This window comes from Gopherus evgoodei, chromosome 1 (assembly GCF_007399415.2).
Source record: "Gopherus evgoodei ecotype Sinaloan lineage chromosome 1, rGopEvg1_v1.p, whole genome shotgun sequence".
NCBI classification, from domain to species: Eukaryota; Metazoa; Chordata; order Testudines; family Testudinidae; genus Gopherus; species Gopherus evgoodei.
The window spans coordinates 89,206,403-89,350,581 of record NC_044322.1 but is presented as its reverse complement, the minus strand read 5'-3'; the positions used below and the strand labels follow the sequence as shown (position 1 = coordinate 89,350,581).

The 144,179-nt window shown below is 40.7% G+C and overlaps 2 long non-coding RNA genes across 2 annotated transcripts; both read right to left on the bottom strand.

Annotated features, from left to right (window-relative positions):
- Nucleotides 1-29,044: 29,044 nt before the first annotated feature.
- Nucleotides 29,045-50,909, bottom strand: LOC115653732. Its single transcript, XR_004000989.1, has 3 exons — nt 50,828-50,909; nt 31,884-32,046; nt 29,045-29,821 (listed from the first exon to the last, which is right to left on the bottom strand). It is a non-coding gene; the product is annotated as an uncharacterized LOC115653732 (long non-coding RNA).
- Nucleotides 50,910-53,421: 2,512 nt separating this feature from the next.
- On the bottom strand, nt 53,422-109,243 carry LOC115646062. The gene is made up of 3 exons (XR_003998919.1): nt 109,044-109,243; nt 61,615-61,887; nt 53,422-53,505 (listed from the first exon to the last, which is right to left on the bottom strand). It is a non-coding gene; the product is annotated as an uncharacterized LOC115646062 (long non-coding RNA).
- Between the last annotated feature and the right edge of the window lie 34,936 nt (nt 109,244-144,179).

The following is a 144,179-nucleotide window of genomic DNA, read 5'->3' as shown; positions in this document are numbered from 1 at the left end:
AGATTGTCTTACCTGTGAGTTACTATGTTTAAAATATATGTTAAATTTATAAGAAAATGTTTAGTGTTTAGACTTTATGCTTATAGGATGCTGCACGTATTAATCTTACTTATAATATCTGTACCTCATGTCATAATGTTACATTAAGTGTTTGCATTGTAATCCTCTGTAATTATGTAAATCATCAGATAGGAAAGGAGCTTTAATAAATGTAAAAATGATGGCTGATGATGTTAGGTCCTGCCTACCAGGAAAGCCCATTGAACCAAATGAGCCATTGTGAAACATCAAAGAACAAATACACTGTTTATTGCTCCCCCAAACACCTATGTAGAGGAAATATGTAGTTGGACTCATCCCATCAGCTTGAGCTCTGGGGGAAGGAAATAAAAATCCTTGACACGAATTAACCATATCTCTATGCTGCTTGAATGCTGAGGGACATAAGCATAAGCACGAGTTCCGCAGGTCTTGGCCTAGGTTAGCCCTAAAGGACATATAGAGCTTGCATATTACAGGAGCTTCTATTACCCTTTTGTAACAAAAGACTATAACTCCTTTCTGTATGTATGTTTATCTGATTTAACCTTGCAAATAACTCTGATTTCTTTTCTTAGTTAATCTATCTTTACTTAGTTTATTATAGGATTGGGTAGAGGCACTGTCTGTAGTTTGAGATTTGAGGTACAACCGACTTGGTATAAGTATCCAGTCATTTGAGACTGGGAGAACCCTAAATATTGTTGTGTTTTTTGGTGTAAGGGACCATCTAATCACAAAGACAAGCTTGTCTAAGTGGCAAGACAGACTGAAATACCCAAGGGGATTGTCTGTGACTCCATGTTAAGGCTGCTATAGTGCTTGAGAGGTTCACACTTGATGGTTGGTGAAATCCAATTATTAAAAACAGAACAAGCTTGAGATTTGTGCCATGATTTGTAACAGTCTGTCTTGAGCTTATGTCACAGAGTTCAATTACCATTGGTGGTACCGCCTGCTGGACGTAGCCAGGCTTTGTGCCCTCCCCTGGTGGTGCCTTTCCCATCAGCGTCTCACCCTGTGGACCCATCTAATTCCAGAAACCACAGCCTCCTCATCATGTTTCAGTCCTTTGACTGGTTCATCATACGAGTTGCCCCCCTCCGAGGTATCAAAGTCCTTTTCAACAAATGACTCAGGAACAGGAAATAGTGTATCTCATACTTGGTTAAATGCATTACAACATTGTATAAAGTTACTTATGCTTTCTACCAGGCTGAGTTAACCGAAAACATTATTTGCACCCTGAGCCAGAAAGATTTTTTAGCTCTCATAGTATTCTTAAAATCACAGATGAGATTTTCAGAGATGTGTAGGGGATTTAGCTACATGTGTTCATTTGTTTGCCAATAAAATACTTGTTTACTTCAGGGTTTTTTTATAGCAGTGTTGCACTGTGTGAATAAATGGAAAAGAGCTGATGTGTACTGTGCATTACAAAATTAAGGAACACTGCCACAAACTTTACTTCCTATGTTTCAATTATGACATGATTTTCACCTTCCAAATATGTTATTAAATAGTTCCATTGTAATTGCTTATAGTACTTCCAAACCATATACTTTGCTTAAATTAGAATTTATTAACAGGCATCTGAGAGCATAAATTAGCCTTTCATTTTGTATCATTTTAATTTTTCACACCACAGTCATTACTTCCATATGAATTAATGTGTAGCTGCATATCAATTATTTGTTCCATTAGTTTACTTTGTATTGTACCTACAGCACTTGAAAGATAGTGATGAAAGTACTGTGTGTGTTATTTCCTGAGCTATAGTTAATAGAAACTTTGAAACAAGGGCTATAATATGCTCATCTGCTCTGTGACTGCACAAGAGGAGAGAGAGAGTCAGAAAATAAACACACTTCCTCTCTGCACCCCAGTACAGCAAGTAAGTACAGTTGTAAGTCTGAACATTCAGGAGTACAGGGAATATTGTGAACTTGTGTCCCAGAACTTAATACACTCTAAAGTGGCAAGGAGTGAATGGGGGGTGACAGAGAGGGATATGTGTGTATCAAATTATGAACACCAGTTGGTATTATGTGTTGAACACATGCATAAACCAGCCTGAAGACTGTCCATTGTATTGCATCCCAGACAGACACCCTGCCCTGTCTTTCTGGCAAGAAGTTTGAAACCTCGTTGAAGGACTATCACTGAGAACCACTAGAGCTGTCATCTATGAATGATTGTTATCTGCCCACCTATCCCCATGGAACAATGGATTTTCTACAGAGATGCCCATATGTGGGATGGGGCATGATTGATGGGTTTGGGGGGGGATTCCCAATGGAACACATGGCTCAGAGACCTTTCTTAAGAACAAGGTTCTACTCAATGCGGAGGGGTGATCAATATCACATGCAATAATTATATTCAGGACAGAGAGGGCCAGCCTGAACACTGACAAACTTCAGACTCATAGAAGTGGTGAGGTCAGACTAGGGGAGGTGCATATCAAGACTTTTGTTGTTTCTCAAAGATTTGTAACTCTCCAATGCTTTTAAAAATAAACTCCCTGTTGTTAAGAAAGTCCTTTGCAAAGCCTGTGGCCGCCTTTGTTGTTGTTGTTGCTTCCTTGCCATATTTTTCTTGAGGGGGTTAAGCTAGATATCCCAGGATTCTATAGCCTAGTAGAGTCCTGTGGAAGTAACTGGGGGAGCTTGGGAAATACCGTCTTAGACATTGTTTTTGCGTTCTAAGCTGACTGGATGGCGGCCTCTCACATCCCAATAAACGGTGTCAGACAAGAAATCTGAGTCTGGGAGCATACTCTATAAACCCAGAGCTAGAAACAGTGACTAGTTTCACCCAGACGCAGCTAACATAGAAACATGTGAGATCAACGAATGTGTCCACTAGCAACAAGCTAGTGACCATACAAAATACAATATCCCAGGTTGTAACAGGGGCTGTGATATGTATGCTGCAATAGGTGCCTTCCTTCTATTTGCAAGGGGTTTCAGGCCGTTGAGGTAGCATTTTTTTCCATAGCTCGACACTGCCCAGAAATTAGGCCTGTGCTTCTCATGTTCAATTTAGTTCTATTTAATTATACATTTCTTTATTTGTATTACAGCATATGAGCCACTATCTTACACTAAATTGATTGTCCTGGCTTACTTATCTCTTCTTTAATGTTTATTGCAGTTAGATATCTCTCTGCTACTTATCTCTGCATTTTGTTGTCTCTCAGGATAAAATAATCTGAGAGAGTCTTTCCAAAACATACCTTTCATCTTCAAAAAAATCCAGTTTTCCTGTGCTTTGATATGTTCCTAGCAAATTGTTGACATAAGGCATCAGAAATACAAGTTAGCATGTTTCCAAGCAGCTTCCATGCTCTACTATTGATTAAGTATCAGAGGGGTAGCCGTGTTAGTCTGGATCTGTAAAAGCAGCAAAGAATCCTGTGGCACCTTATAGACTAACAGACGTTTTGGAGCATGAGCTTTCGTGGGTGAATACCCACTTCCTCAGATGCATGTAGTGGAAATTTCCAGGGGCAGGTATATATATGCTAGCAAGCAAGCTAGAGATAACGAGGTCAGTTCAATCAGGGAGGATGAGGCCCTGTTCTAGCAGAAACTACAGAACCAGTTTCTCCTCTCTTGGTTTTCACACCTCAACTGCTAGAACAGGGCCTCGTCCTCCCTGATTGAACTGACCTCATTATCTCTAGCTTGCTTGCTAGCATATATATACCTGCCCCTGGAAATTTCCACTACATGCATCTGAGGAAGTGGGTATTCACCCACGAAAGCTCATGCTCCAAAACGTCTGTTAGTCTATAAGGTACCACAGGATTCTTTGCTGCTACTATTGATTAGACAATTTGTTTCGATGCTAGGTACATTATCTATAACATTGTGTTACTAGTCTGTTTGTTTAGTGAAATAGATTTGAGACACCGTAATGTTTGCTTATCTTATAGCGTTGGTTAAAGCTGTCCTTAAAATTTCTAGTTTTGGTGGGTTGGGTGATTTTGTTTACCAAACCTTTCACCTCTAGGACATCAGTTAAAATACTGCAAAGCTTGGTGTTAAGTCCCTGGAAGTTGTTCAATATGATGGCTTTAAGTGACATGTGCAAACTAAGTGAGTACTACCATTCCTATTCTATGTGGATAAATATCCTGTGGCAGGACGACGACTCACTGGCGGGGTGCCTCCTGCTGGTCATCTAGAGAATCAGCTCTTTCAGCATGGAGCATCCTCTGCAGACTGGTGTCTCTCCTGCCGCTGGCCCCCATGTCCCTACAGGACCCTGGTGCCCCTCTACATCAGGGTCTGCTCCCAGCAGCAACCCACGATCTCAGTCTCCCCATCCTGGGGAACCCCCAGCCCTCTATCCCCACCTTGCCTCAGTGGCTACTGCCAGTCACCATCTAGCCCCCCCACTCACTGGAGCCAACTGCAGTCTGTAACCACTCATCATGAACAAGGGGGGGTTAGGACCTTATGCCTTTGCCTGTCTCTGGGCTGCCTTCCTGCATTCCCAGTACCTTTTTGACCATTGTAGTAAGGCCTACAGCCTGGAGGTTTACTAGGCTGAAGCTCCCCAACTCTCTCTGCCCTTCCCAAGGACTGCTCCACCTCAAGTACCCTTCCCAGCTCCCAGGCAGCCCAGTCCTTCTCTCTCAGACAGCTAGAGAGAGAACTGTCTGTCATAGCCTCTGGCCCTCAGCTCTCTTCTAGGGCCAGTTGTGGCTTATTGGGGTGTGGCCCCACCTGTGGCTACTTCCCCTAATCAGCCTGGCTTTCCCCCACTGCAGCCCTCTCCCAGGGCTGTTTTATGCCCTTCAGGGCAGGAGAGGGGGACCACCTCGCTACATGTCCAAATAATCAACATACCATCATGCTAACTCTAATTAGCATCATTGTTCAATTACTGCACAGTTCTCTCCCTGCTCTCTCCACAGTATTAGAAAGCTTCTGGCATACACCAACACCAGATTATTGTCCTTCCAGGCACCAGGACAGCTCTGCGAGCCTGTGGATTGGGTGGCTGAGCCAAAACTCTACCCATTCTCTGTTCTTTCCTGCCTCTTCCTGACCCTTCCACTCCAAGGAAGAGTAATGGATTTACTCACCTCTGTGCACCTGGACCCAACAAATAGGTAGCTGTGGATAGGCATAAGAGGAATTTTACTTCCTCCCTGCCCCTGAAAGCCTGTACAGAGTCAGGGACAAAGATGCATTTGCTCTTCATTTAAATTGATATAAAATATACTTTCTTTTTTTACTGCTTTTCTTCTTCTTCTTCTTCTTCTTCTTCTTCTTCTTCTTCTTCTTCTTCTTCTTCTTCTTCTTCTTCTTCTTCTTCTTCTTCTTCTTCTTCCTCCTGATTTTGTGGAAATTGCCATAGCCTCACTTTATGGATTTTACAATAAAGTGATTGTTGTTGTGTAGAATTGTATTCCTGAAAATAGAAGGAACTGACACTGGAATGTGTATGTAACTTGATGGAAGAGAAATAAAACATGCCTCTTTACCACAAGGTATACAAGATCATGATACATCAACAGGACTAGAGAACCATACTTGGCAAATGGATGCTGCATGCAGTGGAACAAACAGAAGTCAAAATGAGGATAGCACATTTTAAAAATGGAAAGTGACAGTCAATCACTAATGCAGATTAAACACAAAGGTTGATGTATTTATTACACAAATTGTATGTGCACATTATGAGCATATCTAACTAGAGATGGATGAAATGGTGCAGTAAAAGTAAAAACTGGCCCAAGCCTTCACCAGATTCATACACTGAACCTGAATATTTTCCCCAGTTCAATGATGTTTAATTAAAGAATCCTCTCCAACTTCAAGAGTCCCAATGAGTTTCTCATTCTCCAACAGCTCCTTTGTCCCTTTCTTTCCTGAAATTAACTAATATGTCCCTATCTCCCTCCTGAACAGACCCAATTCTAAGGCTGCTCCACCTTTGAAGAGCAAAATGCCTTACCTGATGAGCACTGGAATTGCTGTACCGTTCCTCAAATGCTACTGAATTTGAATATCATGCCTCTTGGTTTAGTGATGAAGTGTTGGACTTGTAGCCTCTGAGAATACAGTTTGAATTAAAAATCAGCAGTGACCAGTGTAATTGTTGGTCATAATAATAGGATCTCCCTACTTCTTATGAAACAATCCATCCCCTCCAAACACTTCTCAAATGGTTCTCAAGCCAATCAAACCACTTTCCTCTCCAGCTGAAGCTATTTCTCCAGGTGAATGATCCCCATTTCATTTTCCTTCCATCTCTAATCATTATCTATGATAGGCTACCTGTTTCTACTCTATTTATCCTCCTCCTACTGCCCCAGTTCTCACATCAATGCACCAGGGGAAAAATATTTGGGACTCAATTAAGCACAGCTATGAAGTGCTTCATAAATCAGCTCACAAGTAGCCCGAGGAAGCTTAGTGCCTCAGTGATACAATGCCATCCCTTCTTCTCCAAGGGGCATGCACTGTAACTAACCTCCCATCTCCAGGCAAGTCTCTCAAAGGAGCCTGGAGTGCCTGTGCCCTGCTTCTAAGAAAGTAGTGGGCATTTTCATCAGAAGGATCAGGTTCGGGTGGACTAGTGGGAGGATCAGAATCACTCACAGGTGGAGAAGAAAGTCCTTCCGTAGGAGAGGAAAGAATTTGTGTAGCTGATATCTGCAACGGGGAAACTACCGGGGCAGGGGAATGTGATGGCTGTGGCCGTGGAATGCTGCTGAAAAAATCTACTATGTCTTCAGCAGTCTCCTCCTCGCTATCAGCTTTAATTAATTGGGGATAAAGAGGAGCAGAGGGGTTTGCTCAAGCAGGAAAACTTTCAGACGTCTTACATTTATGTATCAAACCCTGTACTTGAGTTTTTAATTTCTCTTGGGAGTCCTTTAGACTCTGCACTCAAGACTCATGGAGTCTCTCTGTTGCTTCCTCCCACCAATACATAAAGTGCTCCTGCTGTGTATCAGAGGCTTTTTTTGAAGTTAGGATTCCTCTGAGGTATGTAAGTTTATCTAAATTGAAGGTACCTTCTAATGGGCATTGTTTAGATGAATTTTCACACATGTACAGATTCCAATTGTTTCAGGACCATAATGTACGTACATGTAATATGCTGGAGTACCCTTAGGGGGTGAGGTGGAATATTTAGACTGTCCCCCACCCATTTTCCACTTACACACACACAGGGAGAGTGCCCTGTCCACGCTAGCGGCTCATAAACTAATGATCTCTCCCTACAGGGTACTCACACAGGAGAGGCTAACGAGGATGACCACGACCCTCCTACACCTCCTTTCAGCAAAGAGCATTGGCTAGTCTCTAGGAGACGGCGCCGCCTACTCTGATTGCATCCAGTGAGATGATCAGACTGTCAGTAGCCCACACGGAAAAGGAAAGGGGAAGGGAAGAAGGTTACACACTCTCCTAGACCCAGGTAGCTTCCTCACTGGACGATGCCAGGCTGAGTTAGCCCACCATGGGTCGGATCTCCTAAAGATCCACTAGTTACCGGGCTTGCGTTAGAGTAGTCCTGGTCACGAGCTTTAGCTTTACAGGGTTCTCTGGGCGTCTTCCGGTAACAGTCACTCACACTGGTGAACACACACACACACCAAGGCCTTTATTTCCTATTACCACGATACATCTGTACCTTATGTCCGGACCCAATACTATGAGGCGGTATGACAACCCCTCTTGAGGCGGTAAAAACCCCTCAGCTCCGGTGCATCTCTAATGCATCTCACTATGCATTACCTAATGCATTACCTTATGCATTACCTTGTTGGCCAACCCAGCAGTTTCCCAGTACTGCTATAAACTAACCTGATTGGGGCTTTCTCCCAATACCACTCTGCATCTGATCTTGCTGCACAGTCAATAAGTTCAGATGGCGTGAGCCCAACGGACACAGACGTCCCCACAGACAGTCCTCCTCCGACACCCCAATAGAGATTTCAGAAGGTCTCTTACCTCTATTGTGGCGCCATGGGGTTCGAAGGGGAATGATCCATGGCAGCTGCTCGTGGGTCCATGGGTGTTGCCATCCCGGACGAGCCCCCAAATTGTCGGAGAAAAACTCAGTTCTCGCTTTTAGTTTGGGTGCAGCAAAATCAAATACTTTATTATTTCTCAAGCAATGTTAATTGAGGGAGGGAGTGTCCTAGGACACTGGGTTGCCCCAGTCCCGGACAGGTCTCTCCACAGGTAAACAATTACAGCAAGCATTTATACCTTTTTTACAGACAATAGCAAGCAATATTACAGACGATGAGCAACAGATGCATTTTGTTTATGCATAGGCCATCCTACTATCTTATTTTTCTCAGCTTCTGGGCGCCAGCCTAAGTATTTAATTATCAGTGCAAGGTCATAATAACTTCTCACACAGTTCTTTTCTGCTCGCCTCACACAATCCTAGCTTCTACAAGTCTCATGTCATTAGGGTTACAACTGGCCTAAATCTTGTTAACAAACTGACATGCATTAAGATCCCCTACAAATCCTTGTCAATTCTTTCCCTTCTTCCACACTCCATAGGGGGTAGGAATTAGCTATTGGCCTGTCCCAGCAATTTCAGGATTCCATATTGGGAACTGAACCCAAGACTAATCGCATCTCTTACCTCTCCCTGCTCCCCTACTACATAGGAGAAGGGGACTTACTGATTGCCACTTCCAGCAACTCCCATTGGCCTGGAACAGCAATCTGCGGCTAGTGGGAGCAGCGGTCAGCCGGACCTGCGGACGGGGCAGGTAAACAAATTGGTCCTGCCTGCCAGAAGCTTTCTCTACACAAGGGGTGACCCCTGTTTGAGAAACCCTGACATAGGCCAGCTGCCAGTCTAGCCTTTAGTATTGACTTCAGTCAGACTACTAAAATACACCACGCAAGATGAGGAACGGTATCAGTCTGACTCACAGTAAGGTAAAAGTGGCAGAATTTGGCCTCAAATAAGTAAAAAGAAGGAATGCAGGATTATAATATATAGTACACACAAACACTGTTTCTGAATAGAATTATATGAACATTTTAATGAGCTCTGTTTTTTCTTTAAGTAGAGAGTGATAATTGGGATTGAGTGAGGTGTACTCACATGATTAAGAGCAACATGATTGAATCCTGAGCTCTCAAGTGTGTATTCATTTCCCTTACGTACATTGTTTGGTATGTTAATTCCATTGTATTCTATGTTTTACATAGCTTGGAAGTGAAAAGGGTTTTGTGAATCCCCCAGTGGCTTCTGAACCAATTAAGAAAAAAACCTTCTAAATTATTTTCTTTTCAGAAGGCTGGAAACTTGAAGGTTTTTGTGATCTCAAAACCTTTTTTTCTGCTTATAAGCTTGAAACAAGCATTGGTAGTCTTAAAATTCCACAGCTCTAACTGCAGTATGTAACATTTTGTTTTTGACACATTTTAATGTCACACACAATAACATTATGAAAAGGAAATGGCACACTATACATCAGTAGGAGCAGAAGGGAAAGAGCGGGAACTGTGTGATGATATATGAATATTTCTTAGACTAGTGATTAGAAGAACCAAAAAAAAACGTAATAAATGTGTGCTTTAGAGACCTGAGGCCACATCCTGCAGTTGTTGTGCACTCAGTGTTTCAGTGGTAATTTCAATTTGGGACACAATAGATTTGCGGAATCAGACTCTGTAATATTTATCAAAACTTGTTTTAAAATGAATTATATAATGGGAGGGGAGTAGCAGGAAGTAGGTGGAGCTTTGATGACAACCATTCAGTGTGCCATCCAGCCTATCAAAGATGGTGGTGGGAGTGTCATAATTAGCTGCCGCTTTAGGCCAGTAATGAATTACAAGTGTCTGAATTTGGCCCATGGTTATGTATATAAAACTACCATATACTATTTTTTAATGATTTTGGTGCCCTATGAACATTTGGCACAGGGAAGCCATTCAACTCTATGGATTTAAACCAAGTGTTCTTCTGTTGCATTAGAGTTGTGAAATAAGAAACCCTGTGGCCATTTCCTTATCTGTGTTGCTAGGGTTAATAGGTTTGCCTATGATGTTGTTTAGATACACAAAACTTTGAACAGAAAGCCATGTTAATAACCTCAGTTTCGTTCTCTGGAACTAATCTGCTATTGCAAGACAATCTATTTATTTTACACAATGGTAGTAGATACAGTTTAAATATAAAAATATCTGGTTTTAATTGTACAGTAGTATGATATAGAAAAATGTTTTTTTGTCCTGGTTGTTAATTTAGAAATACAAATGTAAGTTGCAAATTTGCTCACATAACAAACTTGCAAATACTTTCACAAAGAAAATCACTGAAGCAAGTATGACAAATAAATACTCTGGTTACAGGCCAGCACTAGTGCTGGCACATACTATAGCAGATGTAAGATTATCTCATACACTGAAAAAAAGGCTCCATGCAGGCACCAACAGTATGTAATGCCAGAGTCTTGTCCTCATGTGGAGTGAGACTGTGATAATTTTAACAAAATAATTAGCTCAACACCTCTAATACAAATTCAGAGAGGTCAATGGTATTGTCTTTTGAAAACCAGGACTGAAATTCTGGCTCTGTTGAAGTCAATGGGAGTTTTTCTATGACTTCAGTGGGGCCAAGATTTCATCCAAATACTGAAAACTTGGAAACAAATTCTACTCCCATTTCACCAGTGTAAATCTGTACCACTGATTAATTATATTTTGTTCTATTGGTTAGCACATTGATCCAATGATTAGTTGGCATCTTTGCCCTTGGACAAAGGATTCATTAACTTGTAAGTGGGCACAATGCCACCCAAAGAGATAGAATGGAACATAGGCAGCCAAAACACTCTGTATGTGTATCAAATAAGTTTGTAAAGAGTAAGATTCTAATTTGGGAATGTCCAAATAGCTGTGCATACTGTGGAGTATTTGAATAAAGAATTTATCATTTGTGGTCAGAGTCTGACTACTTTAATAAAAGGACCTGTGAAGCCGAATAGAGAAATATTTTTGTCCTGTTACACTAAGCCACGATTTGTCCTGGGGGATAATGGGGAAGAGGCAAAAAGAAGGATTTTCCCTTCTTTTCTGTCAGTGCAAGAACCTCCATGTACTGGGTGAAGAGTATCTTCTAAAACAGCTTTCATTTTAACAGGTCTTTAATCATGCGACTAGAAGCAGTGAAGACCTAAATGATTTTCAGTGTTAGTGCAGCAGCATTAGCATGTTAGAAGTAAACTTATGCATTCATTGCATGAGATGGAAGGATCTGCTCAAATAAAGTAAGAATCAATGAAAACATGTAGTCAACTCTTATTGAAAACTTGTGATAACTATCTGAATATTTTTGACAATACTTTCAATGCTGATTTAGAATAAATTGACAAAAAATCAGCAAAATGAATGGGTGTGTTGCAAGCCATCTGATATGGAAACAACCTCACAGTTGGAAGATTTATTTATTATTTTTAACATATATGCATTTCCAATCTTCCAGCAGGGCTGGATGTGCTGCTCATGTAAATCAGCATGACTTACAATAGCTGAGGATCTGGTCCATGATCTTCTGTATTACCTGGTTTTGACCTGGCCTGGAGCCAGAGGTATTGTAATCTAAAATTAAATGGACATCTAATTTTGGAGGATGGGGCCATACTGAAACACATTTTTTTTTAATTTTGCCACTTGCCTTCATCCTGCAGAATGTCGTAAACTGAACATTTGCCACGAATTTCCATTATTATAGGATCAATTCCCCTGCAAGTAGTAAGCATTCCTGCAAGATGCTGAGTTTCCTAAATGTCTGTTGAATTCAGTGAGAATTGCGAGTGTTCTCCATCTTGTGTAAGATAATCAGCTTTTCAGAGGAACTGGTCCTACATCATAGGTGTCATTCATTCTGATAATAAAATGGGTGAAACTCTGTCCCTGTCAAAGGCTATAACAAATTGACTTAAATAGGGCCAGGATAAGTCTCAATTTTATGGATTTCAGTTAGAATATTTCCTATCTATCCATTTCCAAATCACCTATCACTCTAGTATCTAGACTTGTTTAAAATAGCTAGAAATATTCTGAAAGGAAATCAGCTTTCCCTTCTGCTATTAGTTTAATTGCAAGATACTGTCTTTTTCCTCTGCTCTGGTTTCTTTGGGAGATGTAGTAAATATACATTATTGTGCAAAAATATGATATAAAGCAGGAACATGATAGAAAATTTTACATACACAATGTTTACATTACAGTTTATGATGGCAATGTATATTTCAGTAATGATACAATACTGCCACACCAATCTAGCACTTTATATCCTCAAAGCTCTTTACATACTTTTTTCAGTACCTGAGATGAAACCATTCATCAGTATCTAAGAACCATTAGGAGTGCAGCTGTGAGAATTCCCACCATAGATGCTGTATTTCACCTTAAAACATTTTAATCCAAATGTTTAGATTACACTCTGAGTGATAAACACATTTTCACTGCTTCACAAAGAGTTTTGTCTGCAAATCTCTGCAAATAGTCTAATCTCAGCTAGGCTGCTAAGTAACTGTATTCTTTTTAGGGGGAATATTTTAAGGAATTTGGCAGATCACAATCTTGGCACCCCAGCAATGTGATGTGATATATAGTATGTTTTGCCAAAAGGATTTTTCACATAAAGTAAATATTTTGTAGTTGGTTGATTGTAGCCATGGAAAAGGGGATGGAAGGCAGGGGGTTTTGTGTCATTGTATCAGTAGCAGATTAACATTTTGCTTTTTTGCTACATTGAAAATTATAGATGAAAATAAGTAGTAAATGCTGAATCAAAAGTGATTTCATGCCATGAAAATATGCTGATGTCTACTAATATAAAAATGGTGAATGGTAGTTATCTTACATCTGGAAATGAGCGAGAATGTCTTTTAGTCCAGTTGGCTAATGAGTTAGCAACATGGTGAAGTGCCAGTCAAAAATAGAATGTCACAGCTCCAAACAAACAGTAAATTGGGTCCTGCTCAAGCTGAAATGAATGGAAAAATGGATTACAATGAAACTAGCATTAGGCCCTATATGACAGTTTAAAATAAAACCAATTAAGTTTGTGACAAACAAATGAGCTTATTTCAGTAGTGATGGTGTTTTTTTTCCTGTAAATTCTTATCCAGGGGGAATTTTTTTATAATATCACTTCAGAGGGACCCAGCTGGTTTTCTGCAGAAGAAAAAGTAGAAGAAGACAGACTAGATGTGCCTTCGCAACTGTGGATTGCGATGATGTCCCCAATGCAATAATTTAACCCTGGAGGGCATAGATTCAATAATCACCCTTAATATTTATTCACCACAGGTAAATCAGCAAGGTTTATAGTGAACACAGGAGTAGAGCCTAGAGTTCTTGTTTCCATGCCTTGCTCTGAGCAAATTATATGCAGTGTAGTTGTAGCCATGTTGGTCACAGGTATTAGAGCAGGTGTCGGCAACCTCTGGCATGTGGTTCGCCAGGGTAAACCGTGTCAGCAGGTTTGACCAATTGTGGCTCCCACTGCCCACGGTTCACAACTCCAGGCCAATGGGGGCGGCGGGAAGTCGGGGTCAGCACATCCCTCAGCCCGTGTGCTTCCAGCAGCCCCCATTGGCCTGGAACAGCCAACCACGGCCAGTGACAGCCGCGATCGGCCGAGCCTGCAGACGCATCAGGTAAACAAACTGGCTCGGCCAGCCAGGGTGCTTACCCCGATGAGCCGCATGCCAGAGGTTGCCGATCCTTGTATTAGAGACACAAGGTGGATGAGGTAATATTTTTTATTGGAACAAGTTCTGTTGGTGAGAGAGACAAGCTTTCAAGCCCCACAGAGCTCTTCTGCAGGTCTGGGAAAGGTACTTCCAACATCACAGAAAAATGCAAAGTGGAACAGATTCAAGGTAGAGTTGCCGATTAACACCTCTGGAGTCACAGGACCAAAAAACTCTGCACTTTCAAAAGAGGATCCTGGGACCCTTAATTCATGACTCTGCTAGACATTAAAAATCATGGACTTAACAGAGACACTGGATTTAAGGCTTATTATAACAATGTGTAATCCACGAACACTCTCTTTTTGTCCTATGATTGCAGAAGTGTTAATGAACCTCTCTACCTTGAATGGTCCCTTACAATATGAGTTAACTTCTTATGCTAAACAATCTGTTCCACCTTGCATTGTGCTGTGATGATGGGAGTACCTTTCCCAAATCCAAAGAGCAGTCTGTGTGTCTCAAAAGTTTGTCTCTCTTGCCAACAGAAGTTGGTCCAATAAAAGATATTACCTCACCCACCTTGTCTCTCTTGGGCAAGTTCTGTCACCTGTCTCTGTCTCAATTTCACTATCTGTAAAATAGAGTTAGTACTTTTTAGGGTTGCTGAATTCATTATTGTTTCTCTGATTCACAGATATAACACTGGGGCATGCCATAGGGATACTCAGAAATAAAAATAAAAGCTATGGATATTATCTTGTACACATGCACTCAAGCCATTATTATTTTTTTTTAATGACAATTTTATTACAGTCACACCTACAGGGCCCAGTCAAGTTCAGGGCCCTGTTACGTTAATTGCTGTATATAAACACATAAGACAAGACAGGTTCCGTCCCAAAGTGCTTACACTATACCAAAACAATAGAAGGAGAAACAAAGGCATAGAGAAGTGTAGTGACTTGTCCAGGTCATTGGCAGAACTGGCAATAGGTTCCAGATCTCCTGAGTCCAGTCTTTCTTTTTCTGAATATTGAGCATTGTCATTCAAAAAAAAAAAGGTTTTAAATTCCTACTTACAAATTTTCAGAATAAAATATGATTAAATCCAACATGGAGATTAGAATTTCTTTGTTAAAAATGTATGAGCATCTTCTTGAATGTTATATGGATGTGGATGTTCAGTGTGCTGTCTTAAGGGCACAATGAGTATTCCTGTGACCTTCAGATGCATGCATAAAGGCCAGCCACAGATGCACTATCCCCATTGCGACTTGGACCAAGACGGAAGAGGCAATGTACTGAAGTCCACAAAGGGGTGTAGCAGTGGATGAACTCCCCTCCCATGGGAGTGCCGTCTCAGTCAGTGTGGTTCTGCACACACACACACAGCCTTTTTAGACATAACTGAGCCCTTTGTTGAGGTTTTAGTTGTAGGTCTGGAATTTTAGTCTTGTCACATCACATTGAAAACATACCAGAGTTTCAAGATGTTTGGATGTATCATTCTGAATAGATACTTGCTAATTGGAGTCAACAGGTACAGATGATCACTTCTAGAAACACTGCATTTAGTCAGAAGCAGCTAATAACCAAAAGCTTTATGCTGAAGTTATGAAAGGCTGAAATATGGTGCTGAGGGCAGCAGAACAATGCTGGATATAATCTCACAGATGGGATTAATAGGAATGCTGCAACAGTCATAGAAGATGATATAGTAAAAAGACCCAGGGGACAGAGTTTTCTGAAAACTGACTGACTCATTTTCAAGGACTGTACAAATACTCCTTCATTCAGGGAACTATCAATGGTGCTTTCTTCAAGAACATTCATTTTTAAAGTGCTTTTTACATTATGAAGCGTTAGCATTGAAAGAAATATTCAGCTCTCCAAAACAGTTTACTATGACCTTAGGGAATGGCTGAAAGTGAGAGCAATTGTGGAGAAGGAGAAAAGACATGAGAAAGAGAATACAGACAGAAAGGCTTTGTTAAAAACAAACAAACAATAATTATAGTGTCCTAGCTACTTCCTGCATATATATAGATAGATATATAAACAATTCTAACAAAAAATTAATCACAGAGAACATTTAGTACATTTTGCTGCCACCAAATAACTCTCATTTTGTTTACAGACATAGAAAATAGTTCTGGAAGGACCTCTGGGATTGAGGTGTAATTTTCACAATCCCCAGGTCATGTCACAAAAGTGAGTAGCTGAGCAGCAGCTAATAGCTATTTTCGAGTGGCTGTTGCCAGTATAGGACCCAGGTAGGAGAACACACATTCTGTCTAGGGATGCCTTTCCAACACTTCTGCTCACTGAGAAAAGTGGTCAGATAGCAGTTGGGATTCATTTGACTCTGCTGATGTGCCCAGCATACAATTTTAATTTTCCAGTAAATTAGTGTAGGAGAAAAGAAATATGGAGTGCAGAAAATCTAGGCCTAGCAATTATTCTCCATAACAGACAGACACTAACAAAGGAAGTAGAGCCATTTCCACTCTCTCTTTATGCAGAAATCTTGCAAGGGGGAGTAATCTATGATCCACAAACTGGTGTAGTAATAAGCATGAAGAGTTGTGGACATGAGAGTTGTGGGCATGCTGTAGCGATTTGGTTAAGTAAAACTACATTTTAATAACGTCCCATTTTTTTTCATTATAGTTGTGTAGCAGAGGGATTCTTAACCTTCATTGCATTGCAATCCCCTTTTGACAACAAAAATTGCTACATGACCCCAAGAGCGGGGACCAAAGCCTGAGCCCACCCTGCCCCAACACCCTGGGAGAAGGGGACACAAAGCCAGAGCTCAAGGGCTTGAGCCCCAAAAGAGGAGCCTTTAACCTCAGCCCCACCACCCAGAACTGAAGATGTTGGGCTTTGCTCTTGAGAGGTGAGGCTCAGGCTTTGACCCCGGGCCTCAGCAAGTCTAACATCAGCCCTGGTGACTCCATTAAAATGAGGTCACAACCCACTTTGGGCTCCCAACCCACAGTTTGAGAAACCCTGAGTAGAGTCCTTGCAGGGAAAACTCCCAAGCTTGACAGTATTTCAGATGATATTAGAGACAATGTTGAAAGTTCTTCCTGAGGAAAAGAGGAAGTCAGATTAGATGGTGTTGAGTTGCTATTGAAGTTTGATCCTGTTGCTTTTAAGATTAAAAAATAAAAAGGTACACTGACAAAAATGAGGAAGAAAAGAAAATAGCAAAGATAAGATACGGCCTCTCTTATAATGACTTTCTTGTTTGCAACCTAACTGCTGGGAAATTCCAAGCACAGCTGCTAGTTTTATTACTGAAGCCAGCATGACAAACTTTTATCCGTGTTTGTGTCATTTGAACTTGACTTCAATGACTTCCTCTGGTGCTTTTTTCTTGACTAGTTAATCCAGGCAGATTAGGGACAGAAGATTTGAAGAGGAAGACAGGAATGGGTAAAATAAGATGGGAAAGGAAAAATGACTTCAAGAGGGGAGATAGCAAGAAGCTGAGGTTCACTTTGCAGATATTGCTCTTGATTTTGCTGAACTCAGTGGACATACTCATGTCAACTGATTTCTTCCTTCTGGCCCAGTCTGGTCAGGACTGCCTTTGAGATCAAGACAATGAAGTCCCAACAGTGAGATGGTAGATCTCAGGGCCTCAGAATGTAGTGGAAGCCACAACAGTAGAATTCACTCCTTTTTCTGCAAGCTTTTCTGCTCAGGCCACCAGTTTAGCTTAATTTAAGAAATTTTTGAACTGACTTCAGGAAGTCATAATCAGCTCACCCTATTAACATTATCTAATCAACATATATATCTAATGATTCCAAGTATAGGCACTTCCTTCTGTTTCTGGAAAACCTGAGCTTGTTTTTATGACAACCCATGACCTTATCAGGTGCCCTGAAGATGCTTAATCTTTTAATTAAAAAATATACATTTTGTCTCCATTTATCGTCATCTCCTGTTTATTTCTATAAACAAACAATTTTATAGAACAGTCAGATTATTCTTTTGATACCTTTCACCCACTTTGGACAATTTAAACAACAGAACTGTGACATTTTGGCTCCCTAAGAGAGTGTTCCCAAAGTTCCCCCTGTTGTGATACAACCTCACACTGCCATTTGCTACCAGCTGTTCTCAAATTGCACAACTGAACTCTTGTTTTTTTTCTATTTATGAATAGAGAGGCTAGATCTGACAGAAAACTTGTGATAGCCACAACAACAAAATGAAGATTATCTAGATATAGATCTATATGCTAGCAGGTAATTAAAATTAGCTTCTAGTCAGTGACTGGCATTTTTAATGGCAATGAAGTTCCTCGTTCTATGTCAGTAATTAAACAGGAGTGAAATTACTGACTTTTTAAAAAATACACACACGTCAGTTTGTCAAATGAGCTACTGAAACAAACCTTTCTGCTACGTTCAGTTTTGGCATGATTGAGTACCAACAAAAAACAAACAAGAAGCATTCAGAAAGGGAGCCTGGCACTAAGACATATTTTGGGAGTTATCTGTAGATTTTTAGAAGTAATGTAAGGCAAATTAATTCTCTCAAAATATTTAGTGAAGGTATTTTTTTTTGTTGTTTTTTTTCCCCTGGAAAGCAAGGATATTAGCTTTTGTTTATCAAAGTCATATGTAGGACCAAATTCTGAACTGCTTTGTGCTTACACATAAAAAAAAAGATAATAAATGGAACTACTCAGTGACAGGAGCATATTTGTAGAACCACAAACCACTGGATGTGTGTTCCATTTTTGAACACCAGAGTCCCCACATACACTGGATTTCTACTGCTCAGGGACAAGCTCTTAGGGAAAGTAGGTGAGTTATGGTCACAGGCTAATTGCACTCATGCTGTGTCCCCTAGATATGTCCCATTCTCAGACCCCTTATCCAAAGCAGAAAAAAAACGGTGTGTTTGCCACCAATAATGTAAGACATTGCTGTATGTCAGGATTATCACAATTTCAGGATAACTGCACTCATGGCTCCCTGAAAGTGCACATCTTTACCTCTAGGGGACCTCCTCATGTCCAAACATTGCATTGCAGGGAATTTTGCCTCTTGTACTCCGTCTGATGGCTGCTACCTTCTCTGGACTGCCTCACTGGGTCTTATGTGGCTCAGTCCTAGGCCAAATCACACAAGAATTTGGTCCCCTTGAGGGGTACAACTTTAAATAAATGGTCACCTGTCCCTCTTGCCTTGACTTCAGTTCCCTTACCCTTATAGACCCTGCAGGACACCTCTCAATCAGACAGACCTGTATCATCCACAGTATCCCACAGCTGAAATCCCTCAGTCTGCTTATATGATTTACTTCTGCCTCCTCTATATAAGTAGGTCAGGAGTCGGCAATCTCTGGCACACGGTTTGCCAGGGTAAGCACCCTGGCAGGCAGGGAAAGTTTGTTTACCTGCCACATCGACAAGTTCGGCGGACCGCAACTCCCGCTGGCCACGGTTTGCCATCCCAGGCCAATGCGGGAGGCGGAAAGCCGCAGCCAGCACATCCCACGGCCCAAGGCATTTTGCGCCGCCCCCATTGGTCTGGGATGGCAAACCGCAGCCAGTGGGAGCTCCAATTGGCCGAACCTGCCAACACGGCAGGTAAACAAACTGACCTGGCCCACCAGCGGGAGCCACATGCCAGAAGTTGCTGACACCTTGTCATAAATAGATGGTTAAGGGTTAATGCCTCTTTATCCTATAAAGGGTTAAAAAGTTCACCTAGCCTAGCTAACACCTGTCCAGCGGGACCAATGGGGGAACAAGATGTTTCAAAAGGAAAGAGGGAAGTTTTTCCTTTGTTTAGAGTTTCAGTTTCAGCCAGAGTGAAAAAAGATCAAGGAACCAGCCTCTTATCAGAGTAGTAAGTTTTAGAAAGGAATAAATAGGTTTATGTTTATTTCTTTGTAACTTGTCTTATGCAATTAGAGGTAGAATCAAATTGGGTATTTGGGTATTATTTTTGCGGGAAGGAACCAGACACAGACAGCTTGTTTGCTCAGGAAGGCGCCCCGTCGTCAGGCGTGGCAGCCCTTTTATTATCTTCAGTTACAGCATTCCTACAGCATTAGCATGATTCACAACTCTATTTACTATCCTTCTATTGGTGGCCTTGGGATTCTCCCCTTCCCTTCCTCCCATGTGGAAAAGCAGAAGCGCAGCGTGTGTTATACTTTTCCATCCTACGGGGATGTGCTGTACTTTCCCATCTTGTGATTAGATAAAGGGTTTATAGGGAACAATCATCTGGTGGCTTGCCAGCCAGGACCGATCCCTACATCTCCCCCTTTAGTTTTTAAGGATAAGAAACATATTTTTGTTTGGCCCACGGACAACCCTGGGTACACAAGGAAACCAGGGAGGGGACGCATTGAATACTGCAACAGGTAAATATGAGAAGTAAAAGGCAGAGTCCCCCATAGGTTATTAATTGGTGTAACCAGCCCCATCCTGGCAGCCAGTTAGACAGCCAATCCCACCAGGAAGAGAAGGGATCGTTGTGAATTTGAATTTGAGCAGTTAGGTTTTTTATCAGCGCAAGCTGATTATTTACAGCGTGAGAATGATCAGAGATGTTAAAACAACACGTTATTAACCTTTTTGCACCCATAGTGGTGCAATAGGAGAAGATAATCAATAGCAGCTCTATTTTGCAAAATTCCATGGCGTAATTCGGTTTGTTCCTCATTGAGCAGTGCCATGGCAATAGAAGTAGCATTAAGGGCTTTAACTGCTAAACACGCTAGCCGGTTAATATTATTGCTATTAATAATGGTTAGGCCAGGTATACCAACCAGGGAGGTGGCCAAGGCTACATACTCGGTTTTGGAAAGAAGGTGAACTTCGGAATCACATTCGGAAGTTAATTGAGAATAAGAGCGCTTACTTCGCATTGCCTGTTCAGGTCGAGGGGCAAAGATGAGAGACAAACGGCTAACGCAACAGCGGGTGCCATCAGTGAGATTGGCAGGAATATAATTGAAGGTTTGATCAGCACAGGTCCAAAACCATCCAGGGGGCAGCTTTATATACTTATATAGATAAGAGGCATTATATTGCGTAGAGCAATTAAGGGGGGAGTCGGGCAGGGTGACACAGGTATGCGCAGTGCAATTAGTCATACGCGCACAACTGGCGTTCAAATCAGCAACATAAGGGGTAAGCAACTGAATGGCCCCATTTGGAAGGTGTTGGGATTGAGGTCCCCAATTGTGATAGGCTGAAAAGCCCAGATTTTTGATCGTGGTGTTGCTTTCTAAACTGGAATAGAACCATGTGCTGTTTTCTATTTCATTTGCATTGTGGCAAACTGGGATGAGACATGTCCCAAGAAGCTGCCCTACCGCTGTTTGCTGGGAAAGACAAAAATCAGTGCGATTGATAGATAGGGCCAGGGCTTCCCACACATTAGCGGCCGGGGGTAATTTAGAACGCATCGATGCCCCATAACCTGAAGGCAAACAAGCAATAAATATCATTATACATAACATCACACAAGAATTAGCATTCAGGCAAGCAATAAGAGCAGTTAACAAATTATCTGGGGTTTTCTCCTTTTCTTGCTGTTCCAGCAGACGCTCAGCTTGCTGTGAGAGGGACTTTATTTGTCCCCACGTCACTGGTGCATTGGGAGTACCGCGGCGCCGTTCTTGAGACAGCGTAACTGTTGTTGTTAATAACTGATTGAAATCAGGAATGGGATTGTTAAGACCCTGGTGCCACGCCATGCTGCGGGCCGCCTGTGGGGTCCTCTTTCCACGGACGGATGTAACGGGCTGGGACCCACACAGGCCCCTCAGGTGTGTTGACGGCTGCGTAACCTCGCCCCCAGGTAATCAAGGGGACTGGGGCACTCCACGTTGTTCCAGGGAGTTGTCAATACGTTACTTTAGGGGCGGGGAGTTCTTCCTTGCACCGAAAGTGTTTCTGTAAACGGGATATATAATGGGTATCATCAAAAACAAGATTTAAATGATTGATTGTATAGAGCACATGTGCTAACCACTCCTCCTTGTCCGGCAGTGTGGGCGGGATTCCCCTTTTTGTTTTTTGTTGGAGGAGAGCTGTTTTCAGGGTGCGGTTGGCGCGCTCAACGATGGCTTGGCCCTGCGAATTGTAGGGGATGCCAAAGGTGTGCACGACGCCCCAACGGGAACAGAAGGCAGCGAATTGCTGAGAGCAATAAGCTGGCCCATTATCCGTTTTTAGCTTGGTCAGGATGCCCATAACAGAAAAACAACGGACAAAATGGTTGATAACGTGTCGAACACGTTCACCTTTGTGGGGCGTGACCCAAAGGTAACCGGAATAGGTGTCGATAGTAACATGAAGAAAATTCCACGGGGAAAAGGGGGGAAAACGTGTGACATCCATTTGCCAAAGCTGATTGGCGCCGAGACCGCGGGGGTTAATGCCGGTGGGGGGGTAGGAGCGGAGGGAGGAACATTGCGGGCATTGTTGGACAACAGCCTTAGCTTCATCCAAGGGAATGGAGAACTCCCGAGCGAGGGCTTTAGCATTTTGATGATGAAAGGCGTGGCTGGAGGTAGGGGAATGAACCCAGGAAATACGCACTTGTGCATCAGCATAAGCGTTGCCCTCAGACAAGACCCCGGGGAGGGGAAGGTGGCTACGAATATGTGCAATAAAAAACGGGTGAGACCGGGAGCGCAAAAGCTGTTGGAGAGTAAGAAAGAGGGCAAGGAGTGGTTGTTCCATGAGTGGGGTCACGTAGCTACCAGCTATAGCGGTACCAACATTAGCAACATAAAGGCTGTCTGTAATAACGTTAAGGGGGACGGTGGAGAAGTGAGAAAAGGCTAAACAAAGGGCAGCAAGTTCTGCCCGTTGAGGGCTCGTTTGGGGAGTGGTAAAACGCGAATGCCACTGCGTACCACTACACCAAGAGACTACACCGCGGGTCGGACAGCCATCGGTAAAGACCGTAAGAGCACCAACTAGCGGGGTATGCTGGCAAAGATTACGAAACACAGTGGGAATGTGACGAATGGCATGCAGGCGAGGGTCTTTATTAGTGTGATAGGAAAGGGAGCCCACAAAACCGGCTAGGGCCAGTTGGAGGGCATCAGAGAAAGCAAGAGCTGACTCGGTACCGCGTAGCGGGAGCGGGAGAACAATTTCCACGGGATCCAATGCGAAAAGGGCATGACAGCGGTGCCGGCCCTTGGTAATTAATTGGGCGATCATGAGCTCCAGAGGAGACAAGGTGTTAGGAGGGGAATGTGGGAGGTAGAGCCATTCAAGAATCCACAGCAGGGAAACACCAGGATCTTGAGCCACAATGGCGCAGGGTTGTAGGGTGTCACAGAGACAAATTAATTTCGGTGGTACATTGTCACAGGCACGGTCCACCCAATGGCGGGCCAGGAGCTGGTTAAGCGTGGCTAAAACGGCCAATCGCTCGGTGGAGAGGGCGATGAGATCAGAGGGATGAGTGCCCTGGGTAAGGGCCAAAAAGAGGGGGCGCAGGGTACTGGTAGTAATTTGATAATAGGGGCGTAACCAATTGATAGCCCCCAAAAGTTGTTGTAGGACCACATAGGTGACTGGGTTAGGTATTTGTAGCGAGGGAAGGATCAGAGTGGAATAGGCAGCCTGAAGCTTATGGCCCAAATATTGGAACGGCTCATGGAGTTGGACCTTTTCCGGGGCAATTTTCAATCCATAAGTCCGAAGGGAGGAGGTTAGTTGGTTAAGCCAATCTTGTGGAAGGACTGGGGCAGCAACCAAAATGTCATCCATATAATGGTAAACAAAGAGAGAGGGGAAAAATTGTCGAAAAGAAGACAAAGCAGTATCCACATAGTGTTGGCACAGGGTGGGGCTGTTAAGCATGCCCTGGGGAAGAACGGTCCATTGATAGCGATGAGTTGGGCGAGAATTATTAAGAGTGGGGACAGTAAAGGCAAAGTACCTTTTGTCTTGCTCCTGAAGAGGGATGGAAAAAAAACAATCCTTTAAGTCAATCACGGCCAGTTGGAAGCCTTGTGGGATAAGATTGGGATTTGGGGCACCACATTGTAGGGGGCCCATGGGTTCTAGGATTTTATTAATAGCTCGCAAATCATGTAATAGCCGCCATTTTCCTGATTTCTTTTTTATTACAAAAACAGGAGTATTATAGGGACTGGTGGTGGGTTCAAGGTGTCGGGCTTTGCACTGTTCCTGAACTAAGGCGGAGAGTGCGGTCAGCTTTTCAGCGGGTAGGGGCCACTGCTCCACCCAAACAGGGGAGTGCGTTTTCCAGGTGAGGGCTAATGCAGTGGGAGTGGTTGCCATGTAAAAACAAACTAGATTAATTTAACTAAAAGGTTGAAAAAAATCACTATATAGGTGGTCCAGCTGCTCCCAGTTGGGATTTAGGGCAGTTAAGGCTAGGCACCAGTTACGGTCCTCGCTATATTCAGCCTCATAAAACGCCACAGGCGGGTGGCTAGAATTGGTGGTTACAAAATATACTTCAAAACGGCCTCCTATTTGTCGAATGCAGAGAAATGGGCGTAAGACCGCAAGGCAGGAGGTACGTGAAAGGGAGCGCCAGACAAACAACCGGATACGATGATTGGGGTGGCATATTAGTCTATAGGCACATTGTGCTCCCGGGTTGGAGTCAAAACAGTGGACCCCTTCGTTAAGGAGGGGGGTAACAAAGGCCGCATAAATATCAGACTCAGTCCAGCTTTCGCTATAATAGTGGTTATGATATGGGTGCATGAGTTCAGGGTAAAACAAGCGTAGCCCCTAGTTGAGAAAGGAGATCCCGGCCCCACAAATTAAATTCTATGGGAAGAATGCATGGTTTGATTTGGGCCACTGTTTGCTGCGTTGTAGGGTCTACCACTGGTAGCCAGTTGCTACTTCGTCTAGAGGCTTGGCTGCCCCCGACACCTCATACCGAGGGGGCCACCTCGGAGGGCCAGGAGGGGTCCCACTCCTTGCCTGCGATCACAGAGACGTCAGCCCCGGTGTCTAAGAGCCCCGTCAAGGCCTTACCGTTAATTTGATAAAGGTATGTAGGCTTACGGATATGTATTTGCTGAATCACGGCAGCGACTTGAGGATGATAAGTCGCGGTATCGAACGCCACTTCACTGTTAGTCCGGAGATGCAGGGGCTCGGCACGCGTGGAACCAAATCCCCCTTTTCGTTCCTGTTGGGACACTGCAGGACAATAATAAGGGAGCAACAACAGTTGGGACCAGGATTCCCCTTTTTTAAGGGACAGCGGAAGCTGCCCCCAATATTGGGCATAGATGGTGCCGCTATAATCAGCGTCAATTACCCCTGGGACAGTCATAATGCCTTTATAATGGGCAGAGGAGCGGGGGAGCACGAGCCCCACCGTTCCGGGAAGGAGGGGGCCCCGAAGCTGAGTGGGCATCAGGAGTACTTCTCCGTGGAGCTGAGAGCTCATGTCCTGTGCGTTTTCCAAATCGATGCCCGCACTGCCAGAGATGGCGGGGGAGGGAAGCCGCCCCCTCCCTCGGTTAGACCGGGGCCCGAGGGGGGCCCGACTGGGAGTTTCCCGAGGGGGCAGAGCGGCACTGATTAGCCCAGTGGAAGCCTTTGTTACACTTGGGACATTTTTTATTTGGGCGCCCTCCACCTTCTCCTCCCGGTGGTTGCCCTCAGTCTCTGCTGGCCCCTCCTCCCGGCGCCCGGCACTCGCGGCGGAAATGACCCGGCTTATTACAATTGAAGCAATTACCTAGAGGCTTGCTGCCGGCGCGCAAGGCGCCGGCAAGTAACGCCATGGTGTGGGTTTGTGTCCCCACTTCGGCGCAAGCCTGAATCATGTCCGCCAGAGAGTACTGCGCGCGATGAATGACTGTCTGAAGGATGCGGCGGCAATCAGCATTGGCTTGTTCAGCCGCCAGAGTTGTTCAGTCGGCGGAGTAGTTCCTCTTGGGCTTCTGGGTTGTCGATTTGCCGGGCAATGGCTTCTTTTAACCGATCCACAAATTGATGGAAAGGCTCAGAAGACCCCTGTCTGATGCTAGTGAAGGATGATAAGGGCTTACCCGTAATGGGGACCCGGCGAAACGCCCGCATAACGGAGAGTGTGGTGCATTTAAAGGACGCTGCCGGGAGCTGCAGTTGTGCCATCACTTCCGCGAATGCACCCGACCCATATATTTGGTCGAGAATGTTATCCGCAGAGGAGATGGCCAATGCCGCAGCCCGGAACTCGCTGTCCCATACAACATATTGGGCAGGGGATAAAATCATTCGGAACAGATGTTTCCAGTCCGTTGGCAACATAACATAAGTATTGCCTAATCCTTCGATAAGACCCTCCACATAAGTAGATCGGAGGCCAGATTGGCGGACCCCTTTATTTAGCTCACTAATAATCGCATACTGCAATGGGTGATGGGTGGCGGTTGCCTCTCCCTGAGCGTTTGTGCTATAAGTGACCGGGTAGAGGCCTGGGAGTTCACCCTCCCACTCCTCCAACAAGGGAGAAGCACCTGCCGCCATCGCCTGCTGGAGGGCTGCTTGCACCGCGCTCTGAGCCGGCGAGGGCGGGAGGGGTGGTGACGGCAGCGAGGAGTCGGGGGGGGTGAGGCCGGGGGCCGTCGCCACGGGCGCAGAACGAGAAGTTTCTGCCTCCGTGGCATAGGAAGGAGGTGGAGTAGGGGTGGGAGAGGCAAGCGGGGGCACCTCCTTCCGCAAACGCCCGATTGCCTCTGCACAATGTTGCCACAGCAAGATGTGTTGGATGGGCGCTCGTGGCTCCCTTAGGAGCCGTTCGCCCACGTTCTGCCAGTCAGAAACCTCGAGAAACCGTCTCTCGGGGTACCAAGGGCATTTAACCTCTATTGCGTGGAGCAATTCCTCCACTTGTCACTGCGATGCTGTCGTGCGACCGGTTACCTTGAGTAATTGAACCAGCTCTTTCACATGAGCCTTCTGTTGCACGGATAAATCCCCCCCCATACTCACGAGGGAGTGCGAAGACGCACTGCGGTGCACCACGGCTCGGCCAGCCGGTGGGTACGGAGGGCTGGAATCACGTCGGGGTCACCAGATGCGGGAAGGAACCAGACACAGACAGCTTGTTTGCTCAGGAAGGCGCCCCGTCGTCAGGCGTGGCAGCCCTTTTATTATCTTCAGTTACAGCATTCCTACAGCATTAGCATGATTCACAACTCTATTTACTATCCTTCTATTGGTGGCCTTGGGACTCTCCCCTTCCCTTCCTCCCATGTGGAAAAGCAGAAGCGCAGCGCGTGTTGTACTTTTCCATCCTACGGGGATGTGCTGTACTTTCCCATCTTGTGATTAGATAAAGGGTTTATAGGGAACAATCATCTGGTGGCTTGCCAGCCAGGACCGATTCCTACAATTTTTTTTTGTAACTAAATTTGTGCCCAGGGGAACATCTTCTGTGTTTGAAATCTGTTGTCTGTGAGAGTAGCTAGTATGCTAATCTCTCCCAGAGAGTTTTCTTTTACCTTTCTTTTCTTTAATTAAAAGCCTTTTTTCTCAATACCTGATTGATTTTTCCTTGTTTTTAGATCCAAGGGGATTGGATCTGGACTCACCAGGGACTGGTGGGGGGAATGGAGGGGGGATGGTTAATTTCTCCTTGTTTTAAGATCCAAGGGGTTTGGATCTGTGTTCACCAGGGAATTGGTGAAGTCCCTCAAGGTTACCCAGGGAGGGGAAGGTTTTGGGGAGACAAGGAGTGATCCAGACACTGAAAGTTCTGGATGGTGGCAGTGATACCAGATCTAAGCTTGTAATTAAGCTTAGAAGTGTCCATGCAGATCCCCACATCTGTACCCTAAAGATCAGAGTGAGGAAGGAACCTTGACACCCCTGAATTAGATCTTCTCTCCCGACCCCACCCTAAGGTGCAGAGCATGCCTAATCAGGTCCTTTTCCTTACCTGCAAGTGGTGGGGGTTAAGCCCCATCACACACATCTTCTATGGTCCTCTTCAGGTCCTCTTCCCAGTCAGGTCTTAGGTCTGAAGCCATTACCTGTCTCTGGGTAGGGACCCTGGCCTCATTCCCTTCTGAGCTGCGGGTTTTAAGGTTGCACAGATCCCTAACTTATACTGTGATGTCCCCAGCAATCCAGTTTACCTAATGGCCAGCATCTGTGCTTTTCTTTCTCTCTGATTAGTATGTCCTGTATACTGCCAGCAGTTACAAATTACTGTACACTCTTGCAAGCAAGCACATTTATTCTTAAGGTAAAAAGCATTACAGAAAAAAAACAACAAAAAATACTCCTATATGCATACTAAAACTTACCAGAGGTCACCTCTTATTCTTATGGTATATAATCAGTCAAAGTCTGTCCACCCCTTGAGCAGGATTGGGGATTCTTTGGACAAAAGTTCATGTCCATTTGTGGATCAGACAGAAAGCCTTGAGTAAGTTTAAATTAGGCCTTTATAAGTCAAAAGCTCTCACTTTGTCTGTTAATCTCTGAGAAATCCAGTTTGAACCAGTATATGCAAAATACCCCACCTCTCTGAAGGTGGTTCACAACTTGAGTCATTCACCTTACTCACTCCCCACTGTTCTTTGTTCCCAGAAGAACTGTGGCAATCCTCCCTCAAGGAAAGGAATCTCTTCGATAGTAGTGACCTCAGCCTCATCAGCTGAAACATGGACAACCCTTCCACAATCCCATAAAATCCAGTATATCTAGGAATGGCTAGATGAAGAGGTGGATTTTTGCACAAGCATTACAGATGAGGGTTCCCTCACCAATTTGCACTATTATAGATAATTTCTACCTCAGTCTCCCTAGAGGCAGCTGGACCTTTGGAGTTGAAGTGTGTGACATTCTCTGGGGTACATTCTGGACTGTTGAACTTCTGTATTGCCTTTAACTCTCCAGCCCAAGCTGCCTTTTACACTGCTTTGCTTGTGAAAAGCAGCCTCTCCGGGCTCTGCTTACATGCAGCCACTACTATATAAAGTCATTCCCAGAAAAGTTACATGAATGCTTTTCCACCCACTCGTGAACTACACACATGGTAACACCTGCAAATTCTTAGCCGCAGCCTTGCACCCAGAAAAATATGTGCCTTTTATTGTCCAGCATGGTACTGAACAATGCAAGTTCATTAATAATCCATCATTTTATCAAAGGAAATTATTATGAACCAGGCTTTGTTAACCTGAGTAGAGATTCCCAAAAACTTCAACTCAAACACACTAGTTTAGATAAAACAATTAAAAAAAATCATTAACTAGAGACAGAAAGATTTTAAGTGATTATAAATAGTAAGACATACAAGTCAGAACTAGGCACAAAAGAAATAAACAGATAAAACTGCAATCAAATTCCTCAATCTACTAAGCTAAATAAGATTTGAAAGCTAAAAAGTTTCTCTCACCCAAAAAAACTTTCAGTAGTCCATATTAACTGCAAAGCCTTCAAACTAGGACCACTCCCTCCGGTTTAATGAGTAGAGATAGGAGAGGATAGGTGATGAGGGGGTTATTGTCTCTCCTTTTTATACTCTGGCCCTTTGTACTGGAACAGTCTTTGTTGGGTCATGAGGTCAGGCAGTCTCATGGCTCATGTAAGCTGCCAATTGTCCTTCAGGTGAACTGCAAATTTCATGCTTACCACTCCCCTGTCGGTGAATTTCTGATTAAGCAAGTAATGGCCTCTTAGCACCTAGCTGTTATGCCGTTGTTCTTTTGTCTCTGAAAAAACTAGTTTGAACCAGCTTTTCTAACTTTGTAACATGTTACAGTAAATAATTTTTATACAGTAGAGTGTCATAACTTTACATATAAAGTTACCAAACATCTTTTCCCAGGATAATAATGTGCAGTAGGTTATGAGTTTTCAAATGATATTTCACAAGGCATACTTGGCACACAATATATCATAATCACATAAAAGTGCAGGTTTTTCTCTCACCAATTTGCACTTTCATAGAGAATTTCTTCCTCAGTTTCCCTAGAGGCAGATAGACATTTGGAGTGAAAATGTTGCAACTCTTCTTCACAGGAAAAGAACCAGATCTAATGCAGGGCCAGCTTTGCGGAGACACCCTAAAAGTGGCACACACGGAACATTTTAGCTGTTGGTGAGCTAAGCAAACTGTAAGACTGGCATGTAATGTGATCTAGTCACTAAGGCATAATGCAAGGGGCTATAGTGAGCACCTAGCTATCCATTCATTCTAAATAATCCAAGAAGATCAGATTGGGAACACAACAAAAATACTTTTATGGCTGCAATCATTAAAGAAAAGAGGTACAATCCAGGATATCATTAATAACTTACCTCTACATCTGTTTCTTCCTTCCATATCTAGGTATTTAGACAACACTCATGTATATCATTTTTGTACTTAGTCAGGAATTTTCATGTATACTGCCTTTTCAAATATAGATTTTTATTATTATTAAAAACTCTTTTTAGGTGTGTGATGATTTGAAACACTGGGTGAAATCCTGACCCTATTGAAGCCAATGTCAATGCTGCTACTGACTTCAAAAGGGTCAGGATTTCACCCATTATCTTTTCTCCAGATTCATGGTCAGTTGCAGAATGTATTTCCTTGGCACATTCCCTGTTTATGATATGAGCTTTAATCATGCAAATCAGGTGCATTAGAGAGTTACTTATCTTACAAAAGAATGAAAGACAATATGATTTGAATTCAAAGATATTTACTTTTGCTAGGGTTACATCATAATGCTAGATGCTATTCCACTTCATCATTATTAGATGTAACCAGAAAATAGCTCTCTACCTTAAGGGATTTTCACTGGGAACAATGTGGTTAAAACATGATAAAGGATTATATTTAATTAAACGTGAAGGATGCTTCAAAGCCATTACTCAGGAAAGTACTTGAAATCTCCCAGAGCTACTTTAATTTACATTTTAGTCTGACCAGGCAGTATACTACATGATAAGGAATGTAGCTTATTAAAAGAGAATAAAACCCTACAAAATAGAATGAGCCCCAAAAGGCAATATTTAGTACAGACTGAATTTCAAAGGAAATGATCAGTACAGCTCTGGACCATGAGACTGTCTAGTGTTTGATGAGAAAAGTAAAAATAATCTTATTCTGCTTCCTCCACAGAGTTCAAGAATATATTAGCATGATGGGGCACCCTATTTCTGTCCGCCAATCACAATCAGGAGAAGGCTAACAAGCTCCTATGAGCTCAATGCCTACCAAACAGACACACCAGGAAAGCCTGCTTCAGCTGGAGGAAGCACATTTAAAAAGCAGAGCTGGATTCAGGAAGTGGCGTGTGTAGGGGGTGCGGGGAAGCAGGAAGAAAGCTGCTGTGCCTCAGAAGAACCTGATTCCTGCTACAGAGGATCTGAGAGGGCAACAGTTGGCAAACCTCCACTGCCCACAAAAATCTACCAAAATTCACAAAGACCTTGGAAAGGGCGAAAAGAATCTGAAATTTCCTGAGTGTGACCCCCAAGAGAAGCTCTGCCTACCACAATCACTTATAAGGAAGTGGAGCCCACAGCAGCAGAAGGGATCAGTGTGAACCCCCTTTTCCACACAAAAGAAAGACAGCAGATGTTAATTTTTGGAAACAACAGGAGATGCAGAAAGGGTCACCTACAAGGGGAGGTGGGGAGCAAGGGTGACAGCAGGAGATTACTTAGCGCATTGCACATTTTTCATCTCTTACTACATGTTGACTCCTCTGCTGGGCTGATGTAGGGAGGTCCCTACAGAGCAGTGGACCTTGGAATTAAACTCCGTTTTGATGAACAGGACAGTTCCCCCATCTCAGGCTGCCTGAAGGCTCTAGTAGATAACACTCCTTGGGTCACATACTCAATGTTTCATTCAGAACTCCATGAGCATTTCTGCCTGCTAAAACCAAGAATGAGTTTGGTTCATTGCTTTTAAAGCATTTGACTTTTTGTAAAATTCTACATTACATGGTGACATATTCTATGGTTGGAGGCCCAGGTTCTCAGCTGGTGTAAACTGGCTGGTTTAGCTCCATTGATGTCAATAGTGCTGTACTGTTTTACACTAAATGAAGATAGGGTTGTCAATTTTTAATACCCTAAACATTTTTCTCAGTGCATACAAATCACATTTAGCAAAACAATAATACATACCTCTGAAATGATTTGGAAATTATTTTTAGAAGCACAATCAAATTGTATTCCATATCATGAGGGGTTTTCCTAAACAAAATTGCTTGTTTGGCTCCCATTCACAGTCCAGGGATTGAATCTCAGTAACACCACCGCCTTCAATTAAGTTATTTCTGATTTCTGCCTGTGGAAGAAAGATCAGAATCAGAGCCTGAAAGTATGAACATATGATGGCAAATATCAGAATTTTAGTTTCTGGTGAGTAACTTAGCTTCATGTGTATAATGCTAAGGGATTATTATTGTTAGCACTACAATACCAGAAAACCTTTATATATCATTTTATGTCTCTGAGAAGTTATAGAGGGGCTTTGCCTTTTTGGGAAGCAGTAATGCCTGGAAGTGGTTAGAAGCAAGAAGATGGAGACCCTATGATATGTATAGTCATTCTTTGAGAAAAAGAAGTCTGGCAGCCACTTGACATTGTTCAGAGCTCTAATGGGATATATAGATAATTAGGCCAGTAGACGAAATCTTGGATCAGATAATAAAGAATGAATTCACAGAGCATATGAAGTGATACAAGGAAAAGTTCTTGAACAGTACAACAAAGAGTTGGAAAATAACCCTCTTGTTCATTGGGCATTTCAGTGAATTATGTTTAGATCAGAATCTCTGGAATTCTTTTGTATTTTGCTACCAGTTTTTGTGGTTACTTCTGTCTCTACTGTATCTAATTACAAACCAACTTAATCCCCCAAATGCAGCCTTTTTGCAATTCCTTCACCATCTTATCACTTACATTGGCTATGGAAAATATTATTTATTTGCTTATTCATTGATTAATGTATTAAGTTCTGATAGCAAGACACAGAAGACAGCCCTCAGAAGAAGACCGAGGCCAGGTCTACACTATAAACTTACATCGGTATAACTATGGTGCTCAGGGGGGTGAAAAATCCACACCCCTGAGCGATGCAGTTGTACTGACCCAACCCCCAGTGTAGACATACTACATGGACAGGAGAGTTTCTCCTGTTGACGTAGCTACCGCCTTTTGTAGGAGTGGACTAACTACACCAATAGGAGAAGCTCTCCCATCAGCGTAGTAGTTTCTTGACTAAAGTTCTGCACTGTTGTAGCTGTGCCTCTGCAGCTTTTTAAATGTAGACCTACTCCTCATCTCTGTTCAAGAGGACTCACAATTTAAACAGTCAACCTAAACATGCAGCAAAATTAAAGGAAATGTCATCTTAGAGAATTTTTGCTGATGGTGGGTGGGAGTTTGCATTTATGGGCTTCCTGGAAGAAGGGGAATTTGAGGAAAGAATTTGAAAATAAAGAGAGTAGATGGTGGCATGCTGAGTTAGGGAGGGTGTTACAAGCAGAGTAGAAAGTACGGAAAATATTAAGAGAGATAAAAGAAGCAGTGGTGAGCAAGCTGCACTAGTGGTAAGAAATGATATGTAGGTGTGAGCAGTGTTGTGTAGGACTTTGAAAAGGAGGCCAAGAGTACCTTGTGCATTTTATCATTTTTGTTGAAAGTTCCCTTTTCTGTGTGTACAGTTGGCCTTGTTAGAAAATTGGCAGTTCACAAAAAAGAGGCACGGACACTTCATAAATGCTTATTTCAAAATGCGATTGAGGCTTTGGATGGGATGTTAGTTCATTCAAACCAATTCACTCTTCCCTAGCGTGGATAAGCACTGACATTTAGGGGGCTCTTCTAACCCTTTTGAATTGTGTCCATTATCAGCATGATATAACAGTTGACAGCAGTCACTACTCAAATAGATGGGTTATCAGCATCAGTGGACTTATTCCCATTCAGTGAGCTCTGATATTTTAATGTTACAGCATTATTTTGTTTTATTACCTCAATGGACGAGTGTGGTGTGTGATCTATAAAATAATGCTTTTATCTTAATCATCAATTCCTTAGTTGAAAATATGCAGATTTTCAGCCTCCTGTTACCACTGTTTATGATTTTTGAAGTTATAGTAAAAATAGGATGATGTAATTTTACCCTACATTAAACACTGTAAAGCCAATAGACAAGTTATGTTAATATTATAAGACATAGAAATGCTGTTGCATGTTTAAAAGCAATGTAGAAATGCTTTCCTGGCAGTGTGTGGGAGGAGGTCACTTTCTTATAGCATTGTTTTGTCACTTACATTCAAATGCTCAGACAAATGCTATGCTGTCTCTTAGCTGGCAGCATGTGCCAGTGAAATTAATATAATTTTTGTGATCATCCACATGATAAAAATATTTATGGATTCTTTTTGCTAAAATCTTATACACTGAGCTGGTGACCCTCATTTTTCCAAATTGGAGGCCTCCCAGGTAGCCTCATTTGGGCTAGGGCTGTCTTTAATTCATTTAATTTAATTTAATTAATAATCATTGACTCCACTTGCTAAGTCCTGTAAATACACATAACAAAAAATATATTCTCTGCCCCTAGGAGCTGAAAAGAAAAACTACTATATATTTTGGCTATTGTCACCCTTTAAAGCCATGAAAAAGCACTTGAATGGATATAATCCAATAAAAATGTCTGTTAACCTTCTGTTGACCTCTGACAGAAAGGTGAAATTGCAGATTTGGGATTTTTCTATGTTCTGTGGCCCATAGCATATACATTTCAGGATTCATGGAATCCTGGAATCCTGATCCATGGTAGCATGGAATGAATTGAGTCAGTAGGTGAGGGACCCAGTTAAAGTATCTGTGTGTACTAGATTATAAGTAATTTAATGTGACATCTAAAATAATGAATTAAAGATAACTCTAACTGCAGTAAATGGAGCAAAGATTTCACCCTGTTTTTCCTATCTAAAACTTACCAGGTAGATGATCATTAACTTTGTAAAATGTAAGTCACCTCACTTAGTGAATATCACAGATGACCTGTGTAAAGTAGGTTTCAGCTTTCTGATAAATGTCCATTATATGCATCTAAAAATAAGTGCCTGACATGCATTATAATCCACACTGGTGTATATGACAGTCTATTTGACAAGTATGATGACTGAGGCTGAAAGGAATGAATAGTGTTCTACATTTATAATAGAAGTTAGAACTTCAAAGGGACAGATGTAACTGACCCACATATTTTTGCTAAATTTCTGTAGAGAACATAAGTAACTTGTGTGTTTTGTCAAAGAACACCCACTTCCTGTATTAGATGCGCACATTCTTCCCCTTTTGTTAGATATGCATATTCCTCCTCCGTTTCAGTTATACTGAGAGCAGAGATGCATCAACAATATGTGACAGCAGAAGAGTTGGTGTCTGACTAATCCCACCCCCTCAAAGGATGTTATAGCAGATCATCATGCCTGGCTTTTACAATGTGTCCAAAAAACATATAATTGTACCTGTCATGAGACTGATCCCAGAGCTCTGACTCTGGCAAACCTCCCATTGGCTGAATAGGAGCTGCTGGACCAGGCCGTTTGTATTGTGAGGTTAGGGATCCATTGGATGAGTTAAGTATCCTATATCTCATTAAGTATTCTCATTCAAATTTTGAGGTTTCTTTCTCTGAGTTGAGTCAAACCTCACTGCAAGTTTCATTAATTTTTTCTGGGTTCGTGAAATATAACTATTAACAAAAAGTTAGCAAAGATTTCAATGTTGTATAGTGTTGCAAGCAGAAAAAAATAGGACTTGTTCTTTAACTGATATTAGATAGTTTTCACTATGCAGTGTGTGTGTGTGCATGGCTGGTGGATAGAACGTAGAGGAGTCCGAGGTACCAAGCAGTATTTAGTCTGGCTATAAAGCAGCTATTTTGCACACCCAATTAGCCACAGACTGGAAATGGTTAAAAATCTTATATTACTGAGATTTGAAATAATCATGAAAAGAATATTTGGATTCCTTATATTTCTGAATTATTAGTGAGTTTGACTTTCTTGTTCCAGGGTAAATATCAATGGAGATCATTGCTTCCTCAAGGAAGCATATTTTTGTGCATAAAGCATAAATAGGTGTTAGCATTCTAGAAGGTATATTCAGAGGTTAGTATATTCTGTTTAAGACCCTTAAAAAATTCTGAAATTTAAGAATAATTGTCACAAAAATTGTGTTAAAATATAATTAAATATTTGCGCTAACACGTTAAGGGCTGGAAAAGCAGATTTATGGGCATGCTGTCAACATGCAATCTAGTCAGTTTAAAAAGAAGCAAATTTAATTTTTTCAGGTTCTTCATCTGCCATTCATGTGGGAGGAAATAAAACAACAACAACAACAAAACCACTGACCTCAGCATCCTGTATTATAGACGTATATAACAATATGTATAGTACATGATGCTGAGATATATTAGTGTGTTATAAATATGAGGCGAGAGAAGGAGGAGGAGGAGATAATTTGAAAAGTCATCAACTGAAGTGTAATCAGTTCATTCTGTTCATATGTTTTCCCCACCATGGACCAGACTACTGCATCATTATTTATTATGTGTATTATTGTATCACTCAAGCTCTCCATTCATGGACCAGGACCCCATTATGCTAGGCATTTTACAAACACAGAATAAAAAGAAAGTTCCTGCCCTATACAGTTTTATAATCTAAATATAAGACCATCAGCAACAGCTGAGTACAGACAGATATATTAAGAAGCACAAGGAAACAATGAGACAATATTTGTCATTATGAAAGTGATTTGACTCAGCACTCCAGTGGTCTAACCACTTTCAAGTTTTTTGTAGGCAGCACAACAAAAGGAGAGTTTCAAGGGAGAAAATGATATAGCTTTCTAGATGTTTCCTTGGAGGCTCCTCCCAAGAGTTTGGGGTAACATGGGAGAAAGCACAAAGATCCTTCTTTGAAAATTTAACAAGGGGGTGATAGACTTGTGTTATTGACTAATCAAATTGACCTTCAGATAATATATGAGACAAATAGAGAGGGGACAGGACAAGAAGGGACCTGGAGATGAAGACAAAGAGTTTACATGTGATATGATAGAGGCAGTGGGATTACATGATCAAAATAATTGGCTAGAAACATTATCTTTACAAAAGCATTCTGAACGGATATGAGCTGGGCAGCTGTGGTAAATGAAGGGAGGTAGCTTCCTTTTATGGACACTCAGCCAGTCAGTTAGCTATACAATTCCTCTTGGTAGCTGTTCTCTAGTTGCTTTACCTGTAAAGGGTTAACAAGTCTGACTGCATGGAGAGACACAGAGCAGCAATGTTGTAAAAAGCTTAAAAAAACTGGTATGAAAAATCATCCATTAATACCTCGAATCTACTTATCTGGAACCCCAGATATGTAAGTAGATCAGAGAATGTCTGGGAAGACATGATTAAGTTTATTTCTTTTATTCCTGTAAGGCTTGTGGACTCCTCTGTGCTAACCCCAGGTGCTTTTGTTTTGCTTGTAACTTTAAGCTGGACCTCAAAAAAATCATTCTTGATGCTTAATTATTATATTTGATCTTTTTTTAAATCTAGCAACAACCTAAGTTCCAGATATATTTTCTTTCATTTTGTTTTTAATAAAATTTACCTTTTTTAAGAACAGGAATAGGTTTTTGTGTCCTAAGAGGTTTGTTCATATGTTGTTTCACTAGCTGGTGAAAATAGATTTCCTTTGTTTTCTTCTCAGGTATTCCCTGGAGTGTGAGGTGAAAGGGCTTGAGGATACCCCACAGGAAAGAGTTCCCAAGTGCTCCTTCCTTGGTTCTCAAAAGGGGGGGGGGGTTTCCTCTTGGCTCGTGGCAGCATCTATCCATCCATGGTTAGAGAAAAGCTGTGACCTTGGGAGCTTAATACCAGCCTTGAGTGGCCAGTGTTATTTTTTTAGAATCCTTGAAGGCCCCCACCTTCTGCACTCTAAGTGCCAAAGTGGGGAATCAGCCTTGACTGCAGCACTGCATCTGTCAAGGCCAAAGTGCACTAAATGGGCAAGATGATGAGAGCCTGCATGGGAGTTTCAGCTGTTATGAATTGGTAAAGCCGTATTTTAGAGATGTTATACAGAGATATTCTTCAAAATTTAGATATATCTTGGATGCTAGGTTCTACACATGTCTAAACAAAGATACTGCCCAGGTTATGAGCATGAGTGACAGGCAATATGGTGTTGTTGTTGTCCACTGTTATCATGAAAAAAGATGCTGCAGAGGGGTCATAGGCGAGGGGGAGTAAGAGCTCTGTTTTAGCCAGATTGAGCTGGTGGCTAGACAGTCATAATGATACAGTTGAAGATTTTAGCTGGGAGAGAGGGAGAGAGGTCTGGCATAGAGGAAGATCTGTGAATAATCTGCATAAAAATGATAACTGAATGTGTGTTTGTGGATGAGATTACTTAGAGATAAGGTGTAGAGGGAAAAGAGAAAGGGGGTGAAGAACAGAGCTTTGTGGAACCCTGCAGAAAGTTGGAGGGTAGATGAAGAGGGTTCTGAGGTTTGGCTAGGAAGAGGTCATTAGACACTTTGGTGAGAGTGATTTCGGTGGAATGAAAGGCACAAAAGCCAGACTGAAGAGGGTCTACAGTGGAATTAAATTCCTGAAAGCAATTGTGGACAGTCAGTTCAATGAGCTTAGAGATGAAAGAAATAAAAGAGATGGGATGGAAGTTGAGGAGGAGAGTGAGACATTAAGGAGAATAGTAAGGAATTTTTCAGGGGTGACCTCTAAAGGAGGCCTTGGTGATTTCATTTATCTTGGGAACTATTCTTCACCAGTCATAAAGGACAGGAGTCTGAGCTGAGGTGGCCCCTACTGAAGGCCTCCATGTTTCTATGTGTGTGAATGGCCCATACACAGAGCAGGTATACACTACAGCCTAAATAGATATAATTTACATCGCTCACAAGTGTGAAACCCCCAACCCTACAAGTTTTTCACTGTCCACACCAGTGCTATGTTGTTGTGGTGGAGTAATTATGCTGATGGGAAAGTGCTCTCCCATCGACATAGCGTGTCTTCACAAGACGTGCTAATCAGCGGAGCTGCATTGGTGCTGCTGCAACGGTGTAGTGCTATAGTGTAGACTTGCCCTTAGTCTAGGTCAGGGGTTCCCAAACTTGGTTCATGGCTTGTTTAGGATAAGCCCCTGGAACGCCGCGATATGAGCATCTGCAGGTATGGCCACTTGCAGCTCCCAGTGGCTGTGGTTCACCATTCCCAACCAATGAAAGCTGCGGGAAGCAGTGGCTCAGCCCACACTGCTTCCCACAGCTCACTGCAACCACTGAGAGCTGCGAGCAGCCATACCTGCAGAAGCTCAGGTAAATAAAGCATCTCACGGCCTTCCAGGGGCTTATACTGAACAAGCCATGAATCAAGTTTGGGAACCCCTTGTCTAGGTAGATGTGTTGGCTGGCTTTTTGTTACTGGGCTCTGTTTCTTTCGTTCTAACATGACTCTTACTGATTCTGTTGTCAGCAAAGCAGAATTATAATTTTCTACATTTAGAAGTGTTTTAGACCAAGAGTGAGTAGATTGAGAGGGTCAGGCATTTTATTGTAGAAAATAATTTCATCAGTTGTGATTTGTCAGTTTGGTGCAGGTACTCTCTATTCTATCCATTTTAATTAAAATACAACCATTTACTGCACATATAACTGATTCTGGATACACTTAAAATTTCTCCATTTCCAGAGCTTTTCCCTACATTTCAAGTGGGAAATTGCCTTAGAATGGGTAGGATCTTTCTAATTGGTGGAACTTTTAGAGGGTGCTCTGATCCAACAAAGCACTTCATCATATGCTTATCTCTAAGCCAATGGAACTGCTTAATGTGAAGCACATTCATAAGTAGTCTGCTGGATCAGAGCCTGTGTGAATATATTGCATCTTTGCTGTTCACAAAGACAATGTATTGTTTTAATTTTGAGACTATAGCAAACATTTCCTAATTATTCCACATGGAACTTCATTATAAGCACTTCCAATTCCATATCAAGTGCTACTAAAATCTATTTTATACACAGATCAATCAATAAAGTTTGGACAAACTAATTTGATCTTTCCACCAGCTAGCACAGTTGTCATTCAACGGATACCTGGAGATGTCAGTGTTGAAACACTATCTGAAAAGTAAATGATGGTTCATGTGGCAAAGAAAACAAAACAACTAAGAACAACAGTGAGGAGAAACGGGGACTACTAGCAACAGTTCTGAGTATTGGCTCATAATTCTGTGTTCTCCACTGTGGTGTACTGAGAACTGTGTTGGAATTGCAGGTTATCACTGAGGGGTGGAAGTGGGGATTTGGAAGTTATATGCAGGCTAAGAGTCCATGAGGCAAAGTGTGATCAGAATCAGTTTGCAAACATCTTAAAACAACATGTCCCTTTCTGTTTTAGGGAGCAGCCTGATTTTTCCTCTTGCTCTATTTTTTAGATCTTATGTTATTGTTCTGAATTCTCAGAAATGAAATTGTGTTATGATGTAAAAGATGTCATTTTTTATTTCCCTTCTCTATTTCTAGTCCATGAAACATAACAGATAAAAATGGTTGACAAAAATGGGATTATGAAATAAATAATTTAAATAGTTATAAAATTATTATAAAATGTAAAATAAATAAATAACTATATACATTTTTACAAAAGAGAGTACAGATAAAATGGCTGCAGATGATAATATGGATATTTCCAATATAATGAAAAAGAGGAAAAAATTTGCAACATATACTCAGGGGCTTGGGCGGTATTTTTATGCAAAATGCTATGGAACATAATGAGAATCAGAGGGATATTTTCCTAACATTTGTGCGTAAAACCACATTTATCATGTTTTAAAATTTATGTTTTCCACAAGAATGTGGTAAGCTGGAATGTAAGGTCATAATAAAGATTCTAAAGAAACATGATGTACCTACTGGAGGGTTTTTTATTTTATTTTTTTTAAACAGAATAATATGTTTCATCTAAGGAATCAAATAAAAGGAAAAAAGTATCTGAGAATTTTTGACAAGCCTGAAAAAACTATTACTCATAGTTTTGCTAACTTTCTGAAAGAGGCTCTTGTATTAATTTGTGTTTGGCTTAAATTATGAATTAAAAGAGAGTGTGATAAATATTGTGTAAAACAAAGAACTGTCACTAGATGGAGCTGTGGAGATTAGTCTTAATACACAAAGAAAAATGTGCCAAAATTTGAAATGAAACAGGCCCCAGCATGCCAAATCAGAAAAAGATTTGTCAGCAAGGGGTGAAGATGATAATAACATAAGTTAACAATCATCAAAAAATCCAAAGAAATTGGAGGAAGTGATGTTTCCACTGTTTAAGGGCATCACACTCAGTGACATTGAAACTAGGGCTGCTGCTGCACCCCCTGGCTTAAAGTAGTAATAATAAACACTAAATACATGGTTTCCTTCATCAGCACCCCCCACTATAAAAATTGTTCCAGCACCCCTCAACATATCAGCAGGAGAAGGGTTTTTTTAAGAAGGTGCAGTGCGAAAAGTGCAATAAGAGGGAATATGCTGCCTGGGCTTGCCACAGCACACTACAGCACACTGAAAGATATAGCGAGAGGAAGCCATCAGTGTCTTCAAGTAGGAGACACCAAAGTAGTTGTGTTGGGATCAGAAGCAGAATTTTCCCTGGATGAAAGGTTGTGTGACATGAACTGTAGAATTTGGAGAATGAATAGACATGCATTCCCCAGATTATGTTGATATAAATTCATAGATTCATAGACTCTAGGACTGGAAGGGACCTTTAGAGGTCATCGAGTCCAGTCCCCTGCCCTCATGGCAGGACCAAATACTGTCTAGACCATCCCTGATAGACATTTATCTAACCTACTCTTAAATATCTCCAGAGATGAAGATTCTACAACATCCCTAGGCAGTTTATTCCAACGTTTAACCACCCTGACAGTTAGGAACTTTTTCCTATGTCCAGCCTGAACTTCCCTTGCTGCAGTTTAAGCCCATTGTTTCTTGTTCTATCCTTAGAGGCTAAGATGAACAAGTTTTCTCCCCCCTTCTTATGACACCCTTTTAGATACCTGAAAACTGCTATCATGTCCCCTCTCAGTCTTCTCTTTTTCAAACTAAACAAACCCAATTCTTTCAGCCTTCCTTCATAGGTCATGTTCTCTAGACCTTTAATCATTCTTGTTGCTCTTCTCTGGACCCTCTCCAATTTCTCCACATCTTTCTTGAAATGCGGTGCCCAGCACTGGACACAATACTCCAGCTGAAGCCTGACCAGTGCAGAGTACAGCAGAAGAATGACTTCTTGAGTGTTGTTCACAACACACCTGTTAATGCATCCCAGAATCACATTTGCTTTTTTTGCAACAGCATCACACTGTTGACTCATAGTTAACTTGCGGTCCACTGTAACCCCTAGATTCCTTTCTGCCATACTCTTTCCTAGACAGTCTCTTCCAGGGGCGGATCTAGGTATTTTGCAGCCCCAAGCATGGCAGGCAGGCTGCCTTTGGCGGTTTGCCTGCTAGAGGTCCCCAGTCTCGAGGATTCGGCGGCACACCTGCGGGTAGTCTGCCAAAGCTGCGGGACCAGTGGACCCTCCCCAGGCATGCTGCAGAAGGCCACATGCCTGCCACCCTCGCGGCGACTGGCAGAGTGCCCCCTGTAGCTTGCTGCCCCAGGCACATGCTTGACATGCTGGTGCCTGGAGCTGCCCCTGGTTTCTTCCCATTCTGTATGTGTGAAAATGATTGTTACTTCCTAAGTGAAGCACGGAAGTTAAACTAACTGGTCTGTAGTTTCCTGGGTTGTTTTTATTTCCCTTTCTGTAGTTGGGCACTATGTTTGCCCTTCCAGTCTTCTGGAATCTCTCCTGTCTCCCATGATTTTCCAAAGATAATAGCTAGAGGCTCAGATACCTCCTCTGTTAGCTCCTTGAGTATTCTAGGATGCATTTCATCAGGCCCTGGTGACTTGCAGGCATATAACTTTTCTAAGAGATTTTTAACTTGTTCTTTTTTTATTTTATCTTCCAAACCTACCCCCGTCCCATTGGCATTCATTATGTTAGGCATTCCTTCAGACTTCTCGGTGAAGACTGAAACAAAGAAGTCATTAAGCATCTCTGCCATTTCCAAGTTTCCTGTTACTATTTCTTCCTCTCCACTGAGCAGTGGGCCTACCCGGTCTTTGGTTTTCCTCTTGCTTCTAATGTATTGATAAAAAGTCTTCTTGTTTCCCTTTATTCCCATAAATGTACATGATTATATTGAAAATGAAATAAATATAGGTGTGACAATGTCCATGATTTCTGAAGGGCTATACAAATATGTATTTACTGAGGTAAGATGAAGAGAAATTCATGTGCCCTTACAGAATTATACTAAAGGACAGACTGGGGTATTAAGCAATCTCCCTATCAGTGTAACTTCTAAAGGCATCTGTTCATCATTAGAGCTAATCGTAATTGAAGGAAATGGCCATGTCATTAATGGGCAGAAACTGGCTATATAAACTTAAATTGGATTGGAGTGTAGTGGCAGAGTAGGAGAATTGAAAGAAAAACACAAAGCTTAGTCTACCTAACAATCCAGAACTCAGTTATATACTAGTGTTGGTTTACTTAGACTGAGAGCACTTGACAAAAGATAGAAACCATTAACCTCACAGGTTTTCCTGCCTCGGGCAAACAATGTTGATATGAAATTACATAGGGAAGGATGAAGCGTGTGTGGGGGAAGTGATAGCAAAGCAAATATGGGGTAACATATTTGGTAGAGGTAAAAGGGAAGAGAATGAAAAGGCACATTGATCAATTGTTACTACATAATAGCTCAGTATGGTTACAGAATGTTGCTCCAAAAGGAGGAAGTGGTGCTGAAAGATGATGGCTGTGAGAGGGAGAGTAGTCTTGCTGGGCATGCTCCAAATAGTATACGTAAGGAACAAGACAAAGTCCAGGTGTTACTTTTCTTCCCTGGCTGCAGCAAGACCTCCCTTAAGGTTAACCTTGTAATTTTGTGTTTATTGTTATTTATTAATTAAGGAAGTTACTAGGTAGAAGTGTGGTGTGTTGAGGGCTATTAGAATTGCAGGCCTTTTTTTAATAGCGAGGTGGGAGATTCTGGAACCTTTTTGCAGGTTACAGGACTCTGTAGAAAAGCATGTGAGCAGAGTTAGTTTGGAGATAGTTTAAAATAAGGTGGGGTAGGTTGTGTCTCTGAGGTTTCATGTATTTGTTTTGTTGTTGTTGTTGTTGTTGTTTCTTTGTTTCTCTTTTTTCAGTTTTTGGTTGTTCTGGATTTTCAGAAATAATGTAGTCTTACATTGCAATCTTATAGCAAGTGTATTTGTGTGTTTTTTAAAAATCTTACTCCCTTTGTCTGCCATGATGAAACATACCATCTTCAGCTATCTTTCTCTTTATTCCAGTACTCCCTACATTGATTTAGATAAATGTTTCTGTGAATCTTGGTCGTCAAAGAAAATATGTTATGTATTCTAATGTTCAAAGTAGTTCTTTATTTACTCATTAGCAATAGTTAGTCTTACAAAGACATAATTACTTTCAAATTATATTCACTTTCTTTCTCTATATTTTTCTGTTGGGCATAAGTTTTTAAAAATGAGTTGGGTGCCAGTGACATTTGAGATACCATTAATTTAATTAATTTCCTCATTCCTTAGTGTCATAACTACAGCTAATAGGAAGCAGACTAGTCCCACAAAGACAGCAGAAGCACCTAGTGGTGAAAATTATCTGACATTGTGCAAGGACAAGCTACCAATCTTCTGGAGGCTTAGTAAGGCCAATGGAAGTTGAAGAGCGTTACATATTTGCTAGTGGTGCAGGTTAGCTATTAGAATCATTCACCTGAAACAATAATTTTCCATTATTAATATTGAGTTAGAAGCATTAAATGTGTTAAACTCATTAATGAGCATGTGAATATAGAAAATAATGATCTTTGATCTTTGCACCAGACTACCTGAATAATATGTCCTACATTGTTTGGCAGTATACAAATACTTCATGCAGAGAAGGGCATTAGTCTTGCTTCAGATATTTCAGTTGTACCAGCTATCTTTTCTGCTAGAATTTAAAAAAAAATATGCTTATTCTCTACAGGGTTCTGAAGTTGAAATTTAAAAAAAAAATCAGAGTTGGACTTTTCCATCAAGATTTTACCAAAAGGTCATCAGTATTTCTTTTTGAATTTCAACTCTTCAAGCAAGCACCATTTTCAGGTGCAGTCTTGAAAATCATGTAGTTAGAGGCACAAATTCTCAAGTTTGTACAATTTGTTTTATAGGGGCAAATGTGGTCTGATTTTTATACTTCAAAAAGGGAGATTGGATCTCTTTCAGAAAATATATCCCATTGCTCTTTTCCTCTTTCTTTTTCCTCTTATTTTTATTTTTGAATACAGGAAAATTTAGTATAAAACATATGTGAATATTTATAAGTTTATAATGTTGAATATTCAGAAGTTAGAAATTTCAAAAATTGTTTCTCAAAATAAGAGCAATTACTGAAGGGTCTCACTGTTGTGTATTTCAAAAGTGAACAGATCATGGCTATAAATGTTTCAGTGGTATAGGAAGGCATAGTGTATGATTATTCTAGGCCAGGTGTGCCACAATACCTATGAACAACAGGGTGAAGCCATAATCCACATTTTCATTTAGTGGTTTGTGACACAGTTTGAATATTTGAACATATTTTTATGCAGTAAGATTCTCTGCTTAAACTGGGAATGATATCCAGCGGTGTTTTCAATTAACTTTTTAACAGAAACCCTTTGCAATTTCAGCAGCAAGGAGTCCCATCAGAGAGGAGTAATATGAGGAATCTGCTTCTAGCTTTATAATTACGCTAGAAATCTTTTGAAAATCAAGTCCTCATTTTACATGCAAAAGACAAGACAACATATTCAGTCATTGGCACTAGACAAGTTAAATGTTTTATTTTAGGTTAGAGTCAACTTATACAATTATTAGTTATTTTTTGTGTTTCTCTCTATAGAATACATGTTACAGTTCCTGCCATTTACTGTCAGTTATTCTATATAATGTATTTATTTCCACTTTCACACATTTGCTCATTATATTTTAATTTCTAGTTCATGTCTTTACATAGTGCATGGTGCAAAAATGTTGATTCATCTTCTATTTAATCTTCACATTTTATCACTTTCTTATTTTCAAGTTTGTTTCCTTGCCTCTCTCAGTAATTGAAATGACCTTTAGAACACCCCTTTGAAACCAATCAGTCTTACATGCTGATCTGCGGAACAAGCCTAGTTTGAATAAAATCTTTTGAGTTACACATGCCAAAATATCTGATTGGAATATATGGAAAAAGTGGATTTATTTTTGTATGTGCAGAAGTAAAAATATATGACTGTGGATTTTACTGAAACGTTATGAATGTTTGGGTTGAGTTGAAGGATGTAAAATTTGGCAAAGGTAAGAACAAGTCAGAAATGTTGTTAATGGAAGATGCATTTCAACCTTAACATATACTAATTGATAATGTTACTTCCTTTGGGGGGGAAAGGTGGAGGGGGGTATTCTGGTAGGAATGCTTCTTCAAAAAGGAAAGTTTTGTGGTGTACCCTAAACATAGTCAGACTTTGGATTATTCTAATCTCCTCCGGAAGTTTGTTTCAAGAACAACTCCATTTATAGAAAATGCTTCATCTCTGGCTCATGTGTACTTCATTCTGGATTCTGAACTACTCTGTCTCTTAGCATTCCAGAGTCTTGTTGGGTTGTGGATGGAGATGTAGTTGCTCATATGGCTCGGCGGGATGTTCATAGCTTTAAAAATCAAGACTGAGCTCTTGCACTGGTAACAGAATCAGACTGAATTTCCTCTGATTCTTATGCTTCCAGATGCTGATCTCTTCTAGATATTGTCATGTCATTGGTAATGACTTTAAGATATGAGAAATACAGCTGGGTGTAATCATTTTGTTGTCTGCAATGTTTGCTGTGTCTCACCACCTGTCCAAGTAGTCTCAAGTAAATACTGATGAGATGACATACATATTAGAGGAGCTCTGCAGATTAAAATTTTTGGGGAGAAGTAAAAGTTGCCTACCACCCCTTTCTAGAACCTATTGCAGAGGAGTAATTGTAGTACTTTTCCATCTACTCCAGCTATATCACGTAGAAGATCAGAAGAAACTTGTGGTCAATTCTCTTGAAACCTGCAGAGAGATTGAATACCCTTTTACACTCACATGAAAGGGTGTAAAAATTGTTCTGGAGGAGGAATTCATTGTAGAATCAGGCCCAAATAAACTACACTAACATAAAGTCAGTGTACATGAGAGCAGGACCTTGCTCAAAGTTGTTTATGTGTGTGTGGTGAGTATTTCTTTTTTTCATTAAACAAATGTACTCTTTATTGTTGAACACTTGCATGCTCTCTCTGTGTGTATATATATATATATATATATATATATATATATATATATATGGCTCATTAGTAATTTAATTTAAAAATAATCATAATTGTTATATTATAGGCCCTTAATTGCTTATTGCATTAATGAGTTATTCAAAAGAAAGTTAATGTTTAGAGAGACTATATGGCCACAAGTCAATACTCAGTAATAAACATAAGGATATTGCAGTTATGAAATGCAGAATATTTAGATATTGAAAATGCTTTAGCTTTTTTAGAAGGGACTGAAGTTTAATGTATTTTTACTAACTAATTTATTAAGGAGAAAATATCATGCCATCATATGCTTTGCTGAACTCCTCCATCATCTCTCTCCCTCTCAACTGGGCTGCAGAGCACCAGGAATTACTGTTCTAGGGGTCTGCAGTAACTCTCCTCCACAATTTCAATAAAAAGAAAAGGAAAGGGCCAGATTTGATTCCTGGTTATTTGTATATACATGGAACCTGGTCTCACTTCACTATAATGTGTTCATCCCCAGCACTGAATATGTAGCTTGTTTAAGAGCTTTCACTCTGACAGAGACCTTAAGGATACATAGCTTAATTGCCACTAGCTGAGGATCTGCCCCTACATTGTTTCCTGGTTGAAGAATCTGATTCTCACATGTCCTGTTCCTCAACTGATGTCGACCATAAAGTCTTACTGCTGATACTGAAAACCCTTACTCACAGGCACAGTCTTTGCTTACATGAGTAGTGCCACTGAAGGATCACTCAAATGAGTGAGGACTACTTATGTGAGAAGGGATTAAGCTCCTGATTCTCAGGTGGAAGGAACCTGGAAAAAGGAGGAACAAGCCTGCTATTTAATCTGTATGCAACTGCTTCAAGTGAGTACATTGCCTCTCAGGATATAAAGATGTCTCAGTGGCCAAGGAGACCATTGAGTCTGCAGAACTCCTAGCCAAATGTGTTATTATAATTACATAGTCTTTTAATGAGCAAAATTATATCATGCACTTAATGTTATTTAAAATATTATTCCTCAAGAGAAGCTTTTCAATCATCTAATTATCTCCTTGTGTTTCCTTTTAAATGATTCAATAATTCTAAATTAACATTTTTTATTCTATGGAAATTATTGATTAGACATGTGCATTAATGTACTAATTCACTCGTGCTTTGTTATTCATCCATTTTAAGCCAACTGGCTTCTTGACCTGCATATGGTACACACATTAAACTATTCTACTCTGGCACTGTAAATACTAACCTCTAAGAAGAACACAAAGAATTACATGGGTTAATTCACATAGTTATTGATTCACATAACAAGAATCCACTGAAATATGCAGATAAAATTAAACTGTTTTGAAGGAAAGAATCTGACAGTTGGCAGTCCTCTGTATCTTTTTGTGCTTTTCCTGATGTGTTTCCTGAACTGGGTTCAGGTTATATTTTTCAGTAATAATATAAGAGGCCAACCACCTTCTATCTTCAGGAAAAATACTGTCCTATATCTTTGTACCGTTGGCTGGACAATGTCAACATGAAGGGGCTTCACATGACTTTCCATAGTTTCATGATGCTTCCTATGCAGAGATCACATCAGTTCTATTGAAGGCACCATAAACATACATTGTACAGAGATTGGCTCAGTTATTTTGTAACAGATTTTTTTTTGTCAAATTGCTGAATCAGAGCCTGATAAAATGATGCCACTTTGTTTTTTTATCAGTGACCTCTATCCACTCACCTGGCAGTTTCCAGTTGCCTCACTTGGAAATAGTGAATGGAGAAATGCAAAAGATTGGGAAATTGATTTCCGTACATATCCCCAAATTTGGATATGAAACTAAGCCACATTAGGTAATATTGAACTTCTAAACTAGGTAATTCTCATGAATTTTTCAGCCTGTGGCACTTCCACTTTTTAGTCCCCAAAGAAGAAAGGAAAAACAGTTTTTTGAAAAGATATCTGAATTTTATCAAACATCATAAAAGAATGATTAGAAGTTTGGGCTCCATGCTCTTGTGAATGTTAATTTTATATAAACCAGTATTATCAACCTTATTTGGAAATGAATACTCTGGTTTCTACTAGAATTGCTTCATCTTGCTTTTTAAACCTGAAATCTTCCTTGACGTGATAATCTTAAAACATTGCTGCTAGACACTCAGCTTTAAAGATTTTATTTCTGACACTGAATTTTTTTTTGAAATCCTTAAATTGAATCCAAAACTAGCCCAGCAGGTAGAAATTTGAATGGTTGTTTGTTAGACTTACTGTCTTTTGAAAAGAATCTCTATTTGTAGACCACAATAATTCCTCTTATTATTTAATACTTATTCTCCTAGAGTGCCCTGTATCATTATTGGAGCACCATTGGGTTGGGTGCTCTATAAATACATAACAAAGCCCCTGCTCAACGGAACTTAAAATCTAAATAGACAACACAGAGAAACTCTAATGGACACACAACATATATGCAACATGTCAAATGTATGTAACTTAGTTATGTTATTTTCTTTTATTGTCATTATCCCAAGCCTCCACTTCCCACCTTCCTATCCCATTTACATATTAGTTAACTGTCCAAAGCTTTCTGGCAAAGAAAGACATCTATTATTAATGAGATACATAATGGTGGTCATAGTGTAGTGAATGTTTGCTCACTAGGAACTGTGCTAGGAATCCCAGACCATTTCACAGAGGATACTTCAGAGTGATCAGAGAGCAATAACTTTTACATACTACACACATAAACTAGATTCAAATGGATGACCTGGTGGTAGATGTCTCTATATCCCTATTTATCCCTAATGAATGGTTAACAATTAAAGTAAGATTGTGTTCTGATTATTCTGAAGTAACCATTTTCTTTCTAATACAGAAATGTGACAGCTAAGACGGCAAGCATATGTTTCATTCATTATACTTTAATTGGGAAACAATGCACAGAAGCACTACCCTTAGAAAATTTTCAAACAGAATCTTGTGATGAGCTTGAATAATATAAACATAATACTTTGAGGTATTTTATATTACATCAGCTTGCACGGAGCTGACACAGAAAACATGTTTGATTTATATTTTCAAATATTTACTTGCAGTATTGTAAAGATATGATGTACAAATGACAGAAATTGTTAGTCAGGCTATTCAGTAATGAACAATTATTCAGGGATATTAGCTTCTTTTTTTCTATCACAAATTTTAATGTTATTTAATGTGCTGTCTCCAATGAGACAAAATTTTTACACTTGGCTGTGAGTGAAACTGAGTCAAAAGTAGGTCTTTCAACACTGCTTACATTGTATTCTAAGAGTGTTCAATCTGCAAGCTGATAGGTACCAATCAAGGTTAAAAATCATGAACGCTCTATAAGTCCATGCTGGGTGCATTCTGATTGCAATCAAGAGGCATGTAAGCATCTAACCAAAAGGATTGAAAATTAAATATATTTGGAATTCTGTGAGAACTCATTTATGGCATGTGTAATTCTATTTCCAGTTCAAGACTGCAATTTTTCTTTCCCCAGTTACAAAATAACTTGGCATTCTTAGGTGAAAAAAAAATAAGGATTTTATGTACCCTGCATATTTCATGGAATGCTCACCATATTTCATGGAATGTATGCATACTCTCAGCCAGGGCCGGCTTTAGCAAGTGCGGGGCCCAATTCGAACAGTTTCGATGGGGCCCTGGCAGGGATGACTAAAAAAAAACAAACCACTTTTCATTTCATCCATGTATTATTTACTTTCCATGACTGTATACATAATAAGAAAATTATATATTACATACATTACATCATATTGTATATGGCTCTTTTCTTACTCCCACTTGGGTACTTTCTACCAATATCTCTTGATCTCTTGGCCATATTGATAGAAGTCACTACATTCTAAAAGAATATTAATTATAGATTTTCACATTAGGAAAATAATTTTTGTTTCGATAGTTGTACAACTGATTTTCTTCAATAATGTTTATTTTATGCCCCCTCTTTACCCCCAGCACCGCCCGCCTCGCAGAAACAAACCCTCCTTCCTCAGCGCCACCCTGTTGAAACAGCTGTGCCCCAAAAAGGAAGGTTGGGGCTGGGGAGAGAAACGGCACACATAGGCAAAAAGAAGTATTCCATTCTATTCATCCGAAGAAGTGGGCTGTAGTCCATGAAAGCTTATGTTGAAATAAATTTGTTAGTCTCTAAGGTGCCACAATTACTCCTGTTCTTTTTGCAGATACAGACTAACACAGCTGCTACTCTGAAACCTGGCACACATAGGGTGACCAGATCACAGCAGTAAAATAGGACCCATCCCCTCCCATCTCGGCCCCACCATCACACCCCTCTTCACCCCCTAGTCCCCTGCTGACTTGCTGTGTTTTTCCTAGTCAGTCCCCCACCCACCACTCGCCTCCTTTCACTTTCTCCCTCCCCTGCCAGAAACCCCCATGCCTGCCCCTAGAACCCCTGCTGGCTCACTGCTTGCCTATTTGCCCACTTGCCGCTTGCCCACCCGCTTGCCCCTGACTCACCGCTGCACCGCACCCCCTCCACTGAGTATATAGCCTCATTCAGAGACCTGGGGGTCACTATATTACTGCACACAGCAGTCAATGCAGTTGTAGATAAATCTCTGCATTATGCATTTGTGTATAACTTTTACACGACTTTGTATTGAACCTTGGTAATATGTTATAACGGGCCCTTACGGTAGTATATAAGGTAAAAGAAAAATGTCCTTTTGCTAGAAGTAGAATAAGATCTTTCCTCCACTTTGTAATCAATGGCCCAATTGAATGAATGATGTGTGAATGAGGAAGGTGTGGAAGGCAGGCACCTCCAGACAGCTGCAACCCTTGGAGAGGGGCTGGGAGCCAGACCAAGGAGCTTTGCCCAGGGCTGAGTGGGAAGGAATTTGGGTGCTGGGTGCAGGCTCCAGGCTGGGGCACAGGGTGGGGTGCAGGAAGGGTGGAGGGGTGCAGGCTCTGGGAGGGAGTGTGGAGGGGTGGGTGCAGGCTTTGGGACAGAGTTTGGGGGCTGGAAGGGGGTGCTGGGGGGAAGGGACTGCCATGTGGCTTTCTTCCTCCCCTGATGCCCCTCACCATAGCCTCAGTGGGGGATGGAGCTGCCCCTTCCCCAGTGTTTGCAGGAGTGGTGGCTGGGGGGAAACCCAGTCAAACTCTGGTTTTACTCTTTTGCTGATGGGTCACTTAAACCCCTTACAAACTCCTTCCCGCCTCTCTCACGCTTCTTTTCTACTGGGCTTGTTTGATCTTTTTGGTGGAGCCAGATGAAAACCACAAACTCCTGTGAGAGCAACAGGCTGGAAGACTAGACTGAACCCACCACCCAGCCTAGTCCATCCCAGAGCCCAGGACTGAGGGCAAATGTCCCCTCACCCCCAGGCCACCTGCTTCCACTCCTGGCCTTTCCCATTGCTGCCAGTGATTCTGTGTGGCTGCATCAGGTGGGATTTCAGGCGGACCCCCCCCAACCTCCTGCTAAATTCACCCCTGTTTTGCGACCACTCTGCACCAAGAGCACCTTCCTTCCCTGCCCTAGAGCTGCTGGATGGCTAGAAAGCTGAGCTGGGCATTTGATTGATCTAGAATATTATCATGCCCCTCCTCAAAAAAAACTTAATATCCACAGAGCTTTGGTGGGGGGCTATTCGCTCCCCCCCAAAAGCTGGTCTATTTTATTGTTGCAGGGCAAATGAAGGAGCCATAGTTTAATGGAAATATTCAGCTCCTACAGCAGTCTTGCAGCAGGGAAAGCAGAGTTGATGGGAAGGGAACTGGTTTGGATAGAAGCCCTAGTCCCCTTCCTTCGCAAAATAATCTGGAGAGGGAATCAGACCACACTGTGCCTCAGTTTCCCCTTCTGCGGTGGGGTGGGGGAGGAGATAAAAGTCTCAGCCTGCTGTGCCATGTTGCAGACCTTTTGCATTCTCATCTCTTACTGTATTTGATTTCCTCCTCCAAACCTCCCTCTCTCTCTCTCACCTGGAGTTCACAGCACTAAGTACCAGCCCGGGGCTTTTTTCCTGGGTTACATTACATGATCCCAACTTTAATTTTGAAACAGACACAGACAGGCACAAACTCACCCTCAAACAGCAACACCAGAAAACCAACCCAATATTACAAAACCTAAGGGGAATGACAGGGTCAAACACTCACCGTTGGAAGCCCCAGCAGCTGCTCAAGTAGGTGAGGTCAACTGTAGAGATTCCTGTCTCCCACCGGACCAGAAGCTCCCTTGGCGTCTCCTCCAGGTGAGTGCTGCGGGTGGAGGAGAGGGGAAGGAAGGCTGTAAAACACGTGTGCCTTCTCCCCCCTCCCCCTTCCCCCTCCTGACTTGCAACACCCACACAGCTGCCTCTGCTCAGCCCTGTGCTGGCCAGCGTCTCTCATTGCCTAGCAACAATAGCTGCTGCTTCCGGGAGACGCAGAACTTTGCTTCTGGGAGACAGCAAGCACGGGGCCCCTTCAGGCACGGGGCCTGATTCGGGGTAATCAGGCAAATCTGCCTAAAGCTAGCCCTGCTCTCAGCTATTAACAGGTCTGCTGAGACACTGATGTTTCCTTTTCACATTTGTAGTCTTTTGGGTTTAGCCCAGGTGTGAACCATTTCTTTCATTACTACCCTACTTATTTCTATCTTTTTCACAGACAGGGCTCAGGGAGTACAGTTGGAAGATGGTTCCAGACTCTGAAAGTCAAGGAGATAAATGGAAAACACTAATTTATACAAGCGCATTTTACAAAATATAATGGAAGGAGTTAACCACCTCACTTGCTCCAACTTACCTCCCATATATACCATTGCATCCAACAACAACAGATAAGCATGTTAGCTAGATACGCACATATTGGGAACCATTACCAAGTGTGTGGTACTAGTTTACCACAAGAGGTGTGATCTTCTGCCCAGCAAAAGAAGGGACACAGACACCAGACCAACCATTGTGGAACATTAGAGGACAGAAGATTTTGTTAGTTGCTCCCACCACACTCACAAAGAGAGGACTTGCACAAACCCTTGTCCCGTCACGATTTGAACTCTGACCAGAAGGATCTGTATCACTGTGCGGTCTGGAATATGGAGAAGGCAATATTTCTAAGCATAATCAAGGGATACGAACAGGTGTGCTGAAACAATTTTAATGTGTGTGCTGAGGATGGAAACTATGGAAACCATGTATTTATTTGTTATTTCTACTTGAAACCAGGAGGTGTGGCAGCACTCCCAGCACCCTTAGTTCCAGCACCACTGGATTCGAATCTCCATGTTTTTTTCTGAATTGTGTTGACCTGATTGCCATCCTCAAGCTGTGGCCCCATCCTTCCTTCTCCTTTGAATAATCACAACAGAAAAGAATAGAGACCATTCTGAGGTATATATATATCCACAATTCCAACACATCCAATGCCCTCTTGCTCTTTTGCTTAAAAGGGGACACAGCATAATACCCCATATGTCTAATTCAGTCCATATTGTTGCCAGTCCCTTAAAAATTATATAATTCAAATAGTGTAACAAAGAATCCATTATGTTTTAAATGCAGGAAAGGACTGAAGACTGTGAATGTTGCTTAGGGGAAAAAAAAGAAAGAAACTAATTGGTTTTTATCTCCCAAATAGAAAACACAAGGTATTGAATTACTTCGGGCTCTCTGGTTGGTAGCAATCTAATGCAAATATGATATTGCTTTTAGCCTTCAGTGCCACTTGACCATTAGCTAGACTAATCAAACAGTGTGATCCAGCTTTGCTTAGGAGGCAGGGAATAAAGAGAAGGTATGGGGAGGTATGAAACTGAATTATCCCTTGGACAAGACAAATAATGAAAGTCTGTATTGCTCTGAGAGATTTTTAGAACCAAGCCACAAAGATGTAGTATGAACAAGCCTGCCACATGTCTTATCTTTATTAATTTTCTTGCCAATAAATCTTGGCAACCAGAAAGCTAATTTAAAGAGTTTTCTAGTTTTAAAAACGGTATAGAATCATAAAGGGAATTCTGAAACCTTTCTGAATTTGTGTGTGTGTAAATATTGTTTTTTTTCTTTAGTATTTAATTATGATAGTCTAATAGCCTTTGCAAGGATTTCTCCTTTATTGTTATTTTTACATTGTGTTGCAGCTGGGACCCCCCAACAAAATTCTATATCTGTCTATGTTCTTCCACTGTTGAGTGTTGTATATTGAAAGGTCATCCACTTGGATTTCAATAACAAGAAACATTTATTAAACAAAGAAAACAATAGTGTAGATTAATAACAAAGAAAAAAATTCGCAGGAGTGATGCTTAACAAAATCAGCACACTTCACAAGCAGTAACTTCTCAAACTGCTATTCTTCACAGCTCTATTTACAGTCTACTAAGGTGCTAATTCAGCAGTCCCCCTAAGTATGTGCTAAGCTTAAATGACACACTTAGCTCTAAATTTGTACCTATATGCTTTGCTGAATGTGGATACATTTGAATCACACATATATCATGGGACTGATTGAAAAATTGTGACAATTTTTATGAAAAAATCAGTCATTTTTATTAAATTCAAAACATAATATTTTTCATTGTGATTTGGAAATTTGAACAAAAATATTAAACCAGCTCTATAGCAAACCAAGGAATGATATGAACTATCTGTGAAACTTTTTGCAAAGTTTAATCATTTTTTCCCCTTGAAATTCAAAAGTTTGGTGAAAAATCTTCATTAATTGAAATCTGAAAAATTTTGACCGGATGTAGCTTACATTTAAAATACCATATTCTAAACCATTTGCTAAACTGGGGCTTCTGGGCCCAATTTTGCAATGTGGTGAGCACCTTCTACAAAACACTAAGGTCTTTCAGATCCCAAGCATCAAACCACTTTATCATAGTAATGAATTAAGCTTTACAGCATCTCCCCTAGGTAAATATTATTCTGTATCTGTAAATTGATCCATTAAGTCAGATAAGATAAGTAATTTATCTGAGGTCAGACAAACAGTGTGTGGCAGAGCAAGGAAATAACCCATTGCAGTTCTGTGTTTAATTATTAAATAATGTGTCCTTTTGGTAACATTTTTGGCTTCTATTTATCCTAGGTGCTAAGCAATGTTTTCTTTGACATTTAATCATTATACTCCATGTAAGCTTCTGCATATCATATCTAGATACTTCCAAAGGGACAGCAATGGTCTCCTATAACATGATTGTGATGTACATTGATACAAATGATATAGGGTGAAATTCAAAAATTAAGATGGGTGAATACATGTGCAACACACACACTAAAGCAATACCTTTTTTTAACCTTTGAAGGATAATTATTTTATAAAGAGAAGACACATTTCTCCTTTAATCTTGTGACAGCATGCACCAATAGCAACCAAAAACAATATTCTGGGTAATGGTTTTCCTCTAACACTGGTAAAAATTAGGAATAGTTCTACTGAAGTCAGAAGAATTACATCAGTGTAAAACTTGCATGAAAGGAGAGATAAGCCCAGAGTAAATAGGCTCTGGCTTACGAGGAAAAGCATTACTTTCATTTAAATCCTATAATGAGCAAGTGGCTAACTGAATCAAATATGGCAATGTACGAGTACTAATATTATCTGAAGCCTTCACATGTCATTCTGTTTCTCTGTGTCATTCTCTCTTACATTTTATCAACTCTTTACATTGAAATGTGGTCCTGATTTTGTGCTCCAGCTGTGCTTATTTTAATCTTATTATTTAATCTTCAAACCTTCAGTAGATTCTAGACCTGCACTATGTGTAGTCATTTACACCTGTGCAAACTAAGCACCAAGTAGAGTAAAACATTATCAGATCAGAATGGAAATACTTTACTCTCACTTTGCATGCATGTAAATCACCATGTAAAGTGCAAGGCAGTAGAACAGGAATCGGCAACGTTCGGTATGCTGCCCAACAAGGTAAGCCCCCTGGCAGGCTGGGCTGATTTGTTTACTTGCTGTGTCCACGAGTTCGGCCAATCGTGGGTCCTACTGGCTGCAGTTCGCCATTATAGTCCAATGGGAGCTGCAGGAAGCTGCGGCCAACACATCCCTCAGCCTGCGCTGCTTCCTGCAGCCCCTATTGGCCTGGAGTGGTGAACCACAGCCAGTGGGAGCCGCGATCGGCTGAACCTGCTGATGTGGCAGGTAAACAAACCGGCCTGGCCCACCAGGGGACTTACCCTGGTGGGCCGCGGGCCAAAGATTGCCAATCCCTGCAGTATACAATCAGGTTCCTTAACTCTAACCCCTTATTAAAAGGTTCACGTAGAGCTCTGTCACCTTCACCCTCATTTTGGAGATGAAGGAATTGAAGCTGAGGTGTCTCTACTCCCCAGTATCTGCCAGAAGCTAGATCATTCTCTTGTGGCTGTGGGCTAAGCATAATTTAGAGAAGCCCGAGGCTGATCTAAATTATTCCATGCTTTAGACAAGCATAATTGTTTAAATACTCTTCTTCAATCTGGCATGATTTACCAATAATGACAGCTATTTCATACACCTCTACCCCGGTATAATGCCAGCTGATATAACACAAATTCAGATATAATGCGGTAAAGCAGTGGTCCGGGGGGGGGGCTGTGTGCTCCGGTGGATCAAATCAATTCGATATAACTTGGATTATCCTATAACACGGTAAGACTTTTTGGCTCCCGAGGACAGCGTTATATCGAGGTAGAGGTGTATTAAAATTGATGTTACCAAGAGGTAACATTATCTCCCCAGTATTCTAAAGCCATCAGGGTAGAAGCTACCCAATTCAAGAGCCAATTAATTCCCTGGGACCATATGTAAGCAGAGTCAGGATGAGCTCTACCCTGGCATCTGGTGGTGAATTATGGTGAGTGTGGAAAAGAATTTCATAGGCTGATTGTGTTTGCATAGGCACACCCACCCCGCCTAGCATAGCCCATGGCAGCCTAAAATAGTTACTTTCACAGCTGTGGGATCCCCAATTTCTTTGTTATTGTGGCAGGAGGAATAAAGTGTTGTCACCCTGATTAAGTAAATGAGGAGCTATGAAACTTTTATAATAAAGGGTTTCACCATCAACTAAATAGCACTTGCTAGACAAGGGACATGGGTTCCAAAACCCAGTGAATTGAGAGAGGCTGGGGACAGGTATCTGTACCTGGTGGTGGGGGCTCTTTGTGTGAGCCAGAAGCACCAATTGCACCTACTTCTCTCTCTCCTGTTGAATATCAGAGCTGATTTCTGATTCCCTTAAGGATCCAGGTACAGGTTACTGAGCTGAATTCACTTTGGGCTGATGGTGCACCAGCACCGGGGCTCCCCTACTATATGCTGAAATCACTAAGAGCTGAAATCACTGAAGAGCTAAAATTACTGAGCTGAGTGCACAGAGTAATGTGCAAACTAGTGGGGGAGCCTGAAGCTATACTGCGGAGCAGAGCAGCTGGCAGAGTGGAGTGGAGCAGTTTGTGGGGACATGGAGCGAGTGGAGCTCAGCAGTTGGTAGGGATGGCTGGAGTGGATCACAGAATGGCTGGTGGAACAGAGCAGCTGGCAGAGCGGAGCAGTTGTGGGATGGTTGGAGCAGCCCATGGAGCGAGTGGAACTGAGCAGTTTGCGGAGATGACTGGAGTGAATCATGGGATGGCTGGTGGAGCAGAGCAGCTGGCGGAGTGGAGCAGTTTGTGAGGACAGCTGGAGGAGCAGAGTGGAGTGGCTGGTAGAGCGGAGCAGTTCGTGGAGAAGGCGGAAGCAGAACTCCACGGAAAGGCAGGGCAGTTGGCCACGGACCATGTAAGGTGCCCCTCTCTACCCAGGCTGATGGGGGGGAAAAACCTCTGCAGATAAACTCTCGAACTCTGGGGCTGCACTGACCCGGGACAGAGACTTTTGGGTTGTGGGACTTTTGGGACTGTGGGTGATCTTTGGGTTGCTGGACTCTAGAGACATTTGGGGTATTGGACTTTGGAGTCTTGGGGTGATTTTGGGGCTGCTGGACTCATGAGCCCAGGGAAAAGGACCCGGCCCAATTTCCTGTGGTGGGTCTTTGCTCATGGTTTGGTCTATGAACTCTAGTTGAGGTAAAAGCAGCAAAGAATCCTGTGGCACCTTATAGACTAACAGACGTTTTGGAGCATGAGGTTTCGTGGGTGAATACTCACTTCATCAGATTCATCAGAACACCTCTAGTTGAGGTGTTTTCCCAATTTAATGCTTATTGTTTATCTCATGTTATTAAACATCTTCTGCTACACCGAGACTCTGTGCTTGCGAGAGGGGAAGTATTGCCTCTTCGAGACGCCCAGGGTTGTGTGTAAGATTTTCCCAGGTCACTGGGTGGGGGCTCGAGCTGGTTTTGCATTACATTGTAAGGAAGGGACCCCTGTGTATTGAATCTGGCCCTTGCTGTTATCAATTTGGCCTGGCAGAAGGGTTAAACATATATAATGCTGTTGGCAACTTCTTGAGGCCATATTCCTGGTAGTAAATGGATTTATAGGAAAGAATGGAAAGAAGTATCATGCAATAGCCATTTGCATCTAGAAGCATGTAGAGTAAGTAGGGAAGGAAGTTGATAGAATGAGCTTCACTCCTATACTGAGAAAGTATTTCCTTTCTCTTTTCCTGAAAAGGGCAAAATTAATTTTCCAAGTGTCTTGTAGGGGAAAAAACTAGAACTCCTCACAAGGCATGTGTGATAAAGATAGACTGGGCATAAATCAAGAATAAACTTTTTAAAACGTACACAAACTCTTTCCATTTACAATCACATCAGAGCTGTTTTATCTATGAGGCCATAAACTGTACTGTATTGTGTGTCATCAATAATGATTGTTCAGTCCTCTAACTGCTGCTGGCTGCTCGTCAAACAGTGGAAGTTGTGCTGATGCTAAGGTATCTCTCACACCTCACATGCACATTAAGTCAGCTCTCTTTCATTTTGCTACTGATTGACTAAAGACACTCTAAACAATTTCCCATAAAAATGTTAAATTGATTGATCAAAGCCCAGCAATGTCTTTCACCACTAATTCACTCCAACTAATTCCATTTGATGAGCAAGGCAATGAATCAACCTTAACTTATTTTCAGCAAAGCCTTTTCTTGTATCCACTACCATTACCAATCGACTGATTTCTCCTCTGTTGTACATCACACATATTTTCTCTGAAGCTTGCTAGATGTTAGAAACTTAGGAACAGAAGCAATTGCATCCTCTACTTTACCTCTCTTCTGTCTATTCAGGACCTTCAAGAAGACAACATAGTTTTAAAACATTTTATTTATGAATTTTAGCATCTTTAGCATGCTTAGTATATCTTTAGCATACACTAAGAGACCTAATGACATGAAGCAGAATACCAATCAGCATACAATACCTAGCTGACTTTCATTGTTGGTAATGGTTAGGATCCTTATCCCTCATTCTCATTTACACTCAGATCTGTTTACACCACTCTAGCAGTGCAAACAGCCCTTAAGGTGGGCAGAAATTTACGACCCATTTACACTTCCAGAGCAGCCATGTTAAGCAGTCTTAGTGTAAATGAAAATGACTTCACCATACACAAAGCAGTATGGCCCTTTTTCTGGCTTGTTAGAGAAGGCATGTTGCCCCTTTTAGGGAGATAGAGGCAGAGAGTTACCTGCTATGTGGCAAGTTTTTTTTTTGTTGTAAAATTGCCACCTTTAAGTCTGTCACTGAGTGTTTAGACTCAAAAACAGACTCCAAAAAGAGACTGCTGGATTTGAATTAATATGAAAATTAGATAACAATTAACTTAGGTTTGAACAGAGACTGGGAATGGTTTGGCCATTATACTAATTGAATCTATTTCCCGATCTTAAGTATCCTCACACGTTCTATGGGTCATCTTGATTATCACTTCAAAAGTGGGCTTTTTTTGCCTGCTGATGATAGCTCATCTCAATTGATTGGCCTCTTACAGTTGGTATGGCTACTTCCAGCTTTTCAAGTTCTCTGTATGTATAAATATCTTCTTGCTGTATGTTCCAGTCTATGCATCCGATGAAGTGGGCTGTAGCCCACGAAAGCTTATACTCAGATAAATGTGTTAGTCTCTAAGGTGCCACAAGTACTCCTGTTATTTTTGTGGAAACAGACTAACACAGCTGCTACTGTGAAACCTGTCATTAATTAAGAGAGTCTCTCAGAATCGAACACATGTCCCAGACCTTGTGATTATGACTGTGCCTGGGAACCCCTCTCTTATACCCTTCCCCTGTGAGCTTTACTGGAATTCATGGGGTCCCTTAGGAGAACATTTCTACATGACGCTGTCCAAAAAGAAACATCAGCAAACAAAGTATCATATCACCCTCCCTGACCAATGGACCAGCCCCTAGTATGGCACACTTCCTTAGTACCACATGACATACCAGAGAAGGAAGAACCACAGACCTTCTTCATTCAGGTGCTCTTCCTCTTCATATGAGATGCCATCCTATGCCAATGACTTTAGGACTTTTCAGGATTTCATGAAGCACAAAGTAGATTCCATAAATATTTTGCTAGAAGAGATCCAGGAGTCCCTGTACTCTGGTGGATATTTTGAACATCATCCTCCTGTTAAAGATTTTCCTTCCAATTAATGAGGCACTGCTATCACCCACTCACACTCTGTGGCAAACACCTGACACAGTTCTGCCCATCTGTAAGTGGAAAGAAAAACAAATATTATATTCCACCAATGTGAATGGTGCACCACTTCTAACATCCCATCCCTAATTCCTGAGTGGTAAACACAGCTCACAAAAGGAACTATCTGGCTCACTCTAGACCTTCTTCTCGGGATAAAAAGTCAAAACAACTGGACTTACTAGGCAGAGAGGTCTACTCAACATCTGATCTTCAGTTTCAAATTGCCAACCATCAGGCCTTGATGTGGAAATATGATTTCAACAACTTTTAAAAAATTCACATATTTTATTGAACACCAGCCACAGGACCAGAAAGATCAATTTCAGTCCCTTACATCAGAAAGCCAGTTAGTCACGAAAACCTCACTGCAGGCCACTCTGGATGCTGCTCAGATAGCCTGTAAATCTATGACCATGGCTGTAGTTATGAGAAGAACATCTTGGTTTCAGTCTTCCGGCCTCCCTAGAAAGGAAGAATGAATGTCTCACCAAAGAATGGCTCAGGGTCCAAGATCTTCAATGAGCACACGAAATCCTCTCTCCCTTCCCCACTCTCCTGGGAAATGCTGCAGTCTTTGGGAATGTATGTCTCTACGCCAAAAAGGGATTTTAGCAGTGATCTAAGCCATTTCAATAACATCCCATCTTCCCCAAGACCTTGGAGCCCTTCAGGAGGAGACCTAAACCCCAAAAGAGAGGTGCACCCTCCTTTAAAACCAAGAAGTCTGCACTTCCCTGTGATGGATTCCCCCCAGGGTGTCACCTGGAACTTGGATATCACTGAGCCTTCTGACCCACCAGCCTGGGCTCCCTCTCAGACTGTGCTGCTGTGACAAGCTGCAGACATACTCCCAGTCTTACACTTCCAGCAGCGTACACCCAGGTATGGACGCACCCAGTTGCAATTACATAAAGGATCTCTGACCAGCCACTGCATGTGAACCAACAGTAGAGAGGATGCAGCCAAAATAACCACCACTTTTCCAGCCTAGGACCCCTGAGCTGTACTGTCATGCCATGGCCCAAACCCCAACCAATACGAAATTATTGTCCAGTTCACCTCCCCCTCAATGTGGAGAGGAATATGCAAAAGCTTCTGCCCCTTGAGCTGCAGTTTCTCATGCACTTCACTCTGGTTTAGATAAAGCAAAAACAAGTTTATTACCTACAAAAGATAGATTTTAAGTGATTTACATAGCAAATAAACAAAAATGCAAACTTGGTCTAAGATACTAGAAAGATAGGGTATGAATTAGAAAATTCTCACCCTGGCTGATTATACAAGCAGGGTGCAGGTTCTTAAGGGAGATGCTGCACTTGTGTCCAGCACTTCACTCAGTTCAGTCTTTGTTCCTCAGGTGTTTCCAGGACTCTTCTTGTGTAGGGAGTGGAGGACAACCGATGACGCCACTCCCTCCCTCCCTTATATAATGTTAGCATATGGTGGGAACCCTTTGTTTCAAATCTTGGTTCCCGGATTGGTTCACAAAGAAGATTTGTGAAAAAATTCTGACATACTAAAATGGAGTTGAGAGACACGTGGTCTAGTCATGAGCCCTTGCAGTGTTATAGCAGCCATTACTTACAGGCTGGCTAAATCACCCACAGGAAAGTTAAACTATTCCACAGTCCATTGCCTTTGCTGATGGGCCACCAGTCCAGTCTGGCTTCTTCATTGTTGTACCTGAAGGGCTGTTTATGGGTGTTTTCCAGAGTAAGCCCATTTGAAATACAGATCCCTAGTAAATATTCACAACTTCAGAATAAAAAAAAATGATACATGCATACAAATAGAATAATGGTAGAAAATCATAACTTTTCCAATGACATCTTACATGACCTGTTTTGCATAATATGCATCATAATTATGTCATAATCACATAATAATATCCCTATGAAGAATATGGGGTGTAATGTCACACCTTGCCCCTTAGGTTACTGCCAGAGGGTTAGTCACTGATTAATGTGGAGGCAGTATGCTTAATGCTCTCTTTAGGGTTTTCTCTGCAAGTCCAAATGTTACCAAATATTCTAGTGTCTCCCACAGGTATTCTTGCAAAGTTGTGTGTTTCTTTTTCCAGGTTGCCGGAAAACATTCTTTTGTGTAGCATTGATAACATAATGCAGATATCAATATCTTTTATAGTGTTGATGTCTTGGCATTTAGTCACCTATGCCATGAGGCAAGGTGCCTCAATTTCCCCTTCCACACAGCAGACTAGGTTTGTTATGTTCCCCTGCTGTGCCAGGCTCTAAGCCTGTTTACAGATATTAGCTGAGAAGCAGTATCCAATAGGGCTTCCTTGATGCCGCCCCTAGCATGCTTAAAAGCTCTTTTCCACAAATCATGTGTGTTACACCTTTTCAAAGGATTTAACATCAGCACCAAATTCTTTGTCATAACCATTAAATTGTATATTATGAGACTTAACAGTACCAGCAAATCCATGACATGGAGGCATTTCCAAGTATCTTTATCATACCACTCCTTCTATTTAGACAGTTTGATTTGTTCAATATTCATTGTGTTTTTCAACTCCTCCTTGAACCATAGTATGTGTTCAGATACTGGTCTTTCTTCTCCTTTAGTGTATTTTCCAGTGTCCCCTTCAGTAGCGGTTCTCAGTTTATGTATGTCTTTGGGGTTTTGGTGAGGTAAGGATGTGAGGGGATCTTGGAACTCTGTGGAGCTGCATTTGATTGCCAGGGCTATGCCCATGCAATACCCGCCCCCACCTCCTGAGTGCATCTCAGGTGTTTTCAAATATGCCTAAGATCAGAGTATAGAAACAGACTCTCCAAATGTGCCACAGTACCTCAGAAGAGCCTCCCTTACATGGTGGAAGGACCCTCAAAAGGTTTGCTTGGGAACCCCCTTCTTTCAACCTCCACCAACAAAGATTCTGACAAAAAACACTTCTCTGTTGGGATGGGAGCTCACCTACAAGTGAATACTGCCCAGGGTAAGTTGTCTGCAGAAGAGGTCACACTCCATATCACTATCCTGTATGGCATTCTTGCCAACACTTCTACACACTATGCAGGGCCATTCCATCAGTGCAATGCAGGACAACAGGGCAGTAACATATTATATGAGTTGACTGGGCAGAGCGAGATTCTAGTCCTTATGCTCAGAGTCACTAAGGAAATGGTGTATCTCATATCAGATAGAAATCTCAGCAGTCTATGTGCCAGGTCTCCAGAATAGAATCACAGACTACTTCTGGCAAGACCATGAATGAGAACTCATGACAGTCCTCCACAGCATCTGCCAGACTTGCGGTGTACCGGGGGGTAGACCTTTTTGCCACTCTGGTCAATGCAAAATGTCACCTTTTCTGCTCCATCTCTACCTCTAATCCTCAAAATCATACCCACCTCTACCTCTAATCCTCAAAATCATACTCCTACACAGGACAAAACACCTGTAAGGCAAATAACCTTTCCTTCTTTCACAATGCAGGTAACCTTGTATTGAATAGTGCTGGCTGAGACCAAAGAAAAGGGTGAAATCCAACAGTGTTTGTTAAAACAACAGTCACAGAGCTCCAGAAACAGTCATGCAGCAGCTACCTCTGACTCCAGTATGACACATGCACTTCCTGCTTCCTTAGTTTTACTACACTCAAAGACTTCAGCTCCCGTCATGCAATATTGTATCTAGCAAAACCACTCCTTTATAGGTCTTTGCTACTAATCTCTTTCTTGTATATAGTATTTTAGTTTATATATAGTGACAGAGACTGATTCATTCCTTATGTTGAGTTGTAGCTGATTCTGTGACTAACCCTATTAATCAAAGAGTGGATAGCCCAGTTTTCATGGTGAAATATGGGGAAAATGCAAGGATCAGAGTGTGCAGAATTTAGGGATGACTTATTATTCATTAGTTTGAAGAAATGCAACACAGAGAACAAGAGAGAGAGAGAAAGAGAGAGAGAGACGCTTACAGACATTGAAATCAATGTGACTATTAGCAGATTACTGAACTACTCAAAATTAGTAAGAGTGGCTGAATTTTAACATGTTGTTGACCCAAAGATCATTGAAGTCAATGGGAGTCTTTCCTTTGTCTTTGGTGGGATTTGTATCAGGCCTCATAAACGCAAAATATCATAGTGCTTCCAACATATCAGAAATAGTTCAAATTCTCATAAATGGAAATATATTCAATACAATTAGAATAACTTTGAATTAAAACTTGCAGCTAGTTCATGGGCCTCGGAGAATTGGTAAAAAGAGGAAATAAAGGAATTCAGAAACAAAGATACCCAATAAAAGCAGTTCTGCAGATGCCAGAAGATCTTGATATCCATTATTAATGATACAAAACAAAACTGGGAGTAATGGAAGAACTGCATTGTATCTTTCTGGGGGATCAGGAAAGGGTACTTAACCATCCACTAGCTAACAGAAAATCTACAGGGATCAGGCATATAGTTCTTGACTACTTGCTGGTTGCTATAGTTGGCAGTTTCTGAAAATATTGCCTCCAACAGTGTTTATTCTAACAAGTAGCTGTATTCCCTTATGGCCTTCTTCCAGCCATAATTGCCATTTATACTTCCTAAATAATGGAGAAAAACAAATCAGTTCGTAATTCTTGCACCAGTTGGAGAATAAATGAATTTTGATCCAGCAAAAGTTTGTGTTGGAAGCTGTATCAGAAGCAATAGCAGCAGAAACATAGTTTGAATGAAAAGTAGAGCCAGAATAAGTGCAATGAGAGGAAAAATACACCCTGTTTCTTTCTGTTCTTTGAGGTTTGTCTACGTAGGGTACCTCCTCCTACCCACCCTAATTAAAGAAACTGGCATGTTAAATGTTATGCAGATGGATCAACAGCAGGGACTGTGCTGCTTCTCTTCACTAGCCTGATGGTTGTAGCAGTTAACACCAGCAGTAAATATGTAATGCTCTCTACCCTCCACTGGCCTTACTAAGTCTTCAGGGGATTGACTGCTTGTCCCTACACAGTTTGTACTCACTTTCACCTCTACCTGCTCCTGCTGTCTCTATGTAGCTAATCTACTTCTTGTCAGCTATTTCTGATACAGCTTCCTCTTCTTGTGTCTTCTGGCCCCAACATTCTGCCCCCACCAAATTTCAATGTCTATGATGTCTTTCTAACAGCATACCAACAGGTTTATTAAAGCCTAACAAATTACAACCTTTTCCTCCCTTATGAAATATAAGAGAGCTTACTAGGAAAACTAATAATTAAAAATGTCAATATTTAATATATGTTCACACTCCATCAGTGGCACAGATATCCCTTTCAATATTTGATTCTGAGAATGGAAACTGGTTGGATTTCTTTAGGGAAATGTATATGTTTTCTAGCCTAGTGATTCTCAATCTGCAGTCTGGAGACTCAGAGGGGTCCGCAGATTATCTAAGAGGTCCATGAAAGGCTGTCATTACCATAGAACAGTGTTTTTTAACCTGTGGACACCTGGGGATCTGCAGACTATGTCTAAGATTTACAAAGGGGTCCACACATCCATTTGACATTTTTTAGGGGTCCACAAATGAAAAATGATTCAGGACCACTGCTTTAGCCTTATTAATAGTTAAGAAGTAATCTTGTTCCATAACCAATATGGAAGCAAAAATGGAACAAGATTCATATCCCTGCTCTCTCTCTCTCTCTCTCTCTCTCTTTTTTATTAAAACTAATCCACTTCATGTATATAACTAAATATTCTTTGGGCAGAAAGAAAGGAATGGACCCTATAGTCTGGTGGTTAGAGCCTTCCTGTGGGGCAGAAAAGACCTGAGTTCACATTTGGCACAGCAGGGGCTCAAAGCATGGCTAGTTTCAATACGGGTCTTTTTGGCAAAAAATTTAGAAAGGTCTAGTTTTCATTCCAATGCACAATCAAAACAAATTATGAAACCTCAAAAATGTACTGAAATGAAATTCTTGTTTTCTGGCAAACAGTAGTGTTTGGAATCTTGCAAGATCAGACCTCAAACTGAGAGTTTCTTGGCACTAGTGCCTAACCTTTCAAAGCACGTTTTGAAAACACAACAGATAATAGAAGAAATAATAATATATCGTTTGCTATCAAAATTAAGTTATCTTGAATACCGCTAACGTCCACCATTTTTCTTTCTGTTACAGGAAGTAAAAAAGGAACAACTCAGAAGAGCCCAATACTTTATACAAAATTAAGGAAAGAGAGAAATACTTCATATTTCTCTGAACTTCAGATTTTTCTCCTCTGAGATTTCTTCATCCAATGAAATCCTCAACACTGACTTTTTAGAATTAAACGTTTTACATCTCTAATTCACATGTTTGGCGAAATGATTGCACACTAAGATATTTAAATGTTTATTTTACCATTCACATTGTGTATACTTGAATTCCAACACTCCTGCAACCTATTCTATCCTTATTTAATACCTTATTCAGAGGAAGATTATGAACATGTTCTATTTCATCCTTGGAGATTCTTATAGCTCCCTCATCACCAGAGTGTTTGGGAACCTTCCAGCCATGCCTTAGTGATGTGACTAACATCTATTAGGTTTGGTTCATTCTTTCTCATCCTATCCCCAGTCAGAGAATTGTTTTTGTATTTTGTTATTCTAATGTACATGCTGTTATGAGTTTATATCAGAGAAGAAGACAAGTGTGCTCTGTGCACTTAGAGCAGATGGTGATGAGGTTTGTGATGGTCCTTACTTCCTGAGGGAATTTGTTTTAGAATCTCAGACTTGCCCCTGAGGAAACTTTGTCTCTTGGACAGATGATATTTATCCATATTGCAGAAACTTCCATTGTACCAGAGGTTGTCAACCACAGTTCTCATCTTACAGGCTTGGGTGGTCTTTTAGATATTCTGAGCTCAGGCCAATGAGCATCCTGGAAAGGAGGACTGAAACTTTGAACTTGATTTAATGGTCTGTGGAAAGCTAGTGAAGAGAATGGAGGACAGATATGAAGTGATCGTGGTAGCCTATGTTGCTGAGCAGATTACTTGTACTGTAGTCTGTAATAGTTGGAGTTTCCTCAGAGGTGATGGCTTCATGCCTAGGTGCTGTTTTTAAAACAGAGATATCTTCTGAACTGATAGAAGATCCATTCTATTTTGCTTTTTCTCCCTCTCAAAACCATATTTTGTATATTTCTGATGTTACTGTTTGAACATTTAGGGATAGATTCTGTCACTATGATACCACCCTTAGTTAGCAGCAGTGCATTATTGTGTCACTCTAGCCATGGAGAGAAGGAACTGTAGCTTGGGGATGTAGCTAGTGCTTATCCTGACATGAGTAATTAACATCTAAAGGGAGACCTAATTTCTCGGAGGACAGAATTAGGTTAACAGATCATTAGGCAAAAAACAGAATGTTTCTGCTAAGTAAGATAAGTAAATAGGACTGTAGGCTAAAAGGAACCATTTGCTAACAATGGACAAGATAAGTTATTAATGTAGAGAAAAGTTTAACAGTAAGTTGAGCATGGATAAAGCACGCTGCACAGGGATTGGTTCCAGGAAAGTAACCAGACCAATCCAAAAATATATGATGCAATGTACAGTAAATATAATGCAATGTGTAAATGCATATAAAATAAGAGGTTTCTGTGTAACTCTGGATGTGTGGTATACCCTATATCAGGGATCGGCAACCTTTGGCATGTGGCCCATCAAAGAAATCCACTGGTGCAGCAGGACAGTTTGTTTACTTGCAGAGTCTGCAGGTTCAGTCGATACCAGTTCCCACTGGCCGTGGTTCACTGTTCCAGGCCAATGGGGGCTGCAGAAAGTGGTGGCCAGCACATCCATCGGCCCACGCCGCTTTCTGCAGCCCCCATTGGCCTGCAACAGTGAACCACAGCAAGTGGGAACTGCGATTGGCTGAACCTGCGGGACGCTGCAGGTAAACAAACCATCCCGGCCCACCTGCGGATTTCCCTGACGGGTCGCATGCCAAAGGTTGCCGATCCCTGCCCTATATCCACCCCCTAAATTTGAGTCTGATCAACTCAGCGTAGTTTTGCTGTATGTCTAATAAAGGAACCTAAGTGATGAAATCTGGACTCCAGCTGAGTTTTTTTTGGATGCCAGAGAACTAAATGAAGTGTTCTTCCAGAACTGGGGCAAGATGTTCTTGATAAACCAAGTGGAAAAGGTCTTGGTGGGAATCCCAACAAGGGAAGAATAAATTAATATATCCACCTTTGTATCAGAAACTAGTAATATACTCCTGTCCCATTCATCATTCTCTGCCCCCCTACTTGGGGTTGGGGAGAAGTGGCCATTCCACTGTGAAATCATGCAGCCTGCCCTGCAGCACAGCCTTTAGTGTTACAGTCTGGTAGAATGAAAGACATAAAAGAGTTCTTGTTTTTGCTTTTCAGGAAGATTTTGAAGGCAGAGAATGAGTTTACTATCTATTTCCACAGAAGAAGCAGGATCTTTCAGGAATAGGAGATTGGAAGGAAGTACACATGGATTTGCAATTGATGGAAGGAGACAAAAAAAGCAAAAGGAGGATAAAGTGTAGGTAGATATTAAAGTAGTGATGCAGGCAGTGGAAGAATTGGGTAGAAGATTTGGACAGAAGAGGCAGGAAAGCCATGGAGAAATGTGTGGGAAGTGATAATAATTGTGGGGGAAAAGAATGTTTTTCATAACTGCAAGTTGGCAGGATAGGGAGAGAATGAGGTGAGAGTCACTGAGACTAGAGGAGTTTGCATTAGGCAAGATGAGAGATCATTAAGGCATAAATGTTCATTTTAGCAGAGGAAATTAAGAGTTAGACATACTTTCTGAAAAGAAAAGTTTATACCAATAGGGTTTGCTGACAGCCAGAGTTTGGGAGATAAGATAATAAATAATTTCCTTTATTCTAGACATCCTAATCTATATCTGGGGTGTCTGATTTAAAAACACCAAATAGAAGAAGGGAAGGTAACAGTTTTTGGGGGTTTTTTAGAGACAGAAAGACTTTGGGTACAAAATATTAGATTTTCCCACCCACTGCACATATAAAAGGCTAAGTAATTATCCACAAAGGAAAGGTAATGTGTCTTTATTTCTATTATATAAAAAATAAAATGTGGATTTTTTTTTCAAATCAAAATGTGGTGGAAGGCTCATTGTGATGTAATATAGTTGTTATTGCACTCTGGAAATTTAATTTATGAAAATCTATGAAGTCTCTAATTTAATATCCAAAAGCACTGCTCTGGGACCTCCAGGTCACAGGTACAGACTGGATAGCACTAGCGCTAATATACCTTTCTGTATAGTGGGCTTTGGAAAGGTTTTCATGCTAAAGTTTGCATGAATTTGACAACTGAAACATTTATGATTTAAATCTCATTCTAATATTTTGCTGAAGAACACAATATCCTGTACAACATTTGCTACATATCCCAAGCCTTCTTCCTCATTTTCATCCACAACAAATAATTTGAGGCAGGCCCCAATCAAACCCCCAGATTTAAACCAGCACAAACTCTGAAGCAGTTCCAGATTGAGGGCCAAATACTTTAACTTGGACCCATCTCTATGAATAATATTGTTATTTATATTAGTCTCTTGAGTAAATTAAATTAGTTTCTCTTTTTAAAAATTGCTCACTGTAATATTATTAAGCAGCTTGTCACAATTTCACTCCCTCAAGGCAATTCTTGTGATTGCTTTGATCACTTTTTTAAAGTGAAAAACTTTAAATTTCTTCCTTAATACTGCTTCTAATTCCAAAGATACATTATTACAGACCAAACAGTACAAACCAAGACAGTCATATCTGTGGTACTTTGGTATCATATCTTTTTCTTTGAGTGTCTGTAAAATGGTCCCATTTGATTGTCCCAAAGGCTCTCCAGTCTCCTAAATAACACTGGGCACCGGTTTTCTTTGCAAGCTTTTAAAGGTGTTTATATTCACCACAGGTGTTTCTCCCTACTTTTCTGTCTCTCCATAAGCGTCATAAATGCAGGACTGTCAGTGTTTATTTATTGCTTCAGATTATTTTCCTTAGGACTTTTCACTGCAAACCACATACTTTTAATGCATTATTTTCTTTTGCTTTTTGTTTAATTCTTTCACTACTGTACTGTTTAGGGAAATATTTTTCTATTATCACTAACACTGATTTAGTTGGGAATTGGTTGATTTAGTTGGGAATTGGTCCTGCTTTGAGCAAGAGGTTGGACTAGATGACATCCTGGTCCCTTCCAACCCTGATATTCTATGAACACATTGCAATATTTCCTATATACCAGGGTGACCTTGATGAAATGAATCCATGCTAAGTCTACTAAGAACAGCCAACAGTTTAAACAGTGGTTATTTGCCAATATTTCATCTCATTTTCATTCAATAATTGGTGGTTGTTTCTTTTGCAATACCAAGAGAAATTCTCCTTTGTTTTCAATGAGCAGTTGCTTAATAATTTGATACATTTAATTCTAATGCACATGACTGTGAAGCACATTTGACAATAGACATCACTACCTAAAGATTATTTGACTTTAATAAATGGGAGTCTAAGAATTGAATATTGACCAATAAGACCTACAAGCCTCTTGGAAAAGCCATGATTAACCTGCAAAATGGACTGGTAAAATGGTTTCAACCCACACATTTAGATCTGGATCAAGATTTTGAATTCTCTAGAGCTTGGAGGTCTTTAGATCAGAGCCTTTGCTTCAATCCATTACAAAGTTAAGGATATTTGTAAAACCTGAATACAGATCTATGTCTTGATCTTAATGGCTTAGTAGGTTGTGGTGTTTGGATCTAGAGATATGATACATATATATATATATATGGAAATATACCTATCTCATAGAACTGGATGGAACCCTGAAAGGTCATTGAGTCCAGCCCCCTGCCTTTACTAACAGGACCAAGTACTGATTTTGCCCCAGATCCCTAAGTGGCCCCCTCAAGGATTGAACCCTAGGTTTAACAGTCCAATGCTCAAACCACTGAGCTATCCCTCCCCCCTTAAAAAAGTCCCCAATTTTTGCCCCAGATCCCTAAATGGCCCCCAAAATGATTGAACTCACAAGCCTGGGTCTAGCAGGCCAATGCACAAACCGCTGAGCTACACCTCCCATGGAAGGGTCTGGACCAATTTTTATTAAAAATAAATGCGTTTGAAGTCTACAATGAATTTCTTTTAAGATCAGACAACTTAGCTGGACTTCCTTTAAAACATTATAAATGAGCACAAACCTTTTACATTACATGCTACTGTAGTGAGTTTCTTTTCATGAGAGGCTCTATATTTTAAAATTAATTAGTGCTACTACTGTACATGCTGTTTTGCCTTGCTCTGTTTTCTAAGTTGCACAGGAGAGTGTCTGATATAGTAGTGGAATTACTCAAAACAGCTTCTTATAAGGTTTCCTTCCTAAGTATTGCAGTTACCATCTGTCATAGTATAATTCCCAATTCTGGACCTTAGCGTACAAAATATGGGTACTAGCATGAATTCCCCTAAGCTTAATTACCAGCTTAGATCTGATAGGCTGCCACCAATCAGGACTTAGAGTAGAGCGCCTGATAGACTCTGGTCTCCCCCAAAAACCTTCCCTGGGGGTCCCAAGACCCAAATTCCTTGAGTCTCACAACAAAGGGAAATAAACCATTCCCTTCCCCCTCCCTTCTTCCTCCCAGCTCCTTCCCGCCCTGGGAACACTAGGAGATCGCCTAATTCAACTTCTTGAATCACCACACTGAGAGGAGTGTTACCTTCCCCCTCACCCAGAGGCCGTACAGATTCAAGCTGCGTGAATCTAACACAAAGAGAAAATTTATCCTTCCCTTCTCCCCACCAATTCCCTTGAACCTTAACTAGGAGAAAAAAATCACACAGGTCTTAAAAGCAAAACTTTCAATAAAAAGAAAGAAAAAAGTAAAAGGTTTATCTCTGCACTTAGATGGTAAAAAGTTACAGGGTCTTTCAACTTATAAACAATAGAAAGAAACTTTCTCCAGCAGAAACACAATTTAAGCTACTTCCAGCAAGTGCACATATGCAAATGAAACAAAAAACAAATTAAAAGACTATGACCGCCTTTTCTTACTTACAATTCTGAATAGATAAGAGACTGTAGCAGGGAGATTGGCAGAAACCTGGTTGCACCTCTAGTCCCGTCCAGGACCCAGAGAGAACAAAGCCAAACCCCAAACCCACAAAAAAAGGCTTCCCTCCATGAGATTTGAAAGTATTTTGTCTCCTGATTGGTCCTCTGGTCAGGTGTTTGCAGGTCACTGTTTGTTAACCCTTTATAGGTGAAAGAGACATTAATCCTTAGCTATCTGTTTATGACACCATCACCTTAAAAAGTATGATACAATCACATATATCTTCAGACCTTGCAGGTGCAGAGCACTGTGTCAATGCTCTGAGTTAGGGCTGGTAGAAATTTTTCTGATTGAATGTTTTTCATCAGAAAATGCTGAAACCACAAAATTAAAATGTTCCATGGGAATGCATTGGTTTGTCAATTTTTTTGACAAAAATATTGATACATTTTTTCAATCAAAACCAAATATTTCATCTAATCATTTCAACCTTTATGATGTAATATATCATTACAGAAATGTTTTGACATTATACATGTCATAATGCAATATGTTACAACATTTTATCTGTTATCTCATGTCATGCCATTTTATTATTACATAACATAGAATCTTAGGGCTGGAAGGGACTTCTAAAAGAACTTCTAGTCCAGTCCCCTGCACTCAAGGTAGGACTAGGTAATAAATAGACCTCTGGATTTTCTCCAATTTGTCCATATATTTCCTGAAATGTTACACCCAGAATTGGACAGAATACACCATCTGAGGCAATATCAGAGTGGAGGAGAGCAGAAGAATTAGTTCTCGTGTCTTGTTCACAACACTCCTGTAAATAAATCCAAGAATAATGTTTCCTTTTTTTTTTGCAGCAGTGTTACACTGTTGACTCATTTAACTTGTGATCCACTGTGACCCCCACAACCCTGTCTGCATAACTCCTTCCTAGGCAGTCATTTCTCATGTTAAAAGCAGCAAAGAATCCTTTGGCACCTTATAGACTAACAGACGTTTTGGAGCATGAGCTTTTGTGGGTGAATACTCATGCTCCAAAACATCTATTAGTCTGTAAGGTGCCACAGGATTCTTTGCTGCTTTTACAGATCCAGACTAACATGGCCACTCCTCTGAGACTTGACTTCCCATGTTGTATGTGTGCAACTGATTGCTCCTTCCTAAATGGAGTAGTTTGCATTTGTCCTTACTGAAATTCATCCTATTTTCTCCAGACTACTTATCCAGTTTGTCCAGATTATTTTGAATTTTAATCCTATTCTCCAAAGCACTTGCAACCCCTCCCAGCTTGGTATCATCAGCAAATTTGATAAGTGTACTCTCTATGCTGATATCTAAATCAGGGGTCAGCAACCTCTGGCTTACCCTGGTGGGCCGGGCCAGTTTGTTTACTTGCCGCGTCCGGAGGCTTTGGCCGATTGCTGCTCCCACTGGCTGTGGTTCACCATTCCAGGCCAAGAGGGGCGGCGGGAAGCTGTGGCCAGCACATCCCTCAGCCTCCGCCACTTTCTGGAGCCCTTATTTGCCCAGAGCAGCGAACCATGGCCGGTGGGAACCGCGATCGCTGAACCTGCAAACATGGCAGGTAAACAAACTTACACTTACGCTGGTGAGCCATGTGCCAGAGGTTGTCAACACCTGATCTAAATTATTGGTGAAGATATTAAACAGAACCTGACCTAGACCTGATCCCTGCAGGACCCCACTTGATATGTCCTTCCACCTTGATTGTGAAACACGATGACTGCTCTCAGGGAATCAGATATGCAGCCATCTTATTGTAGCTTCACCTAGATTGTATTTCCCTAGTTTGTTTATGAGAAGGTCAGGTGAGACAGTATCAAAAGCCTTATTAACATTCAGATATACAACATCTACCACTTCCCCCATCCTCAAATCTTGCTACCATGTCAAAGAAAGATGTTAGATTGTTTTGAAATGATTTGTTCTTGACAAATCCATGTTGACTGTTAAATAAGAACAGCCATATTGGATCAGAGCAAAGGTCCATCTAGCCCAGTATCCTATCTTCCAACAATGACCACTGCTAGGTGCCCCAGAAGGAATGAACAGAGCAGGTAATCATCAAGTGATCCATTCCTTGTCACCCATTTATCACCTTATTATTTTATTAACATGATATGATACAATTTAATAGTCAGAATGTTTTATTATATAACAATATATAAAGTATATTCTATTATAATGTAATATAAGATATAATTTGAATCAATAAAGTAAAACAAAACATATTGACCACATTGAACACAACTTTTTCAAAACAAAATATCGTTTCTATTTTTCTGAAATAGAATTTACAAAAATTTCTTTTTCCTGAAACTTCAAAATAGTGATATTTTATCTGATTTAGAAAGAAAAAAATCAAAATTTCAGAATTTCTCTTAGAATGGGTATTTTGTGTCACAGACAACTCTAATGCTATTTCTCATATGTCAAACTATTAAATACTGCTTTTGATTGTAAATTTTTTTTTATTTTTATTTATTTATTTTGGTAATCCAGTATCATTTAAAGGTAACTAAAAACATAATTTCAGCTAGCAAAACTTGCCTGGGTTGAAAATGCTGAAGAAAACTTTGGGGGAGATTAACTTTTTTAGATAGGAAGTTAACCTGTTAGTTAAGTTTGGTCCAGATATCAACAACCTTTGGCACACAGCCTGCCAGGGTAAGCACTCTGGCAGGTTGGGCTGGTTTGTTTACCTGCCACCTCCACAGGTTCGGCCGATCGCAGCTCCCACTGGCCGCAGTTCGCCACTCCAGGCCAACGAGGGCTGCAGGAAGTGGCGTGGGACAAGGGATGTGCTGGCCACCGCTTCCTGCCCCCCACATTGGCCTGAAGCAGTGAACTGCAGCCAGTGGGAGCTGCGATCTGCTGAAGCTGTGGACGTGGCAGGTAAACAAACCGGCCCAGCCCGTCAGGTTGTTACCGTGGCATGCAGCGTGCCAAAGGTTGCCGATCCCTGGTTTAGTCTTTAGAAACTGTGTTGTAAGTTTTATTATATAGCCATCTGTTTCAGATATCCTTAATCACTACCTCCTAAATCGCTAGTCTTTGATAAATTTATTCTTGTTTTCAGTATAAATATATCTCAGTGCTGTGGTGTTAAGCATATTGCTGGTTTTTGGCTGAATCTTACCAACTGGTGCCTGAATTGTTCCTTTGGGAACAACAGACCTGGCACATCTCTATTCAGTGTATAAGGGGGTGCATGCTACAGGAACACTTGGAGAGGACTTGGAGATTGTTGTCTGCTACTTGCTAAACTGAACAAAGGGAGCGAGGCCTGTAGAGGCCTGTAGTGCTTGTATTAACAGAGTTTTTTGGTTTCAGGGAGCTGATCCACAGCAAGCATAGACAAGACTCTTTCACAAGCACCTAAACAAATTAGCACTTACATTTTTGCTCTAAGAGTTCCCTAGCCTATTGGAGCAAGCCCTTATAGGCATGCTTACATGAAACAGTTGGGGAAGGAGCCCATTTTAGGGCCAGCGGTTAGAGTACTTACCTGCAGTGGGGGAGACCCCCAGTTCCAGTCTGTCCTCCTCCTGAGGGGGAGAAGGGATTTGCAGAGGGTGCTACTACTTCCTAGGTGAGTGCTCTAACCATTGGCCCATCACACAGTGCAATGTGAGAATCACTTTCTCTCTCTCTCCTAGTGGAGTGATTCCACTGTGGATTAAATAAAGAAAAAATCAGTGGTGCAGGCAGTGACAGAGAAAGTATAACAATGACTCTGTAGCGTGCTGTTTAGAGAACTCAGCTTGGAGATAAAGGATCCAGTCCCCTGCTCCAATGAGTTTTGTTACTTACTTATCATCATTGGAACAAGAAAACTGTGATCCTAGGACTCCTACCTCTTGGTGAGTGCTATAAACAGCAGGTTACATAATCATTCTCACACTTGCTCTCCCTCTGCAATTAGGTTTTCATTATTTATACACAGGGAAACAGCTTCAACAGCAGAGACTGAAGGAGCCCCATATGAGACTATCCTGTAGCTCAGTGTTAAAATTAGTAGAGCCCTGTTGAAATATTTTCTGCACCTTAGTTGGAACAGGGAATTGAACCTGGGTCTCCCACCTTCCACAAGAGTGCTCTAGCTACTAGGCAAAAAGTTATAAGGTGGGTACCAGTACAACTTCCTTTTTGGTTTCTTACTAAAGAGGCATAGGCACCTAATGCCAAGAGAGGGCTTGTTGCTGAAAATCCAGTTATATTTAGCCCTGCAAAGAAGGAGACAGCCAGACACAAATGCAGCAAAGAATCCTGTGGCACCTTATAGACTAACAGACGTATTGGAGCATGAGCTTTCGTGGGTGAATACCCACTTCCTCAGATGGAGCTGTTAGAAACACAGTTGTCTGCTGTGGAGATTTTACTGTTCTCACAGCAAAACTAAAACCAACACATAAGTGAGGCTTTGCACTGGGAAGGAGGGGGGGGGGTGCTCAAACATTTATAGGGACAGGACATCACAAATCCCAAACAGAGGGAAGCACCTCCATATAGCCCAGATTTAGGGACCTGTTGCTGAGAGAGAGGTGGGGTTAGCACACATTCTTTGGCTTGGCATCTCCCATCAGCTATCTTAGGCAAGGCACTGCGAAGCTTTGTGAATCCCAGTAATTCTAGGTGCCTAAAAGTTAGGTATGGTGATGCATAGTGTCACTACATCAAAATGTCTTTCTGAATGTACGCTACTGTTCCTCAACATATAAAGTGTTGATGGTTCATAGTCTGTAAACTGAGAGTCCATTTTCTGTTTTCTTTTTTCTTCCTCTCTTTTAAAAATAATTGGAAACTAATTTAATAAATTTTGTGCTTGAAAATAAGGTTGCAATTGAAGCACACAAACAACTCTAGACGTATGAAGAGAACATGAACTTATTTGCATTGCACGTAGGTAACATTTGCTACATCTTTCTTTCTTGACAAATGTGTGCATTTATATATTACTCTTCACTAGATATTATCACATACTGAAATGTGTTCTATAAAATATTGCTTTTGATTGTGAAACCTGAACTTTTCATTAACACAGTGATTTGCATATAATTTTCCATTTAATTTCAATATCCTCTTCTATATTTGATATAAGACTCACCATTAATTTCCTTCTTCCCCATCCCATAATAAAGTTCAAATGAATCCTTCCTACCAGAATCAGCTTATTGAATGCCTCTGGCTTTCTGGAATTCTAAGACATTTGAATAAGAAATGAAAACAGTGGCATGTAGCTGGAATTGTTCTCTCTGTTTTACCTGGCTATTGTGTAGCATTCACATTAACTCCATGTCCAGAACTTTCACCTTCATAATGTTTGAAATGTATGAATTATGGAAGAAGTTGGTGTGGTATTCAAATTAAGATTGTCTGGTTCAGAGGTCTTTTGTGTGTTTTTCAGTTAGTGTAGATACACGATTTGGATTCAGAATAGAGAACAGATAGATGAATATTCAATATCCTAGATGCACAAAACTAGTCCCTTTTTAATTCCTCTTTTTAGAGTTCAAGCTGTTAATATGGCTAAATCATTTTATAAACATCTTGGTTTGTGTACTGTACCATTTACTATGTGTAGGGGTTGGTGGCCATCCCTCCCTGTCAGTCTCGGAGGGAGCCCATGCGTCCTCACTACCACATATCTATAAAGGCAAGGCTCACAGGGGAGTTTGCAGTCTCAGGAGTTCTGGCCCTCTGGATGAGGCAGAGCAACAAGCAGTCTCAGGAGCTCCGGCCCTCTGAGCAGGACCGAGAAATAAGCAGCCTCTCGCCTGGCCTCCTGGCTCAGGCAGACGGCAGGAGTGGCGTAGTAGCAAGGGGATAGGGGGACCCAGGCACACCATACTCCACTGGGTCCCAGCCCAGGGGGCAAAGAGTGGTGGATGGTTCTGCCATTGAGTCAGTATTCTGGCAACCCAATCAGACTATTAGCTGGTGTCCCTGGGCTCCTGGGCTATTTTGAACTACCCATTCACAGTGTTCCTCTGTCTCATGGGGTTCCTCTGTCTCCCCAGGGTACATGGCCAATAGCAGTCCCAGCAACTCCTCTGTATCCTTGCCAATCAGCAAACCCAGCAACTCCTCAGCACTGCAGGACTCAGCAATGGGCAAGAGAAGTCTATCTCCTTCTCTAGCTCTCACATAAATAAGCTGCGGGACCCACCTTTTTAACTTTTTGCTTCTGGTGGGGTAGGTGTGGCTTGCCTGGCTCTGCCCCTCACCGCAGCATTGATCCTCCGGTAAGTGTAGACCGTGGATCAGCAACCTTTGGCACGCAGCCCACCAGGGTAAGCACCTTCATTCTCCTTACGTTGGAAGCTATTCTGGCCAAGTCTGACAATGATCAGTATGCCTTGCCATGCTAAAATAAGTGTTGCCCTGTTAGGTTCCTCAAATCCTCAGTGATATCCTCTAATATAGTGATAGCCTATAATATAATAATAGCTTATAATAAGGATCACCAACCTTTGGCATGCAGCCCACCAGGGTAAGCACCCTGGCAGTCTGGGCCAGTTTGTTTACCTGCCGTGTTCGCAGGTTCGGCCGATCGTGGCTTCCACTTGCCATGGTTCACTGTTCCAAGCCAATGGGGGCTGAGGGAAGTGGCGCAGGCAAGGAAAGTGCTAGATGCCACTTCCCACAGCCCCCATTGGCCTGGGATGATGAGCCACAGCCAGTGGGAGCTGCGATTGGCCAAACTTGTGGACGCGGCAGGTAAACAAACTGGTGAGCCGCGTGCCAAAGATTGCCGATCCCTGGTGTTGACAAGCCCCTAGATACCATTTGGTCTACTCCTCTACAGCATTTAGTGACAGAGCTGATTAGACTTAACTGAGAGTCCTTGTTTCCAGATGCTGATTCCTTGAGTTGCCCTCACTGGTGACTAGATCTAGAGGCTAAGCCTTAGATATTGTGCCTGGACAGTGAAAGGCAGTACAGACACTGCATTGGCTGTGAGGTTCCCTACTACCTTCTGAAATCACTAAGGCCTGGGTTAAGTGGTGGCACCTCAGAATGTGATGCTATGGGAGCAGTGAGAGGCAGCGGCAGACCAAGGACATTGCAGGCTTCCTTGCCTTCTCCTTCATTAGATGGTTGATCGAGTCATCCCACATCAGCGTCCAGAAGTTGTAAGTATACATTGAGAGGGTAGTCCTTTTTCTGCCCCTACGATTCTTAGCAGCCTCTCATTGATTGAACTCCCCACCACCACCCTAAAATGGATTGAGGGACAAGCAAATAACTGGAGCCCATTTATTCATATTCTTTTACCCATTTCTTCATCCATCCATTGACTATGCTGTCAGTGGCATGTTTACCTCCTCAGCTTAGCTAGCACCCAACTTCAAGTAGGAAGACAACTGTGCAATGTGTAGGTTGGCAGTCTGACACCTTAGTAGGATGATAGGACCTGCCTCAGAATACACTCCACTATCATCACTGTCAGACAAGCCAGGGTCACTGCTACACCATTTTGAGGCATTAAGGTAGGATTTTGCAGCATTGTTAGTTTTTTTACTAACATTAATTTACCAGCATTGCTCCTTTTTGTTATCTTTCAACCTGAGCCATACAAGGACATATCACGATTTTCATTACAAACATCAAAGTGCAATTTTTGTCTCAGATTTTCACAAATATCCATGAAAATAAAAGGTAGGGTTTTTTTTATAATTTAAACTGATGTCTGAGAAAATGTAGGAATTATAGAGTGAAGGCAGTAAATTTTTTTATTGGACAAAGGGGTGAGGATTAAAATTTATTTGGGCATGTAAATAGTTGCCAGAATATCAGAGCTTTACATGTGAAAATTCACATCAAAAATAAGGTGATAATTTTCCACAGCTCTGTTTTTTATATAGCCAGGGTTCACACACATTAGCTGAGTGAATGTATGATAAGAAGAGACAAGTTTCCAGTGGCTTCTAATGTTCTACAAACTGAACTGAGCAGGTAACCTTGTAAGGGCAGTGGTTAAGACCTAGATGCCAATTAGCTGCAGGAGGAGTAATTTAATGGACTAATTAGAGTCTGGGTCGAGATTAACTGACTGACTGACTGAAACCACACATATTTATGAAGACTGAATACAGTACCAGCATTTTTCCCAGTGAAATGACAACATGTTAGAAAAACCAAGACCTTCTATTTCTAATCAAGACACAAAAGGAGAGGGGCTGATTTTTAATTATTATGGATGATTCTGACTGTTGATCTGGCCTTTTTGTCAGTAGAATTGCTGACTGAAACATGATAAACTGAAACATGATAAATTATGTTAGAAAGAGGACAATCTTACCACGGTACAGCTAACTCTTGCAGAGCCTATAGAGGAAAGGAAGTAATAACAGACTCACTGACAGGCACTGTGTCAAATGCTGCATTAGTGAAGATGTCACTAGTGGACTTACTCCCTACTCACACATATAGGAAAAAGAATTTGGAAAAGCATTTGATGCTTTGCAGTTCCTCATTCACAAGTATCTAAACTGAGCCAGTGCTTTTCAGAGCAGAGATTTCACCATTTGTGAGGGAGAGGCCCCCTCACTATGGTCATGTTGACCTGTAGGGAAAAAAAAAATCACTGATATGCATATGCCTGGTGAGTCAACTTTAGCAGCAGCAGCAACACAGTAAGTCAGAATAAGAAATAAGAATAAGAAATTCCTCTGAGAAAGCCTGAAAGGCTTTGTGCTTGTGTGGCACCTGAAAGTCTGAGGATTTTGCAGAGGTTAGAGTGGCACAAAAGGCTGCAGAATATATTCAAGACACCTCTGTGGTGTTCCCCAGTACAGAACTGCAATTGTATTAAGAGCTCCAGTAGGTTTTGTGGCCTGTGCTTTTTCAGGTATCTGTATTTTATTTAAGCTGCCACCCTAATGTTTTTATTGTGAGTTGGTGTTTACGTAGCAGGTGCTATAGTAACTGTCAGGCAAACTACCCCTTCCACGGGGCTAACCAGACTACAAAATTGTTTGCAACCGACAGTGATTATGGTGCAAAATCAGAAAATGAGGTAAATTTAAAACTCTTGATAGTGACAGGGGAGTCATGATTCACTGTGGATGGCACTCACTATCTTACTCATCAACTAGTCTCATCTATACCAGATCCTTCTCAAGTCTCATGGATAGGCAAGTTGCTTCTCAGCATTAGTCATAGGTGTTCACACATGCTTATGGCTTGAATCTGTTGCTTACTAGTTTCTCTGTTAGATTAGAAGAATCCTACAGCAATTTGTTTTCTACAAGACATCTTTAAGCATAATAAGGAAATCACTGTGCCTCTACATTCAACAAGCAAATTAAATGAATTGCAAACATCATACAGATCCCTAAATTCTGTACAGGCCTCTGTACAGGCCTCTACTCAAGACTTCAGTGGCATCAAAATGATCCACATTGGCTAGGCTCTTCCACTGTGTAGGTGCAGCCCTGTGGTTTATGAAGAAACAGCCCATTAATGCCACCTTGATCACAGTCTGTCTTTCACTCTTTCTCTCAACAGCAGCCAAAGTTATTTGCTACCAACAAAGAGGGCTAATTTGGATAAATATTATTGTTGCAACATCTAGGTCAGTAGGCTCATTCATTGTGGACCTATTCCTTTCAGCAACCGCATATATAGCTGCTAAGAGTGGACAATGAGCACGCACACATCTGGAACAATAACTTATTCAACTCTGAAACAAAACCCAAATGTACTTTCCAGTGTTACCATTGTGACAAATCTTACCCAAACTTCATTCTCAGCCTTCTTGTATAGGAAAAGATTAGGTTGCATGCTTTGGTTCATGCAAAGGTGTACCATCTTAGATGCTCTTGACTTGTAAATATATCACCATGACCCCTTTTCATGCTGGTACTGCAGCTCACTTTCTCCCTATAATTGTTGCATTACATGTTTTCCCTCTGTGGGTATTAAAAATGTTATCTGTCCTGGACTTCTGTTGAAATGTCATGTACTCCCTCCATCTTCTTTCTGTTCCTCACATCTTCCTGTCTCCTACACCTCACTAATGTTCCTCCCTTCTTCCATCTTAAAGTGTTTTTCTATGATTAACATATGTATGTGCTTCCTTTCTATATTATCCTATTTTTACTAATCCTACATATGAGAAATTCACATATGGCAGCTATCTTTTCCTTTTTTGTCTGAAAGTTTGCAAGCCTGAAATTTCCCATGAAATTGGATTCCACAAGCTTTATTGCATAAATATTCATATAGGTGACAAGGTGAAAATTCAGGAGAACACAACAACCTGGACCACAATAGTGAAAATGTTCATGATAAACACTTTCCCACAACAACAGTAAGTAGGATACTAAAAAGAGCTCTAAATAAAGGCATTAGAATGAGTTCATTCATAGACAATGAAAATATACCATTAACCACTAGTTATAATGCCAGGAATTGGGACTTTTCTTCATCTAAACCAGTTGATAACACATTATTGTCAAGTAGTCAAGATAGCACCAAATAAGACTCAGTAAAGCTTATATGTTTTGTGACAGTACTTCATTTACATATCTAGGTATTTCTGTGTCTTAGAATAGGAAAGAAGTGGTATCCTAGTGGATTATTAATTCTCCTTACCTCTTTATCATTCACTTGATACTATAATCTTCTTACCACTTTCATGCAACTCCTCAAAAAGGTGGATTCAGGTTACCAGCAAGATAAATACGTGAAACAGTGACAAGACTTCTATCTGGGAGGAAGGGGCCATTATTTCTGCTTGTTATGTTCTTGCACATAAATGTGGGTTCGAATGAACATCAGTTTGCCAAAATTTCTGAGGCAGTTACACATTTGACATGGAGGGAAACTAATATTACTATGGGAGCTGAATAGTTGAGAAAATTCATGGTTTATAAATGATCAGTAGGCATCAAAGGTTGTGAGATTTTTTGCACTCATAATACTTATATTGGGAATGATTGATAGTCTTAATAATGTTGGGATAATAATTAGTAATATTAGTATAATTATGGTAGATGAGAAAGAGTTGATTCTGAATTTCAAAATATCAAGCAGTCCACAAAAAAATACTTGTATTGCATGGCAAAACATATGTATTATTCAATCAAAATACTACTTATAAAGTCACCCCCCCATTATAATCAATGGCAATATTGTCTGATGAAGAACTATGGCAGGGGTTGGCAACCTCTGGCACGTGGCTTGCCAGTGTAAGCACCCTGGGATGTTTACATGCTGCGTCGGCAGGTTCGGCCGATCGCGGCTTCCACTGGCCGTGATTCACCGCTCCAGGCCAATGGGGGTAGCGGAAAGCGGCAGCCACCACATGCCTCAGCCCCACACTGCTTCCCGCAGCCCCCATTGGCCTGGGACAGCTCTCATTGCTGATCCCTGAATGATGCAATAGATTCTGCCATGATTACTTACAGTAACCTTTTTTTGCAATTAATAAAGCTATTCACTCAGTAAGGTATTATTCAACATGAGTAAGGATGAGTCATTTGGAGGATGTGGCCTATTTTAAATACGCTAACAACAAAAGTACATGATAACTTAAAAAAATCCCACAGAAAATAGAATTGGGTAAATGCACACAATAAAATGTGTGTCTTATTTCCAAAATTAATAAAACTCCAGTGGACTTATGACCCACAATGGCACAATTAAAAATCTTTTTTAGAATATTGACAGTGATATAGATGTGATACAATACAACACAACTTTACTTTGCATAGCCAACTGTAACCCAATGGACTCTGGGTAATTATATGATAGAGGTAAAAAAAATAATAATCTAAGATTATTACAAAGACAGCAAAATTAAGAGGTAGGAGCAACAGAGAAAAGACACTTTTCAGATAAGATTTGAAAATAGATGGTGAGTCAATAAAGCAAAAAAAATTATTTGAATGTATTATTAAACTCTGAAAGATGTTAGAAGTGCCAGATTGAAAACAGACAAAGTCAAGGCCTGCCTACGCAAACATCTGTCTGACTCACTGGACCACTTCCTACCTTGCCCTGTCTGGTGCCTTTGTCTCACCCCTTTTCCCAGGCTCAAGCTATGTCTACACTATACACCATTTAGCAACACAGCTGTGTCGCTACAGCCATGCCGCTAAAAGGTGCTCAGTGTTGCCGCTGTTTGTCGACAGGAGAGAGCTATCCCACTGACAAAAAACTTCCACCTCCAATAAGTGGCAGTATCTTTTTCGGCAGGAGAGCTCTCCTGCCGACAAAGGGCTATTCACACCTTCATTGGCAAAACTTTTGTCATTTGGAGGGAGTCTTCCACTGCCTCCTTGTAGACTTCCTTAATTCCTTCTGCCAACTAGTTAGATCTGCTGAAGGCCCGTGCGCAGGGTCATCTCTAACTTAGTGGAAGATTTCCTTTTCCCTGCTGGCCCCTCCACCAGGGCACAGAATCCAAAGCAGATTCACTTCTTAAAGCTTTGTTTCCCAACTTCGTTGGATTCTCTGTTGCAGATGTACCTTCCTTCAGGGAGGCTTTGTCTGTCAGTAGTCCAGTTTAGCTCGCTGACTCCAGCCAGCCTTCTTTCACAGAGAGCCAGACATGTACTTTCCTTCCTGCTCAGGCCCTAACTGAGCCAAATTCAGCCATTTTAACTCCTCCCTCCTAGTTTGACACTTACTGCAGATGGAATGGGGCAAGACAGATTGTGCCCACAGGCTATCATTAACCCCACCACAGTTGGACCCCTCTAAGAGGCAATACCTCCCCACTTTCAAGCATTGAAAAAAAATCCATAACTTTTATTAAAAGGGAAAATGAACCAAGCATTAATTTGGGAAAAGACCACCATCACATTCTAAAGCTTCAAACCATAAGCAAAAACCAAACCCCACAGTCCATTGGGCAGTGTCCTTTGCCTCAGCTTCCCACTATGCAATGAGAAAGTCTGATGAATGAATGTCCTTTTAACACATCACTCCTCTTTTCCTCCATTTCCTACTGCACTCCTCTCAGATGTGGATGTCCTTGATTAGTGAAGACCCAGAGTTCAGAGATGCATTATCAGGGGATCATAGGAATGCCTTTGCTGCTGCCTCTGCAACTGGCTCACAGCTGCCATTGCCTCTGTTTCTCTGCCACTGCTATCTGCAAAACGTGAAAAAGAAAGGAGGGGGAAGTGAAGTGGAAAGATAGAAGCATCATCATGTTGGGAAAAGGAGAAGGCATGAGAATTGTTGGAGGAATCAGTTTTATCATCAACAAGGAATGGTCTTCAAAGTCATCTCCTGCAAGTTCAAATCATCACACATTGGAGTTCTGTACCTCCAACTGAACAAGAATAACACCCTCAAGATTATCCATATCTCTACTCCCAGAAGCACAAGTGAAGATAATAATGTGGAAGAATTCTATCAGGAATGTTGAGTGAGGAAACACTCACTCAAAAATCCACGTATACGATTGCAATGGGATACTTCAATGTCAAGGTTGGGAGAGGGAAAGAAGGTGAAAAGTTCATTGGAAGGTATGGCATCGATGAACAGAATTCACGAGGAGAGCAACTGGTAACTCTGTCAGAGACAAAAGAAATGTTCATTGGTAACACCTGATTTAAGAAAAAAGCCGAAGAGAAGGTGGACCTGGATCACACTCAATGAGAAGAACAAGAACGAGATTGACTATATTCTGATTGATAAACACTGTGTCATATAAGACATCTCAGTAGTGCCATCATTCAACATCAGTAGTGACCATCACTTGCTCAGAGAGACAGGCTCAACTTCAATGTAAAGGTGAAGAAGAAACTGCTATAGATGGCAAATCAGAGACAGCGGGCAAAAATATTCGATAAGGCAATCCTGAAAGCAAACATTCACAAGGAATACTGGAGTCACATAGATAACTGTAACAAGGACTATAAAAACTTTGCTGATAAGTTGAGGCAATGAATGAAATTAGCCAAGAATGAAAGACCAAAAAGAGCGAAGGGAAGAATATGGAGGAAATGAGGAATTTACTAGAGAAGTGGAGGAACGTGAAGCAAAATGATGGCGACAAACCCCGTCCTCTGCAAGCTGATAGGAAGAAGACTAACGGAGGACTTTGAGAAGTACCAAAATGATAGGCTCTTAAAGGTGGCTGAAGATTTTAGAATCCTCAAAAAATGCAAATAAGACCTGATACTATAAAGTTGACAACCGCACTGAAGAACGGAAAAGCAGTAATTGACAGAACAGTGATGGAAGTGGTCTGCAAAGATTTCTACACTGAATTGTTCATGTCTCAAATAAATGTCCCACTCCCAACACTTCAATAGACGAATGAATGCATACTCTGGATCCTCATCAGTGAAGTTTGACATACAATTTACCAAATGAAGGAAGGAAAAGCTCCAGGAAAAGATGGACTGACAACCAAAATGATAAGAGCTGGAGACCGTGACCTTTGGAAAACCCTTGCTCAGAGATTTAGCAGTTACATGGAAATGCTGAAGATACCATCAGTCTGGAAGGAGTCCAACACTATTTTGTTGTACAAGAAAGGTGATCTCGAAGTGTTCAGACAGCATACAGCAGAATGGAGTACAGGACGTCGTTGTTGAAAGCAGGTACAGTAAATTGTGATGGGCTGGGCATATAGCTAGGCTCACTGACAATCGACGAACTACAGCTGTTGCGGAGTGGTGCCCACGGGAACTGAAACAACCACTTGGCCGACCTCCAAAGAGATGGGAAGATTTTATCATGAAAAGGCTTGACCGCACATGGAAAATTAAGGCCAGGATAAGAGAAGAATGGAAAACTTGTTGTGATCAGCACAATCTAAATGAGGGCTGAAGGAATGATCGATCAAGATGATCATAGTGAAAATAAGAACCTGTGTCAATTACTTTATATAAAATTCTAATTGGAAGTGATGATTATTTTTTGTTTGGGGGGGATGAAAAATCAGTGTTTTGCAAATATTTGAGATTTCAACTCTTTGTCCTAATTAAAGATGGAAGGGAAGAAATAAAGCTCTCATACAGCTTAATTCTAAGTAACCTGACTCTGAAGACCTTTACTAATTCTAAACTGACAATTTCTTTAAACATAAAAATATTTCATATACATAAGCTTTCCTTTGTCATGATGGAAACAAAAAAAAAGTGTTTGGCAGTAGGGATTCAAATACAGCACTGTTTTTCTTTAATGCTGTTTATTAGTATTCTTGCTAAATAAAACAGTGTTAAACATTAAAGGCCAAATTCAGCTTCTTAATCCAGTATACATCTAAAGGACCTCCACTGATGCCACTGGTGTAAATGAGTAGAGTCTTTTTCATACATTTTATTGGTTCCATAAGTAAAGATGCATATTTTAATTCCTTATGCCATCATTTTCATATCTGTATCTAGGGAGTAAATATTTATAATATTCATTTATGCATAAAGAAATAAAAATAAACTCTGAAATTTACCAAGGGGGAAACAATTGCCTACTTCATGGTACAATATTCATTTCTTCTGAAGAGATAAAAATGAATAATTTATTTGTCTATTAATATGTATCCAATATATTGTTTTTACACAGACGAGGGCCAAGTAGTAAGCGAGTGCTCATCTTTTGGACAAGGAATGTATATTTTTGCCACATTATGAAAATGAGATATCCCATTTTTTGATTACCTGGGACATCAAGTATAGTGTTTACTTTGTTTCAATGCTATACTCAAATGCAAGCTTCCTGAAGAATATTTAAAGGGGACTTAGTTGTTACAATTTAGGAAAATTAATTGCTGCATTAAAAACAATAAAAAAAACAAGGGTTTCACCAGTATATAGTTATTCTCTTCAGGCCCAGGTTTAGAGCTAAAACAAATGTGGAGTCCGTGTTATCCACACAAATGATCATAGAGGCATGGAGTTAACAATTTTGGAGCCAGATTGTATATCCCTTACACACACTGATGAGGAATTATTCAAACCAATAGTCTAACTGAAAACAGTGTGAATAAGGGGTTCACAGTCTGCCTTGTGACTCACTTGTGTCACTCACTTACTTTGCAAGCAGATCCACTGACATCAGTGGAATTGCTCGCCAAGTGAGCTAATTGCAAACTTACCAGTGGCAGAACCTTGGCTGGCATCAACACAAAACATCAGACGCAGTGATCCATACTCAATTTGGCAGTCCATTACTCCTTAAAGAGCTCCATTGAAATAACTGAGGTTACTCATGGAATCAAGTATTCTATTATCTTTATGAAGGTGGCAGAACCTTGACCAGAGTAAGTAATTACTCCCCGTTAGTTAATATAGTGCATACTTGAACTCTGCGCTCTCCCCAAAAGGGCAGATGTAATAGCAACAGTTTACTACATGCATTGGCACCAGACCTCTGAGAGCCTATAGGCCAAGTATAGCTATGGTCCCAGTTCCAGACTGAACAAGGGAATTCGGGGAGGTATAGATCCCAGAAGGACCCTGGGAACTGTAGGCTGCAGCAAGCTATGGCAATAATTATAAAGAACAACCATAATTGAAAACAGACAGGTGCCAAGAAGAGGCTTGGTTTGTTCTGGAGAAAGCGAGCCCTAGAATGGCTTTCTTGGTTAGAAAGGCCTAGAAGGAGGTTGTGGCCTGTAAAGGACCATTGGAAAAGAGGCTTGCAGAGGAAGTAACCCTGTGGAGAAGTAAGTCAGTAGAAGAAAAGCCTGCTCTTGAGCCATGAGGTGAAGGGGGTAGAGAACTAGAGAAGGGCTATTTGGCTGGGATGAGAGAAGTAGTGTGGGCTTGGTGTATACACCTGTTTTTGTTTATGGGCCTAGGCTGTAACTTCCAGAGACCAGTGGGAACAAGCCTTACCCTGTGCTCTTCTGCATCAATGGGAAGGTTGCATGAGAAGAGGCCTCTGGCTTAAGGAGGGAACAGAACTGTTTGTGGTTTTTTGCTTGGACTTGTTCCTGGAAGGAGTGGGCTTTTAAGTTTGGGGGATGGTTAAATTACCAAACACTAAGGTGGGGCATCTGAAGTGCATATTGGTATTTCCTGATAATGGAAAAGTTAGAGATCTGTGACATTGCACAACATTTATTACAAGAAAGATGATAGCTTAAAAATCTTCAAAGCACAAATTGTCCACACCAATACATTCCAAATGCAATGGTAACAGGACATGTTTTGTAATAGTGTTATATATCAAGCACAAAATGCACACAAGTTTACATGAAATGAAACCCCCATGTAGGATGGCACTGGATATGAATGCCAAGATAACATATGCCCTTTTAAAAAAGAAAATCATACACAATGAATCTGTGTATGCTTAGGAGAACAGAGTTGAAAGGTTGAACATAGAGTTATGATAAGATGCCATAAAGAGGAGATGCTGCATTCTCTATGGTAAGAGGACATCCTGACATATATTCTTCATATAAATATATATACATACTTATATTCTATTCTGATTTAGTTGGGGTTGGTCCTGCTTTGAGCAGGGAGTTGGACTAGATGACCTTCTGAGGTCTTTTCCGACCCTAATCACATGCATCCGAAGAAGTGGGTATTCACCCATGAAAGCTCATTCTCCAATACGTCTGTTAGTCTATAAGGTGCCACAGGATCTTTACTGGTTTTACAGATCCAGACTAACATGGCTACCCCTCTGATATCTAATCTTCTATGATTCAGCAAAACATCTTTAGCACAGACAGGAACTTTGTCCTTAATATATTCCCTTGGACAGCTACAGGCCTACTAACAACTAGAGGGCAGCTATCACTTATCACAAAATTGCTGAATGATGTAGGTAAAGTTGATATAAATTTAATCAGGCATGTATCTTATCAGAGAAAATGGCACTAAACTCTCCTAACTAACACTTAAGATCAAGAATTGAACTTCAAGAACATAAATATTTAAAGAACTGATAAACAAGTGGTCTTTTCTTCTTTAGTATCACAAAAAAAACGAATTTTGGGACAAAGGAAAGACAAGAAATGAAGAAAAATAATCAGGATGAAGATTCAAGGACTGAAATGTCATTAATGTAATGGAAAATAAAATGCAAAACTTTTCCAGGATTAATATGATACCATAATTGTCAGAAAATCATAAATCATGTTTCTTCTAAGTCTAGTTTATTTTCTTCACAGTTTCTTTAATACCATGAAACAATTTAACATTTATACAGTTCATTTTGTATCATACAAAGCATTGCTGAAACTTGATATGCTTGTTCTCATCACTTCTGCAATGTTACGTATTTAAGGTTAAAAGTAATGATTTGTTAAAGTAATGCTTTGAAAAACAAAAAATTTCTTATAAGGTATTCTAAGGAAGGTGATTAAACACATGCATAACTTTTACTGAGCAGCACTATTAAGTATCCCAACATCTAATTTTTGGCATAACAGTTGAAGGCATTTCACTAAGTGCAGAGGGGATATATGACCTCTAGTTCATGAAGGAATCTCTTAAGATTGAGAAAATTGTTAAACTCTTCTCCTATAATTAAAAAGGAAGGTAAATGTAGCTGGTTACTATACTGCTAAGTAGCTATATAACTAAAACTTGCTCTATTCATTTATTCAATTTTCAATTATTTTGAGGATGGAGACATCATCAAATGAGAGATAAAGAAAACTTTCCTGAAAGTCTGGATTGTTTCTCTCTCTTTTCATGCTAAATGAATCACTTGTCTGAAAAGTACACACTTCACTACAGTTGTAGACACTTCAGTTTAGCATGCAGCACCCTGATTTCCTATTCTATATTCATGAAGTCCCTAATTCTCTGTTCATGTTTTCAAGCTTAAGACAGTTTTCAGATGGTTTGAATAATGTTACTAGCATTGTCCTCATACTCTAATTATTCTAATATTTGAATGGTGGTAGGGCTCTTCCATATCTACTGCTATGTTTAGGAGATAGTTAACATCTTTTCTTATATTTTCACTTTCTCGTCTCTGTTTTCATCAGGAAGTGTTTGCTGTTCTGCATATTTTATTTTCTTGTCCATACCATCAGACTTCTTGTTCCTGAGGGAAGTAATGCCTTTGAGGTCATCATTTTTTACAGAAGTATTTGAGGGTTTGTGATATCATTCCATATTCCTGATATTGAAGTGCTGACTGTGTCTCCAGCATAGTTAGTGGACCAGATATCCTGAGGGTTTTTTTCTGACTCACTAGAGATGTGAGAGTACTCTGCATCTTTCAAGTTTCTCAGTGTTCTACTTGCATAGAAATCCTTGATGACCCTTTTTTTTTATAGTGAGAGGTTGAGAAAAACTTCCCCCTTTCATCTTTATTGGTTGAGCCTTTCATTACATCCAAGCATCTTTAACTGATGGTTGAAATTCAGCCCTGCAGAAAGGTTGGTCTTCTGGCTAAGATGTTAATGTGGGCTGAAGAAGATCTGGATTCAATTCCTATTTCTACTACACCAATCATTTGTAACCTTAGGTAAGTCACTTCTCTTACATTTATCCTACAAGACATGTTTTCTACTTAAGTGGTGTATTGGCCTTGGATTGTACTGATATACAAGATTAACTGCATTATAAAAATCAATGTAAATTTAGATCAGAATCTGGCCATCTATGGACTCATCAGGATTGTTTAGTCTGCAGAAGAGAAGAATGAGGGGATATTTGATAGCTGCTTTCAACTACCTGAAAGGGGGTTCCAAAGAGGATGGATCTAGACTGTTCTCAGTGGTACCTGATGTCAGAACAAGGAATAATGGTCTCAAGTTGCAGTGGGGAAGGTTTAGTTTGGATATTAGGAAAAACTTTTTCACTAGGAGGGTGGTGAAGCTCTGGAGCGGGTTACCTAGGGAGGTGGTGGACTCTCCTTCCTTAGAGGTTTTTAAGGTCAGGCTTGACAAAGCCCTGGCTGGGATGATTTAGTTGGGAATTGGTCCTGCTTTGAGCAGAGGATTGGACTAGATGACCTCCTGAGGACCCTTTCAACTCTGATATTCTATGATCGGATGTACACTGTAGTCAATGAAAAACCTGTTGCTGCTTTCAATAAACTTTGATTAAGCTTTTGAGGAGATTTCCTGTCCAAGCATAACTGGGGTACTGAAGAGTAAGATAGATTAATTGTAATTAGTCAATCTATAAGGGAAAAATCATATAAAACATATAAAACATTTTTGGCTAAAACCTATTCCCACTTATATCAATGGGAGTTCTGTGATACACTTTGAGACTAGAACTGGAGCAGTTTCACCTTATCTTAGTCACTCTTTATCCATCATTATTCCCTTTCTTTAACTAATAATCCATTTCAAAGCAAAAATAAAGTACTCATTTACTGGAATCTTATCATTTGGAAAAATATAAGTGGTGTAATGCAAGTAATTTCACTACTCTTAGAACTAACAAGGATTTGGTGGTATGAAGAATAAAATTACTATGTAATTTTCAAACACGTAGTAAGAAAAATTAGTTGAAATTAAAAAACAAACAAAAAACACTATTGCATTCAAACAATAAGTGATTTCCATTAGTAATAATGCATATGAGAAAAAAGCATGATCTGTAGGTGGAGAAATCTTATTTTAACCATGTTGGTGGGTTGGTGTCAGTGGAGGGAAGAAATACTTCTATTGAGTTGGTATATTTACAGAACAATCATCTGACAAGTTGTCAAGATAGTTGAGAGGAATTCCTGGAAATGAACTAAATGAAAATGAGGTAGAAGTTTAAACTAATTTTCTAACTGCATGAAAAGTAAATTTCAGACAAGAGTATTTTTATTTGACTATACATTAAAGTATATTGGAAAAAAATGTCTTTGCTGGGCTCGAAATTGCATGGGCCCCAAAAATATTATACAAAAATAATTACAAAACCAAATCAGCAATACAGTCCACTCCCACAACATATCTTACACCCCTAGATACTATAGAACACCTATCCCCATATACTATTCAGCATCTCTCCAGCTCTTTCATTCCCCTCCCCACACCTTTCTTAAATCTTCCTAAATGCAGCAGATGGACCATTAACAAACTTGGCCTATTTCAGATCAGAAGAGTAAATTTTAATATCTTGGTGTACTCAGGCCTCTAATATACCAAGAGAGCTCCAACTTAGATACCACTTCTGCACTTCATTATGGTAGTTGCCATATTTTATCTTTTGCTTCTTCTCAATTTAATGTATCATGTTGGGCTGGTTTTCTCCTAGCAGTGGCTGAGGAGAGCAAACGCACCTTGGGAGCTGTCATAAACAGATAGCTAAGGGTTAATGTCTCTTACACCTGGAAAGAGGTAACCTGAAGCACCTGACCAGAGGACCAATCAGGAAACCAGACTTTTTCAGGTCTGGGTGGAGGGAAGTTTGTGTCTGAGTTCTTTGTCTTGTGCCTGTGTCTCTCTCGGCTATGGAAGGATTTCTGTTTCCTGCTTTCTAATCTTCTGTTTCCAAGTTGTGAGTACAGAGATCATAAAACAATAAGGGTTATTGTTTTTTTTCTTTTGTATTTACATGTGTGTAGTTGCTGGAGTGCTTTGAATTGTATTCTTTTTGAATAAGGCTGTTTATTCATATTTCTTTTAAGCAATTGACCCTGTATTTGTCACCTTAATACAGAGAGACCATTTTTATGTATTTTTCTTTCTTTTTATATAAGGCTTTCTTTTTAAGACCTGATGGAGTTTTTCTTTAGTGGGGAACTCCAGGGAATTGAGTCTGTGCTCACCAGGGAATTGGTGGGAGGAAGAAGTCAGGGGGAAATCTGTGTGTGTTAGATTTACTAGCCTGACTTTGCATTCCCTCTGGGTGAGGGGGGAAGAGAGATTAGCTCTCAGTACTTCTGTTTTCCAAGGCTGGAAACGGGGAGGGTGGAATCCCTCTGTTTAGATTCACAGAGCTTGCTTCTGTGTATCTCTCCAGGAATACCTGGAGAGGGGAAGGGAAAAGGTTTATTTCCCTTTGTTGTGAGACTCAAGGGATTTGGGTCTTGGGGTCCCCAGGGAAGGTTTGGGGGGACCAGAGTGCCCCAAAACACTCTAATTTTTTGGGTGGTGGCAGCTTTACCAGGTCCAAGCTGGTAACTAAGCTTGGAGGTTTTCATGCTAACCCCCATATTTTGGACGCTAAGGTCCAAATCTGGGACTAGATTATAATAGGAGCCTGGACTCCCTTCATCCTAGACCACTAAACAGACAGAATGAAATCTATACTTACTCCTTTTCATCTTCTCTGATGGTTTTTAATAGTTTTTTTAATCCTCTCAGCGACATGTTCTTTACTTCTCTGCTGATGTATTTATAGGCTGTACTGCAGAGTAAAGCACAACATTGACTCATGTGTCTGTAACTCTTGAGTCCATGTGACTGCTTCATAGGAGCCTGCTATTTGTCCATTTCATAAGCAGAAACAGTTAGATTAAACTTCAAAGGCTGTTATGCACCTGTAAAGATAGAAGGGAATGGCTTATCATTCAACATTCAATGTCAGCTTACACCATTTTGAAGCTATCTCTTCTATGTGGTATACCAGTTTAAAAATATCTGTACATATACATTTATGGTCATTCTATAGTGTTAATTTAGTTACATCAGTATATGCCCCTATGCCATTGCTGAACTGACAGACTTAACAGTTAGTCTTTCTGCATTTACTTCAGATGAGTCAAGGTTACAATGTCACAGCAAAATATTTGAAAACTATGACTCCACTTATTTTGGCTGTGAAATACATATTCTTAGCAGTGGCTTCTAGCAATGTCTCATACCCTATGTCTATAATATTTTTGTTTACCACATGCCCAGAAAAATGGCATTCCATATGGCCTTATGGATGTATACTATGTTATGATTTTGAAGTAACAATTATGCTTCTGTAAAGTGTTGGGTAGAACTGGGAAATGGACATTAATGGACAGTGACACAATGTGCATTTTAGATCACAGCTAATAAGACTAAACTTAACTTACTGGTTTTACAGTGAACAATTTAAATTGTCAGCAGAAATCACTTTCTTCACTGCAAATAATTGGGATTGTTAAATCAGTATTAAAAGAAACAGATTTTCAGTCGTGAATTTCCAAGCAGTTAATATATAAACAATGGAGGTTTGGAGAATGAGACCATGGAAGCATGGCTGAATGGCAAGGGGACCTGGTGTAAATGTTCTTTGCCTTCTCACTCTTTTTCAACATTTGTGCCTTCTCATTCAAACCAAGTGGTAAATACAAGTTGAGGTTTCCACTTGATCTGACTGAAAAATAGTGGTGAAGGGGAAAGAAGTAAACCTTAGAGGGCTCTATACTTCTGCTCCACTAAGTACACATGTTGAATTACCTGATTTCTCATAGTACTCCAGCATCTCTTGGATATTCAGTAAAAATTGACAGAAGACCTCATGAATCAAAAAATTGACAAAATATAAAAGTTGCAATTATAGCAGTGTGAAATTTAGCAGTTTCATAATACAACAGTTGGTTTTCTTTGGTTTTAATGCACATTGATTTGACTTTCCTCTTCACAATATGTCAGGTGCTTTCTAGACACATATCCTAGATGCCAAAGTTGTGAAGCCCAACTTTAAAGGTGGAATTCAGTTGCAATTGTAGCATTTCATCTAGTTGAGCCTGGAAAGCCTACAAAATCATGATTTTTGCATAATTTTGATGAAAAAAACCTCCCACACTGTCTCAGGCTCACCCATTATTGTGAGCCATGGATGGCCAGAGCTGCTGAAACTGTGGGCAGTTTTATTTAGGGAACTAAAAGTAAGATTAGGCACCCAAATTTGAGAATGCTGGCACCTTATAACCTGCTGAGCCAATATATATAAGTAATAGGTGGTTGAAAAGTGCCCCAGGAATAAATGAATAGTACTTAGAGACCTCCAAATATTGCCATTATGAACCCCGAAGGTATTTATATTTGCTACTTTGATTAGATCTCCCCTAGTCCCATATGATAGCCCTACTCCTCTTACATTCACATATTGTTTGCTGTGCTTTATGCTCAGCTTCTACACTGCTCAGCAAGATGGTCTTCCACTGCCAGCATATCATTGACTCCATTATTTTTTTTCACAGTAGATTCAGCCATTGCACACTCCTACATAATTTGGTATAAATAAGCCCTTGCTTTTTTCCCTATATTAATTCCAAGCAATGTGAACTACTATATCTCAAGATGCAACTAAATGAAAGCTTCCTCAACTACCAATAAGGCAAACTTTTAAAATAACATTAGTATTACAACAGTGTCTAGAAACCCCTTTGTGCTAGTCATTGTGCATATGCATTTTCAAACAGTCCCTGGCCTGAAGGGTTGACAGTTAATATAGCTCTATCTTTGTGTCCTTTTGATGGAGTTTAAAAACCTCACAGTAAGGTTGAGGCAAGGGAAGGACTAGAACAGAACTGAGCCTGGAAGGCCCTGCCCAGCATGCCATTGGGGAGAAGAAAAGTATAAAAGGGAGCTTTAGAAGCCCAGGCAAGCGTGGGGGAAGAGAGACAGAAAGGTCTTGGAGGAACTGTGCAGCAACAGGAGTAGAAGCTTCTACTGAGGGGATCTTGAGGCGTCATCCCCTTTACTCCCTCCTCCAACTCTACCCAAGAAGGAGAGAGAACCATGGGAAAGGGGCACAAGAGGGTTGTAAGCAATGGCCCTAGGCTGTGGAGGTTCTAAAGTAAAGAGTTTAAGTTAATTATGACCCATCTCACACTGAGATTCAGGGACTGGTAGAAAGTTGTCCAGGGGAAAGTGGCCAAATCTAGGCTGTCTCATGCTGCTGCACTTTCAGAGCCCCGGGCTGGGACCTACAGGAGGCCCAGATGCCTTTAAGCATAAAAGAGCTACAACTCCTGCCCCAAGAAAGGCAGACCTAGGAGTTACCAGGGAAGAGGCCAGCCCATGTGTGACTTCATCCTGAAGGCCAGGACACCATGAACTGATAATCCGGGCCTCCAAATCCAGTCTACTAGGCAACTTCCATGTCTCTCTCTTCTTAATGTTGTTCGTATTCTGTGACTTAGTCAATTTTCATTTCCTCATATCACTAGTGATTAGCAAGATCAGATTGTGATAGCCAGGGTATTTCTAACATCTGTGGTTGATCATAAAAAGTTTCCACTGTAAAGATTTAGAAGAATGGTGTAAAGTTAGTATTCATCTCTTACCTGAAAAAGAGGAAAAGTATTGGATGCTGGGAACTACTAGCCATACAAAACTATCTCCCTCTATTGATACTCTGGCAAACATGGCCAGTGGACCAATATTACTGATGTGGACAGATATATTCAGACATATTGTAAAGTGAAGCAAATGACATTAAGGAAAATTTCAGAAAATGTATGGGGGTCTCTTAGATTGAAGAAGTCCACGGACTAAAGTCCAGGAGGAAGGAAAGGAGAAGTAAATGATTAGACAGCAAGATAAATTTGAAGAAGTGAAAGGTAATGGAAAAACAAGGACAGTGGAAACTGAAGGTACCTTCATTTCAATCTTAAGATGTTGGTTAATGCTAAACATTTTGATTAAGATGAAACATGAGTGCCCACGTTTTTTGTGTCAGACACTGCAGATAAGAAAATATAGAACATTTTTCCATTATTCTCTTCGATTTATGACTTTTGAAAAAATTTTCTCAGACTTTTTTCTTATTCTTTCCCTTGGACATATAGATTATATAACAGTCTTTTTCACTTGAAGTTGAAACTTTCTTATGCTTAAGATGTTATCTAATGCCACAATTACTTATATTTAAAATGTATTTTTATCCTGAATCTTTATATTATACAACTTGCTGATGCCTTTCTTGTTGCTACAGAAGGAATAATCTGAGTGTTCACAAAAAATGAACAAGGAAATCTGGTTTTCTAATCACAAAGCTAAAGCCTGGACCCACTCCCCTCAAAAAAGACTAATTGACTGTTGGAATGGACTGTTTACTGTTACAGTAATGGATGTTAATACTAATGACTTTATATTGAAAATAAGTGAGATTGAAGCTAAAATTACTGTTTATTGCAAACTGAGTATCTCTGATCTAAAGATAATTATGCTTTATTTACTATGCACAAAACCAGTCATCAGCTTGAAGAGTTGATATGAGTACATCACTCCTGTGATTCACATCCTCCACTGGATTTTATAATGCAAGGCCTTGGTCTTGATCTTCGATGCCATCAATGGCTATTGACTCAGCTACCTCAGTGACCAAATCTCCCTCTATGACTCACCAAAACAGCTATGTTTCCCTCCTAATGACTGAAAAATAAAGTGTCTTAGCATAAGGAAGATATGTTGTGAAACTATCTGAGGACAGTAGGCTTGTAACATGTTTATGGTCCTACCTGTCAGCTGAAGACTGCTTGGGTCAAATCTTTTCTGTTGGTATATCCCCAGTTGTTGACCTGCTGCTGCCTGATGACAACACACCTCACTGAGAAGACAACTCTGCTCACGCCCCTTCAGCACATCCGTGTGACCCTCTAGCATCTCTTCTGTGATATTGTAGCATTCAGTTCTTCTTAGGGAGGAACTGGTTGTTTGTAACACCCACAGAAGAGTAGAATTCCTTTAATAACCAATAAGAACTGAGGAAATGGATTTAAGAGTTTACTTAGCATATCTAGACTTACTCTTTTCATAAACCAACCTAGTCAAGGCAGTGTCAATTTAAGGACAGAAAGACAAAATCTTGCATGGCCAAAGAAGTAGTCCTAGTTCTGATCCCCCTGACAGTTCCATCACTAGGCTATGCCTAGAGAAAAATCCTTCAGATCACTCCCATACCTGACTTTTTAAAAATATATTAGAGTTCATTATCATATTATTTGTTCCCATCTTTTTCCCTAAAACCATATCTGTGTAACCCCCAGAAGCAGGTTGCCTCCACTCAACTGGAAGTTTCCCTGTTTCTGAGCCTTAAGTCTAGATTTTCATAGGATATCCTTCAAATATCTGATAGACGCATCATTTGTTTTATTTATTTATTGATGGACCTAACTATTGTTCTTGGAGTAGATTATTCATCTCGAGCCCCCACTCAGTAATCTGGGAAAATGACACACCACCCCTCGGTACTTCTTAGTGGCAATACTTCCCCACTCGCAAGCACAGAGTCTAAGTGTGGAAAAGAAATTTTTAATGGAGTCACTCAACATTAATTAGGGAAAATGCCACAAGCGGGATTCATAATCATGAAACTGTGAGCAAGACACTCACTCCAGAGTGTGTGGGCAGTGCGTTCCACCTTATGTTCTTAAGTTCTACAATCAAAATTTCATTTTCTGTGCTCCTCTCTGCTCCCTCATCATACCCCACTCACAGTTGTTGTCCTTGACCAGTGAGGACCCAGGATTCAGAGATGCATCTGTCTGACTTCACTTCCCACCCAGGGAAGAAGGCATCTTTCTTGCTCTACCATCTGAGAATACGTCAGCTGCTCATTCCGCTCCCACCAGCCAACTGCTCACTGCTTCCTCCAGCTACTTGTTCACTTCTCCAGCCACAGTTCCTCTCTGTTGGATGCCCCGCCAGCCATTCATTCCGCTCCTGCTGTTCCCTCTGGCCGACTGCCAGTTACCTTCTGCTGTCACTTGCCTCTCTGCTGTGACCTCTGCAGGTCAGTATCTTAGTGATTTTCAGTTCTTAGCAGGTTGGGCAGAAACACGGTCCCACCACAACTGATTTCAGCTTGGACTGAGCATTTAAAATATACATATATACTATTCTCAGATGTTCCATTCTATGCATCTGATGAAAGGGCTGTAGCCCACAAAAGCTTATGCTCAAATAAATTTGTTAGTCTCTAAGGTGCCACAAGTACTCCTGTTATTTAAAATAAAGAGACTCCTAATGAAGCCCATTTAGCTCTTTCTTTGAACAGTGGGGAGGAACAGGTTAAATGAGACTGGGGACCCTTAGTAGGAAGCCACACCTCCTGGCTGGGACACCTGTCCCCTACCCTCTTACTTTTACAGGACTCTTGTATTTGAGCCCCTGGCTTAACAAAGTCCTTTCAGTTGAGGGTTACTCCCTCATTTGGGACAGGTTAATCATAGGTCTGATCCCCTTTATTCATATAATAAAGACAAGAACATTGATGACAGCATTTGACTACCCCTGCTGCAGTACTGAAGTGTTTTATAACTCAACATCAGCCAAAGTTGATCACTTTGAGCAACATTGCTCTATCTGCCGGATATCTAAGCAGAATAGGTATGTTCATTTAAATACAGTTTGCTTCTGAAGTGTCTCCATCTCCCAGCTAGCTGTCAGGGGGAGAGTGCTTACAAATGCTTGTTACAATGTGGATGTTTGAATACTTCAGTATGAATTTAGAAATCAGTCGTCAATACTGGATTTTTTTAATGACAAGTGGTGCAGCTGTCTTTGGCTGAATTCTGTAGCAAATCAGATAACTGAGACTCTTTACCAGTCCAAATTGTTTTTCTACCTACTGCTAATCCACTCTTATGCTTCCAAGTCATATAGGAACAAGCCACTAGAGGGATAAGGAGGACAATTTCAGTTGAGTGTCTCTTTCAATGTAGCTGCAGGCATAATAAATTCACTGCCCTGGTCCCCACTTACCATGTTAGTTGTGGAACTTCCAGACTGTAATTCTTCTACAAAAGAAAGGTAATAAAGTAGACGACAGGCATATGAGATAACCTGCAGTTGTATGTCTTGTCTATTGATTCTCACACTGCTGAGATGGAGCTTCTCGGCTACCCAATCAGAAAGTCAAAGCAATGCACCTCTTTCTGAAAGATGTACTTGAACCACTGTGTCAGTTTAATCAAAAACTACAAGCTAGGAGAAAGGGGAGGATGACATGACACTACATGGTGAAATTTGCAAGCTTGTTGAGCTTGATGGCTGATGGACTACTAAAGAGCAATCTGCAAGGGAAACCCTGAAACAGTGACCCTGAAGTATTAGGCCATCAGATTTTCTTTGACACAAATTGGGCCAGAAGTAGGGAACTGACTTTACAAATATGAAGACAGTCTATAGCACAATAATGAAGTGAAAATATGTAGCAGAAAATAATTAAAGGCCTTTTCCTGCAGGGTGCTTAGTGTTAATTCTCATTTACTTCAATTTCAGCAGCACTGCATTTAATATTAGGAACCTAGTTAAGAGACGAGCTGCAAAGAGTTTCAGTTATTCTGAACCCCTCTGCAATGCTTCAAATATCTGACAAAGCTGTGACAGAGCTGCCTACACAGGTAAGATTATTAATATTAGAGCTAATTTGTTTAATTTTTCCATATACCATTTCTCAGAAGTGCTATGCGAGCATCAGCATACTATATTTGGAGAAATGTATGGTACTGGCAAACATTTACTTAAAAAGCCTGACATGCCTGTGTTTGATTTCATGTCTGGGCAGATCTTCAGGGTGGTGAAACACTGACAAATTTTGCTAATGGCTTAAATGTGCCTGCAGTGAGGATGATGGAGAGTTGCAATGACCCATCTTGAAGTCTAGGAAGACTTCCCCGGTGTACAGGAGAAGTACATCTGCTACTGCATCCTTTAACACTGCCTCTGAAGCGAGCCAACTTTCTGGTTGCAGTGGAGCAATAGACAGGGTGAGTCTGTCTCCTCCTATCCTCTTTTAGAGTGGTTAGCCTCATCAGTGATACTAATCTTGAGCAGTCAGTACCTTCTGGAAATTCAAGAGCTGTAATTGTCACCAGCCCCTGCAGAGGAGGTACAAAACTAAAAGTTCCTTGTGTGCCCCCTGCAAACCTATGCTTGAACCAGCTACAGACTGACTCTGTACTAGTCGATTCCTTCTCTGAGGTTCTGTGTTTTCTAACTTCCATGTCAATGAAACACTTTGTTAGAGTGATACTAATGCTTAGAGCACACAGAAATTTTCTAAGCACTCTTTCTTGATCTATGATCAGATAGACTTGATCTCTGAGTTTCTGCACATACCCACTTATATAGTACCATTTGCTTGCACCCAGAATCCATAACACTGAATTACCAGGTGTTTTTCTGTCTGCTCATGAGATGCATAGGAGGGAGAGAAATGTCCTTCTGAATACAGGAGAACCAATGTCTGTTGTGGCATGTGACTGCACAGCATCCTTCCCTATGACCCATTATATCTGCCCACATGTATGCAAAGGCCAAAGTGTGCCTTTGCATAGTCATCTGCATGCTTGCATACAGTGTAGTCACAGAGAGTCAATCCCTGCATGCACGTAACAGTACAAGTTTATTGTACTCTTCTATAATGGCAGAGTTGCTGCAGTGAAGAGATTGTGATTCTCAGATTCTCAACCATTCCAAGTACTAACAGTGCTGAGGTTTCAATGTATAACAATATGGTGATGTTAAAGGGATACAGCATTCCATTATGCAATTGGGAAAGGGGACTTTGACATTAAAAACTAAACAAAATGTAGAACAAATAGAAACTGGTATTCAGGTTACAAATGCATTCATTAGTGCACAACTCATATTTGAAATTGTATATAAATTGTAAAAGAATGTTTCATTTACTGTACTGTTCCCTTTTGGTAAATGATCTGTCATTCCAACATCACTTTTCTAGGTGTGAGTGATTAAGATGGGACATTTTTATTGAACATGCAATTGAGATATTTTGTAAAAAAAAGTGAATTAGATTTTGTCATTGTTTTAAAAATTGAACAAACACAAGAAAATAATCTTCCCTTCACCCTCATTATAAAAATCAACTTCAAACTGCTGGAATCTTGTGTAAAATAGAACAGTTTGAGGGACTCACAGAAGCATATTGCAGTCAGATGCATATAGAATCCTAGAAATCTATATGGAAAATACTAAAGTACAGATCTTGAGCGGGTGTAAAACAGCATAGGCCAATTGACTTCAGTAAAGTATTGCTTTAGTTTGTACTAGCAGAGTATTGAACTCTGTATGTGTGCATCTGGATTTATCTTCGATAGAACATCAATGGAGTTATGCCAATATACATTAAAGGTTAGATCAGCATAAGCCATTCCTAGTGCAAATGCCACATATTATGAGCTATCCTTTTAACAGAGCTGAGAACAAGAAAATAGTATTGTCTCCACCACCACACTTCACCCTCAACTTCCCACATCTCTGTCGACTGCAGCACTTAAGAGGAAAAAAAGTACTGTTAACAATACTAGATTCCCCATAAAAAGCAATCAATAGATCTCCATTCTGACATGATGCAACTCTCTGTAGAGATTAGAAGATTGTTTCTTTTCCTTGTTTATTTAAATCACATTTCTCAGACTCTGCCAACAAGTGTGCCACTTTTGATGTGAAAGAATAGTTTTTTGTAGCGTGAACTCTTATCCTCTAGGAAGGCAAGACTTCATGAGGACAGAGACTTTAAAATTGTATTTTTACACTTTACATTTATAAAAGCTTAAGTAATAAATTATATCTTAAAATGTTTAATTTCCTAACTTATTTCCTAATATTTTGTAGGTGTACCATGCAAAAATACCATTTAAGTGTTCTTCCCTCTTTTTGAATTCTCTTAAAGGTGCATATACTGCAATATTCCATTTAGACTTGAGTCTGGAGTGCCAGAAAAAAATCTATTCCCAAAATAGGAGTGATTGAAGCCAAGTTTTTGGTTTCTATCTTTAGAGTTATAAAGGCAAGCTGTGCCATCAAGGTCTAGTTTTTAATTCAGATTCCAAACACTCCACAGCTTCTGTGTGTTCAGATTTGTGCTTTTGGTTTGAGTGCACCTCTGATTTACTGATTCATTGCATTAAGTGACACAGAAAAATACTTAGTTAACCAAGAACTGTTGTTGCAATCATACAAGAAGAACTATCTAATACGGGTAAGATTTTCCAAAGCTACTACTGGATCTGGGTGCCCAGTTCTAATTGACTTTCAAAATTGCACCCTTGATTCAACTAAAAAAACCCACAGAATTGCCTTTTGATCAGGTAGATGTTTCTCTTAGAGAGATGGTGTATTTGTAGTTATTAGTGATGTTTTATAAGTGCTTCCTGATAGCTCCAAATAACGCCCCTCCCCCCAGTTCTTAGAAGGAGCAAGTTTGTTTTTACTGTCATTCACACTAACTGGTTAAAAAAAATGTTTTTACGGATCCATCAGAAAATCACCAAAATGTCATTGAGGTACAGACTGCCAAGCCTGTCTTTGTATTGTGGAACAGTATTTCGTTTAGATCTACTATGATCACTCCAGCTTACCGTGTGGAATGGAAGATGAACGGTTGCAAACTGCTGAACTGGGCTTGGCCACTGGAAAAGTGGCTGCAAGGACCATCCAGCCTTTTAGGAGGAGGGACCAACTGGCAATATAGAAGCCATAGGCTGCTGTACAGATGGCTCAAATGTCAGACAGATTTCTTAAGATCTACAGATTGCAGAGCAGGGCTGCCCAGAGGAGGGGGCGGGGAGCAAGTATGGAAATTTGCCCCAGGCCCTGGGCCCCAGAGGGGCCCCTCAAGCTCTGGCCCGGCGGCAGTCTGGGACTTTGGCAGCATTTCGGCAGTGGAGAGTCCTTCAGTGCTGCCGAAGACATGGAGCAACTGAAGGGCCCTCCACCACCAAGGACCCGGACCGCTGCTGGGTGAGTACAAGCGCTTCAGCTCCCCCGCTTTGCCCCAGCCTCCCTGAATCCTCTGGGCAGCCCTGTTGCAGAGGCTGAACTCTTGACTAGAATGGCAGCCCCTGTCGTGATCCCAAACCAGGAATTTCAAAGCTCTGATCAACTAATTCATCTCCACTGCAAGTATATAGTCTGTGATCCAGCAAATGGCAATGGCAGATTCTGTTGCCTACACCTGGTGAAGGTTTTTGCACTAGTGGAGCAGCTCTCCAACTGTGGATTGGGACCACAAAGTGGGTTGCAACCCCGTTATAATGGGGTCACCAAGGTTGCTTACACTTGCTGGGGCCCAAGGCCGAAGACCAAGCCAAAGCCCGAGGGCTTCAGGTTACAGTCCCTCTAGCTGGGGCTAAAGTGCTTGGTCTTCAGCTTTGACCCCTAGCCTGGGGAGGTGTGGCTTTGGCTTCACCCCACCCTGGTGTCGGGGCTGGGGCTTGGGCGGACTCAGGCTTCAGTCCCCCTTCTGGGGTCCTATAGTAATTTTTGTTGTCAGAAGGGAGTCACAGTGCAATTAAGTTTGAGAACCCCTGCACTAGTGTAAATAACTATCATGTTGGAATGGCACCATTTTACACTCCATTTCACTCACTGGTGTAAAGGACTACACAATTTGCTGGGCAACAGAGAATTTAGAAGTATCCTTCTAACATTTATGCCCATGAATACTAACTGAGAGTAAATCAGTGCACTATTGTCCTGAATCTGCAGAAATCTTGAAAAATATAGCCTTCAGAGTGGTGAACCTCCTACAGCTCAGTGTGAACTTTGACATAGAAATGTAACATGTAAAGACCAAATTTAGCATTCTATTCTATATAGGTTTGTATATCATGCCCTTCATCTTCAAATCTGAGCACTTTCCAATCGTGCATTATGCAATGTGACTAACATCTGCCATGTGGTTTTTCTTCTCAGCCTCTCACCAGGGTGAGAACTGCATGCAGTGAAGTGTCTTTTGATAGGGTTTTCTATATACATGTTTTATGTTAGATAAAGCAAGGTCAAAGAAACATGTCTTGCATTTGAAGGTGAGGATTTTTGTGACTTAGTTTCCAAGTTAGTTTATCCACAGTTTTGGATGTCTCCCAAGAAAGTTCCATTTCCTGCACAGATCAGCTTTACCCTTATGGTATAGAGTTCTATTGTGTCAGAGGAGTGATCTCACAATTTCAAACTGCCTCCCATTCCTCTTCAAATCACAAAACCCAATCTTCTACCTCACCCCCAAAGCTCCCAAAGCCTCCGGCTCCCTCAAAATCTTTTGTGAAGTAGCTATGCATTCTCCATATAGAAATCTGAGATATGGAAAATTTGAACAGAGAATGACTCCAATTAATATCAGAATAAGTAATTTTAGGACTGCTGTAGTGGTTGAATCATTCATTAAAACTCTCCATTTACTAAATGTAAATGAAGCTGCTCCTGCATAATTTGCAGCTGCCACTCAAGAGAACTCCCATATCCAGCAACTACTCCAATTTACCTCCAACATTCTATAGATTGTATAAGCCATAATTGCATTATGAAACTCAATACCTTATAGCACTATACAATAGCCTGTATATGCTCAAGAGGACTGAGTTAGGAATGATGTGAGAAACCATCATTTCCAATGTCCTCATTTTCATGCATGAAAGACCTCTAGGATGATACTGTTCTCTGTGCATGGGATGACCTTCCCCATCATGATTCTAAAGCATCCTTCATACCCTGCTTTAAATCTCTCCTTCAAACCTCTCGCCATAACATCTAGAAATCATAACTGAGTAGTGTTAGCTTACCTGGTGCCTGCTTGTGACTACTACAACCTAAACTATTTAATTGTGACTACTACAACCTAGACCTGCTTTGCTGTTCTCTTCCCCACCATACCCACCCAACCTTACCATATCCCCATTTGTCAGCGTAACCATCTGTTCCATGTTTTCATATTCCTAGAGTGAGCTGTAAGGGGTAGGAACAGTTTTTGTTTTACTCCTTTATGCAAGGCTTAATATAATGGGAACCCTGCCTAGGGCTTTTGGTACTAATGAAATATAAATAATGGTAAAGATAAATGACAAAACTTAATGTATTAAAGTAATTACAAGTATGGGCAACAAAGGTTTTATTTCTTACAGTAATGGGACTTAGATATGATGCTATAAGTTCTTTGTAATGCCTTGACAAAAAGGCCTGAACATTTATGTGACTGACAATATTTTAAGATTTTTTGTATTGAATATTTTATCATAATAGTTGCGTTAAAAAGGTCACTCAGGACATACAGGATACACCCCCTCCTGCCTCTGTCATCAGATATTATGATTTATTGATCAATGAACCAAACAGGCAAGGATAGGTGCAACAAACATTTCATTAAACGAGGACTCCCAAAATAACTATAACAAGTATATAAAACCACTCAGTTGTTAACTGAACAATAGGCTTTAAGCCTAGAAACACCCCCGCCCCCCAAAATACAAATAATGGGTAGGAAAAAGAAGAAGATAAAAGGATTAACACATTACCATTCTTCACAAGAGGACACAGACACCAGAGAAGACAATCAGGATCACAGGATGCCATCAACAATGCAAGAATCCAGGATATCACAAAGACTTCAGGACACACGAGAATCAGACACAGATAAGCTATTTTTCTATCTTTTCTCTTGACACAACATCTCTATTCTTGACATGATGTCTTGGCTGGGATTACGGATACTTGGCTGCTGCTATGGTGGACAGTGACTAGTACTAGCTGAGCAAGCTTTATATACCCTGCTGTTACTGGGTAGATTACCAAGTCACCTGATCTCTACTCCCCTGCCACATCAGAAAAGGGTGTCAAACCTTTCAACAAGGAAGCAGCTCAATATGGAGGGTAAGAACTTGTAAGAAACAAAATAGTGAAAGCAAAATTTTCCTTACATTTGCTGTAATAATTTAGCATTTATGTATGAGTATATCCAGAGAATTGGAGGAACTTAGTCTGACTTTATTACATGCTCCATTGTGCATCAGAGCAACCAATGCTAGTTACTTCAAAACATGTGCTCCCTGAACACCAGAACAGAAAGTATATTGGGTTTCAATCACTTATTAGGTGCTCTAATTTTAAGACAGTGGAACTGCAGCTATACTTTCCCTGTTACTTAGCAACAGTGAGAGAAACTCAGACAGACTCACTAGTGGGTGCTTGTGCTGCTCTTTGGACTGTTGGATTTATCATCAGATAATCATTGACTTCTTGTTCTTGCCACCTAGTATGCCACCTGGAGGTGATATTGAAGTTCCTTAAGGGAATTGTCCGGAGTGGAATGCTTGAGCAAAGACTGTCTCAATGAGCTAGATGTGGCATGTCTTAAACCTTAAGAAGCAAATTCTGCAAGGTAACTTGTTTTCTGATACCAGGAGGGGTAATGCTGGATAGGACTGGCAGACAGGTCAGGTTGGTCAGTCTCATGGTCCCTATTATATGCATAGTTTCATTCAGCTGAGTGTCTACTAATCCTTTGTGAAAAGAGCTGAGCCACATGAGGGAGCAACTCTGCTACACAGTAGCACAAGAAATTCTGGGTTTTCTTTATTGTCTGCTCATTGTCTCCCTGGTGAGCAGAACCAGGTAGTTTGCTAATCAAGTTGTTTGTCTTTATGTGCAGCATGGTCTTGGTAAGGTGTTTCTTGAAAGTCAAGACACAATCCAGTGTGAGATGCAGATATGCAGGCTTTGTCTTTCAGGAAGATGTTAAACTGTCTTTTGGCATTTGTGTGGTATAGATGGAAACAAGTAGGTTTAAGTCTCCATCTTTTACAACCTTTTACAACTTTTTACATCTTTTTTTTTTCATATCTCCATTCAGGATTGCTATACTACTAAAATCTTTGTCCTGTACTGCCAGACTGATGTTGTCTCTATAAATAAAATGCCTGGCAATACTGTTGGGAAGGTCATTTGTGAAGAGGTTTGAAAAATGTGTATGCTAGGACGGAGCCGTGAGGTAGACTGCTTTCAGACCTCCAAGAGCTGTCTTTTCCTTTTTGTCCAAATGAAACTTGGGGCCAGCAGCCTCTCAAGTAGTTCCACAGCTATGGTGACTCACTTTGGTAGGACCAATGACTGTTTGCGCAGTAGGTGTGTATGCCAGATTGTGTCACATGAAGTAGTAAGATATTGGAATATACTGCATCTGACTTTTGCCTGGTCTGGAAGCCATTCTTTATGTAGGTGCCATGTAATCATATGTACTGAAGTTTGGCCTGAAACCTGCTTGAGCTACGCTCAAGATATCTTTGATTGTTGGGGCAATTTGTGGAAGGATAACTTGTACATGCAGCTTAGCAAAGAGATGGGGTGGTAACTTCTGGTAAGTCTGTGTTCTCTCTCAGGTTTTGGCAAAATTATTACTTTTGCGCTCCACCAGATCTTAGGTATTTTATTCTCCAGGATGATTCTAGATAAAAAGTTGCCTAGCCCATTGTCTGCTAGTTTTCCACAGGTTCTTCAGGAATTCATGGGTGATATTATCAAACCAATAGGTTTTACATATTCTAAATGTTTTGATCACCTTTTCTCCTTCATCTGCAGTGAAAGGTTGAAGTCTTATTCAGTTTCAGCTAGGCATTCTTTGTATTGTCACCATTCTTCTTCACCAGTCCCTCAATTTTTCTGTCCTTATCTGTTTTCCTGATATTTATCAGGTAGGTAGCTATACTGTTTGGAGAAACTGGAATACACCACATTTTGTGATTAGTGCCCAGGCCTTGCAACTGAATCTTGACGTATTTGAATCCACAGTAGCTTTCTCCCATCTTGCTGTTCTACAAGTGTTCAAGCTGTGTGTCAATGGATGGATTGCTACTCTGCATATTGCTTGAGGAGTTCTGCACATTCCTCATCTAGGCAGGAAATGTAGAGTTCAACCTCTTGGAACTGATTTGGTGTGGCAGATTTGTAAGTCACTTTTGTGGACCACAAGCTTCTTCACTAGGGATGTGGTATGGGATACAGGAACTGTAGTGGCTGGTTTACTGCGTAAAGCTGGGCCAGTTTGCTTCCTGACAGTTCCAGCAAGGGTTCTTGTATAACTATGAGCAGGTAGGTTAGGTGTCAGTAATCTCGGTATATCTTGTTTATTTGCCTGTTGATACCTTTTACTTTAAATGTCTTACTCAAAACCATCTAGTTGTGTACATAGTGCTCTCACTATGGTTGGACTTGTCTTTCCTGCCCCATTCTCCTTCTTTGTTACTTTTTGCAAGTTGTCTAAACTTAGATTGGAAGATCTTTGGATCACTGACTTTTCTCCATTCAGAACCGTGCAACTTGGTGCTTTTATCCTGATAGCATAACTAGATATAGAGCAATTCTTATAAGACACAACACAGAGAAGAGATGAAAATATTACATCAGGAATCTCTAATTTTATGCCAGTTTACCCACACATTTCTTATGTAAATGTTGATCTTCATTTCTTCCACCTATAAAAGGGTGGAGTAATAATATCCCTTTTTCTATTGGGATAGTAAGAAGTTACTCTTAAATCAGGTAAGTATCTTGGCGGGCCAGGCTGATTTGTTTACCTGCCGCGTCCACTGGTTTGGCTAATCGTGGCTCCCACTGACTGCAGTTAGCCACTCCAGGCCAATGGAGGCTGTGGGAAGCGACGCGGGCCCAGGGATATGCTGGCCACTGCTTCCCACTGCCCCTATTGGTCTGGAGCAGTAAACCATGACCAGTGGGAGCTGCAATTGGTCAAAGCTGTGGATGCGGCAGGTAAACAAAACGGCCCGGCCTGCCAGGGTGCTTACCTTGGTGAGCCATGTGCCAAAGACTGCCGATCCCTGCTCTAAGTAAAAGTTGAAAAATCCATAGAATTATTAAAGTGATCCAGTGGAAGAAGTAGGAACTCTTCTTATCAGAGCTTCCCATGGTCATTCTTAGGCCAAGCTGATATGTAGGCTGGGAATGATATGGAAGGGATTTGGATTCCTTTAACCTCAGTTTGAATTATTTGAAATATTCAGAAGTGGGTCCAAGACAATTTGCAGTAATTTGAGGCATTAAGAAACTGATTGTGTACCTAATTTAGCTATTTATGGACATGAAACACAGCTGACTTCAAATATGCCTTTTATAAACATAGAAACAAGTCACATGGAGAATTAACTGTGCATGTGTGGAGTGCAATTTTCAAAGGCTTAATTGTCAAATTGAAACCAGTAGCTGAACAGCATTTTTCTTAGCTCATTGTCCCTTTATTTGGGATTTACTAAAGAACCCAAAGAAGCTAGGGTCCTGACTCTTTGAATGTCATGGGGATTTGGACTCATATCTCCTTTAGACTCTCTCAGAAATTCCAGCCTTCAACACTAGTGCTATTTTTGAAGAGTTATTCTATATATTAATATAATGAGAAACTTTAATTCCATTCTCATTCATGCATTGGTTAACCATTTTAGATTAATTAAAAAAAAATAAGACAGAAATCAACTCTGTAAAAGTTCTATCTTGAAATATTGCAGTCTCAGAAATATCTGAAGAATTGTAAAATAAGGGATTAAAATAGCAACCATCACAAAATTTTAATTTTGGAAACAATTGTAAATCTTAACTATGGAAAATCAGAAATGCAGAAAGCGATGATAATGAAACATTAAAAGTAAGTATGGGAAAAACATGTATGTAAGTAAATTAGTTATATGACGGATTCTGTCACTCTGATGCTACAATTAATTAAAAAAAAACACAACAGTACACACACCTGTTTTTATCCCACTATCTTGATCAAATTGCAGTGTAAGTACATTTTTCCTAACGATTTCTCTTGCAGTTTTAGCTGATTATTTACTTCCTGTCCTAATCCATTGTCTAGTAATTCTGAGCATTGTTGAAGATCAGATTAATTTAATCACAAATGTGGTTGCGTTTATATTTGCATGTAAAGTTATCCTTATATAGTCCTCACCTCATGCAAATACTATAATCTTAATTCATGTTTATAAAGTTGTTTTCCTATATTCTTGGATGAATTACACAATAGAAGTCACAAATGTTCTCCTTGTTGTTAAAATGTATAAAATTGAAAAGTATAAGACAAAATTATTGACTGAAAAGCTTGACTATGATTAAAATTTAGAAGGATAACTCTATAATGTGCTATGAGTAAATGGGATCAAAGGTATATTTTGTATTTCATGTGAATGTAGTGATAAACTAAAATACAGTTTGGGGAGGAACTTGTCTGACAATAGAAATTTAAAGAGATTTTTAGTTTCTAAACTATTGAAATGTCACTGTGCCCTACAGTTTGAGGATATAATGTGAAATTAATTAAAGATTCTTCTACTGCTTGTGGATAAACACATTGAGGCTATCTGTATTAGCAGAAGTGTTGTAAGCAAGGCACGAGAAGTAATTCCTCTGCTCTGCTCTGCTCAGATTAGGCCTCAGGTGGAGAACTGTGTCCAGTTCTGGGTGCTACATTTCAGGAAGCATGAGGAAAAATTGGAGAGAGTCCAGAGAACAGAAACAAAGATGATGAAAGGTCTAGAAAACATGACCTATAAGGGAAGATTGAAAAAATTGGGTTTGTTTAGTCTGGAAAAGAGAAGACTGAGAAGGGACATGATAATAGTTTTCAAGTATGTAAAAGGTTGTTACAAGGAGGAGGAAGAAAAAAATGCTAGGTTCACTCCCTTTGGGGCAATTGGCATTGGCCACTGTCAGTAGACAGGATACTGGGCTAGATGGACATTTGGTCTGACATAGTACAGCCGTTCTTATGTTAAATGTTTTTCTTAACCTCTCAGATAGGACAAAAAAAATGTGCTTAAATTGCAGCAAAGGAGGTTTAGGTTGGGCATTAGGAAAAACTTCCTAAATGTTAGGGTGGTTAAGCGCTGGAAATAAATTGCCTAGGGAAGTTGTGGAATCTCCGTCATTGGAGATTTTTTAAGAGCAAGTTAGACAAACACCTGTCAGGAATGGTCTAGATAATTAGTCCTGCCACAAGTGAAGGGGACTGGACTAGACGACCCCTCAAGATCCCTTCCAATTCTATGATTCCAAGAATCCTGTCAGGCTGAAGCATTTAACAAAATGGGTGTGAAATTTACTATGCCTAAAACAAAGATGAAACTAATATTTCTAATGAGATTATATTTACTTTAAGAAAATCAGATTTTTTCAGGGGTCTGAATAGTAAGTAAGGGTTATTTGTTAAGAATAGAGATAGCCCTGGGCCAAAGTAGTGAATTTGAACACACCCAGATGTACAGAACATTTATAATCCAACTTCAAATCTGGACCTGATTTTTTTTTCTTCACAAAGGGACTTTAATTTTAAACCTGGACTAAATCAAGGGGTCAATCCTATGCATCTGTTTATTGGCTCAGTCCTGCTCAGTGAGAATGGAGGCTGTTCAACACTTTGAGATCAAACTCTCAATGGCTAGATATGATAATATAGGTGTTGTGATATGCCCTCTGTTCTTTGAAGTGTAAGATTTTGTTCAGCCTGTAATGTAGTGTGCATTCTGATCATTTCTCTTCTCACAGTGAGTTGACTCTTGCAGCTTATTCCATGCACTCATGTACCTTGAACATTGTTGCCCTTTGCAAACACTCTGGTAACTATATGCACATTAAAAGCTGGTAACAGATCATTAGAATGCCATATAAATGACAGTGGCTTGCTTGAGCAACATGCTCCTGGTCTGCATCAGTTTATTAATGGCCAGCACTCTCTAACTGCCTGAGTGTCTAAACAGTATTTTTCTAACGGCCTAAATCCTTCCCTCAAGTGCACCTGCAAGGAATTACTACTGGGTGATTGACAAGATAATTTTTATGGAACAATAGTTTTAATTTCACAGAATCACACTTTTAAATATCTACATTACAAACTTGCTCCATAGAATGGGTGTACTTAACATGTTGCTAGTTGCTACTCTTTTCTCAGTATTCCTTCATTATATGCATTAAAAAAACCCTGTTAAACGGATGAACATTCAAGCTAATGAAAACATATTATAAGATTTATCACTGTATATAGACCCTTATGTTGCTTTCCTCCCTTTTTCTAATCTCTCAGATATCTCACCCTAGCATCTTAATAGCTGATACGCTTGATTATTGCAGATACTATAGTATATCATTTTTTCTTTAAAATTAATGTATTTCTCAACTTTCTTATTTGCTTAGTGAGATTCATTCTTGACTCCACATAATTTACTAAGGCCTCAATTCTGCAAATACATAAAGTACATGCTGAACTTTGCTACCCTGAATAACACTGCTCTACAGCCAAAATGCTTCTGAAATAAAGGTAGTCCAACTTTACGAATTCTGGGTCACTGAGAACGAAAATGATGCTTAAAATTGTTGATTGGCTCTAGTTTTCAAGATATGCTATTGGGTCAGTATATATGACCCTTGACTTGGGAATGGCGGAGGAGAAGTGAGTTATAAAGGGAAGGGATCTCAATTTAAACCAGAAATGACTAAAATACATCTTTGACTGGATCTAGGAATAAATCTATGACTGGGTTTAGACAGTACTTACTTTTTAGGCAAAACAATGAATACTGAAATCTGAAGCTGGTATTGCCTCATACATGATATGAATTGCATCATGTTATTCCTAGAAGTCATGGATGATGCAATCATAATGAAGCTTACATCACTCTGCTGAACAAATTGCCCTAGATCAGCTCTAGAAATCATACAGTGTCCTGCTCTTTTATTTGTCAGTGTTTGATTTTGCAAAGGGACACATTTCTGTTTAGCCAAAGTGAGCAGAGATGTCTCGTACTTGTGTGAAGAGTGCAGATAACTTCTGCTATGTTTGTGGTGAAGTGACTTTTGCATCCCAAAAGTACACTATAACCACTATGGTTAAGAAAGCCTATCACCTTTCTTTTGGCTGCAAAATTGGAGATCAGGAAAAGAGGTGGGCCCCACACATATGCTGCAACACTTGTGCAACAAATCTTCGCCAATGGTTGAACAGGAAAAGGATATCTATGCCTTTTGCAGTGCCAATGATTTGGAGAGAGCCGACAGATCATACCAGCAATTGCTACTTCTGCATGGTGCCTCCAGTTGCCAAAGGTGTGTCAAAGAAGAAAAAGTGGACTATGCATTATCCAAACATTCCATCAGCTATACGCCCAGTACCCCACGGAGAAGGACTGCCGGTTCCTGATGCACCAGAATCATTCTCCCGAGTCAGACGAGGAAGAGGAAGAGGATGAAACTTCTGGTCCTGAACCATCAATGTCACAGGACCCACATTTTCTCCCCTCCTCTTCCTCTGAACCACACCTCATAACACAAGGTGAACTGAATGACCTTGTCAGGGATTTGGAACTACCCAAGAGTAAGGCAGAGCTGTTGGGCTCCAGACTCCAGCAGTGGAATCTCCTAGCAGGCTATCAGGGCAAATGGAGCCCATCAATGCTTGCAGACTATTGCTGGACAGTGACAAGAGATGCTCCATTTAATGAATACAAGAGACAAGCTAAGTAGCGCCGAGAAGACACTGAATAGGACTAAACTATGTACAGAATAGTTTTTTGCCTTTTGTTTCCTAATAAATTTTATTGATATAACCCTTTTGCTCATTTTCAAAGTGTTACATAAACAGGACAGGTGAAATATTATCATGTAAAGCAACCATAAATACATGAGAAGACCTAGGTTTACAATTTATGATTGAAACTCTACTATGTACACAATATACCTAGACATAAAATGTAAAAATGTAAATATCTTAGAAACAGTAGCCAATCAGTTGTTTTAATTGTCATATTTGAATTCAGCACATCAAAATACATAATAAATATCACATTTTATCTCTGAAGCAGACTACTTCTCAAAAATTGTAGACCAATGTAATTACTGTAAGTACGCAAAGAAATGATGTTAAACGTGATCAGGATTGGGGCCAGTTCTCTCCCTCAGGAGAATGTAGGAGGGAAAAATAACCTCCAAAAACTGCAGTTGCTTAGATATAATGCTGGAGTTCTCCTGTATCCCAAACCTAAAGTACATGGGAGTGTTGCTTTTGAAAGACTCATAGGTTTCCCCATCCACAGATACTGTACACACTGGGGCCATGTCTACACTATAAATTTCAGGTGATGTAAATTACATTGACATACAGCTGCCACCTTTTGTGTATCACAAAAGTGAGTAGGCAGTTGACTCCTTGCTTCAGTGATGGGCATCCATGGAAAATCTGGGGTAGATATCCCAGCATGACCACATTGTCACAATGCCTTGTGGGACGTTTGCACAGTGCTTTGCAGGAGACCAGCAATTTGCCCAGGGATTTCTGGGAACTAGGTTTCAGTTGCCCACAGTGCCATTTTCTCCAGTCCTCAATGCTTGTTCCATACCATAATGTTCATGCTGTTTTAAAAACTCCTACAGTTGTGCATGGTGCTTTTCAGTCTCTGTCATTTCTCTGAGAGAAGTGTGGACCTTGCAGAGTTCAGCACAATTGTAATAATTGCTAATACAGGATGCACAGTTATCCTGCATATATGGAATTTCAACCAGGTATGTGAGGAGGAAGAAAAGATGTTTGGCAGCGATGATTGGAGGCTGATGGACACAATGGAAAAAATGCTAGGTTGCTGTCAGCATTCACAGACCTGCTTCACACAGTACAGCATCATTTCTGGGACCAAGAAAAAAACACTGACTGCTGGGATTGCATCATAATGCAGGTTTGGTTTGGGATGATGAGCAGTGACTGCAAAAGGCCACATTCCTTGACCTCTGTGCCAAACGTGCCCTAGAATGAGCTGCAATAACAGCAGAGAAGCAAGTAGTGTCCGTACTCTGGAAGCTTGCAATGCTGAATTGCTGTCTCTCAGTGGGAAATCCTTTGGAATTGGATCTATCATCTAATTGTGTAGGGCCAGTAAGAGTTTCCTGCTACAAAGGACTGTGACTCTCAGCAATGTGCAGGAAATCGTGTATAGATTTGCAGCAATGGGATTCCAGAACATCAGTGGGGCATTCGATGGGATGCATGTCTGTACCCTGGCACCAGTCCAGCTTGCCAATAAGTACATAAACAGAAAGTGATACTATTTCAAGGTGATGCAAGCACTAGTGGATCACCTGGGTCACTTCACCGATATCATTGTGAGCTGGTCCAGGAAGGTGCATGACACTTGCTTCCTTAAGAACACAGGACTCTCTCCAGAATTGTAAGCAGGGACAGTCTTCCAGGACTGACATTTTCCTATTGGCAGTGAAAGTCAGTAGTGATTCTGGGAGACTCCATGTACCCCATAACTTCCTAGCTCGTGAAGCCATATACTGGTCATTTTGACAGCAACAAAAACAGATTCAGCTACTGGCTCAGCAGCTGAAGGATGACTGTTAAATGTGTTTCGGGTAGACTGGATCTCAGCCAGGCAAACATATGAATTATTATACCTGTGTGCTGTGTGCTGCATAATATCTAAGAGACAAAGGGGGAAAGGCTACCAGTGGAGGGAGGTGCAAATTAGACAGGCTGTCTGCTGAGTTTGAAGAGACAAACACGAGGGCTACTAGAAGAGCCAACTGTAGAACTCTAAGGGAGGCCTTAAAAGAGCATTTTAACAGTCAGTCATACTAATTTGTGTGATGCTTTTACAAAAGTGCCTTCATGTGTACAGAACTTAAATAAGCAGGGTGCATTAATAACTGCTATTATGAATTTTGTGATGTGCCAATTATAGTTGATGTAAGCTAATACATTTTCTGAATTTCAAAAAAAGAGGGAACTTTGTGTGCAAAGGAACAGTACAAATGAAAGTACAAATACACAAGATAAAACAGCTTACCTAGGATTGCCAGGTGTCCAGTTTTTGACCGGAATGCCCAGTCTCAAAAGTGTCCCTGGCAGCTCTGGTTAGCAACACTGTCCGGGCCATTAAAAGTCTGGTCAGTGGCACAGCGGGGCTAAGGCAGACTCACTACCTGCTGTGGCTCTGCAGAGCTCCCGGAACCAAGGGTATGAATCCTCTCTGGCTCCTATGGGCAGTCAGGGGGCTCATCACTCTGCCCCTACCCCAAGAGACAGCTCTGCTGCTCCCATTGGCCAGAAACTGTAGCCAATGGGAGCTATGGGGGCAATGTCTGTGGAAGGGGAAATGCACAGAGCCACCTCACCATGTCTTCACATAGGAACTAATGGGGGAACATGTCGCTCCTTCTGGGAGCTGCTTGAGGTAAGTGCCACCCAGCACCTGCACCCCTGACACTCTCCCATGCCCTCCGAACACCCTGCCCCAGCCTTGATCCCCCTCCTGCCCTCCAAACCACTCGGCCCCAGCCCAGAACTCTCTCCTGCACCCAAACCCCTCATCCCAAGCTCCATCCCAGAGCCTGCACCCCCAGATGGAGCCCTCACCCCGCCTTTACCCCAACCCCCTGCCCCATTCCATAGCCCCCTCCCAAACACTCATTTTTAGCCCCACCCCAGAACCCATATCCCATCCCACACCCCAACCTCTGCCTCAGCCCAGAGTCCCCTCCCATACTCTGAATCCCTCAGCTCCATCCCCAGCCCGGAGCCCCCTCCTGCACCCAAATCCCTCATCCTTGGCCACACCCCAAAGCCTGTACCCCCGGCTGGATCCCTCATCCCCTCCTGCATCTCAACCCCCTGCCCCATCCTGGAGCCCCCTCCCCATACCATGAGCTCCTCATTTCTGGCCCCATCCTGGATCCCACACCCCCAGCCAGAGGCATCACTCCCTCCTGTGCACCCCACCCAGAGGCTAATAAAAGAGCCAACGGTGGAGGTCTAAGGGAGGTGTTTATTGGGGTTAATTTCAAGCAAGCATATCCATAGGTCTACACACCAACAGAGTCTGTTTCCCAGTGGTCTGTTCCCAGCTCTGATGCCACAGAGCCATTACCAATGTCCCTGTTTCCACCTCCTCCTCCTTAGTAGATCCAAATATACCTATAGTGCACGCCCTTGGTTCCATCCCTTACAATTTATGGTCATGTTTTGTTTTGGGGGGTCATGAGTCTGGGTCTTTGTACTACCTCTTTTGTATCCCATGGGAGGAATAGGGAATGAGGTTGTGTACTAGCCAAGGCCAGTCTTTTTTTTTGGCTTTTAGTGTTTCTTGTGCCTTCCATCCCTCTCACCCCTCCTAACTGTTTGCTTGATCTTGGCTTGAGAGAAGAGCATTCCAGTGTATGCTCGTATATTACACTCCCACCATACATACCCTGTAACACTTTTAACTCTATTCCTTGTCTTTTCATTACACTAACATACCCATCTCGCTGGGCAGAAGCAACACACAGTGTCTTTGTTCATTGTTCACAAATATTAATAAGGACATAAAAGTATCAAAAATCAAACCCAAAAGTCTATCTCAAGCAAAAAAACAGGCCTATATACTGACACTTTTTCTTTCTGTATATTTGATTGATTTATATCTTAACTATTTTTTTTAGAATCTTTTTACGATATTAACAGGGTATGTTGAATTTTAAGGTCCAAAACACTGGTCCTTAACCTGTAAGTTACCCTATTGAGGAATTCAATGCATAAGACTGTATCTAATAATCCATGGAGTCTCTATGTCTATAAAACTCCAGATATTATTGGGAACCATCCCCTTTTCTCTCACTCACTTTCTCTCTCTCTCTCTCTCACACACACACAGTGCTTATATAAGCATATATAATCTTGGGAAACTGATAAGGGATAATTGTTTCATCAGAGAGGGAAGAATGATTATGGGGGAAAAAGATCCACTGAAAAGTATTGTTTTGAAGAATTGTTAGTCCTCTCACCTGTAAATAAGTATGTCATCACATATAAATGCGGTAAACTGAGAATGTATAGAAATGACATCAGAATATATATTTCTTTTGGCAAAGAGGGTCTTTGTGTTTGAAAGCCCTATATAATGGCACTGGTGATGGAACTTAGATGGGTAAAGAAGCTTCACATCCCTCCAGTTACAGAGAAGAAGAGACACAGATCCAGCTCTTTATTCCATCATAAGGTGGCAGCGTATCTATTATTTCTGTGTTCTGTACATGCTGTACTAATCTCTGATTGATAAACTTTGATTACATAATTCTAACTGAGCCTGTTGTTCAACTATCTAGAGTTATCATTAACTCAGACATGCAACATAAGGAATTATGCATTTACACATTTACCCAAACTCCCTTCCCTTTCATCCCTAGGCTCATCTGCACTCACCTTGTGTCATGGCCAGGTCATGAGCAGACAGACTCAATAGTCAGAACCCAAAGTTCACATTCACAAGACAGGAGTCAGCTGAGTCAGGATACCAGGAGGTCAGAGTCAGGAGGCAAACTGAAGGTCAGAATCACAAATCAAGTGCTAGGAGTCACACAAGCTCTGGATGCCAGGAAATAGAGCCAGAGTCCAGCTGTTCAGACAGCTTCCTGGTCCTGCTGCTGGACAATCAGTTTTCCTATACTTTCCTGACTCCGCCAATAGGATTGGGGCTGGGGTTCATGGGTCCCAAGTATACTAGCAACAGGCTGTCAGATGGAGGGTTGGAGCATGACTGTTCCTATTAAGTCCTGCAAACCCAGGTTCGAGACACACAGGTTATAACACCTGGCTGGTCTAGCTTAGACATGGGTGTGTAAAGCCCGTCAGATCTAGAGCACAGAGATACCAGTCAGTTGGCATCTCCATGCTGTCACCCAGCAGCAGCATAACCAATATGTGCTCCACAACCTGCTGTAGACACAGACCATGAAAAGTCACACCTCAAGGGGTCTGACAGGCAGGATGGCTCCTGCTTGGGTTCCTGCCCTATATAAATCCAAGGGACATTCATTGCTACCATGACCATTACTGTTCTCTGCTCCAGATTCCTGATTTGGACCTTGGCCTGAAAACTGACTCTGAACCTTGGTATTTACCCTGGCTTGGAACCTGATTATGAACTTCTGTGCTACTCCCAGCCTCAGGTTTCCCTGCTCTGACCCTTGGTCCTGACTACTCTTGTAGGGATTCCAACACAGTGGTTTCAAACAGCTCCTGGATGCTGGATGGCTTGCATCTTCTCTTCCTAACTGTGCACTGTATGGGCTCACCATCAGGCTCCCTTGAGTGTAAGTATGGCATGCAGTTCCTTGAAGTAGCAGGTCTGTGGAGTGGCCCAAGTTTTGTTGTTCATCTTCCTTACCTTCCAATATGCCTACCATAGTTTCTTTGAATTCATGTGGAATTGCTGTCATGCCTCACTTTCAGCAATGTGAATGTAGATGTCAATGTTCCTGGAGTAGTCTCTTATCCCCCAGTCTGAGGAGATCCAAAACTCAGTTTCTGCTCCAGGTAGAAATATGTTTAGACCAGGGATTCCCAAAACTGGTTCACAGCTTGTTCAGGGTAAGCCCCTGGTGGGCCGCGAGACACTTTGTTTACCAGAGCGTCCACAGGTACAGCCACTCGCAGCTCCCAGTGGCCGCGGTTCGCCATTCCCGCAGCTCCCATTGGATGGGAACAGCAAAGCACAGCCACTGGGAGCTGCCATACATGTGGATGCTCAGGTAAACAAAGCACCAAGCTTGGAGCTGCCACAGCTGGGAGAGGCGCCCCTACCCCGCGCCCCCAGTTGGACTCAGAGCTGTGGCAGCTGAGAAGAGGTACCTCTCTATTGGCCTCAGCCTCCGAGCTGCATCAGCTGGGAAGAAGCACCCCTTCCCTGGCCCCAGGCTCAGAGTGCTGCCACCAGGGAGAGGTGCCTCTCCCCCAGCCCTCGGGGCCACTTGTGCTCCAAGCCTCTCATCATGGGCTCACCCCAGAGCCCGTACCCCCAGCCAGAGCCCTCACCTCCCCAGGACCCTCAACCCTCTGCCCCAGCCCTGAGCCCTTTCCCACACTTTGAGCCCCTCAACCCCACTCCCATCAGACATCACCTCCATATTGGTGCACATAACAAAACACCTCCACATTGGTGCACATTCCACAGATGGGTGTAAAAAATTAAAGGGAACATTGCTCATAACTGGGGGCTAGTAGTTGTGCTCATGAAGATGGGAAACTTGGGGGAAAGCACTTCAAAAACATGCCAGGGTTTTTAAAGCAGGGTTGGGCTTCTGGTGTCTTAATTCTACTACCTGGGAATTTTAATTGGGCTGGAGGGCCACTGTCATGGAGAGTTGAGACAGGTAACACAATGTCTACACTATCACAGCTTCAACAGAAGTAGGACCTCATGCCTCCGTCATCTGAGGAGATGATGATACTGCATCATTGTAAAGGGAGCTTACATTGGTGGGAGACAAATTTAGGTGGAGACATGCAAAATGAGGTGAAAACAAGGCGACTTAAACTGACCTAACTTTGTAATGTAGACTAGGCATATAACACTTGCAATATAACTTCCAAGATGCATGCTTTTTAAGAAGTACAAACTGTTATGAAACAAAGTTAAACCGCAACTGTTACTTGGAGTTGAAATGTGAAAAAGCCTTGGTTTGATAAAGAGAACAAGATTATACTTGATACAAAATCTGCACAAAGGCTAAAAAGCATAGCTTCACTGACCCAATCTCTCTGAAGTTTCTTCTTTGAGCAAGCTTCTCTGTGAATATCCAAATCAATATTTCAACAACACTCTAGAACTGATTCCTCTTGGGAATCGCTGTTTTGGAAATTGGTCTACCTTTTTTGAATCATGTATTCTATTTTCTTTCACAGGCTAGGTTAGAAAGAGCAAGAGTTGACAGATAATTCTGTGTAATTGACACGGGAAGGTAAAACGATCTGCCTCTGAAATGCAATAGGGAATAAGGCTGGAAATATACTATATTTATCTCTGTTATTGGAAAATAGGCTGGAACACTATAATATGCCTATCACAACCACAAGTTTAGTTTGGAAACTATTTTCCATTCTCTGTTATCCAAAACATTTGGGCTAAAATTTCCCAGTTTTGTTTTCTGTCTAAAAGGATTTTTTTTAAAAAAGAGAAATTTACATGTTATGATATTTACCATTGCAATTATTTGTTGAGGTTCTGCAGGGATAACTATAAACAAAAATCAGACCCAAACAAACTTCCACTGAATTATGGAATTATTGAATTATTATCAAACTTAGCATTTTAAATTATTATTCCCGAAGAACATGTGCTTTCCTAAGTTTGGAAAGTGTGTCTGTGTGCAAGCGCATGTATATATCAGAACTGAGGTTAAAATGTTATTTTTTGCATTTCAGGTCAAATCCTAGTTCCACTGCAGTCAGCAGCTGTTTTCCATTGACTGCAGTGCAAGCAGGAATTGGCCTTTAGAGCTGGGGGATTGTGCATATACAAAAACAGGTAGATAACTGTGGAGCTATTTCACTACAGGAATGTAAAAAGTCAAAGCAGGAAGGGATTATAAAATGGACAGGTTTTTGAATAAAAGTGCTGGAGCTTGTAAATCAGTGAACTGATTAGTTCTGGAATAAAGAAGTTAGGGATTGTGAAGCTACAAGTGTGCTCTAGTTCAAGAAAAAAGACTTTACATGCTCTGCTGGCAAAAGTGGCAGAACTTATTAGCTGTGTCAGCCAAAGAGTGGGACCAAGAGGTGGTATGGAAAGTGTATGGAGCTGGTGTACAGGATTGTTGAGGTCTTCCAGACATAAAGAGTAACTATAGATACTTTAAATCAGGATAACACTTATCTTTATAATGGAAACTACCACAATAAGCAAGAACACATGATAGTCTCCATGAGAGAGCAAGTTGACTGTAGCAAGTTGAACCTTGCCTCCACAGCAGGTAGGGGGCCTGCTTTTCTGTTTAGAGTACACAGAAGACAGGGTATACAAATGCAAGGTACAAATATGGTTCTGTCTGTTCCATATATCCTAGTTCTGATTCAAAACCAACTGAAGTCAGGGAGAGGGAGAGGCTTTTCTTTGATTTCAATGGGCTTTGGATTAGTCCCTTTGTGCTAAAAAGTAGATGACACAAGGATGACCAAACTTCAGTTGTTCTTCAGCATAATGATCTAGAGCTGTTCAGCACCAGCAGCCAGCTCTTCTAGTCTGCCCCATAATCTCCCAGTGTTTCCCTCAAACACTCTTTTCCTATAAATAGATTTTCATATTGTTACAATTTGAAAATTGGGTCTATTAGCTCTGAATGATAAAGCTGATAAGGTCCACTGGGGAAACTGACAGGAATTCTTAGGTGAGTAACCTACTGAAAGCAACAAGCAAGTGTTAGTTATCCAAGGAACCAGTGAAGTTTATAAACGGTGCCAATTGATTAACTATGAAATAAGGATATAACAAATTCCACAGCATAGGAGTCTTCTATAACTCTGTTTTTATAAATCTGAAGTATCAGAGGGGTAGCCGTGTTAGTCTGGATCTGTAACAGCAAAGAATCATGTGGCACCTTATAGACTAACAGACGTTTTGGAGCATGAGCTTTCATGGGTGACATGCATCTGACGAAGTGGGTATTCACCCACGAAAGCTCATGCTCCAAAATGTCTGTTAGTCTATTAGGTGCCACAGGATTCTATAAATCTGAAGAGTTTCTCTGGACATGACTTTTAGCCAAAACATGTGTATTTTACTTTAGAAAACCAAGAGGTGAGGTTCAGTAGGATTCTAAAAATCAGTCTTTAACTGTCTATGAGTCAAGGATTTTTAAAATCTCCACTGTCATCATCTAAGGAGCTTGTAGTTGAGCATAAATTCATATATATTAATTGAATTGCTCTGTAGGAAGAACATGCAGACTGCACAAATTAGATAACTCCGGATTTCTCTTTTCTTCCCGAACTCATAAGGACTTAATCATACGTTCTATATATATTGCATAAGTAACATATAATATAGAGTTTATTCTTGCAGAGCTACTGACATGGCAGCACACATCAAGCAGCTGCCAAATATGTTAAGCATTGTGTTTAATGCTCCCAGTTTAACAAAATGGATTAAAGATAATCCAGTTTGTGGAACAATTTTTGGACTTCAATTTGTAAAAGTGCTGTTACATTTCCTGCCATTTATTCCTGGGGTTATCTTATTAGTAACCCTCTGCCTCATGCATACATCAGATTTGCTCAGACAGAAATGACCATCATGGGTTAATTCTTACCAATGAGCTATCTCTTTGCAGTGCATTCAAGTCTTTATGTGTTCTTCTTGTTTGTTCAGGAAAATAAACTGTACCTTAACAGGTGTTAATCAACAGTTGGAATAAAACATATGTACGTTTTGAAAGAAATGACAGTAACTTGCTTTATCTACATGTTTTCAAATATGAATGTTTGCTTCTGGCTAGTGGTCACTACACTGCCTTTACTCGGTCACTTACACCAGCTAATTGTTTTTGCGTGGTCATCTAAGATTTATCTAATTGAAAATAAGATACTTCTGCTAATGTTAGGAAATGGGCACAATTATTTGTCCTGAAGGGAATCACTGATAATGCTGATTTCCCTAGTATGTATTGAAACAAATATTCAAATACAAATAGCTGAGGTTTTTTTAGTTTTTTTTAAGAGCTGTCTTATTTTTTTTCTGGATTTTTTGAATAAATTATTATTTGAAATGTTAGCTTTGCTTCATAGTCCTAACCTAGCAAGTGAGCCTAATTTTTCACACCATTTAACAAATTAATCCACCTCACCTTACTTAAGAAATACTTCACAGATCTTCTCTATCTTAAATAGGCATTTGAGAGGCATTTTTAGCCTATCAAGAATTCCCTTGAATACATGTCAATAAGACATGGAAAATGGTACAAATATGTACAGTACATCTGACACTCAATTAAAATATCCAAAAAACACAACTAGTAGCCAGGAAGATTTCTGTCAAAGTTAACCATTGCCTCATTCCCAATCTCTATCTAAGCCTCCATTTCAAAAGTGCAAGTGTGTGTGTGTTCTACTCTTTTGGCCACATTGTGATGGCCTTACTCATAATATCTATGACTTGGTCTACTCTTAAAATTTACACCAGCATAGTTGCATTAGTCACAGGTGTGAACAAAACAGAACCCCTAGGTATCATAACTCTGTTGATGGAAATCTCAATGCAGATGCAGCTATGCCAACAGAGAGCAATTCTGTTCACATTGCTAATGTCATTTGGGGAGATGGTGTTCCTACACCAGCAGAAAAGCTTTTTGTGTCAGCAGCATCTACAGTGCAGTGTAGGCATAACCTGACTCAGTCAATAATGTATAGCTGTGATGGGCTGAATCACAGAAACCCCTTTGGGAGCTGCCACCTGATGTGCCCAGACTACTTCTACCCTGCTTTCCTTTCCAGCTCAGGACTCCAGCACCCTGTCTTGCTGAGCCAGACACTCCCGTCTGCTCCAAAAAAGACCCAAGGTTTAATTACTTGCCCCAAAGCTGCAGGTTTACCTGAAAGCAGCTCACAGAAGTGTTCCTGTCTTTAACACTCAGACGCCCAACTCCCAATGGAGTCTAAACCCAAATGAACCTCTACCCTGATATAATGCTGTTCTCGAGAGCCAAAAAATCTTACCACGTTATAAGTGAAAGCATATTATATCAAACTTTGATCCGCTGGAGCACTGCTTTACCGCATTATATCCAAATTCATGTTATATCAGGTCACGTTATATAGGGTAGAGGTGTAAATCCATTTTACCCTGTATAAAGCTTATACAGAGTAAACTCATAAATTGTTCGTGCTCTATAACACTGATAGAGGGAGATGCACAGTTGTTTGCTCCCCCAGGTAATAATACACACTCTGAGTTAATTAATAAGTAAAAAGTGATTTTATTAAATACAGAAAGTAGGATATAAGTGGTTCCAAGTAGTAACAGACTGAACAAAGTAAGTCACCAAACAAAATAAAACAAAATGCACAAATCTATATCTAATCAAACTGAATACAGATAATCTCACCCTTAGAGATGCTTCAGTAAGTTTTTTTCCTCAGACTGGACACCTTCCAGGCCTGGGCACAATTCATTCCCCTGGTACAGCTCCTGTTTCAGCTCAAGTGGTAGCTAGGGGATTCTTCATGATGGCTCTCCCCTTTGTTCTGTTAGACCCATTTATATATCTTTTGCATAAGGCAGGAATCCTGTGTTCCTCTGGGTTTCCACCCCTCCTCAGTGGAAAAGCACCAGGTTAAAGATGGATTCCAGTTTATGTGACATGATCACAAGTCACTGTAAGACCCCAACCCTTCATTCCTCCCAGCCTGTCCCACAGGAAGGCTTGCTTACAAACAGAGCCATCCAGTCAATTGTCCTGTTTGAGGGGAGCCATTAAGATTCCAAACAACCATTAATGGTCCATATTTGCATAATTACAATAGGCCCTCAGAGTTATATTTTATATTTCTAGTTTCAGACACAAGAGTGATACCTTTATACAAGTAGGATGACCACACTCAGTAGACAATAAGCTTTGTAATGGTACCTTACAAGAGACCTTTTGCATGAACCATATTCCAGTTAGATTATATTCACTCATTATCAATTTTTAAATAAAATTATATGGATGAAGCATATTCCAGTTACATTGTATTCACCCATTAGCATATTTTTATAAAATCATATAGACTGCAAGGTCACAATAGCCTTTTTTAATGAGTAGTCTCAATACCCAACAGGAGTAAGGCAATCAGATTCTGGCCCTAAGATTTTTTTTTCCAGCATTTCTTTTGAACTAGAGATTAGGTTGAAGAACCATGTCTTGGTTTAGGCAAAATCTCTGTATCTGTGTCTTACCTTCACAGTGATAAAAGCAAAGCTGTATCTGATATTGGATTAATGAACTGTAAGACTCTGAAGTATTTTATGTTTTCCAAATTTCCTTTGCCCACTTGTGACATTACCAAGCTAAAGCATAACTCTTCTTTTCCCTTTTTAAATTTCCCTGTTTCCTGCACTAGGAGGGAAATAATATAAAGAAATGAAAGACCAGTGCTAAATGTTACACTATGTAGATCTGTACAGGAGTGTATAGTAAATCAGCCCATAGCATTGTCAAACCAGACATGGGACTATACAGTTTCCTAGCCCCCACCACTGTCAGAATACAGACAGAATCATGCAGTCAGTTGTCTTTTGGGATTACACACACAAAAAACGGGAGTAGACACATGCTCAGATTTTTTCAGAAAAATTCAGTAAATCATTCCCAACATATATACAACAAAATTACATATAAGAGAAGGCAGGAAACTATCTCCAACAGTGCCAATATATACATAGAACTGTTTGGAAACAAATCCCTAAGTTGCTTGGGGGGCTATCTCCTGCAATCTGTGATATAACATTTAGTTAAAGAGCAGTCAGGAAACAAGCTCCAACCTAGTCCCAAAATATCCTGGCATTCTCCCTTCCTTTCAGCACATCTTAGGCATTATTGCTTGCACCAGGGTGGGGGTAGGGATAGGGAGCACTTCTCCAGCAGTCAGGCTGGGGATTGCTTCCTGCTCCTCTGCTTGTTGGGCCCCCCTAACCTTGTTGGACCTGGTGAAACGTCACCATTTTCACCATTGTAGCATCTTCCTATTCCTTTTGGTGGGAGCCATTCCCCAAAACTAATCTCTAGGGGTTACCAAGAAGCTCCTGTGTGCCATGTGTCACTTATGTATGGTCCTCTACCTATTCCTTCCAGATTCTGGCCTGCAGACTGCTATCTATATAAAGGAAGAGGAGAAGGAAAGAAATTCCTACTGTTGTTTCCCACAGTAAAGGACATCATAACTGCCAGGTCAGCACAAAGTGCAGATGTTTGAGCTGCGGAAGTAGAAGGAAGGCTATGTAGGTTGGAATGGAGGCAAGCTGGAGAGAGAGGTGAGGAGAGACCTCTGGTGTTGGGGGAGAGGCATGGTACAATATCTGAAGAGGAAATGTGCTAAAATAGTATTCTCATACATTTGTTCTGAATCTGGATTTGGAATATTGATCTACCAATTGTTTTGGATCTGAACTGGTATAAACCCAGTCCCCAAAACACTCTTTCAGGGACCATCTTTTGGGACCATCTCCTTTTAGGGTGAAATTCAATTGAAAGATATTAGTTATATATAATCTGCTATACAAGATAAAACACATCAAGAGTTCAACAATTTTATATTAACTGTTCTGATCAACTATTTTTAGGAACAGATTCTTATATGGCATGAAACCAGTGATTTGAAATATGCAAATTATTCTTACTATACTAATCTGACTATTCAAAATGCCCTAATTAAGTGTTCATAGGATAGTTTGAATGTAAATCCCTATTTTGATTGGATCAATATTCCAGTGTAACAAACCCTTTCATTTTGCATAGTTTTAATTTTAAAATAGTTTAGTTTAGCTCTTCCAAGTAATATAAATTATGGGTTAAAATATACAATTTAGATATCTAAATACTTGATTGCACCCTCAAATCACGTAGATAGACATCTGCTGGTATATACTTCTGCAATTAATGTGGTGCACAAATTTGTGGATGCAGTTACTTAAGTACAAAATGGTGCTTTCAAAAACGGAGGCTGTGGTGAGATACTCTCAAAAATCAAAACAAAAGTATATTTGTTATGTAAATCCCTTTATTCAAGTTAGTGGGAATGACAAAACTAAAGATTCCTATAGCACTTTGAAAATGTACCAATATGCATATCACTTTAGTCCACAAGGATTCTCAGTGTTCAGGTAGGCACCACACAGAAAACAGCAAAGGCACATCTTTACTATCTGGTCAAGAGCACGCTATCAAGTTGCAGCATGCACATGGGTGTTTCTACACTATATGTAAAATACAACTGATTGTATTGGGAATAAAAGTTGGATAGAAAGGTATCCAATAACCTTATTATGTCTGTAGCAAGCAAGGATATGACAGATTTACAGAACTTCTTCTGAGCATGATCATGCACAGCTTCAATATCTAGTAGCAGGTGTGAGGGAGGAAAAAGCAAGAAATGTGTAGGGGTTTGGAGTTATTTTACAGGCAATCAGAGGCTGAAGAATACATTTCAAGAGTTTAAAAAACTTACACTACAGTTCAAATTCTGTATTAGCAAGAGCAGTCTTGTAATTAAAGGGACTATTTATGTGAGCAAGGCAAATAATTCACCCTATAAGAAAATGTATTTTCTACTTATAGGTAAAATGTAATATATGTTAAGATTATTATAACTTCTAAAATGTAGTAGTAATAGAATGTATCAAATAAGTAATAATAATAATATTACTCATTTATTAAAATTGTGTGATGAAGAAATATGAATAGCAGAGAAAGGATGTTCTTGTGGTTCTGGTAGTGGACCTGGACTCTGGAAATCTGGATTTAAATCACAGCTTTACCGCAGATATCCTGTGTTATCTTGGGCAAGTCAACTAATCTTTGTTCATCAGTTTTTCATGTGTAAAAAGGGCTAATACTGGCTTTCTCTTACCCTTTATATAGTTAAGTTATAAGTTTTTGTGACTATATGTTTATACAGCACCTATCATGACTGATCCCTGATCTGCCTGGGGGCTGTAGCTGCTACTGCAATTCAAATCCTTGTGAAAGTAATAACCACCAACTTACAACAACAGGTGATGTCAGCTCATATTCTGGATGCCTAACAATCAAAACACAGATCAAGGCACAGCACAGACAGTTGTAGTGGCATTAAAGAGTGACCATAGACACAGACAAGATTTCCATGCTCATATTGCTGGAATTCACTGCCAACACAAGCACATTACATAGCAGGAGTAAGTGGCTCCAATTTTTAGAGTGGTGCTAAGTAACTGCTCTTCTTCTCCAAAAGAACTCACAGAGGGCTCCGAAATATCCCGTCTTCACTTCAATATCTGCATGGAACCACTGGGAGAGAGAATGACATACTGCAAGCTCTATAGGCTGATTACATTCCACCATACATCTTTAATTCCCAAGTGATAAAACTACAAATACTGATATGTCAGAATGCCTACAGGAAATCAGGTCATTGATGGAAAGCAGCTGGCTCAAGATGAAACCAGGCAGGATAAGAGTAAAGTAGGTCAGAAGGGGTAAATGCTTTGAAGAACTCAAAGAGATATAGTCTCCATCTTCCATGGAAGGCATGCAGCCCCATTCGTCAAAGTGGCTCAAAGAGTCAGGGTCCCGTTTGACCCCTCACCCAACCTGATAAGATTGAATCTAAAAAAGCCTGCCTTCACCTACAGCTTGCTAGGGCACTTCACTATTTCCTCTGGGATGAGGTTCTGGCCACAGTGGCCAATGCATTTGTCAGCTCCAGGATGGATTATAGAGAATCACAGTATCTTAAACTGAGTTAGAAGATATTGCACAGGCTCCAGTTGGTACAGGAGGCAGGTCTCTGTTTTCTCCATGGCTCAAGTCCCAGTGAGCATAGACCTGATATGTGCAAGTCTCTCCACTAGTTCCCAGGCAGATTCTGAGGCCAAAAAGTTTGAGTCTTAATTTTCAAAGCAAGTAATGAACCAAGCATTGACTATATTAAAGACTTATTTTGATCTATGAACTACTGTGGCAGCAGTGCTCCTCTGAGACAATGTTTTGTCCCCAGTTCTCACATGATTAATCCTGGGCTTTGTGATATACATTCTCATTCCAGAAAATGTGGCTATTGTATGGACTTCCAGAGGAGATCAGGCCAATCCACAGTCTGATCACCATTAGGAAATATAGCAAAACAGTCCTCTTCACACAAGTATTTCCATCATGACACTAAACACACTGACATCCCCTGGGATCTGCCACCTGATATGCCCAGACTACTCCTACCCCTGCTTTCCCTGCCAGTTCAGGACTCCAGCACCCTGTCTTGCTGAGCTAGACACTCCTGTCTGCTCAGGGTCTGAATAAAGACCCAGGGTCTGAATTACTTGTCTCAAAGCTGCAGGTTTACCTGAAAGCAGCTCACAGAAGTGTTCCTGTCTTTAACACTCAGATGCCCAACTCCCAATGGGGTCTAAACACAAATAAATCCGTTTTACCCTGTATAAAGCTTATACAGGGTAAACTCATAAATTGTTAGTCCTCTATAACCCTGATAGAGAGATATGCACAGCTGTTTGCCCACCCAGGTATTAACACATACTCTGAGTTAATAAGTAAAAAGTGATTTTATTAAATACAGAAAGTAGGATTTAAGTGGTTCCAAGTAGTAACAGACAGAACAAAGTAAGTCACCAAGCAAAATAAAATAAAATGCATAAATCTATGTCTAATCAAACTGAATACAGATAAGATCCTCACCAGTTCCAAAATGTTCCCTTTTACAGACTAATCTCCTGTTAGCCTGGGTCCAGCAATCACTCACACCCCTTGCATACTGTCCTTTGTTCCAGTTTCTTTCAAGTATCCTGGGGGGTGGAGAGGCTCTCTCTTTAGCCAGCTGAAGACAAAATGGAGGGGTCTCCCAGGGGTTTAAATAAACTTTCTTTTGTGAGTGGAGACCCCATCATCACTCCTATGCAAAGTCCAGCTATAAGATGGAGTTTAGGAGCCAGCTGGGCAAGTCACATGTCCAGGCATGACTCACAGTTTCTTCCCAGTAGCAGCCATGGGTCACATGCTACCTTCAACATCCTCAAGTAGACTTTGAGCATTCCAAGATTCATTGTCCTTTGTGTGTCTCTTGATTAGATACTTAACTTCAATATTCATTTCTCCAGGAACTGACCAAATGCTCTACTAAGGTTATTTAGAAATGAAGCCAGTGCACAGCCAGTATTCATAACTTCAAATATAAAAATGATACATGCATACAAATCAGATTAATACATTCAGTAGATCATAACATTTGAGATATGTTACGTGGCATATATAGCATAAAACACATTCTAAGCATATTTCCATAAAGCCTTTTGGGACATACCGTCACACCCCCATTATACACATGCAAAAAATTACCTATTTGGTGGAAGGCTAGAAGCTTCAGAAGGGGCTGCATTCAATCTGTGCTGAAGGGAGATACAGCAAGGTGAGCCTCTCACCATTCTCCCTGTTACGCCTCCAACATTACAAATGCATATCTCCATCTACTGCCGTTCTACAAAGAAAGATTTCTCCTTCGCTCTCTCAGCCTCATAAGAGGCAACATATCATGGGCCAAGTCCCAAGGTGTGTTGAGAACCTGCAAGTTCCTCTGAAGTCAAATGCAAGTGTCCCTCAGCTATTTGCATCATATTACATTTCATATTATGGAATGCATGCATAATGATTTTCTATGAAGGTTTGGGAATCACAATTTAGGAACAATTTAGGAACTGTATGTGTCTGTGTCAGGCTGCAAATTCCATTTTGAATAGACAGCATTTTGCCTTTTCTATTGCTTATTTCTATTGCCAAGTTGGGCTTAAGTCCCTTCATACAACGATAAAGGGCTGAGGATAGAGTACCTAAGTCAACAACCCTCTATTGTTAGAAATCTAATTGCTCTAGACAAAAGACTGGTCCCCCTTCATAAGGAATGGTTTAGCAGGGGGGAAGTCACCTTGGCAACAATTACCTGGCAGGCATTTGTTATGTGCAGGGGCCATTTTTCTCTAATCTGAGAAAGAAGCATCCCACAATATGAAAGCCCATGAACCATGCACTGAAACAGAAGGACCAAACAACCTAAGGGACTCTGACTCCAGTTCAAACAATGTTCTGCAGTTGTTAGAAATTTTGAGGCAGGAATATGTGTGTAATGTTTGTTCTATATGCTCTCTACTTTCCCTACACTTTACATTATTTAAATAAAAGAGCATCAACATGTGCAAAGTGTGTTAGTGTGTTAACTGCTTCATGCCATCGAGATGGTTAAACTGGAAATCAGCAGCTTCATACCTTTGGGGAGGGGTTCTGGGAGCGGGATATGATTCAATAGAATGGAATCTGAGGGGCCCCTCTTGCACCCAGAGGGGTTAGACAATTGGACAGAGAGTTTCAGCTCTCAGAAGGTCTGCCCCTTAACAGTATGCACAGGGACCCTAATAGTGGGGCAATAGTAGGACTTTGCTTAGGCTGCAGGGGCTTAAAACACAGCAAATCCAAAGCCGCAGAGGCTTGGATTGCAGTCGTGGTGAGTGCCTGGATGGAGGCACTTGCTAAGAACTGTGACACTGTCATCCTTGGTCACCACCAGGGATTGAATCAAGGCCATCTAGTGTTAATAGCATGAGCCTCTACCACTTGAGCTAAAGAAATAACTCTTGCCAACTACTTGTATCAGACTCTGATCTCTAAAGGCCAATCATTGGCTTGGGATGCACAGTGCACCTCAAGCAGCACATTACACATGGATACTCCTAAAATGTCTGTTCCTTTTTGAAATGTTTTTTGCTGAGGTTGCAGTATTAATCACTGATTATTTTTTTCTTTTGAAATTTTATGCACCAGAGCATACACTTCAAAATGTTATATAAATGGATTTTATACTGCCCTTGTGGGTGCTGGTTGTATCATAGCAACTAGTGTAACTCAGAGCAGAAGTAGTGGAAGGAGACTAGAAACAGATTAAAACCAAAGAACACAGTGCATGGCATAAATAAAATACATAATGTGATGAGGTGCTATAAAGGTTTTATTGCTGCTTGTGGGTGAGTTAACGTTACTATGGGAACTTCAGCTTTTGCATTTCCTGACATTATTTTGTTATAACTAGAAGTGGTTGAAAAATAGGGTATGATGTTCTGAATTTTACCATTTTTTTCTGCCCACTGACAGAGCTAGTGTGAAAGCTAATTGAAAAAAAGAGCCAACCATTCCCACTGATGTCAACATTTCCATGACATTATTTTTGCATATTTTCTTTCTAGATAAATATATAAAAATTAAAATCATTTAACATTCAAGTAAGTTAGGAACAGCCTTGTACAGCAGAATCTGCAGTTAAAACTGAAGCATTTTTTCTGTGTCTTGCAAATGGTTTTCCTAAACTCCTCCCTAGCCCTTAATGGAAGTTAACTTGAGATTCTGAGTATTAGTCATAGGCACAAACAGAAACTATTTCCTCACAAAACTGAGTAAGGGTCACTTTTTGAAACAAGACCTGATGTCTTAATACAAAATATATGCAGTTGTGCACCTATATCTTTTCATGCAGTTCCTGCAATTGTATACACAAATGAATGTATTAAATGTCTAAATGGGCTGCATTTTGAAGTGGTGTTTGAGAAATTATGGTAATTACAGGTGCAATTGTAGGCATGAAACTGAACAAATCTCGGTCCTTGTTCTTTGAAAATGAATCTGAGTTCTCAGATGTCTTTTAATCTTACACTTTTATTATCTACAAATGGAATTCAGTAGCTGCAATTCCTCTTCCCTTTCTCTTACTACTGAGATACTTTTATATTGTTGATGTACTTTTTGATTTTTATAGTGGCACTTATGACACATTGATGGCTGCATTGAAAAAGCATATGATGATATATCAGAGTATTCTACCGTGCAAAGAAATTTATACCAACATCAGATCCAGCTGGATTCTTTTTTCTTATTTCATGTATTTTTTTTCTTCCTCATGATGTAATACACTGAAAGGATTGTAGGAAACCCAGCTGTATTGTCCATTACAGACCATAACTATTGTCATATAAATGTTGGCAACTGGCATTTAGATACTGCAGTAGCTAGATATTAAGAAATACATAGAAGTTAAAGGTGTAACTTTGAAATATAGGAAAAGGGTCAAAATTCATTTTTAAAAGTTACAATAGAAGCAAATAATTGTAAATTACTACTCAAATGTTTTATTTCTATGCCACCACCAAGCAATTCCCTCAGTAAGAGATACTACTTTTGGAACTACTTTTTGCAGTTCCTTCTCTGCAACTGCTACCAGAAACATCTGGTGTGATTCAGTAGTGGAGGATATACATTAAGAACAATGTTCCTTCCATCCTTTCTCAGGATATCAAAGACTCCATTCTCACACAGACTTCACAGCTCAGAGCCCTCTGAGTCTTTATTTAATAGATGGTCCCTTATGCTAGTAGCACAGTTTTCCACACCATTGGACTGGCATACATCCTATAACAATGGTTCTGAGCTTGGTTAAACAATGTCAACCAACAAAGCCTTCAGTAAGCAATTGCTGTTACAGGATAAAGTACTCACGGCAAGAAGCAGAGACAATTTTCTGACTGATTTGAAAAGCTATGAGAGAGAAAAATCTAAAGCTCTGGAACATCTGCATGCTTTCTTCCTTAATTGTTCATGTACAGTTTAACTTCCACATGAATCTTTCAAAATATCATGCTTCAGTAAGCAGAGCTAGTGTAATTCTTTTATTTCATTCACTTCCTCGTCAAGTAGAATATCACACTAGAGAGTTTTGGGGGATGGAGGGAATACTTTCTCTTGCAGTTAATGTGAGACTTCTTAACTTAGTGAGCTAAATGTACTCTATGGGTACTTCTGTTCCTACAAGAAAACCATTACTGCTACTATTTTCCTTGTGCAAAGAATTATGTTATACCTACATTAGTAAGAGCCTCTCATTTTTGTAGCTTTGACCTCCAGATCTTCAAATGTTTTATGCTATGCATATTAAATATTTTTAATAGACAGCTGCTTCATAATAGCAGGGGGAAATCCCTGTATATGGACCTTAGCCATCTCCATTTGACATCAGTGACAAAACTCCCATGGACTTCAGTGAGAGCAAGATGGAATCATGCACTTCAAAGTCTGAGTAGCTTCTGACAACCCTCTGAGATTAGAAGTGACATTTAGGAACTTCTTGTTTGTAGAAAATTCTGCTCAGGAGGCACAAAGAGGATTCAAGAGGAGAGCCCTACAGTTGCAAATCCCTTATTGAAAAGCTCAATAGAATAAAATATAGAATTTCAACCTTTTTCTACATAGCTTTTTACACCCGGACTATCCTATGTAATGTAATGGGTGAATTATATCCATGCTACAGAATTGTATATCCTGCTCTGAGTTGTATCAGCTGATACCATTGCCCTAGGGGGATTACTGAGCATACATCAAACCTAATCTGCATGATGGAGAGGGAGTAGAAATATTGTGATGGGGTTGCATAGAGACATAGATTTTATAGCACCTGAACATTAGCCTATGCATGGGGAATTTCAGGAAGCCAATTCAGTCAGCTTTGAGATGTGAGGGAGACATAGTTAGGAACATGACCTGGCACACATCCTGCACATATGTGCGTATGAGTAACTCTACATCCACATAGAATTGTAGGACTGGAAGGGAACTCGAGATGTCGTCTAGTCTGGTCCCCTGCACTCATGGCAGGACTAAGTATTATCTAGACCATCCCTTACAAGTGATAGTCTAACCTGCTCTTAAAAATTTCCAATGATGAAGATTCCACAATCTTTCTGGGCAATTTATTCTAGTGCATAACTACCCTGACAGTAAGGAAGTTTTTTCTAATGTCCAAACTAAACCGCCCTTGCTGCAATTTAACCCCCTTGCTTCTTGTCCTATCCTCAGTGGTTAAGGAGAATAATTTTTCTCCTCCTCCTTCTAACCACCTTTTATGTATTTGAAACCTGTTATCACGTCCCCTCTCAGTCATCGCTACTCCATACCAAATAAACTCATTTTTTTTATCTTCTCTCACGGGTCATGTTTTTTAGAATTTTAATCATTTCTGTTGCTCTTCTCTTGACTTTCTCTATTTTTTCCACATCTTTCCTGAAATGTGGCACCTAGAACTGGACACAATAATCCATCTGAGGCCTAATCTGCGTGGAGTAGAGAGAAAGAATTACTCCTCATGTCTTACTTATAGTACCACTGCTAATACACCCCAGAATAATATTTGCTTTTTTTTGCAACAGTGTTACACTGCTGACTCATATTTAGCTTGTAATCCATTATGACTCCTGATCCCTTTCTGCAGTCCTCCTTCCTATGCAAACATTTCCCATTTTGTATGTGTGCAACTGATTGTTCCTTCTTAAGGGCTTGTCTACACTTCTGTGTAAGTCGATATAACTTAGAGCAGTCAGGGTTGTGAAAAACCCCATACCTTGGAGTGATATATAATTTAGATAGACTTTAAGCAGTGCTTACACCACACTAGGTCAGCTGTAGACATAGCTTCCACTTCTCATTGAGATGGAGTAATTATGTTGATGGGAGAGTAGTAAAGACAAGCCCTAAGTGGAGTACTTTGCATTTGTCCATATTGAATTTCACCTTATTTCCTTCAGACCTTTTCTCCAGTTTGTCCAGACCATTTTGAATTATAATCATATCCTCCAAAGCCCTTGCAACCCATCCCAGCTTGGCATTGTCTGCAAAATGTATAAGTGTACTCTATGCCATTATCTAAATCAAAGTTGAGGATATTGAACAGAACCGGACCTGGAACTGATCCCTATGGGATGCCACTCGATATGCCCTTCGAGCTTCACTCTGAACCACTGATAAGTACTTTCTAGGAATGGTTTTCTAACCAATTATGCACCCATCTTATGGTAGCTCCATCTAGGTTGTATTTCCCCACTTAGTTTATGAGAAGTTCATACCAGACAGTATCAAAAGCCTTTCTAATGTCAATATATACATCTACTGCTTCCTACCTATCCATAGGGCTTGTTACTCTGTCAAATAAAGCTATTAGGTTGGTCTGACAGATTTCTTCTTGACAAATCCATGCTGACTGTACTTATCATCTTATATTCCAGGTGTTTGTAAATTAGTTGCTTAATTATTTGCTCAATTATCTTTCCAGGTACTGAAGTTAAGCTGACTGGTCTGTAATTCCCCAGGTTGACCTTATTTCCTTTTTTATAGATTTTTTATAGATATTTGCCAATTTCCAGGCCTCTGGAATCTCTCCCGTCTTCCATGACTTTTCAAAGATAATCGCTAATGACTCAGATACCTCCTCAGTCAGCTCCTTGAGTATTCTAGGATGCATTTCATCAGGCCCCAGTGACTTGAAGGTACCTAACTTTTTTAAGTTATTTGTATTTTATTCTTTCTCTAGTTTAGCTGGCCGCCTTTTCACTGCTATGTTAGATGTCCAATCACTACTAACCTTTTTGATGAAAACTGAAATAAAGTCAGTTAGCACTTCTGTCATTTGCACATTTTCTGCTATTGTTGTTCCACCTCTTTGAGTAATGGGCCTGCCCTATCCTTGTTCTTCTAGCTTATAATGCATTTGTAGAACATTTCCTTTATATCCTTTATTCCTCTAGCTAGTTTAATCTCATTTTGTGCCTTGGCCTTTCTAATTTTGTCCCTACATATGTTATTTTTTATATTCATCCTTTGTAATTTGACATAGTTTCCACTTTTTGTAGGACTCTTTTTTGAGTTTCAGATGATTGAAGATGTCTTGGTTAAGCCAGGTGGTCCCTTGCCATACTTCCTAGCTTTTTTACGCAGTAGGAAAGTTTGCTTTTGCACCCTTAGTAATGTCTCTTTGAAAAACTGCTAATTCTCTTGACTTGTTTTTCCTCTTGTCTCCCATGGGATCTTACTTACCAGCTCCCTGAGTTTTCCAAAGTCTGCCTTCTTGAAATCTATTATCTTTATTGTGCTGTTTTCCTTCCTACCATTCCTCAGAATCATGAACTCTTCCATTTCATGATCATTTTCACCCAAGCTGCTTTCCACTTTCAAATTCTCAGCCAGTTCCTCCCTAATTGTCAAAATCAAATCTAGACAGTATCTTCTCCAGTAGCTTTCTCCACCTTCTGAAATAAAAAAAAATAGTCTCCAATACGTTACAAGAACTTGTTGGATAATCTGTGCTCTGCTGTGTTGTTTCTCCAACAGATGTCTGGGTAGTTAAAGTCCCTCATCACCATCAAGCCCTGTGCTTCAGATGATTTTGTTAGTTGTTGAAAAATCTTCACTCACCTCTTGTTCCTGATTGAGTGGTCTGTAGTAGATCCCTACCATGACATCAGCTTTATTTTTACCCCTTTTATCCTTACTCAGAAAGTTTCAACATATGTGTCTTCTATTTCCATCTTAACCGTGGTCCAAGTGTATACATTTTTAACATATAAGGCAATACCATCTCCCTTTTCCCTTGACTGTCCTTCCTGAGCAAGCTGTACCCTTCTATACCAATATTCCAGTCATGCATATTCTCCCACTAACATTCCTGCTTATTCTCATACTTCTCACGTTAGTATATAGTTACCTAAGATACTAATTTGATTTCCCCCCATGCTCTCTCTTGTATCTTCCTTATCCCTCCTATAACAGCCCATGCTCCCCCCAGATTCCAATCTTTATCCCAGTTCTCTATGTTTTGGACTTACTTGTGTGTCAACATTCCTTCCCCACTCTGAACTTTAGGGTACAGATGTGGGGACCTGCATGAACACTTCTAAGCTTAATTACTAGCTTAGATCTGGTACCACTGCTACCATCCAGAATTTCAGTGTCTGGATCACTCCCTTTCCCCCCAAAACCTTCCCCTCCCTGGGTAGACTTGAGAGACTCCTTCACCAATTCCCTGGTGAGTCCAGATCCAATCCCTTGGATCTTAAAACAAGGAGAAATTAACCATCCTCCCCTCTTTTCTCCCACCAATCTCTGGTGAGTCCAGATCCAATCCTTTTGGATCTAAAAACAAGGAAAAATCAATCAGGTATTAAGAAAAAAAGGCTTTAATTAAAGAAAAGAAAGATAAAAGAAAAGCCTTTGGGAGAAATTAGCATACCAGCTACTCTCACAGACAACAGATTTCAGACACAGAGGATGTTCCCCAGGCACAATTTTAGTTACATATAAAAAAAATAATACCCAAATACCCAATTTGATTCTACCTCTATTTTCATGAGACAGGTTACAAAGAAACAAACATAAACCTGTTTATTCCTTTCTAAACTTACTACACTGATAAGAGGCTGGTTCCTTGATCTTTTTCACTCCAGCTGAAACAGAAACTCTAAACAAAGGAAAAACTTCCCTCCTTCCTTTTGAAACATCTTGTTCCCCCATTGGTTCTTCTGGTCAGGTTGTTAGTTAGGCTAGGTGAACTTTTAAACCCTTTACAGGTAAAAGAGGCATTAACCCTTAACCATCTGTTTATGACATTGTGGGATTTTGTTACCTGCCCCCATTAAACCTATTTTAAAGCCCTCTCATGATGTTAGCCAGTTTTATCCAAATATGCTTTTCTCCTTCCTCAATAGGTGGATCCCATCTCTGCTTAGCAGTCCTTCTTCCCAGAACAGCATCCCATTGTCAAGAAAGTCAAAGCTCTCCTGGTGACATTATCCTTGAAGATAGGCATTCATCTCCAGGATGCATCTGTCTCTGCCTGTGACCCTATCCTTGATTGGAAAGATGAAAGAGTACACCACCTGCACCCCCAACTCCTTCACTCTCAAAGCCCTGCAGTAACTTATGATATGCTCAGGGTCATACCTTACAATATTGTTAGTGTCCACATGGCTGAGTAGCAGGAGTCAGTAGACAGAGGACTGGATGATCCTTGACAGTCCCTCCATAATATCTTGGATATGGGCCTCTGGCAGGCAGCATACCTCCAGAGATACCATGTCAGGCTGAAAGATGGGCCCCTCCATCCTCCTTGGGCTTATATCTGTAATTACACATAACTCAATAGAAGGAATAGTATATTTGCTGAAAAATGCTGCTTTGGGTCAATTGAAATTATTCTGAAAATTCCCACCGTTCATGAATAGTGTTGGATGATGGGGAGGGAGGTATTTCAGGCTTGATTTAGAAAGGGTCATAGGTTCCATTTAGAAAATAGCAGGTGGTGCTGATGATCTTTATACCCAATGTGTTATTAGGTTAATCACTTGGGATGTGGATGACATATAATGGAATCCCCATACCCGAACAATGACTTGAACTTAGGTCTTTCATTTTCTAACTGAGTGCCCTAACCACAGAGCTATGGAGTGTTTTGCATGCGAGTTTCCTCTGGCCAAATGGGTATTCAAGTATTTTATACAAAGTGGAACAGCTTCAACAAGAGAGAGAGCGTAAAAGCTCTACAATTAGCATACCCTGTAGCCTTGTGGTTAAGCCCTACATAATAGGGGGAAGATTTGCTCCAGAGTAGGAATTTCAAGTTGGGCATCCAGGCTGGTGCCCAATGACTGGAGCATCAAGGGAGGGGTTGCTCCTCATCCTTTACCTTTGTAAATATAGTCTTTCACTTATTTGCTTTAATAAAAAGATGCCCAGAAATAAAACAAAACATTTTGTTTCAGGTCAAAATAAATGTTTCATCAAACCCCAAATGGATGTTTTGTTGACTTCTGGAAATCACTGACAATACTCCCCCAAAAATCTGTTTCTATTTGACTCAAACTGATATATCTGTATCTTTTTGGAACTGTTAGTGAAGCAAAAAAAAATCAGTTATTCATCCAGCTCTAGCCAATAGGGCTACTCACATGAATAAATATTTGCGAGGTTGATGTCCTACATACTGAGCTCTTCAAGGCAGAACTTTTTATGATTTTGTCTTGTCTTCTGCTTTAACATATTTGAACAGAATAAATCTAAGCCTTCTTATACAGATAACTCTTGAAAGAAATATTAGCAAGAGAAGATCCAGACTGGAACCTCTGAGTGCGACTCTGAAATTCTAATCAGGATAAAAGAAATCAGGCAAGCTTCCAAGTGACTCTAGAATGCACTCCTACAGTATCCAAAAACCACCTCAGATCTTAATATTTTCCATTTCAAAAAATAAAATG